Source organism: Crinia signifera, chromosome 6, assembly GCF_055691185.1.
Source record: "Crinia signifera chromosome 6, ASM5569118v1, whole genome shotgun sequence".
Lineage (NCBI taxonomy): Eukaryota > Metazoa > Chordata > Amphibia > Anura > Myobatrachidae > Crinia > Crinia signifera.
This window is the reverse complement of record NC_139222.1, coordinates 202363319-202507497: the sequence shown is the minus strand read 5'-3', so window position 1 is coordinate 202507497 and position 144179 is coordinate 202363319. Positions and strand designations below refer to the sequence as shown.

The 144179-nt window shown below is 44.3% G+C and overlaps 1 protein-coding gene across 1 annotated transcript; it reads right to left on the bottom strand.

Moving 5' to 3' along the window:
• Positions 1-37891: 37891 nt before the first annotated feature.
• Positions 37892-103006, bottom strand: SMIM36 (small integral membrane protein 36). The gene is made up of 2 exons (XM_083145557.1): positions 102582-103006; positions 37892-38483 (listed from the first exon to the last, which is right to left on the bottom strand). The coding sequence occupies exon 1, from the start codon at positions 102917-102919 to the stop codon at positions 102656-102658; it is 264 nt and encodes an 87-aa protein (XP_083001683.1). The 5' UTR covers positions 102920-103006; the 3' UTR covers positions 37892-38483; positions 102582-102655.
• Between the last annotated feature and the right edge of the window lie 41173 nt (positions 103007-144179).

The following is a 144179-nucleotide window of genomic DNA, read 5'->3' as shown; positions in this document are numbered from 1 at the left end:
TAATATATACATAGCTGGCACTGGCCAGCAATGTATATATTACTGTCCACCATGGGTTAAATTGAGCCGACACATAGCACAAATGTTGACGGCTGCGGGATTTGTACGCACCACTGGCCCCTCCCCCTCCTTTTATTATGTGAAAACAACTGTGGGTGTGCACCTTTTTAACCCTGAAAAGCCCAATAAAGTCACAGGCACTCATTTGTGCTGTAAAAACGCTTTGAAGAGCTAAAACATTTTACCTGCAATGGGAATGGTACTTAAATGGCATTTAAAACTGTAATCTGCTGCAGTGGGAATGCTAAATACCGTTTAAGATTACCTGTAACTTAAAACGGGTCTGCAGTGGGAAAGCAGCATAAGAATACAGGTACTTGTTTTTTTTTAAACTGGCAAACTATCTATGACATCCACAAGTATAGGGGAAATATTAAGTTAAGAGTGTTAATCTCTGTGTGTTACCAGTGTAGGATTTTTCACACAGTGATTGACAGTCAGCAACCATTCGGCGGTGGCTGCAGAGAATGGCAGCAAAAACACAGACTTGACGTGACCTTTTTTGGGGTGTGTGTGTCTGTGAATAGAGGGGATAATAGATTTAGACAGTCTCAACCCTGTGTGTGTCTATTCGCAATTACCCATCTATGACTTCATGCAAATGCTGTTACAAAGCCCTTCCCTGGTGTACATCCATGTATCCCAATGTTCAAGTACTGAGACACTCGCTGCCAGCATCTGTATGCCTGAAATGCTGACTGGTGTGTCTTTGGAATAAAAAAGTGAGAACAAAAATTAAACAACATTTTGAGAGAGGTGGAGTAAGATAGGGAAAGAAAGAAAGAAAGAAAGAAGGTAAAAAGAGTGGGGAAGCCCTGGAATGAGAAAAAGGAGTGTGCGAGATTAGGAGTAGCAGTAGCAGTAGTAGTTGTAGTAGTAAAAGTTGTAGTCAAAGTAAGAGTAGTAGTAATAGAAGTAGTAGTAGTAACAGTAGTAGAAATAGTAGTAGCAGCAGCAGCAGTAATAGTAGTAACAGTAGTAGTATCAGCAGTAGTAAAGTAATAGTACAGTGGCGTAACTATAAATTTTGCTCCTCCCTGCCAAAAAGTTTGTGCCCCCCCCCCTCCAGGCTCCTCTCCAGAGTGTTTCCCCAGCATGTGACGTGATGTGGCCTCACACGCATAAAACAGAAGCTGAAGCAGAAGAGAGACCAGCATACACTGCTGCTTCCCTTGGCTCCGACGCATCCCAGGCCGCCCTAGCACGCCCATCCGCCCGCCCATCCTGTAAACAGTAGCCAATAGCCGGCTCTGTGTACATTCAATTGAATTAGTGGGGGAATTTGTCATCTCTGCCATGGCTCCACCCGCGCTGCGGCAGACTAGCCTCCGGTGCTCAGCCAGTGCGCAGCGGCAGGCAGCAGCATGTCAATGCGTCCAGCAGGTGCCCACGCCCACACAGACCCTGCTGCTGCTTTCTCCCCCAAGTGGCTGCTGTGGCTGCCTTACAGTAGTTACGCCACAGTAATAGTAGTAGTAGTAACAGTAGTAGTACAAGTTGCAGTAGAAGTAGTAGTAGTAGTAGTAGTAGCAGCAGCAGTAATAGTAGTAGTAGTAACAGTAGTAGTAGTAGTAACATCAGTAGTACAAGTTGTAGTAGTAGTAGCAGCAGCAGCAGCAGTAATAGTAGTAGTAGTAGTAGCAGCAGCAGTAATAGTAGTAGTAGTAGTAGTAACAGTAGTAGTAGTAGTAGTAACATCAGTAGTACAAGTTGTTGTAGTAGTAGTAGTAGCAATAGTAGTAGTAGTAGTATTAGTAGTAGTAACAGTAGTAGTACAAGTTGTAGTAATAGTAGTAGTAGTAATAGTAGTAGTAGTAGTAGTAGTAGTAGTAGTAGTAGTAGCAGTAGTAGTAGTAGCAGCAGTAATAGTAGTAGTAGTAACAGTAGTAGTACAAGTAGTAGTAGTAGTAGTAGTAGTAGTAGTAGTAGTAGCAGCAGCAGCAGTAATAGTAGAAGTAACCACCAACCAAAAGAAACCTGAGAAATTAAACTCATAAATTGTATTTAATTTTGCCTTGCAAGAACAGAACAATGATTATATTTTTATCAAAACAAATATACCACTCAACAGTAACATGTATTGTCTGTTGGCAACTAAGCTATTGAGGTAATTGTAACAATTAATGAAAGGTGATATACAGTACACTATGTTTGCATTGCTAGGGACTGTCAATACACATTTCAGTTACTGAACAATAAACATAATGCTTATTAGGAGCAGGATATGATTTCAGGAAGCTGAGTTCTTGGCATATTTCTGTATGCACTTCTAAGCTCAATTGTTTTCTTTTAGTGATACATTTCTTGTTTGTGTTTATTATGTTCAACTACAAAAATGAGTCATTGCAACCAACTGAAGAGGACTGGGGTGGTGAGGCAGACAGGGATGGTGACCCCCCCATTACTGTACTCAGCCCTCATCATCTTCTCCTGCCCCTTGTCACCTTCCTCTAACCCATCATTATTTTCCTCAGCCCATTAATAGTGTCAGCACATTCCTCTGCCCCTCATCACCAACAGTCCACGCATCCTCTTCCTCATCCCTTCAGCATTGTCAGCACTTTCCTCTACTCCCTTCATTCCTCTGCTGCCCCCCCCCCCCCCCCCCCCTGGGTGACAAGGGAGTGTCACTGGCTGCCTGCTCAGCACTGAGCCACCAAGTGGTGAGGGGGGTGCCTTTTGACTGTTTGCTCTCTGTACTGCGCCTCCATGTGGTGGGTGCCTCTGGCTGCCCAGGCCTGGCAATAGAAATCCTGGGGCCCTGTACACTGATTTATCTGGGGCCTATCCTTTCACCTCCACAAAGACATCCCTCCCTGCATGTTCTTATAATTGTCTTGCTGCATATGTTCAGCAGGAGAAAGACCAATAACAGTGACAAAAATAGTGCACCGAGACTGCAGAATCACAGGCCATCAGGCATTCATTTTCATTGTGGGGCATATTCAGTTGGACGCAGGACATAATGAGGCAGATGTATTACACTTAACAAGACATAAATGCAAGGGTGATAAAGAGAGATAAACATCCAGCCAATCGGTTCCTTACTGACTTTTTTCAACCACAGCCTGTAACATAGCAGTTGGCAGGTGATTGGCTGGATGTTTATCTCTCCTTATGACCCTTGCATTTATCTCTTGTTAATGCTTAATACATCTGCCCCAATGCTTGGAGTTATTCAGTTACTTACCAATCTCCATGGTAAGCCCGTTAACTGCCCAGATCTATGGACTTAATCCATGTGGTGATACCCAAAGGGTGAATTTAATGCAGATGTTTCCGTGCTGCTCCTTACGGCACCCCAGCTATTTGCACCTTTATTGGACACGGCATCCCGACGAAATGTGACTCACACCAGCTAAGCTGTCATCCCCCAGCAGCATTCACCAGCGACTACGGCCAGTGCTGTGGCAGAGCGCAAGACCGTTCATCTATGGCACATACAGCCGCCTACAGTAATACCACGGCTGCCAGGGGGACAAACTAGGTGAGAGCCAGGATGCATATTTGATCTGTACTGCGTGAGCGTATTAAGCAGAATCACTTACAGTCCAGGATTGGTGAAGGCTTTACAAACCACCGAGGTAACATATAAAAACTCCATTTACTCCATTTCCATGTTACTTCCATCCGTATGGCTGGCCAGTTACATTTGTTTGCCGGATGATTTCTATGTTGTCAAGAGATACGGTCATCATCATAGTTGCAGAGCTTTAACATTAAGCCTAGATGCAATTAATAGTTCATTAATAATCCAACAAAAAGGACTAATTACACTTCTTGGCTAATTGAAAGTTCAAGCATTTATTGGCATTAAGGTTACTGTGCAATTCACTTTTAATCTATGTATTGTCTGTATTGGTGTATGTTAATACATTTTTATCACATTGCCTACTTTTAGAGCGCCCCGCGCTTTTTTCTTTTATTTATCTCTCTCTTCACATGTTACATTCGCCCCACCTGCAGAGCACATGGTTTTGCTCATTAGAGAAAGATTGTTCTTTTGCAATCCATGCTGAATCAGGCCCTTAGGGCGATATTCATTCCGGGATTCCGACTGTCGGATCGCCCCGACAACCAGAATCCCGAGCCGTTGTCGCTCCGCTTGACAGATTATCGACAAACAGAATTCAATGTTCCTCCTGTCGAGTGGCAAAAAGTGACAAGAAGACCGGCTAGTCATGGCAGTGTCTTAACTGAAAACAGGCTTAGCAATGGAGGGTCCGGAGATAGGGCGTTGAAGTAAGGATCGCTGAAGTCTGTGTGAAGCTGCAGAGCACCAGAATGAAATAACGGTCTAAAGACTTTTACACTGACACTGGTGAACCTAGGCAGATCCCCCTTATAGCAGGAGGGCGGCTGGCATTGGTCCCCAGCGCCAGAAACCAGGAAAGGGCAGAACCTGGCAAAGTATTAAATTTGCCCTTTTCCAAGATGGCACCGCCGGCCTCCTGGTGCTGCACCTCCTCTTGCCTCCATCACTGCTCCTGGACCCGCCACCCGCCTCATGGACCCCTGGCTGCCCGGCTCCAGCCTTCCCACCTGCCCTGCTTACTGCACCGAGAGCCGGCGCAGGGTGCCACTGGGTGAGTAGTGAATCCGCCGCACCTTACTTTCTGCCTGTCAGCTGCTGGGTACCCATCTCCCTCCCAGCTACTGAGTGCTCACCTTTCTCCCCTCATCCCTGCTACTGATACTCACTTGCCCCCATATTCACCTATAGACACCTGCTAAAGATACCAACTGTCACTGGGTGCTCACAGAAATAATAATTAATATGCATGTAAGCATAAACTCATCACTGGAAGGGAAGATCACCAAGCAGCGGCTATGTCATGTGGAGCCAACTCCTTAGAAACAACAATAATGCTCAGTCTCATAAGTGGGTCAAGAAAAAAAAGGGGACGACAACGTCCCCTTTATTTTTGACGATGGTTGGACATTGTCAAAGTTGACACTAACATGCAAATGAAGGACTTGAAAGAAACAACAAGAGACAGAATGACATTGGCAACATTGATCCATCTGGTGTCCAAAGGTTGATCTCGACTAGACAGATAATCATCATCATCAAGCATAATTACAATATAAAATGTTACAAATGTTTTTATTATGCATTTTTAATATTATAGTATATTATTGTTGCAATGAATAAAATGTTTCTTTAATTTATAACTTTTTTCTTCGATTTATTTGTGTCCTTTTAATTGTAATAAAATTGGTCACCTTAACATTAGAGATGATAGATCTTGTTGTTTGTATTTACCTCTGTAATGATAACCTATGTTTTGGCCCATCTCCTCAGACTACCAGCCATTGCTAGGATGGCCGAATGTCACTTCCGGCCTCCCTGTTCCCGCTGCTTGGTATCTTCCTGGCAATCAGGTGATGCTTCCACCTGGCCACAGTTTAATTATATTCTATTATTACTGCCGCACAGTCTGGGACGTGCACTGCGGCTACTGTTTCACATAATTAGTCCTAGAGGCCTGGCTGGCTCTTTTGCTTCTGATTGGGTTCAGTGCCCTTAGTCTCTCAGCCCCTGCATGCCCTGCCAGTTATAGCTTATGATTACTGGTCCTTGTCCTGATTCCTGGTTCTCATAACCCGTGAATATCCTGTCCAGTTAGTTCATTCATCTCCGATTAGCTTTTTCCATTTCATAAAAAATACTACTTCTACTTTCTTCATTTTATCATAAGTTCTTTCTTTGCTGAGATTTTTATTTAAACTTTTGTATAGATCAAAGATGGCTTTGGTATCAGAAATGTTTTTGTCTATGGGCAGTATTCAATGAGAAAAATTCGCCCTGTTTTATGGCGAATTTGTGCTTTTTTCGCCTTGGACGGAGCATTTTGCTCTCCAAAAGCGAGCTACCCTATTCAATGTGAAATATTCGCCGTCTTTCTAAGTGATTTTCGCCGTCTCTCTCCGTGTAGCAATTCTCCATTTTTTCATGGAGAGCTGGAATGTGAACTTTTAAACTAAAAGGTTTTTTTTTTTTTATTTTGGTGTAAAAAAATCAGGATTTTTTTTTCTGTGAAGGGGCATGTTATTTTTATTCATGTGCTTATAGCACATGAATATCTATTTAATAAAAAGAGCAGCCAGCAGGGGGCCGGAGCTCTCGAGCCGCTCATTAGATATTCATATATTCACTGCATCCGATCATTACATATGCACGATCGGGTGCAGTGAATACTGGGTCCCCCGCTGGCTATAGGTGCTGCCTGGGTCCCGGGGAGCCCACCTGCCCTCCACATATGTTCTGGGGCAGCCAGGGAGACTTTAATCTCCCTGGCTGCCACCGTCCCACGGCTCCCTGCCAGCTCCCTGCCGCGGACGCTTGTCCGCTGCAGGGGTTAAGACTCGCCGCGAGTGGCGGCGAGTCTTAACCACATTGAATAGAGGGAGCAGGAGTGGCAGCGAGCCCTCCGGAACAGGGCGAGTGCATGGCGAGAGAAAAAATCTCTCGCCATGCACAGCAATTTTTTTTCATTGAATACTGCCCTATAACTGGTAATCTTCTCTTGTGAAATACTGTAGCAACAATGTTATTAAATCAAACTTACAGTTTTTAATGATGCAGTTATTTTCCTCATTAAGGGAAATTCTATTAGCTTCATACAGTACATGACCATTTAGTTCATTCTTAAGCGCTGGGGATTATCTTTAAATTTTTCTAGAGGTTTACTATTTCATCGCTTATTTTATACGCTATAACAGGGGTTCCCAATCTTTTTTGATTCACGGCACCCTAGAGCAGTGGTTCCCAACCTGGGGTACTAGTACCACTGGGGGTACTCTGCAGATCAGTTGGGGGTATTTGAAAATAATATTGGTAATGGCGGACGATGAAAAGGTCTTTTGATGGCTGAAGACCCATTGCCATGGAGACAAACCATGTTGTGTCATATGCCTGACCAGCAATCCACTGGGAGTTTCCCATGCTGCCCTCAGACATCAGCAGTTATCTGCCCAGCACTGACAAAGGTGGAGGAAGCAGCGGCATTAATCCTACCGGTGTAAGCGGGAATCCTGGAGATAATACACAACCAGTGTCTAGACACAGAAGGGCATGATTCCTTGCTGTGTACTACTCCTCCGCTCCTCCTTAATATAAGGACATGCATAAGGATCTGCATACCGCTAAGTACTGTCCATATTTCAAAATGAGAGGAGGGGGTACTTCTCAATGAAAAGCCTAATCAAGGGGTACGGGAGAGAAAAAAGGTTGGGAACCACTGCCCTAGAGCATCAAAAAGATTTTCACTGCACCCCTAGGCCAATTGTTTTTTATTAGATTGGGTTTATATGCGATTCTTAGGGTCAGTTATGTGGTAAAGGGCAGGATTTGCTTCTGTTTGTACACATTTTATAATTGGCAGCCACCAGAACTTTTGCTCATAAATAATTAGCCATTAATATTTTGAATTGGTCCTGGACCACCAACCCAGGGCACCCCTGCAAGTGTCCTGAGGCACCCCAGGGAGCCACGGCACACACACAGGGCCGTCTTAACAGCAGTGTGGACCCCTGGGCAAAGCAATGCACTGGGACCCTTACCCATTCTCCCCTCCTAGGGGTGGGGGGTGCTATCAGCAGCAGCTTTGATGTCCCAAGGGTGGCAGGGGGTGCTCTATCTTCCATTCAACATGTAGGACCTGGAGCAGTAACTTCTGCTAATTACTCCTTTACTGCACAGGTGGTGGGAGGGAGAACACTAATGTGTGGAAGGGGGCACTGAGCTGAATAAAGAGTCTCTTGTATATGACTTCCAGGGAGGTAGGGGTGTTATATACGCAGGAGAGGGTTGGATAATGGAGTGGGCTTAATATTCGTCATTTTCCGGTGGAAGGGCAGCTTGTTTGACTGCAAGTATCGCCATTATCTGGAAATAGATTTCTTATCCTTCAATTGTATAAAAACCTAGAGTCCCAACTTTCAAGAGGTGCTGGGAACTTGGGGATCAGAGATCAGGAGCCAGAGCAATCCATTGACAAAATTATAAAACTGTACACCAGACGTTTGGAGCTGGAGCAGGGACCGGCTGCTGGAAGGCTGATATCTCTGGTTCTGGGCATGATAGAGACAAGCTGCTAGTGTTGAAAGAAAGGTGCGAGTCCCAGCTTTTGGAATATACTCTCAGAAAAACTCTATGTCATAGAGAACCTGAGAAATATGACTGGGAATTGCAATTAACAGGTTGGATGTGGACTGCTGCTTTGAAGTTGGATATCTCCAGTTCCCCAGGGCCGATTTTCAAAATTCTGGTATCCCTGGAAAAAGGGGATCCTCAGCTATCAGCATAGGGCTCCTGAGCAAGTGCCCATTAAGCCCATACGAAAAGACGGCCCTGGGCACACAGTTTGGGAACCACTGCTCTATAACCATCACACTTTTCAATTTTGTGAAAAGAGAGATTAGGATCTTCTTAGAAAACTTGTAGTGGCAATATTATTTATTATTTATTTATTAACAGTTTCTTACTATATATAGCGCATACATATTCCGCAGCACTTTACAGAGAATATTTCAACATTCACATCAGTCCCTGGGTATCCGGACTATTGTTAGACAGCACTTACATAGACAGCCATTACATCGACACCATTAGTTCGACAGCTCAATAGGTCGACATGCTTTTAGGTCGACATACCATTAGGTCGACAGCTCATTAGGTCGACAGCTCATTAGGTCGACAGCTCATTAGGTCGACATGTTTTTAGGTCGACACTGCCATTAGGTCGACAGTGTCTATGTCGACAGTCAAAAGGTCGACATGGTTTTTTTCACTGTTTTTTGAGCCGACATGTGCCGACAGGTGGTATTTCATGCCCTACTATCCACTAGGGCGTGGAGGGAGAATAAAATAGTGTGCCGAGCGCAGCGAGGCACCGTGCCCGAAGCATCGCGAGCGAAGCGAGCGATGCGAGGGGCTGTGGTTCACTTCAAACTGTGTCCATGTCGACTGTATCGACATTTCGGCCAAAAAACAGTGAAAAAAACCATGTCGACCCTTTGACTGTCGACATAGACACTGTCGACCTAATGGCAGTGTCGACCTAAAAACATGTCGACCTAATGAGCTGTCGACCTAATGAGCTATCGACCTAATGAGCTGTTGACCTAATGACATGTCGACCTAATGGTATGTCGACCTAAAAGCATGTCGACCTATTGAGCTGTCGAACTAATGGTGTCGATGTAATGGCTGTCTATGTAAGTGCTGTCTAACATTGGTCCCATATCCCAGTCCCTGCCCCAGTGGAGCTTACAATCTATATTCCCTACCACATATACCCGCACACACTCACAGACATTCTAGGGTTAATTTTGTAGGGAGCCAATTAGCCTACCAGTATATTTTTGGATTGTGGGAGGAAACCGGAGTACCCGGAGGAAACCCACGCAAGTACGGGGAGAATATACAAACTCTGCACAGTTAGGTCCATGGTGAGAATAGAACATATGACCTCAGTGCTGTGGGGTAGCAATGCTAACCATTACACCATCTGCGCTGCCCAATATAAAAAAAATCTATTACTGTGCACCTTACATATGTAGCCACACCCATCCATCCTGCGTCTTGGCCACACGAGTACATGGGTGTGGCTTAGGGGTCGATTCAGAGCTGTTTGCACAGGTCCAAATTTGTCCCCGACCCTGATGGTGTGGGTCTGCGCATGCGCAAACCCCCAGAGAAAATGCCTTTTTCACTCGCAGGGGGTTTGCAAAATGACTGGCCCCCAATTCAGCCATCATCGTGCAGCATAAAAGTAAGTCCAGGATTACTTTTATCTGTGAAAAGTGGGAAAAAAATCATTCGATGGTGAGCCTGTGGGTGCATGCGAGCGGAGTTATAAGCGTGCACATCCGCTCTCATTGTAGCACGGAGATTTGGGCAGTGAGGTGGGTGTGCATTTGGTGGGGCATCATTTACCTGCTCGCTGTGCCGTGAATATACGCCGGCTAGCAAGCATGTCTGAATTGTGCCCTTAGTATGCTAAGTTGCAGCTAAGTGTGCTGCTTATGTATTCCTATGGGAAAGCATACTTAGTCCTAGTCATGGACACACTTGCCTTGCTAGGATTACAACAAATATGTCAGGCTGCCGGCTGGATGAGTGCTTCTATATCTATACCTCTTACCTTGCCCACCCTGCAAAATGGGTCTTTCACCCTAGTGCCAAAAAATGGGTAAACATTTCATTTTTTCAATTACTATAACCACAACATTTTCTGTCTTTTTAACCATTTGAGATCTCATTTTCTTACTACTGCTACAGTCATTTTGGTATTCATTCTTCTCTGCTTCAGTCTTGATGGAAAAATCCATATTTCCTGCAAGGTATGATTCCTGACTTTTTTGCACCATAAATTAGTAAGAACTGTGGGAAAAAAGTCTTATTTCATCCAGTTGAAGTCTACGTGTGATTATTTAACCAATTTCTCCAAATGCACCCCTTTTACCAATCCTCCATATCCAATATGCCTTCCCCACCCTTTATTTAGGGCTGATATAAACTCTGCAATCTTACGTGTCTGATAAAACCCTGCACTAAAGCCCCATATGCACTAGGGGGGTGATTTCGGTTCACTCGGAGTGACAGGGGCTGAATGTTGCTGGGTGGTTCACAGTGGGGAAGGGAGCCGATGGGCATGGTGGAAGTGCACGGACTAAGAGCTTTGCAGCTTACCTAGTCAACCAGATTCAGGGCCTAGATGAGAATGCAAGTGCTTCTGAACAATATCTTTTACATTCTCATCTAGCGTGTACACTCTATATCAGAGGTGTAACACCCATATTATTATTTATTAACATTTTCTTATATAGCGCAGCAGATTCCGTTGCTCTTTACAATTGTAAACAGAGATAAAACAAACTGGGTAACAACAGACAGACTTGGAGGTAGGATGGCCCTGCTGCAAGCTTACAATCTATAGGGATACCCATCAGCTCCCCTCCTGCTCAGAGTTAATCTGGGAAATGCTACTAAAGTAGAGAAACAAGTAAGGTGCTTACCTGGAGCCACAGCCGAACGCATGCTAAGAATTCTAAAGGCAGCAAGAAAATATGGGGAGGTGGATGTCATCGTCCACATAGGCACAAATGACCTGGTTAATGCTGAAGTCATGGCCGTAAAAGATGAATTTAGAAAGTTAGGAACTGCTCTAAAACAGGTGGGAACCACTGTAACTTTTTCAGAAGTATTGCCAGTACACCAAGGGGAAGATAGAACTCTGAGAATTAGAAACTTCAATGTTTGGCTAAGGAATTGGTGCAACGAGGAGAGATTTGGATATTTAGGTCAAAGTCAAGCTACCTGGCAAGACAGAGCCTTTTATAAAAGTGATGGCTTGCACCCATCTTCAAGGGGAACGAGAATATAAAGTGAGAAGTTTGGAAGCTTCATAAGCAACTATTTAAACTAGCAGAGGGGGGCAGTGAATCAAATAAGAATGAAGAAATCTGCTCCCCCAACCTAGAGGTATTGTCTCTGCAGGCAAATGGAACAGAAAGCCTATCCACTGCAACAGAAGATAATGCCGATCAAAACCGAATAGATATAGGCAGAAAGATGAACATAGCTAGCAGCAGGAGAAGCACAAACACAACTTTAAGAGCTATGTGTGCAAATGCTAGGAGCTTAGGAAATAAAATCCCAGAACTAATTGCAATAATGACAAGGGATGAACTGGATATTGTGGCTATTACAGAGACATGGTGCAATGAAAATCACGACTGGGACATAGCTATAACCAGGATATACTTTATTTAGGAAGGACAGAATGGGAAAAATTGGAGGAGGGGTTGCAATATATGTGAAAAAATATATAAAGACTACCTTAATACAAAGTATTGAAGAAAAAACGGAGGCCCTTTGGGTGACCATAGAAACAGGGGAGAAGGCGATTCTTCGTATAGGGGTGATCTACAGACCACCAGGTCAGGAAAATGAACTAGACAAGAGCCTATTGCAGGACATCAATAAAATGGCATTAAAAGGAGACTTTAATCTACCTGATGTAAACTGGGAGCTGCCTGTTGCAAGTTCCACCAGAAGTAGGGAAATGCTGAATTCCTTGCAAGGAGCATCCCTCCAGCAATTGGTGAGGGAGCCCACTCGTTAACTTAATACTTACAAATGGTGACAGAATATCTGACATAAATGTGGGTGAAAATCTGGGATCCAGTGACCATCAAGCAGTATGGTTCAAAATAAAGACAGAGACTGACACATCGCACACAAAAACAAAGGTGTTAGATTTTAGGAAGGCTGATTTAGTAGAGATGGGAAACTCTGTAAGGGATTCTTTGGCAGAGTGGAAGAACTTGGAAGGAGTGCAGGATAAGTGGGAAATATTAAAAATTGGAATTCTAAAAGCAGCAGAACTTTGTGTCAAAAGAGTTAGGAAAAACACAAGAAAAAGAAAGCCATTGTGGTTTGCAAAAGAAGTAGCAAGTATTGTGAAAGCAAAAAAGTTGGCCTTTAAGAAATTTAAGCAGACGCAGAAGAATGAGGACAAAGAGGTGTATCTTGTTAGACAGAAGGAGGCTAAGAAGGTAATCAGATGTGCAAAAGCACAGGCTGAAGAGAAAATGGCCCAGTCAGTGGGTAAAGGGGGGAAAACTTTTTTTAGGTATATAAGTGAAAGGAGAAAAACAAAAAGTGGAATAATTAGACTGAAGACAGAGAGTGGAAGTTTTCTTGAGGGGGACAATGTAATAGCAGATAATATTAATAATTATTTCTGCTCAGTATTCACTGCTTAAAGAGAGGGGAAGGGGCCACAGTTAAGTTGCAAGTACAGTCAGAAAACTGAGGGAGAGACAAGTACATTTACAGAGGAGAAAGTCCTCACAGAACTCTCAAAACTGAAAGTGGATAAATCAATGGGGCCAGATGGGATGCATCCAAGGATACTAAAAGAGCTCAAAGGGGAGCTGGTAAAACCAATAACAGAATTATTTAACCAGTCACTAGCTACTGGAGTAATCCCAGAGGACTGGAAAACAGCGAATGTAGTCCCACTGCACAAAAGTAGAAGCAAGAAAGTGGTAAGCCACTATCGACCAGTTAGCCTTACATCAGTAGTAGGGAAATTGATGGAAACACTCTTAAAACAAAGAGTTGTATAATATCTCAAAACCAGCAATTTACAGGATCCAAAACAGCATGGGTTTACTGGGGGAAGATCATGTCAAACAAATCTTATTGACTTTTTTGACTGGGTGACTAAAGTAATAGATCAAGGTGGGGCTGTAGATGTAGCTTATCTAGACTTTAGTAAAGCTTTTGACACTATCGCACATCGCAGACTGTTAAATAAACTTGAAAGCTTGGGATTGGATTCTAAGATAGTTGAATGGATAAGAGCGTGGTTGCAGGACAGAAAACAGAGAGTTGTAGTAAACGGAGTACAGTCAAAGGAGGGAAAGGTTACAAGTGGAGTACCCCAGGGATCTGTACTTGGACCGGTGCTTTTTAATATCTTTATTGGTGATATTGCAAATGGAATTAAGGGTAAAATGTGCCTTTTTGCAGATGACACAAAGGTATGCAACAGGGTAGACACACCAGGAGGGGTAAAACAAATGATTGAGGATCTCGGCAGATTAGAGAAATGGTCAAGAGAATGGCAACTACATTTTAATGCCAAAAAATGCAAAATCATGCACTTGGGTCTCAGAAATCCAAAGACTCAATATAGTATAAATGGCACTATAATGGAAACTACAGAGGAAGAGAGGGATCTAGGTGTCACTATTTCAGGGGACTTAAAAGCAGGAAGGCAATGTAACAAAGCAATGAAGAAGGCAAGTCAGATGCTTGGTTGCATAGGGAGAGGTATCAGCAGTAGAAAGAAAGAAGTAATAATGCCACTGTATAGGTCATTGGTACGACCTCACCTAGAGTATTGTGTTCAGTTCTGGAGGCCATATCTTCAGAAGGATATAAATACATTAGAGACTGTACAAAGAAGAGCAACTAATATGGTGCATGGCCTACATCACAAAACGTACCAGGAAAGACTAAAATATCTTAATATGTATACTTTAGAGCAGAGAAGGGAAAGGGGGGACATGATAGAAACTTTCAAATATATCAAGGGCTTTAACAAGGTACAGGTGGGAGACATTCTTCACAGGAAGAGGAGCAGCAGAACACGAGGACATGCACTGAAACTAGAGGGAGGAAGATTTAGGGGTAATGTGAGGAAGAATTTTTTTCACAGAAAGAGTAGTAGATAAGTGGAATAGCCTCCCAACAGAGGTGGTAGACGCAAATACAGTAGTACAATTTAAACATGCTTGGGATAAGCATATTGATATCCTTACAAAAAAAATAAGGATCAAATATGGTTTGAGGTAACATGTTTAAAAAAAGGGGCAGACTAGATGGGCCAAGTGGTTCTTATCTGCCGTCAAATTCTATGTTTCTATGTTTCTATGTTTCTATGATATAGGAGAGAAACACAAGGACAGGCACCAGTAATAGCATAGCAGTCCCACCAAGTTGCAAGGGAAGGGAAGCTATATAATACATAAGTGCCTCCGAGGGTTATGCGTGTGGAACTTAAATATGTTAGGCTTGCCCGAAGAGGTGAGTTTTCAGGGAATGCTTGAAGGTTTGGAGGCTAGTGGAGAGTCTTATTGTGCATGGAAGGGCATTCCATAGGATGGGAGCAGCCCAATGAAAGTCCTGTAATAGTGAATAGGAGTTAGTGATCCACGCAGAACAGAGAGTGGTCGAGATGGCAGATATTTTGTGATAAGTAAAGAGAAATATGCTGGTGCAGGATGGTTAATTATAAGGGCATGTCGTGCCCTTATATTAAGGCTGAATCGAACAAACTGAATTTTCCCATAGGGAACTTTTGAGATGGAGCATGGTGTTTGAGGGGTTACACCTCAAAAGTGACTGGATGTACTGAGCTGAGGTTTGGCATGGACGTGTAGAATCGTCAACCGGTGCTGCATGCCAAATTTCAGGGCGAAATAGAAAAATGAGTAAAATGAGCAATTGGGATCTAAACTCCAACTGTCAGTTTTTTTCTGTCACTTCAGAAATGGCTTTTTTACACCGTTTTCCATTAGAGTCTATGAGGAGATTTTTGGGAAGGCATAACACAGGGTAGAGGAAGAATTAAGACTTGGGGTTTGTTTTATTATAGATATTGTCCCAGTGTAGTGGCTTTTGGGGTTAAGGTTTTTACAGTTACAGTTACAGGTTTTTTTTTTAAATTTAGTGAAATATGCCCCATTATAAAGATAGGCATTTCAACTTGTTTTGCAAAGGCAGTTGGGCATGAGGAGAGAGTGGGAAGCAGTCTCATGCAGGGGTATAGCTGGTGACACAGGGTGCAGGGGAATGTAGGTGGTATGACACACACAGTGTGCAGGGTACTGTAGGGGGTTTGACACACAGGGTGCAGTCAAACCATGTGTAGGGGGTGACACACAGGGTGCAGGGGACTGTAGGAGGGGGGCACACAGGGTGCAGCAGACTGTAGGGGGATTGACACACAGGGTGCAGGGGACTGTAGGGGTGACATGCAGGATCTGTGTGGGTGTGTGACACACAGGGATGTGATTTTTTTAGTATGATTCCATGTTTATCTCTCTGCACAATATGTGTTGCTGCCCCCCACTACAGTCACTGCACTCTGTGTGTCACCCCTTACAGTCCCTGTGTGTTGCCCCAATACAGTCCCCTATTTAATCGGAATCCCAACTAAATCCCAATCCCAGTCAATTATAAAGACAAAAGCATAAAAAATTGGAATTTATATGTTGATATTTTTCATGTTTGTTTAAGACAACAAAGTAGTTTGCTATGCGCTTTCCTTCTAACAGAGTTCTGCCTGTACGCAGAAGTCTGTCCTGTATTCTGACCTGTGAGGTACTATGTGCTGAAAGTGATCAGCTGTTATAATGTACGGTGGTGGCAAAGTAATGATAGGTCATGAGGCAGTACTTTTAAAGCACTGTTGCTTTATTAATAAAGATAATAAAGATAATAAAAGGTGAGTGCAAATGGTATCCCACTTTGACGGGGATAAGTCACTGAGGGGGAAGGGGGATGCAAGGGGGGTTAGGATGGCAGTACTGGTGTTGGTACTGTTTGCCGGTGAAATGCTAGTAAGTGTATCCGCAATTGCAGACAGGGAGGGAGAGAAAGTCAAGTGGATGAATGGAGCACAGGGGGTGGTGCAGGGGGCTGTCATCCCGTCCCCCCGCAGTGCACCTCTCACCTGTGTTCTGAAGTACGGAGGTCCCGCGGCGTTCCTTGTAGTCCTTCTAAGCCGCAGCACAGACAGCGTATGGACGACGCTGTGTGCTCGGCTCTGCAGTGACGCGGTCGAGCGCGACTTCCGGGTCCCGGCGCCTGGTTGCCAGGGAGACCCTAGCCGCGTTCAGTGGCGTCTGCGCTGCAGGCTCAACTCCCAGCCGGGAGGAGACTTGGATGTGGATGTAGTAGCTGAGGTGCTGTGTCCAACGCGTTTCAACCGCTGTGCGGTCTTTTTCAAGGATGGTGAGCAAAGTTCAGAGTCAGTGATTTATTGCAGAGGATCATTCCGCCCTCTAGGTTTCTTATAGGCTCTAATTACTTGTGGGAGTGTTCATGATGAGGTTGCGTGATTGCAGCAGCCTGTCATGGAGATTGCTGTCTTATATTGCCTGGTGTGTGGCCTTCGTTCAACGAAGCACCTCAGCTACTACATCCACATCCAAGTCTCCTCCCGGCTGGGAGTTGAGCCTGCAGCGCAGACGCCACTGAACGCGGCTAGGGTCTCCTTGGCAACCAGGCACCGGGACCGGAAGTCGCGCTCGACCGCGTCACTGCAGAGCCGAGCACACAGCGTCGTCCATACGCTGTCTGTGCTGTGGCTTAGAAGGACTACAAGGAACGCCGCAGGACCTCCGTACTTCAGAACACAGGTGAGAGGTGCACTGCGGGGGGACGGGATGACAGCCCCCTGCACCACCCCCTGTGCTCCATTCATCCACTTGACTTTCTCTCCCTCCCTGTCTGCAATTGCGGATACACTTACTAGCATTTCACCGGCAAACAGTACCAACACCAGTACTGCCATCCTAACCCCCCTTGCATCCCCCTTCCCCCTCAGTGACTTATCCCCGTCAAAGTGGGATACCATTTGCACTCACCTTTTATTATCTTTATTATCTTTATTAATAAAGCAACAGTGCTTTAAAAGTACTGCCTCATGACCTATCATTACTTTGCCACCACCGTACATTATAACAGCTGATCACTTTCAGCACATAGTACCTCACAGGTCAGAATACAGGACAGACTTCTGCGTACAGGCAGAACTCTGTTAGAAGGAGAGCGCATAGTTCACTTTGTTTGTTACTATTTCCCTGTGGGTCTGGACAACTCATTACTGTACAGCCCCTTCGCTCAAAAGGTAACTGAGCGCTGGCAAACCCCCTTCTCTCCAACAAAGTAGTTTGACCTAAGTTAAAAGTATAAAAATTCTGTTTGTTAAATAACAATATATTTTGCATTTTGCACAAAACAGTGATGTTATATGAACATATTCATTAAACATCTTAAAAAATCAAATATTTATTCTTACAGTGAAATTTTACATTTCTGAGTTAAAAAATAAATTTTAAAAAAGCTATGAAATTATGGTTTCACATGTCCCAATATGGCGTCTTACACATGATCTGACATTTCAGAAACCTGTTGTAACTCTTCCACTCAAACTCCAAAAAGCAATGAAATTCCGATCATTAAGGCTGGCACCTTAATGGACGTGTTCCTTGCGCAATACAGATATGGTACACCATCACAGCCTGTGGGTGAGTGCAGATTCAGCACTCTCACAGAGTGAGATTGCTGTCACTCACACAATGGTGGAGCTGCTAATTCACAGTATGTTATACAGTATGTTATACAGTATGTGAATAGAAGTGTTTTATATTGAATACGGTAAAATACAGGCAACCAATGGAGGGACTGGCAGAGCGGATCAGCAGACAATGAGTGTCTTGCTAGTAAGATCAGCCTAGCAGCAGCATTTAAAATGGATTACATTGGTGAGTCTGTTCTTGGGAAGACCAGTTAGGAGACTATTGCAACAATCAATGCGGGATATAATGAGTGCATGAATAAGAGATTAAGGGGCAGATTTATTAAGCTTGGAAAAGAGATAAACTGGAGATAAAGCGGAGAAAACGTAAAAGGAGATAAAGCACAGCCAATCAGCTGTGTTTGAAAAAGACAGTTGGGAGTTGATTGGCTGGTGCTTTATCCCCTTTTACCTTTTCTCCGCTATATCTCCAGTTTATCTCTTTTCCAAGCTTAATAAATCTGCCCCTTAGTAGTGTCTTGTGTGAGATAGGGTCGTATTTTGGATATGTTTTTTAGATGTAACATGATTTTGCGACAGATTGAATGTGAGGAACAAAGGACAGTTTAGACTCAAGGATAACCCCCTAGGCAACGAGCTTGTGGGGTAGGGTAGATTGTAGAGTTGTCAACAGTTATGGAGATATCAGGATGGTAACTGTTCTTGGCTGGTGGGAATATAAGTAATTCCATTTTGGAAATATTGAGTTTGAGGTGTGAGAAGACATCCAAGATGAGATGGCAGAGAGACATTCAGAGACTCGGCCCAAAATCAGTGGGGTTGATAGATAGATTTGAGTATTATCTGCATCCAAGAGGTAGTGAAGAGGAGGTAAAGTTGGTGAAGCAAACACTAAAAGAGCGATCAGATAGGTAAGATGAAAACCAAGAAAGTGCTGTATTATTAAAACCTAGGGAGTGTCTAAAGCATTGCAGTAGCCGATAAGGGCTCCAGCCTCTGGGCTCCAAGGGGTGCACCTGTAGTTAATTGGCTCTATACCAGGAGCCCTGCTAACATCTGCAATAGGGGACAGGATGGCTCCTGCCTGGTACTACCCAGTCTGCGCTGCTGAATACAGGGACATCAACAGCTATGTCGAACCTTGGTAAATTAGGGAGGGGTGGCTACTGGGCAGGGGCATGGCTTCTGGAGTGGGCATGGCCATATCCCAGTGAAATAAAATAAACAAGAGGGAGAGAGATGACAGGCTGCCCCTGCAGTTGTCTCTCTCCCATGGCTCAGCAAATGGCACTGGACAGCGTGTGCTGAGCTGGGGAAATAGGCTGTGCTGGGGCTGCAGCCTGTCATCTCTCTCTCTCTCCACTCTCTGGCTCCCGGGTCTGTTGCTGTCTAAAAATAATATAGGGGATTTTTTTTTAATGATTTAGTGGCAACATGAGGTGGCAGTAAAGGGAGTTATTATGAGGCAGCCAGTGGCGTAACTATAGCACCGCAGCCCCCGCAACCGCGGGGGGGCGCTATGCATGTGCGGGCGCCGGGGGCTGCAGTGCTATAGTTACGTTACACCCCGCCGCCCGCCGCACCAACACCCGCAAACCCCCCATACCCAGTCTTTACCTGTGTTCAGTATGCGCTGGTCCCGGCTCCCTTCTGCTGCTGAGGACCACCACAAAATGGCCGCCCCCATATAGCACACAGTTCTCTGAAACTGTCTGCTGTATGGGGGCGGACATTTTGTGGTGGTCCTCATAGCAGAAGAAGGGAGCCGGGACCAGCGCGTACTGAACCTAGGTAAGACTGCGGGGGTTGGTGCGGCGGTCGGCGGGCGGCAGGCGGCGGGCGAGTGACTGGGCGCCCTCCCTTTAACGGTGGGGGGGCGCCCAAAATGTAGTCACGCCGCTGGAGGCAGCATATATTATAATTGTGGGGCCAATTCAGATCTGATCGCTTATGTCTGAATTCCTCCCCAATGGTCAGGTTTGCGCATGTGTGAATATACGCATGTGCAAACCCCCTGAGCAAACACCTTCCGCGACTTTCACACTCACCAGGGAGTTCGCTCCAGTATGGGAGGGTAGAGGGTGGGCAGGGGAACGCCCAGTGTTTTATTGCCATGCCCCATCAAAACACTGAGCATACCACCTGCAGATGCAGGCGTGTCAATGCAGCTGACATCACATGACGTCAGCTCCCGCCAGGAATTCGGCCATCTGCGGCCAGGATAAAAGTCAGTTTAGACTGACTTACCTACGACCGGGAGAGAGAAATATTTAATTGGTGAGCAACCATGGAATAATTTATCTCCTGTGCGGCCGCATGCGAGTGAATGTGTAAGCGTACACATCACTCACATGCTAATACAGAGATTCCTGGGGCGGGCGTTTACCTGCTCGCTAGGTTGCCAATACACACAGCCTAGTGAATAGGTCTGAATTACCCCCTGTATTTCACCTTCGCCCTGACATTTTCCTCCCGGAACCTTGTACTTTCACATCTGCAGATTATATTCATTGTAATGATGCAAGCTACCAGCTGATCTAATCAACCCTTGTTAATCATTGGAAGCTGTAAATGAAATGATAGATTCTAGTGTTAGTGAGAAATGTGTGATAAATTATTCTCCAGCTGTAACTGTGTTAATAATTCAAGGACACTCATTACTTTGCAGCGGTGACATTTGTGCTGTTACATTTTTACAATAGATTAGATTTACCATCACAAAAGTCTGTATTTACATGTTGTCATTTCTGGTATAGATCAAGTCTTCAAAGAAGTGGCTATTTCAGAAAAACTATAAACCCAAGCAGCTTAATTACAACATTAAATAACATAGATTACTGTCTGAAATCAGATATCACAAGATTTTTTTAATGTGAACTGAACACATTAATCTATAAACCAGGGTTGCCTACCTGACCCTCTCCTTCAGGGAGAAAATGCTCTATTCCTGGACTTCCCTGGTAATGTATGATTACCATCACCTGTGGGGAGCTAGGTAATTGATAAGATCGGTGTTTCACCACAGTTGATGGCAATCATGGTAATAACGATATCCGATAACCTCTTGCACTTATCTGTATCCAGGCTTACCAATTGCAAAAACTCACTTGCATAGCGTTTGGCCTCACAGGCGAATACTTGTAAAGGACACTGAGAATACGCTACATTTAGGCCCTTATTCTGATCGATGCGGATATTCCCGCTTGCGTACGGGCCGCCGATGTTTATCTACTGCGCATGTGCAGAGGTCACTCTGCGCATGTGCAGGCGAATTCGCCGCAAGGATTCTCTATACGCCGCACAGGGGGCGTAGAGGGGCGTGAGGGGCTACTTATCCTCATTACCCTATGCATACGCCCCGCGTTTCATGGGCGTTCCCATGCAAACGCGGGGCGTATGCATGGTAATGAGGCCGTGACGCGTGGGTACGGGGCGGGCATCTGACATCGCCGGATGTCAGCTGCCCGCCCCCATACAAGATTTCACACGGACAAGTGTCCGTGTGGTCTTGTGTTGCGGGACCTGGTGGAGCGTGCGGCCCTGCATTCGATGTTCGGCGACCATCGAATGCAGGGGCTGCTCCCACCATGGAGGAGGCGTATCCCCGTCCAATTTCATGCGGATCGCCACATATCCGCATACGGACGGCAGGTGGCAATCCGTATGGAAGGCGGGGATTCGCCTGCACGGTTGCGGCCGCATATTCTGATCGGGCCGCACCGATCAGAATAAGGGCCTTAATTATCTTTTCATTTGATAAGTAATACAAGGTATGATTAGAAAACAATTACAAACAGACAGGAAATACAGTACATAGAAATCTCATAAAACTGAAAAGGGAACCTAACTAACACTTACAAGGACTTAGAAATCTGTTATGGGTTACTGCACAGAAAATACACAGGGTCACTTCCAGCCTTCTCAATGATCCCCAAGAAGTTCACATAGACACTTGACAGGGAGACAATTGGGGCAGCACGGACGGTGTAATGGTTAGCATTACTGCCTCACAGCGCTGAGGTCATGGGTTCGATTCCTACCACTCTGCAGCTCTAACTGTGCGGAGTTTGTATATTCTCCCTGTACTTGCGTGGGTTTACTCCGGGTACTCCGGTTTCCTCCCACAATCTAAAAATATACTGGTAGGCTAATTGGCTCCCAACAAAATTAACCCTAGAATGCCTGTGTGTGTATATGTGGTAGGGAATATAGACTGTAAGCTCCACTGGGGCAGAGACTAATGTGAATGATAAAATATTCTCTGTAAAGCGCTGCGGAATATGTATGCGCTATATAAGAAACTGTTAATAATTAAATAAATCAGAGGGGAAAAGCTCGTCATGGCTAAAAGACTCTGGTAAACCTTCCATAAATTGCACAATGGGGAAATCATGCAGAAGTTGGTCGTATGTATAGGGTGCCAATATTATACTTTGTATTTTATGCAGATATTTTTTACCACTACTTATAATTTTATTGTGTCAAGAATATTTCATGTATTATTTTAAATGTAAAGCTTTACTTTGTTTATTAGAAAATCACCATAGTTACGACACATTGTACATAAAATGCTTCAAGCACAACTTTGGTTACAAGTTACAAAAACATTGTTGTATTGTACATGAAATGCATCAAACACAGCTTTGTGTTTGGTGCATTTTATGCACAAGGCGTCGATGCCTCGTACATAAAATGCATCAAACACAACGTAGGTTACAAGTTACACAAGGCTGTATACATTTATCTGTATACTGGCTCAAACAGTGGCTTCTTGGGAGGCGCCCTACAAAGTTTGAAACAAAATGATTATTACATTTTGTGGCAACACTAAAATGAACCAAAACATCCATATATTTGTAAAAAATATGTTCAATATTGACCGCAAACGGTGCTGTTAAAATTTTGCAACTGTTTATTTTGGTGGTAAATTGAACTGAGTTTAAAAAATATATTATAGCCTTTGGGAATAGGGCGCTGTCAGGGGCTAAACCAGGAAGAATCAAAAAAGTAATGTCCCCCCTTTTTGTTAAAATAAACCGCCAACCAGTGCTTCCCCAGCTGTCTGCTGCTATGCATATTGATTACAAATGTGCAGGGGTATTGCGATAGTTTACCTGTGGGTAACACATCACAAAAATTGTCTCTTTACAAAAGTTGTGTCATTGGGTCTACAGTATGCAGTTTATCTGCAATGTGTTCATTTCACTGTTCATTTATAGATGATCGTATAACACATCACGCATTTGATACTGACCGCCATTGATGTCTGCTCACAGTTTTAAAGAATTAGTTTTAGGTTGTAAACCCAGTATTCTTGTCAGCTTAGTGCTGGCTGAGATATGGTACATCAGTGTATTGTTGATGAATACTGCGCATTTCATTGAGTCGCAACATAGTTTTAAACCGCCATCTAATTTATGTCGATCAATATTGCCAATGAATACTTCGATTAGTGCTTCGATATTTTCATAAAAACCTGGTTCAATGCCACCCTCGTTCGAACCATCCCACCTTGTTATTTTTAACACACAATCGTGTACATCGATTGTTTTCCATGTGTGCGGATATTATATTTCTGTAAGAGCTCCTGCCCATTCACTATTAAGTGAACCCAGTTTTGTCTTATAATTAGAAATGTTATTTTGTGGAAATGTACCGGCTGAAGTATTACTAGGCAGCGTTATGTAGAATGATTTGTCATTCATATCCTTCTTTGCTTGTATATCTTTTATCTCCAATGCAGCAATCCAAATGTTAAATTTTGCAGGGTATACGCGCCATTTGACTAACGTGTATTTCCGACCTCTGACCATCCTATTTTTTAAAATCTTTTCAACTTTGTAAATCTTATTATCTTTTGGTATGCTTTGAAGTTCTTTGGGGTAAAAACTTCCTGTTATAGTCTCACCGTAGAGATCCTCCAACGTCTAAAGTGGCTTAAGACTTTTAGTGTTCACAACGCGTATTACAAATATTTCCTCAGAAAAACTTTGTTCATAACCTTTCTGAAATATATCCTTATATTTGGATATACGGATGTAATCCCCAACATCTAAACACCCCATTGTTTTCTTATTTCTAATAGCCGTACGTCGTCTTGAAGACGCTCAACGCATTAGAGTCATCCACCTAACTTGGAGTACACTTAATCATTCTATGGTAAGTGTTATTATAGCTGGTTATGAAATCTTTTTTAAGAGTCTTAATATCTGTAGTTATTCTTTGCAGTGAAATATAGCCACATTCGTGTTTTTAAAGTTCTTTTGAAGTGCTCTATAACAGCGGCTTTCACATCATTATTGTTTGTGAAATGTTGTATACCATATGTTTCAAACAACTTTTTTAGGACTTTGTTTAGAAACTCTTTACCGTTATCAGTTTGTAGCTTCCTCGGCACGTCCCCCTGCTGGAATATTTTTTTTCAAAAGCATTAGCGACTGTTGTAGCATTCTTAGCAGTCAGACCTTCAGCCCAGGCCCTCTTACTGAATATATCGATGATGGTTAATATATATTTAATACCGTCATTGTATTTTGATCTATGAGCAATACCAAATCACATTGCCACTGTAGATTTATAGCCGATATTCAAATCATATTCCTTTTATTGTTATTTTTGTTGGCTTGTGCAATGTGTATGTGTCTTGCTCTTGTACCCATTTTCTTATGTTGGTTCTTTTAAATGTATTTTTAACAGATTCATAATATTTATCAATACCGCAAAAATGACCCAGTTTTAATATGGTATACTATGCTTCTTTCATCCGTGCCGAGTTGCGTGACAATTCTATTATCTTTTTTTTATGGACCTTGAAATAAAAATCTATGAAATATATAACAAATCAAATGTGTATAAAAGGGGTGTGGAAAGGGGGCGTGGTACCTGTCAAAATCAATTAGTTTGATAAAAAGTGTTCTACCTCTACTGAGAGTAATATGGAGGATCCAGACCAGGTTTTGGAGCAGTAACAGCCAGGCGTGTAATCAGCAGCACCTGTGATTTCATGATATAAGTGTTTCCAGGGCAGAGTGCTTTTGATGGTGAATTAGCTGCCAAAGTGATAGGCCAGGGTATGGCTATGGTAGGAACCACTGGAGCATTGTGCAAGAGTCTGTTCATGCTGTGTTTACCTGTATGCTGCTGCCTGTAACTATGCATGCCTATGGAATTAATATGGTATGCTGTGACCTGTTTATATGTGAAATAAAGAAAAAAGTCTTAATTTGAACTCCCATTTATGTGATTCTTGTATTTTACCATTCAAAAGTTTGGGGTAACTCAGAAGACAATTTTGTGTTTTACATGAAAACTAACTTTTATTCATCAAATGAGTTGCAAAATTAATTGAACATATAGTAAAGACATTGGTAAGGTTAGAGATAAGGTTTTTTTGGTACTTATGTAATATCTGGGCTCCCATTTTTCTTATGAGACCGCGTCCCCTCGCGGGGACTCGCGGTCTCACCACGCTTCGAACATGGTGGCTCGCTGCGCTCGCCACACTATATAAAATCAACTCCATGCGTAGTTGGATAGTAGGGGTATGAAAAAATGGGGTGCATTTAACATTGGAGCCCAGATAATACATAAGTACCGTTTTTTTATTTTAAATAATACATTTTGTCCTTCAAAATTTGCTTTCATCAAAGAATGCTCCTTTTGCAGCAATGACAACATTGCAGACCTTTGGCGTTCTATCTCTTAAATTGTTCAGGTAATCTGAAGAAATTTCACTCCACGCTTACTGAAGCACCTTCCATAAATTGGATTGGCTTGATGTTACCATATGGTCAAGCTGCTCCCACAACAGCTCAATGGGGTTGAGATTTGGTGACTGTGCTGGCAACTCCATTACAGACAGAATACCAGCTGCCTGCTTGCTCTATAAATATTTCTTGCATAATTTGGAGGTGTGCTTTGGGTCCTTGTCCTGTTGAAGGAGGAAATTGGCACAAATCGAGCGCTGTCCACAGGGTATGGCATGGATAGCCTTCCTTATTTAAAATCCCCTTTTCTTGTACAAATCTCCCCATTTACCAGCACCAAAGCAGCCCCAGACCATAACATTACCTTCACCATGGTTGACAGATGGCATCAAGCACTTTTCCAGCATATTTTTACGTTCTTTGTTTCACAAATGTTCTTCAGTGTGATCTAAACACCTCAAACTTCGTTTCGCCAATCTTCCTCTGTCAGTTGTCTGTTCTTTTGCCCATATTAATCATTTCATTTTTTGGCCAGTTCCAGATATGGCTTTTTCTTTGCAACTCTGCCTAGAAGATCAGCATCACAGAGTAGCCTCTTCGCTGTAGACGATTACTCTAGAATTTTGCAGGTAAAATTTAATGAAGCTGCCAGTTGAGGACCTGTGAGGCATCTATTTCTCAAACTAGAGACTCTAATGTACTTGTCTTATTGATCAGTTGTGTACCGGGGCCTCCCACTTCTCTTTCTACTCTGGTTAGAGCCTGTTTGCGCAGATCTCTGAAAGCATTAGTACACACCGTTGTAGGAAATGTTCTGTTTCTTGGCAATTTCTCACATGGAATAGCCTTCATTTCTAAGAACAATTAAAGTTCTATTTTTCTGGCCCTTTTGAGAGTATAATCAAACCCACAAACATGATGCTCCAGATACTCAAGCAGCTCAAAGGAAGGCCATATTTATAGCTATATGTTTGATGTGTATAATAAAATTATGGCTATTGAGATACCGTCCATGATGTGCATTGCTTGGTCCCATTCAAATGCAACATACTAACTTTCTCTTGTACCACTGAAAATCCAGAATCCATTGTAGATATATAGCCTGCTGGCTACACTTGAACTTAGTACCTTGCCTCATTGATTTATGGAGAGCCAGGTAAATCCTTCTGGTTCTATTGTGTTAACTTGGAATACCTTTTCTCCTAAGTATACTGAAAAATGATAAAGTATTAGCCATAAGGTGTACCCCTAATGAAGTCTCTTGGAGAAAGTTTACATTCCTTTGATGCCCGTTCCACTATTGTACCTATCTTTGTTTTGAGGGACCCTAGTGAAACAGGAAGCCTTTCTGGGCATCGGTGTTAATTAGCACATTAGGAGAGTTTGGTGATCAATGATGTCTGTGAGGGGGAGAACAGGGAAAGGGGGTGGCAGACAGCCCAGGCTGGTGGGCGATTCTATTAAGGTTTGGAGTTTAGTGGTCACATAGTAGAAATACATTTAAATATTCAAATTTAGTGATTGATGTGGAGCAATACATTTAAATACGAAGTTCATGAGAAGTATAATTCCATTTACAAAAAAAAACTGCAATTGGAAAATTCTATGAGTCTCTCTAAATACTTGTGTTTGATGTCAGTCCAGAGAGAAAAAAAAAACAAAAAGCACTTGAATTCTCTAGACATTGATCATATGTTAACACTTAGTGTTGGCTCAAGACTGTACAAATGGATATGAAAGATTCCAGGCCAAAGTCATCTATCAGTTTCCAGCAAAAGAGTTGCATTGTTTACATGCCTGCAGCTTGTATCGGAAGAGAGTGCCTACTTGGCTAGAACGCTACATAGGGGATCAAAAGAAAACACCTAAGTAAACATATGCACTTCTGAATTAATCATTACTCTTGTTAGTAATATTCATTTATACTAATGAATGATTACAGCTCTTATTTGGTAACCATGGGTTACGACACATTTTTTACGACCCTGCTTTTTTACCCAGTTTTTTTAGTGCGGTCTGAAAGGGGCATCAGAAGCAGGGCCATGGAGACATCAGACAGGCCCAGACAACTAGGAGGGAGCAGCCACCAGTGGGAGAGATTCTATAGCCTCTCTGTGTTTATATTTTCATGGCACATGCCAAAGGGGGGGGGGGGACAGTGGCGTAGCTATAGTTCCGCAGCCCCCGTGGTGGCGGGGAGGCGCAGAGAACATGTGGGCACCGGGGGTCTGCGGGGCTATAGTTACCACTTACCCGCTTTTGTTTGGAGCCCTGCCGTCACGGTCCCGTCTATCCCGGTGCCGGCTCCTGCTGCTATAATGAAAACGGACACTTAGAAAAAGTTTTCTGTCTGCAGTATGGGGGCAGCCATTTTCATTATAGCAGCAGGTGCCAGTGCCGGGAGAGACAGAACCGTGACCGCAGATGCGGCCAGGCAGGTACGCCGAGGGGAGGGAGGGGAGGGGGGCGCCGAGGAGAGGGAGGGGGGCGCCGAAAAATCTGCGGCGGGTGGGCGAAAATTAGGTAGTTATGCCACTGGGGGGGGGACCACTCTAAACAGTGCTCTATAGCAATAGAAAGCTAAGTAGACTATGTTATACTCTACAGTAATTTTATGCAATGCATCCTGAAATACCAGAAAAATAAATGAAATGCAAAAAAAAACACTGCCTGGCAGCTTTGAATTGGAGATTCAGGGCCAGATTCTCTCAGCTTCAAAAGTGATAAAATGTAGAGTGATAAACAACCAGCCAATGAGCTCCTACCTGCCATGTCACAGACTGTGTTTGAAAAATGTCAGACAGGAGCTGACATTTGGCTGGCTGTTTATCTCTCTCCATTTTATCACTTTTGAAGCTTAGAGAATCTGGCCCATAGGCCCATTTTCAGATCTGATCGCAGTACAAAATTGTTCTCAAAATGGGCAAAACTATGTGCACTGCAGGTGGGGCAGATGTAACATGTATAGAGAGACTTAGACAGCTGATTGGCTGGCTGTTTATCACTCTACATTTTATCACTTTTGAAGCTGAGAGAATCTGGCCCTGAATCTCCAATTCAAAGCTGCCAGGCAGTGTTTTTTTTTGCATTTCATTTATTTTTCTGGTATTTCAGGATGCATTGCATAAAATTACTGTAGAGTATAACATAGTCTACTTAGCTTTCTATTGCTATAGAGCACTGTTTAGAGTGGTCCCCCCCCAGTGGCGTAACTACCTAATTTTCGCCCACCCGCCGCAGATTTTTCGGCGCCCCCCTCCCTCTCCTCGACGCCCCCCTCCCCTCCCTCCCCTCGGCGTACCTGCCTGGCCGCATCTGCGGTCACGGTCCTGTCTCTCCCGGCACTGGCACCTGCTGCTATAATGAAAATGGACTCTTAGATAATGGCTGCCCCCATACTGCAGACAGAAAACTTTTTCTAAGTGTCCGTTTTCATTATAGCAGCAGGAGCCGGCACCGGGATAGACGGGACCGTGACGGCAGGGCACCAAACAGCAGCGGGTAAGTGGTAACTATAGCCCCGCAGACCCCCGGTGCCCACATGTTCTCTGCGCCTCCCCGCCACCACGGGGGCTGCGGAACTATAGCTACGCCACTGTCCCCCCCCCCTTTGGCATGTGCCATGAAAATATAAACACAGAGAGGCTATAGAATCTCTCCCACTGGTGGCTGCTCCCTCCTAGTTGTCTGGGCCTGTCTGATGTCTCCATGGCCCTGCTTCTGATGCCCCTTTCACACCGCACTAAAAAAACTGGTAAAAAAGCAGGGTCCTACCCGTTTCAGACCCGTTTTTTTTTGCGGTCTGAATGTGTTCTGACTCAATAACTAGTGTCAACTCAACTGAAGAGGCATGTATGAAGAATCCAGATGAGGGTTTATTTCAAGTTTATATTCTTGTAATAATGCACAAAAACAGTAGGTAAAAAGATAATAATTTGCAAGAGCTCAACAGGAATCAACTGAAGGTTAAAATGGCAGACACACAATGAGCTAGAGATGGGAAGAAAGGCAGGGCTAATGACATCAGAGGCCCTACAGGAACCAGGAATGACAATTTTCACAAGATGCAAAGCTTTGCAATAGTAACATGACAGTAACTGAACAGCATATGAAGACACATACTTCTTGGGACATGACAGAACGGGTCTGAAACGGTATTTAGGACTCCACACTGGTCGGGGGGGGACCGAGCTGCCAAGGTACCAGGGGAGGGGGGTCGCCTGGCAGCTCGGTCCGGGGGTGGGGCTGCCGGTGGCGGTGGATGGGAACTAGCGCCGAAGGGACCCCGCCGCTCATTTCACATTCCCCAAAGGGACCCTGCGCTGTGTGGCAGCATTTTACCTAAACCCCCCCCCCTCATGTGTTTAAGAATCCCCCCGTGCGGCCGGTACCTCCTGCGTTGCAGATCCCGGGTCCTGCTGCTTATAAAAAAAAGTGACTTTCAGAAAATGGCTACCCCATAGGAAAACCTGTTTAAAAAAAAACTGTCTTTCGTATGGGGGCAGCCATTTTTCGAAAGTCACTTTTTTAATAAGCAGCAGGAGCCGGGATACGCAACGCAGGAGGTACCGGCTGCACAGGTTTTTTTTTTCTTAAACACATTGGAGGTGTGTGTGTGTTAGACCTACGGGGTGGGGGGGAGGGATGTTAACCCTAGGGGGGGTGGGGGGTGGTGGCGGGCGCACGCTGAAGACCGCACTGGCTTTGACCCTGTATTTGGAAAGTTTCCAAAAACGGGTCTGCCAGTGTTAAAAAAAGGCACTTAATATACCGTTTAAGAGATGCGGTGTGAAGGGGGTTTTACCTGACAGACCCGTTTTTGGAAGTGCAGTGAAGTGCTCAATGGCACATTGGAGGAAGAGCTTATGGTGGTCGAGTAAGGGAGGGGAAAGGAGAAGAATTGTGTCCGAATCTAAAAACTTAAAAAAATATTGCTTTGGCGTACTCAACATTCCAGTTATTCTCTTAAATATGCCTCTGGTCAGTATCCCTAATTGTCCAGGTAGTAGAACATGGAACTTAGGGGGACATTTATCTAAGTATAGAGAGAGGCACAGTGGAGAATAATAATGGTGTAGTGCAGCTTAGATGTAGGATTAAAATACTTACTGGGATCCATCTGGAATATTGGGATGTCGCTGTTGGCATTCTGATTGTCGGGATCTTAACCAAAGGGATTCTGATGCCATCCCCTTTCTTCTAATTGCTAAATCTGTGATTTTTTTTGGTGCTGTGGATTTTCCCTACATCCATCAACCTAGCAAAAAAAATGAAAAATCTAGAAAAAAATCTCTAGAAATTTGTAAGATATGGCAGATGCTACAAATCACTGTTTTTATAGTTTAAAAAAATAAATAAATAAATAAATAAACACCACTCCTACCTTAAGTTTACAGTAATGTTATCAATGTATGATAATGTAAGAGATTGCTGAATTTTGTTCCCAGATAGTATTAATGGAAAATCAACGTTAGCTGTGGAAAGTTTACCAAGGAACTGCCAAGCACTTATCCAATGTCTCTAACCTGAGAGCAGCTTCTTCTATATTGACAATGAGATTAGTTACTTAGTAGTCTCCAGCAGGTACACACACATCAACTAATTTAACATGCCAGAACTACGTTATTTACATATGTGACCGATAAGACTGAAACCTTCTGTTTGGTTATGGATGTAAATCTACTATGGCACCATTCCAAAAAACGTGTTTGTTCTCTTGCTCTTACATTTACACAAGATAAGCGATAACTGGGAAAACTTGGCTAATGGAGAAGACAAAATGCATTGGTACCTTTACATTAAATGCCCACTTTCCTTTCCATTTGTAACCCCTGGTTAAAACGCCTGAATTAAAATCTAATTTCTTATGTTAAATGACAGTAAATATATGAACTACAGTAAATGTAATGTATGTGTATGTTTTTAAAAAATGTTTATATATATTTTAGTGTGTTGGTGACACGGTGCATGTCAGATTTTATTGATGGCAGTGGACTTGTTTGCTGGACGCTAGGTATGTACATTTCACAGATGTTGCTGACAGTTGAAGAGAGGGCGTAGTGATATACAGCTGGTAGTGATTTGCCCTGTCAGATGAGGAGGGGGAGAGTGAAAAAGAAAAGAGAGATGTACAGTATGAGGTACCTGTGAGGACTCTATGAAAAGACTGCCCTGTGCTTTAGAGGGAGAGCTGAGGCATTCCTGTGTGCTGCAGATGGAGCTAAACCAGGCTAGTTATACCCCTTTCAGACAGAAAAAAAGACCCGGGAATTTCCCTGCTCTTGCCGTGTCGACCCGGGTTTTTCTTCTGTCTGAAAGGGTCAACACGGGTCTAAAGTTCCGGGACTTCGACCCAGGTATTTACCTGGGTTTTTCCCGTGTCAGACACGTGTTTGCGGCTGTGTGAAAGGGTCCGACCCGTGTTTTTCTCCCGACTATTGAAAAATCATGCTGATTGGCTGTGCAGCATGGCGCTGCGTGATTGGCTGATCTTTACAGCTTCCCTGATTGGCTGAGCGGGAGTGGCAGTGGCATGCAGCGCAGCACTAAATGGCCATGGCACATTGGAAAGATGAGGAGATCTGTTTAATGCAATGTTTAATGTTTAATGCAATGCAGTGAGCAGACACCTCCCACTTTTCATGATCTCATCTCTGTGTGCCTTTAAAACTGTCCTTTTCTTATAACACAGAGTTTTGCAGGAAAAATCTGGCTTCTGTGTGAAAGGGGTCGACACGGGAAATACCCGGGTTTTTGCTCCTGTGTGAAAGGGGGTCAGCCCCTTGCTGCCTAGTTCTACCCGGGTTTTTGTATCTGGGAAATACCTGGGTTTTTGGGATTTTTCTGTCTGAAAGGGGTATTAGTTAGCTCAGAGTTGAAGATGGAGGAGCCAGGATAAAGTAGCCAGCCCTTAATTTAAGAACTTATTGGAGGATGCTGGATAGAGATAGAACAAATGTTAACCTGCAGAGAGAATAGAGAGGCAGTGTTCAGCCCCTTTGGTGACGCACAGACTGAGAGAGGATTAGTGGAGGATATCCTGTAGCCGCAGCAGCGCAAGTGAAGGGGCAGAACCATTGCAGTCAGTCAGTCTGCCTCATTACCATACCCTCACTCCAATCAAATAGCACTGGCACTAAGGTGTCTAAGCTGAGCAGAGTATACAGAGACTTTTATTACCAGAGCAATTCACAGTGTTGTATACAAAATAAATAAATTTAAAAAAATCATAAATTATCCAGGGGTGGATTGGCCTGGCGGGAAACACGTCCATTTCCCGATGGGCAGGCCCAAAACTCATTAAAACCGGGCCGGCCAAGCTCCCCCTTGGGCTGTTTGGGCTGCGGACCGCACAACAGTGGGTAAAGGCCGCGGCGATTTGCCCAAATCCAAAATGGCCGTGGGAGGGCTGCTGTGCATGCGCGACAGTGCACAGCTCCTCCCATGGGCTTTTGCGGAGCTCGTGAGTGACTGCACATGGCTCGGTTCTCCTCCCTACTGCTGCTACTGCTACCCGCATGCATGTAGCAGCGGGCTCCCAGCAGCTCCCGTTCCCCCTCCGCTCAGCTGCAGAAGCTCCGCCCCCTCAGCCCGACATCTGGAACCACGGTCCTTCTCTCCCTCAGACACCGAGCAGAAAGCTGGGGTGTTGCGGCCGGATAGTAAGCCAGACCTGAGCAACAGCAGCAGGTGAGGGGAGAGGACCAGTTGCACTCATTACATTCATACACTGCAGCTCATTCATTCCCTTAGGGCCATCTACCTCTACCCCCCTCCCACCGGGGCTGCTTCTAGATTTTTCCCGGACTGGATTAAATCCACCCCTGGCCATCACCTGTGATATTTTGGAAACATCTCATCTAGTGGCCTTGTTTGGTATCTGTTGTGTATATTCACCACAGGCTACATACAGAGACTCTACAAGATCACACCCAGGGCCGCCGACAGGGGGGTGCCGTGGGTACAACTGTCCCGCAGTGGCACGGCACCACCCCCTGCACCGCACAATGCATCCCCCTCTGGCCAAGCATGCACAATACACAGTGCAGCCTGCAGAGAGCCGAGCCTAGGATACAGAGGGGCTCGGTGCTCTGCAGGCTGCACTGTGCAGTGAGTGCTCCGAGTCCCGACTGTTGGAGGAGGGAGAAGATGCCACGCCGCCGCCGCTGCTGGAGGGAGATGTTGCGCTGCGGGTAAGTAATAGTAATTGGGGGGCGTAGGGGGAGGCGGGGTGCCAGCGTGCGAGGGGGGTTCCACTTGGGGCCCGGGCTGAAGGTCAGTCCCGGGCCCCAACATTACTAGTGGTGGCCCTGATCACACCTGCTGCAGTCTATTTACAGTAATTAACAGAAGGAACATCGGATAGCGGACATTCAAGTACGGAAGTTATCACAGATAGTTTAAAGATATAAAGCCACTGACTGCAATAGCCACTTCTTTATCAGATTACAGTGAGGAATAATATTTCCCTAGATGAAAAGGATTTCTGTTTCCATTCCATAAATTGAGGTACAGTACAACACACCATCCATTAACTTTTATGGAATTGGAGCTCCAAACAAATAGTAGCTACCAGCAAAGTAACTTATACAGTATATGCATATATACTACTAGAACTATACAACACAATGATCTGTGTACAGACTGAGAAACATTGATATACCGGGTTGTATTGTAACATACATTTTATTTCTGTTACCTTCTCTATATTTCAGATATTTGAAGTTGCAGTAATGCTATTGCTTATCACTGGGACTCATCTGCTTTTCCAAAGTAGCAGATAGTGTAAAGTGGGACTCTCTGTTACTATTTGGCAGGTGAAGGATTTCCAGTGGGAGGAATAAGAAAGGAGGGGAGTGAATCAGATCTATATTGTTACAGACAGCCCTGACAGCTCTGAAAGACAGGTCTGCCCCTGGAAGAATGTGGGACTTTGCGAAACTCCTCTTTCAACTTTGAGTCTTGTGTGTGTATGAAAATCCGGTCTCATGTTGAGAGTTTGCTCTCTACCAGAATCTAGGATCAGGGCCATTTCGAGAGGTGCAGCAGGCAGCTCCTCCCTTCCTCTTCTTCTCCCTGTCCGCCGCCCCTGCCACAGCACATTTCGTTCGGAGGGGAGGGAGCGCATCACAGTGTTGGGTCTAATGAGCATCATGGTGTGCGGCATAATGTGTAATTGTCATCACGATGTGCAGCATAATATGTAATTGTCATCACGGTGTGCAGCGTAATATGTAATTGTCATCACGTTGTGCGGCGTAATATGTAATGGGCATCATGGTGTGCAGCGTAATGTGTAATTGGCATCACAGATAAACAGTGTATAATGATTTAAGTAGTCTGACATTGTTTGGCCTTGATGTGTGAGGTGTACTAGGTCACTGCATGGCCTTCAGCCCGCCAACTTAAGTGCGGAAGGACTATGGGGGAGATTCTCTAAGAATCTCCGCCCCCCTTCGCCGCCCATCGCATTTATAATTATCGCATATGTTCTAACATATGCGATAATTATAGCAAAGGGCAGCTCTTGCTTTGAGCTGTCCTTTGCGGTGAGAGTCGCCGGGTCCCAGCAGGTCCCGGCGGCTCCCCCCTCCCTCACACACCCGGCGCTGCTGCTGCTGCTGCGCCGGGCTCTCCTCCTCCCTGCACCCGGAAGAGGATCAGTGCAGGGAGGAGGTCACAGGTCCGGGCAGCACAGAGCTGTGCTGCCTGGACACAGGTGAGGGGGGAGGGGGCGATGCGGGGCGGTGGGGGTCCGTGCGGGGCAGCGGGGGGTCGGCGCGGGGAGGTGGTGGGATGCGGTAAAAGCCCATTGGCTTCTATGGGGCGTCGCCAGATTTTTCTGGCGATGCCCCCCGCCGCGTTAGCCCGGCGGGGGATGCTTACAGCATTCCAAAATGCGGTAAAAACCCGATAACGGGGTTTTTACCGCATTTCTTGCTTAGAGAATCTCCCCCAATGACAATTCCTGCGGTAACCAATGTCTGGTCATGCAGGTTGAAAAAGTGAGATGTAAGGTGATTGTTTTCCTGCTAGACCACACCTTTTTTTAACTAAGCCACACCCTTTTTGTTAATCCCCACCCCCTGTTTCAGCTAAATTGTCTAGAAACAGCCCTGCCTAGGATATATATAGGAGACATTTTGCTGAATTGCTGAAAACCTGTTTCTCCTTTGAGGCCATGTTAAAGGCATCCCCCCATTGGGAGTAGCTAGCTAGTTCTGTGGTAGTTGCCTGATGAGCAGGGTGACTGAGCCCCCAACCGCACAACAGCGGGAGAGCTTGGAACTCTCTCTGCTACATGGTGAGGTATAGAAACTTGCTTGCTTGAGGATTCTGGACCGATATAGACATTATGGACATATTAATGATACTGGTAATTAAATTTAATGTGTTACATTGTGCAGTGGTTATAGAGATGTGTGCTTTTAATGCAATAAAGGTGCTGTTATATATTTTCACATCCTTCTCTGTGTGATTGCTTATTCTAATGTAGGGTACACACCAGAATGATTTGGCCCAAAATGACCCAATTTAGATACAATCTGGACCGATTATATGTAAATTGGGCATGTTTTGTGCCATTTCTGATACGATCCCGATCCGATGTGCGGCCCCGCGGATCGTTAGGTCATTTCTAAGATCCTACCTGCAGCAGGTAGGATCTGTAAACAACCATTCTAGTGGGTATGGGTCGGATTGTATACAGATCGTGAGTGAGTTGTGAGCAGGTCGTACGATCATCTTATAACCCGCTCATGATCTGCATCGTTTTGCTGTGTACCCAGCATTAGGATTCAGGCCCAGTTAGTAAATTGCAGTTTAATACCCGGGATTCTCCAACTGCTCACCCTACACCCATGAGTTATACTTACCTTTCTCAGAGCTTTGAAAATACCAGGAAAATGGCAGGTTGAGCAGATAGGTAAACATGCATGTTTTCAGGTACATCTCTTGTGACTAGTATGCAATTGTGAATTCATAAAACAGCTATATACATAGAGACATAGCACTGACTGGGTTTACAGATAATAATCCACTCCTTATGTACAGGAAAATCAAGCTCTGTAAACTCAAATAATGTGTCAGGGTGTTTGTGCTTGCGAAAGAGGTGCCAAGATGTTCTTATTCCTTTATTTTGGTTCTGATATTGACTGACAATGTTATGAGTAAAGTATTTAATATATGTCATAAAAACACTTGGCCTATCTAGTCTGCCTCTTTCTTAACCTTATGGTAACCTCAAAACCTATTTGCTGACTAGTTGTTTGTAAGGATATCATTATGTCTGCCCCAACCATCTTTTAATTGCTCTACTGTCTTAGCGTCTACCACCTCTGATAGGAGATTAGCCCAATTGTCCGCTACTCCTTCTGTGAAGTTATTTTTCCTCAAATTAACCCTGAACTTACCTCCCTCCAGTTTCAGTGCATGTCCTCGTATCCCTACTACTTAACTACCTTTGAAGACTGTCTTATTTACCTGGTTAAAATCCGTAATATATTTTAAAGTTACGATCATGCCTCCCATGTGCCTTCTCTGCACCAAACTATACATATTAATATGTTTTTAGTCTTTCTGTTCAGTTTTGTTATGTACTGTAGGCCATGGACTATTTTAGTTGACAGTCTTTGTTCAGTCCCTAAAGTGTTGATATTATCTGGGCTATGGCCTTCAAAACTGGTCACAGTATTCCAGATGAGGTTGTACCAATGACCTATACAGTTGTAGTATTACCTCTTTCTTTCTGCTACTAACTAATCTACTTTTTTTGGTATTAAACTATAGTTGACATGTTCTTGACCAATTTTCTAGTCTACCTAGATCATCAATCATTTGTTTTACCCCTCTTGTTGTTTCCTTTATGTTGAATACCTCTGTGTCATCTGCAAAAATACATACTTTCCCTTCACTACCATTTGCAATATCACCAACAAAGATATTAAGTCCAAGTACAGATCCCTTGGTTACTCCACTGGTGACCTTTCTCTTCGATGTCATTGGAGTTTTATTGAAGTAGTTGTAACTAACCTGTACTTGCTGAGATGTCTAGGACAGTGACACATCTACAGTGAAGTTGTTGGACCTGTGTTAATAATAATATAAACCACTGTGAATCACCACAAAATGTTGAATTTTGCCGCAATTGTGGAGCCATGATAACTCCAATCACTGAACCAAGTCCCTCAACAGTGCCACTTTGTACCTCCTCTTCATGAAATCAGCATCTATGCTACATTAGCAATATACTGTGGTGAGAGAAAGTTTTCGAAACCATTCAGAATAATTGACATTTATTCATGAATTTATGTTTTAACAAGTCTCACAAATAAACTATAAAAAAAATAAAATTCTCTTTTTAATTTCTTTATTATACACATTGATCCATGGTTCACTATTGTGTGGGAAAGTGAATCCTTAAGATACCGTAATCAGCTTTATTACTATCTTGAGTCTGATTTTCAATTCTCCATTCAATCAAGATCTCTGAGGTCCTCAGGGAGTCATTGATGTTCATGCAGCATAAATATTTACAAAACTATTTCATAATTCATGAGCTTCCATAGCCCCTCTTTCACTTTTGAGCAGATTATGTAGACATGAAGAATTTCAACACTGTTCATAGTCTCAGTTGTAATTTTTCAGCAGAAATTCCTCCACATGTAAGAAGAACATTGTTTTGAAGTTGCAGATAACTGTATGGTAATGGCTAAGGAAATGCACGAAACTGATTTATTGATGATCCTCAACAAGTGTGGTATGTATGGGAAGACACCAATGAGTACCACTGTTCTCCGAAATAAACATTGTCCATCTTGTCTTTTCCAAAGACCACTTGTGCAATCCAGAAGGCTTTAGAAAGAATATTCTGTGGATAAATAAAGTCAAATTAGAATTTTCTGTTGCAAATTAAAAATGTACCAAATTTCCATAAAATAAATAAATGTATCAAGACTTTTCACAACCAGATTGCTCTCAGTCATTGAGGCAATTACAGTATACAGAACAATTCCATGGCATCTGTCTGTGATTGAACCAGTGCAGAATATGGATAATTCAGCACAGCAATTCTAACAATTCTACTACATAATCACCAAAGTAGAACAGCATTATTTTTGGGAATGGCAGTTAAAGTTCAACCAGATTGATATATTGCAGCATGATTGAATCAAACACTTTGGGTGTGATTCAGGTTAGTTTGCAAAAGCAAACTCCTTCTTTCATGGACAAAACCATGTGCACTGCAGGTGGGGCTGATGTAACATGTGCGTAGAGAGTTACATTTGGGCAAATTATTTTTTTCTGTGCAGGGTAAATACTGGCTGCTTTATTCGTACACTGAAATTTAGATTTCAGTTTGCACACACCCCACCCAAACTTTCTGTACATTAAAGAAGGAGTTTGCTTTTGCAACCCAACCAACCTTACCCTCTCCAAAATGGTTATTTGAAGAGTAGCCAGGTGTGTGGAGATGCTACTGTATTATACTAATTTAATTATTATTATTATTATTATTATTATTATTATTATTATTATTATCCTTTATTTATATGGCTCCAAAATGATTCCACACACCTAACAAAGTACATAAACAAATGAACAAAACAAGAAAACATTACAAGACAATATAGGACAAGTATGTACGTGGCATATATACTGTACATTATTCCTGCATCAATGGACATGACACTAATATAATAAGAATCAAGATGGCTCAGAACGAGGACTAAGGGCCTTATTCTAGTTCACTCTTTCTGACAAAATCCTTCTTAGATGGACAAAACCATGTGCACTGCAGGTGGGGCAAATGTAACTTGTGCAGAGATAATTAGATTTGGGTGGGGTTTTACTTCAAGTTGAGATCTATATTGCAGTGTAAAAATAAAGCAGTCAGTATTTACCCTGCACAGAAACAAAATAACTCACCGAAATCTAATTATCTCTGCACATTTTACATCTGCCCCACCTGCAGTGCACATGGTTTTGTCCATCTAAGAAGGATTTTGTCAGAAAGAGTGAACTTAAATAAGGCCCTACGTGTCATTGTAAGTAGTATTGTGTAGAAGATAGTCTAACTAAAAGAAGAAAAAGCACATGAATGAAGAGGACCTTGGTCATGAGATCTAACATTCTAAATGGGAAGGGGGCGGAGGGGGGGGGGGGGGGGGGCAGATAGGCACAGTGACACATATGGGGTAGGCAATGAGCAAGGAACAGAGGCTTATGGTAAAAGATAGCTTGTTTCATGAAGAAGTTGTTCTTAAGAGTATGTTTAAAGTTTTGTAGAGAGGTGGGAAATCTGATAGAGGGAAGTAGAGAATTCCAGAGAAAGAGAGCAGTACATGAACAATCTTGGAGGCAAGAATGGGAGGAAGTAATCAGTTGGCAGGAGCTGCAGTGTGCATTTGTGGAGCAAAGAGGATGGTGATAAGGTTAGAGATGTAAATGGGATATAAATGGGTTTCCGGTTTATGATCCAGTGTCAAAAGATAAAATTGGATTTCAAGAGGGGAAGGGGGGGGGGGGGGGGTGGGAGTCAGTGTATGGCTTCTAATTTGAGCAACACTGGTATCTTTAGCCAGTATTTTGCATATCTCTCACAGATGTTGGCACTCATTTTGCACAGAACATCTACCATTGCACATCCAACTGGAATGTTTTACAGCACTCATAGGGGGGGGGGGGGGGGGGCGGGGTGCCCATGCACCCCCTAATCACTAGCTCACCAACATACCCTGCCACCGCCTCCAGCCTCCATCCCACAGCCTGCCCACACTCACATTCTGTCGACGGTGGCCCTTCCAAAAATAGGTGCCACCTGGGAGGAGACAGACACTGGAGGTCTTGCTGGACCACTAGTGTCTGTCACAGCGCACCATGCGCTACCAACAAGTGCAGCAACGAGCATGTACTACCTCCCCATCCTGGTGATGAGCATTTAAGTCCCCTTGGCAATAAGCAATATACCTCTGGCAAAGAGCATGTAGATAAGTGGCACTTATTAATATTTAGTAGGCATTACGGTGTAATCGATGTTAAGGTGTGTGGTATAAATTGTTATAGGCATCACGATGGGTGGCATTATGTGTAATGGGCATTACGGTGTAAATGTTTGCATGGCGCCTTCGGCGTGCACTGTCCCTTTTTCTAGTGTGTGTGTGTGTGTGTGTATGAGTGGGGGAATGATTCATTCTGAAGCCCATACACATAAATAAGTCACCTTCTAATTAGTTTGCATTCTTTCCCAGTCAGCGGTGATAGACACGCCCAGTAGGTAGTGATAGATACTCCCCTCCAATGGGCTGCGCACGCCTATGACAGCACTCATCTTTACCAAAGTAGTGTTTTATTACACTATGTAGGCTATAAATTAAGTACCGCAATTCATACAACTGCTGACAGCAGGAGGTGAGACCTAAGGACACAAATAATCTGGCCATCACCACTCACCCGCTTCTTGTCTCAGGGCTTCTCCCAGAGAGGAGACAACAAAAGAAGGTAAGTATGGAACAAGTATTGAATAGAACAAACAGCATTTATTTAACTCTTTGAGTGCCAACATCTCTGAGAGCTGTGCAATATATCCGCAAAAAACACCAGCGTTGCTCACATTTGTTCTTTTAATTCAAATGAAAAATGTTGTGTAATAAAAGACTATGTACGGTATTCAATTTGGGATTCTGACTGTTAGAACATCCCTACAGTTGGAATCCCGGGCCTTTTCGCTCCGCTTGACAGATACTTGACAGGCGGAATTTAATGTTCTGACTGTCGAGTTTCGAAAAGTGGGCGTGCCAGAAAAAAACGGCGGTGGATTGTCAAAAAACGGGCGTGAATTCGACAATCCCCGGCCGTTACCAACAAAACAAATCCGACTTCTTTAAAGTCGGATCTGTTTTTGCAGAATCCACCTTCAATGCTGTCGGAAACAGCAGCATTGAATAGGCGTCAGCCGCTATTTCCCCTGGTGGAAATAGTGGCCAAGATTGAATACCGCCCATTATATTTCCTATATTAGGTAAACATTACAGGTAATCATAAATAATTGGGTTTTTATAGTGCTGCGCTCTGCCTAAGTATTAAGGTGTGTGTGTGTGGTCAGAATAACAGTAAATTATTGAACTTGAAAAAAACACACTTTACTGATAAATCAAGGTGCAAATTGACATATAGGGGGAAATTTACTAAAGGAAATTTGTAAAAAAATAGGTGTATTTGTATCCAGAAATACACTTATTTTTGACATTTACTATCCCGAAAATACGGCAATTCGTAGTTGTATTGATGTGCTATCAATACCAATACGAATTGCCGTATTTTCGGGATAGTAAATGTCAAAAATAAGTGTATTTCTGGATACAAATACACCTATTTTTTACAAATTTCCTTTAGTAAATTTCCCCCATACATGCAAGATTTAAAGATAAAATATAAATGAAAGTCAATTCATACACACATTGTCTGCAAGTATAAGTGAATAATAATTTAAATAAGCAACAGTTGCCGATATGTGCACAAACTCCCAAGGAGTCAGATTGGTGGTCTGTCCTGGTTGGGCAGTATTACAGGTAATCATGATGAATAAAAATGTTTGCTTGGCAATTGTAACACATTTTGACAAATTCACTTGGCTCTCAACGGGTTAAGCCTCTTTTGTTCAGTGTTAATGCCTCTTATTCTACTGAACTTATATTGATTATTACTTCTAATTAAGTGGCTCCTGTACTTCAAAAATGTGTGTTTGTCAGAAAATCTTTTACTTTTACTCTAGAAATAGTGCGTCACTGAGTTTCTTCTATTCCTTCCAACCCCGTATGTACGCAATTTGAGCATACAATACCGTATGCTTGGCCATACAATACTGTATGCTTGGCAGGCAATTTTCGTAACTCCATTCTTGCCCATTGCCCCTGCAGCATTATGGAATCAAGAGATTTCAAAAAAGATATAGGAGATACATTTACCTAATTAACAGGCATCTGCTGAACATTTGTTACTGTAAATTTGGACTAATCTGTTTTTTTTTTGTCTTATACAGTTTGTACCGGTTATTTTCCAGCTTTCTGATTCTCTAATGAGATTATAATGCTTTCTCCAGACCCTAGGGAATTTCTTTATCTTCCATAATCAGCGCTGATAAATATGACACACAATAACAAAAGGGAATAGTGGTTCACTGGGGAATGTAGTCTTATGATTACAAGCTAATTACAGCCATTGGGTTAGCAGACTCTTCAGACACAATACACTATAAATATATAGTTGCTGCATCCATGCATGCAGCCAGCGCTGTGCCACTATTCCCAAAAGAACACAGTTTAGACGCTTAGCTCCAGGTAACATGACTGGAGAAAGATACAGCCTCCACCTCCATTGTTTTTCAAATCCTATCTTATGGTGCATACACACAGGGCCTTATTCAGATTGATGTGTGATGTTTTGTGACTACACATGCGCATAGCCAACCCGCTTTCCGTACAGGTACTTGCACCAAGGAGGTGTCTTAGATTTGCAGGGAATTGCGCTGTGCGAGTGTGTGTGTGTGTGTGTGAGGGGGGGGGGGGGGTGGTGTGGTGTGGGCGGCGACTGGTGGACTCACAAGGCAGCGAAATTCATAGCCTTGCGAGTCAATCCGAATAAGTGCCGCAGAGGAATATGAGCTACCAATTTTGACTATATATCTAAAATCAATAGAAACGTAGCAAAAATTGTGTGTATACAGCTTGTGATGCCGATGGGCACCCACAAGGCAGCTCAAGAACAAAAAGACTGCACATGTACAGTAGGTTAAATTTTATTATATAGTGTACAACCTAGTTTCCAAGTATAGTCAAAATCTTACATAGTCAAAATCGCACAGTGTATATAGTCAGTATTGTGGTTTCTGGGTAGTTCTACGAAATTGCATTGACAAAATTGTGTGTATGCTCCTTTATAGTAAAATTAACTTTACAAAATATTTTCAATTGTCTTTAGATAATGCAAAGAAGCATTGTTTCCTACACTCCCATTGGCTGCATGAATTGGCCCATTGTGGCCCTGTCACTGCTTCACAGCGCCTGTAATATTGGCATTATAGTGGTATGTAGCTCTCACATATCCTGCCTGCTTCTTAGTGAAGCAATCAGTGTGAAGATAAAAGCATTGAAAACCCAATAACGGGGTGAAGGGGGTGGGGCTAAAAGCCAAGAATTATTTTGTTTAGCCCTGCCCGTGGACCAGAGACTCTCGGGCATTTCCCCCTGTTCAACCTGGTTCAGCTACAAAATGTGCCCTAATTTTCTTAATGTAAAGCGTCCGCCAGGCCGTGAGTGGATCCTGTCTAATCTTCATCTTCATATTCTGGTTCACTCGCAGGGGGGGTGTGTGTGGATGGTATTGTCGACCCGACTTAGGTCGACAGTCATTAGGTCGACACCGTTGGGTCGACAGGCAACTAGGTCGACAGGGTTCTAGGTAGACATGGGTGAAGTTTGACAGGTGTCTAGGTCGACATGGGACAAGGTCGGCATGGGTTTAGGTAGACAAATGCATTAGGTCGACATGGGTTAGGTCGGCAGGTCGCGAGGTCGACATGGGTTGTTTTACTGTTTTTCAAGATTAGTGCGGATCAATCCATTACCCCTTCCCCTTCTTTTTAGAAACAAGTGCTGCTTAGTGTGCAATATTAGTCAAGGAGTGCTGCCAAGTTACAATATAATTCCAGGGGTGCTGCATCAGTCCAGGGGTGCTGCTCAGTGTGCCGTATCAGTCCATGGGTGCTGTTAAGTGTGCCATATCAATCTACGGATGCTGCTAAATGTGCCATATCAGTCCAAAGGTGCTGCTAAGTGTTTGTGCTGCCTACTTCTGTCACTTGTGTTAGCTATCCAGCTACCTCGGTGCAATGTTTTGGCCTAAAAACAAAATCATGAGCTGTGAGGTGTTCAGAATAGACTGTAAATGAGTGGAAATGAATGTAATTGAGATCAATCATATTATAACCCACAAATAAAAGGGTAATATTAACCACTTGAGTGGTGTTTTTTTTTTTAAGGGAGTGCTCCCCACTGGGCGAGATTTTCTGGAGAGCGCTCCCTAAAAAAGCCAACCACTGTGTCCCCGGGTCCGGGCAGCGCCGCTGAACTGTGTATAAGCCGCTGCCCGGCCCTGCCCCCGGCAACCCGGCCCTGCCCCTGGCAACCGGCGTGACATCTGTGCACTGTCACACAGCCGGGGGTGGGGAGACGGGAGGGAAAGGGGATGTGCCGTTGAGCAGACGGAGCCGGGCAGCGCTGAAGCTGAGTTCAGCTATCAGTGCAGCAGCGCTGCCCGGCTCTAACCAGTGGCATTCCCGAGAAATTTCCTTGCATTTGTGAGACGCAGAACAGTGAAAAGATGCTGGAAGAGTGCCTGACGCCAGGGGCGGATTGAGGTCTGTGTGGGTCCTGGACAACAAAATTGTGGGGGTCCCCACAGACACCCCCCCCCACATTCCCCCCCCCACCCCCCACAGGGTTCCTGGGTAGTGCAGGGGGTCCCTGCAGCAGTCTGAGCAGTCAGCGCCGTGGTCCTTGCAGTGTATGGGAAGTTAGCGGCGGGGTCCCTGCAGCAGATGGGAACTAGTAGCGGTATTGGCTACTAGTTCCCATTCGCTGCAGGGACCCCACCGCTGACTTCCCATCCACGGCAGGGACCCTGGCGCTGACAGCCCAGACCGCTGCAGCAACTCCTTGCCCGTCTACGCTGCGCTAGCCTGCCTGCGCACCCCGATCCCACTGCCCAAGCATGGGGCGACAGGAGCAGCAGTGCCAGTGTGGGGGATCCTTATGTGTGGGGGCCCTGGGGCAACCGCCCTTGTAGCCCCGTGCTTAATCCGCCACTGCCTGATGCCATCTGTCAAGCATGATGGAGGCAATGTGATGTCCATGGCTGCTTTGGTTCTGGTAAAGTGGGAGATTTGTACCAGATAAAAGGGATTTTGAATAAGTAAGACTATCACTCCATTCTGCAATAGCATGCCATACGCTGTGGGCAGAGCTTGATTGGAACCAATTTTCTCCTCCTACAGGACAATGACCCAAAGCACACTTCCAAATTATACAAGAACTATTTAGGCAAGAAGCAGGCAGCTGGTATTCTGTCTGTAATGTAGTGGCCAGCGCATTCACAAGATGTCAACCCCATTGAGCTGTCGTGGGAGCAGCTTGACAGTACGCTACACAAGAAGTGCCCATCAAGGCAATCCAACTTGTGGGAGGTGCATCAGGAAGCGTGGGGTGACATTTCTTCAGTTTACCTCACCAAATTAACAGCTAGTATGCCAAAGGTCTGCAATGCCGTAACTGCTGCAAAAGGAGCATTTTTTGATGAAAGCAAAGTTTGAAGGACAAAATTATTATTTCAAATAAAAATCATTATTTCTAACCTTGCCAATGTCATGACTATATGTCCTATTAATTTTGCAACTAATTTGATAAAAAATAATCAGTTTTCATGTAAAACACAAAATTGTCTGGGTGACCCCGAACTTTTGAATGGTAGTGTATCAGCGCATTGTGCTGTGTGTATGATCGATCTGCCGACCACCCAGATAGCTGCGGCGGTAGCCACCGATGATCGACAGCTCAGTCGGTGTTGGCATACAAATGCACCCGCCCACTTTTGATGAAATTTCCGACAGATCAGGCAGTGTGAATGGAGAACACGCTGCCCAACCCATCTGTAGATATATCTTTATATCTATTGATCTGCAGATATATCTATTAGTGTGTACCCAGCTCTATACTCTTGTAAGATATGTTGTCAGACTTGCACTTAGGGCCTGATTCTGATTTGGAAACACTGGGCCCAATTCAGGCCCCATTGGAAAGGGCTGAATTCGCTATTATGTGCATGTGCAGAACCCCTGTGTGAACGCCATCAGCAAGTATCACGGGCGTTCGGCAGGACGGTGGGCTGCACTAACCTGTTTGCTAGGCTGAGAGTATACGTACCCTAGTGAAAAGGTCTGAATTAGGCCCATAGTAAGAAAGTGGAAGTAAAAACAATGCTGCAATGGAAGGAGAACAAATACATACATTTTTTTTAGCCTGCTGGGAAAATACTGGCTTCTTTAACCCACAAGTGCTGACAGCTTTAATGTTTACACTGCATTGTACAGTAGATCAACTTAAGCACTTCTGTGTTTCTGTGCTAGCCAACATACAAAAGATTCATTATGCACTGACCAGCTATGATCCTTTACATACCTCCCAACTTTTAGTTATGTCGAGGAGGGACACAGGTGTGCGGCGAAGGCACGCACCTGGAATTTCGGGGCGGGCTTGCCACAGGAGGGGCATGGCCTATAATTGTGTCGTCCCGCAAGGCCACGCACCCATTTTACGCTGTTGGGACATGGCAACAGGATCCCGACGTCAATTCGCCCTCTAATAAGCAGCTAAACATAGCTGCTAGAGCGCGAGCTGTCTAGTACTATGCAGTCTCTGATTGTTTGTGTAGTGCGCACTACATCCACCACCGGGCCCCATGGGAGCGGCAAGCGCCAAGCAGCAGCTATTCGCTGCACAGCCTGATACCTGGCAGACACTGATTTATATACCTTCCACGGCAACCTCCCCCGCCCGTGGGACACTGCAGTCCGTGGATGGGACACAGAGACAGGCCCTGATAATTGTCCCCTAGCGGGCTCGCTTCACTCACCACGTTTCGCTTGCCACCCTTCGCTCACCACACGCGGTGGCTCACTCCACTGCGCTTTACTCTCCACAACTTTACTAAAGGTAATACATGGTGGTGTGGACACAGGAGGGTGGCATGGACCCAGGGTTGTGCGGGTTACGCTACTTAAGTACCGTAGCGTAAGCTGTGGCCGCAAAAATGAGGAAGTACCCTTTCCTGTAACAGTTTGTGGGCCAGATGTATCAAACTTCAAAAAGTGATAAAGTGGAGAGTGTTAAACACCCAGCCAATCAGCTCCTACCTGTCATTTTTCAAAGCCAGGTCTGTAACATGTCAGTTAGGAGCTGAATGGCTGGCTGTTTTTATCACTCTCCTGAAGCTTGATACGTACAACTGGCCCAGTGTGTGACATGATACTTACCATTAATTATACCCCGTTCTCACTGCAGCCAAATTCCCGGGTCTAGCACGTAGACCCGGGAATTTTCCTTTTAACATGGGATTTTTGGCAGTGTGAACGGGTCGCATACCTGTGTGCATACAAAGTGTGTCTGTGCTGGGTTTTGTTCTTACCGCTCTTCCAGGGTACAGTAAAGGGGTGTACACACGATGAGATTTTGGCAGGAGATTTTGACTATATAGTGAAAATCTCCTAGAAGGTTAGCCAAAATCTCCCTATTTTTCTCCTGCATAAGGTGCGTACACACGGTGCAAAATCGCGGGAAATATGGTCGCTGAGCGACCATATTGCCCGCAATGGGAGTGTGCCCCGGCGATATATCGCCGGGTGCGCGCTCCCGTTTTTGCCCCTTTGGTGATCGCTGGTCGCAGGAACATGCTCCTGCGACCAGCTGATTACCACTGCCGGGCTCCCCCCGACAGTTTTTTTTACATCAGCGACCATCTCTGGTCGCTGATGTAAAGTAGAAACTGAGCAATATATTGCTCAGCCATATATTGATCAGCAATATATGGCTGAGCAATATATCTCCCCCGTGTGTACACAGCATTAGTCAATATCGTCTAGCACAGATTGCTTAGCATAGATTGACTGTGCAGGCAAGGCAATTTTGACTAGATCATAAGGTGTGTACACACGGGAGCAATATTGTGTGAAATCGCTGGGAATATGGTCGCTGAGCGACCATATTGCCAGTGATTTCGAGCGCAGGTGGCGATAAATCGCCAGCTGCGCGCTCCCGTGTGCACTGCCTAATGGTCGCTGGTCGCAGGAGCATGCTCCTGCGACCAGCGGCTTTCCCCGCGATCGCTGTGCCGGGAGGTCAGCGCCGGGGAGATCAGCATTGATCTCCCCAGCCCCGTGCGGCTGCTCCCTCCCTCCTCCGTTCATAGTGACAGCAGCAGCGTCTGCTGCTGCTGCGCTCCCCCTACGCCCCGTAGCAGTGTCTCCTTTTCATCGCTGATGAAAAGGAGACACTGAGCAATATGGTTGCTGGGGATATATTGCTAGCAATATATCCCCAGCAATCATATTTCCCCGTGTGTACACAGCATTAGACTATCATTACTGAGACAAAATTGCTAAGTCAAAATCTCCAGTGCATCTAGTCAAAAATCTCTCTCAAAATTGCTTAGTCAAAATTGTCCATTAGCCAATATCTCAGAGTGTGTACGGGCATTAAAAGAGCATACAGTATCAGATGATATATTTACACATTGCACGTACCACACCCTTATCACCTATTGTACAACAGCAGCAGGTATGTGTCAGATGATAGCAAATCTGCATACAGTGTATGTGCACGGTGCACCTCATGTTTTATGGCAATGTTTTATGGCAATGTACAGATATTTTATGATATTCAAAATGTTTTTCCAGTGTTGTACAACCAAAGATATTTTATGATTATTGGCCCTTTGTAGTTTCTGGTGTACTACATCCTACTTACAGTATTTAAATTTAGCTATATTACATAAAGGAAACACCATCTATGAAATGTATTAGATAGCATGATATAGATTAGAGATTACTAATGTGGGGTGGGTTAGGGTTAGGCTGGGGGGAAGAGGTAGGGTGCAGGGTTCGAGAGTTAGGCACTAGTGGGGAGGGTTGGGATTGGTCTGCATGGGGTTTAGGAAGTGCATCAGTGGGATATAGCCCAGGCCGCATGGTGAGGGATTGCGTCAGTGTGATAAAGCACAGGCCGCAGGGTGAGGGAGCATGTCAGTGTGATAGAGTGCAGGCTGTATGGTGAGGGATTGCGTCAGTGTGACAGAGCACAGGCTGCAGGGCGAGGGAGCACATCGGGGTTATAGAGCACAGGCCGCATGGGTAGGGAGTGCATCAGTGTGATAAAGCACAGGCTGCAGGGTGAGGGAGCACATCAGGGTGATAGAGCACAGGCCGCATGGTAAGGGATTACATACCTCCCAACAGTCCCGAAAGTGCACAGCGTCTATTCCCGCAGCCAGGGGGCTGGGGGCATGGCTAGAGGCTCGCAGAGCCTCGTGGGAGAGAAGCGAGTATAGGCCATGCCCCTTTAATTATGCCACCTACTGCGTGCATCCCACTGTCCCGTCTCCGTCTCCCTGAAAGTTGGGAGGTATGGGATTGCTTAAGTGTGATAGAGCGCAGGTCATGGGTTAAAGGAGAACATCGGTGTAAGAGTGCAGGCCGCATGGGTAGGGAGTGCATCAGTGTGATAAAGTGCAGGCCGTGGGGTGAGGGAGAGCATCAGTGAGATAGAGCGCAGGCCGCGGTTGAGGGAGAGCGTCAGTGTGATAGAGCACAGGCAGCAGGGTGAGGGAGGGTGTTTGTGTGATAGAATGCAGGCCATGGGGTGAGGGAGGGTGTCAGTGTGATAGAGCACGTTGGTGTGATAGAGCACAGGCTGCATGGTGAGTGAGCACATCAGTGTGATAAAGTGCAGGCCACAGGGTGTGGGAGAGTGTCAGAGTGTCAGTGTGATAGAGCGCAAGCCGCAGGGTGAGGGAGAGTGTCAGTGTAATAGAGCACAAGCCGTAGGGTGAGGGAGAGTGTCAGTGTAATAGAGCACAAGCTGCAGGGTGTGGGAGAGTGTCAGTGTGATAGAGCACAAGCCGTAGGGTGAGGGAGAGTGTCAGTGTGATAGAGCGCAAGCCGCAGGGTGAGGGAGAGTGTCAGTGTGAAAGAGCGCAGGCCGCAGAGTAAGGGGGCGCGTCAGTGTGATAGAGCGCAGGCTGCAGAGTGAGGGAGAGTGTCAGTATGATAGAGTGCAAGCCGTAGGGTGAGGGAGAGTGTCAGTGTGATAGAGTGCAAGCCGCAGGGTAAGGGAGAGTGTCAGTGTGATAGAGTGCAAGCTGTAGGGTGAGTGTCAGTGTGATAGAGTGCAGGAAGCACAGTGAGGAAGCACGTCCATGTTATATAGCCCCGGCTGCATGGTGAGGGAGCACATCAGTGTGATAGAGCGCAGGCCATGGGTTAAAGGAGCGCATCAGTGTAAGAGTGCAGACCCTGGGGTGAGGGAGCGCGACAGTGACAGAGCGCAGGCAGCAGGGTGAGGGAGTGTGATAGTGTGATAGAGCGCAGGCCATGGGGTCAGGGAGCGTCAGTATGATAGATATTAGGCTGCATGGTGAGGGAGCATGTCAGTGTGGTAGAGCACAGGCTGCAGAAATAGGGCTGCTCCCAGAAATTTCCCCACCTGTTTTATTAACCCCAATCTGCCTTTAACTCCAACCATACTCAATAAAGACACACGGCAGGTGTTATAACCTTTGGAAATCTTAACTTTGGTTATAAAGCCTGCCGTGTGTCTTTATTGATTCGAGTGCCGCCACCCCGTCTACATTTCTACGTTTGCCTTACTCCCACGTGGGAGTAATAGCTGGGAAGGCACCGCCACATCATTGAAGGGATTCAGCATTGAATCCCGGCGTTCAGAATCCCGACGCCGGAATCCTGACAGCCGAAATGCCGACAAGGGGGGGACGTGGATAGCCCCCCCCCTTGCGGGCTCGCTGTGCTCGCCACGCAGCGGGCCCGGTGCCTCGCTACGCTCGGCACACTAATTTATTCTCCCTCCAGGGGTGTCGTGGACACCCACGGAGGGAGAATGTGTCGGCATTTCGGCGGTCGGGATTCCGGCGTCGGGATTCTGAACGCCGGGATCCCGACCGCCGGGATTGTAACTGCATCCCCATTGAAGCACTCCACTGCTTGCCAGGAGTGCCGCCGCCTCCACCCCTATATACTGTATGTGTATATATATATATATATATATATATATATATATATATATATATATATATATATATAAGTTTTGGGCAATGATTAAAAAATTTTATTGCGATTAATTGCATTCAATTTTTGCGATTAACTGCGATTAATCGCACTTATAGGCACATCAGCGCCGCTTACCTAAAATCTTGTTGCCAGGGGTTCCGTGCTCATTGCCAGGTGGGATTACATGCTTGTTGCCATGGTGGGTTCCCTGCTTGTTGCCAGGGGAGGGTTACTTGCTTGTTGCCAGGGAAGTTTACTTGCTCATTGCCAGGGGGGTTTACTTGCTCGTTGCTAGGGGGGTTATGTGCTCCATGCCAGGGGGGTTTACAGTACTTGCTTTATGCTGGGCGGGTGGGGGGGGGGGTGTTTACTTGCTTGTTGCCAGGGGAGGGTTACTTGCTTGTTGCCAGGGAAGTTTACTTGCTTGTTGCCAGGGGAGTTTACTTGCTCGATGCCAGGGGGTGTTTTCTTGCTCATTGCCAGGGGGTGTTTTCTTGCTCCAAGCCAGGGGGTGTTTTCTTGCTCATTGCCAGGGGGTCTTTTCTTGCTCCAAGCCAGGGGGTGTTTTCTTGTTCCAAGCCAGGGGGTGTTTTCTTGCTCGTTGCCAGGGGGTGTTTTCTTGCTCCATGCCAGGGGGGAGTTTACTTGCTCCATGCCAAGGGGGGTTTACTTGCTCCATGTCAAGGGGGGTTTACTTGCTCCATGCCAGGGGTTGCAGGTCCACAGTGCTCCTGAAATCTACACTTCCGGGTAGAACTGTGTGTCCACTCTGCATTTCCCTGACAGACGCTAGGGGTAAAGGAGCACCTCTAGCGTCTGTCTCCTACATATTCGGAGGGGCGCAGGGTCTCTGTCCTCCATCTACATGTGGACGGAGACTCTGCACCCCTGCAGCCCCATCTCCCATTCATTTCCCGTGCCTGCCAGCCCCGTTTTACTGTTCCCTGCTGCCACAGCGCCCCTCCCCCGTGCACCCCCGTCCTCCCCCCCTGGGTTAACTGCGTTAAACATTTTAATCGCAGTTAATGTGCCGGCATATTAATGCGTTATTAACGCGTTAACGTGCCCAGCACTAATACCGACAAACCTGTCAATCAAAACAGGGCCGGACTCGGGAATTCCCGTAGATAAAAGAAACTCCACTGGGGGGGGTGTCTTTGTGCCAGCGCTCACCTGCTCCGGGTCGGGTCCCGGGGTTTCGGGTAATTGGTCGCTCCACACAGGGGGGGTTCGGGTATTGCGGCGGCAGGCCGGCTGCTCCACACAGGGGGGGTGCTGCCGGGATACCGCTGTGTCGTTCCATGGGGGTGTGTGTGGTCTGGTGTGTGTTTGTCAGGTGCGGGGGGTGACGGGAATGCGGCCAATGCCGCTACGTAATTCCAGGGAGGGGGGGGGGTTGCGGATGCTGCCGGCACTCACCTCCATCCAGGGGGGGACCTGCTCCAAATTGCCACCCTCCAGTGGCTGGCGCCCTAGGCAAATTCCCAACGCTGCCTAGTAGTGGTGCCGGCCCTGTATATCATATCAAAAATGGGATTGTAGGGCTCGTTGACTGCTGCTTCCTCTTTCTTTTGGATGGGTGATTATAAGTTTGCGCTATAAGTTGATATGATATACTTTGCATTCCAGTCCTTTTATGACAATGCATTGGTCAAATAAACTGTATTAATATATCTTTAAAAGGAATGCTGCCTGATATATGAATCTGGATATAATGACCTTCTGAAAAGGCTGAATACACTAAGGGGCATGAGTAACATAAGTAGATGTGGACCCATGTCAACATTTTGACTGTCGATCTTCCCAATGTCAACCTGTTTTTGTCAACCTAATGGACCGTGTTGACCTAAAGCCAAGTCAGCATTTTCAGTGTGTCGACCTAAGGCCTGTCGAACTTCAGTGGTAAACCTAATGCACGTAGACCTTCCTGTGGTCGACCTAATGATCCACACCTGTCCCCAGCCCCTCTGCTACACTGAATAGACACTTTGCATATGCGCACAGCATCTATTCTCTGCTGCTCTGCTGAGCAGAGCAGTGGCTGGCAGGTGGGACTCCCAACTGCCCTCCCACCACGGAACACTGCTGGGCTGGACTCTGGACTGTCCCAAAAACCGGGATTGCTCTGTAAAAATCGAGACATTTGGGAGGTATACACTGCTGGCTGCAGGGCCGGTGCAAGGCACCGGAGTGCCCCAGGCGAGTCGGGGGGGGGGGGGGTGTACCTGTCCTGCGGCTGTGTATATAAAGCTTGCGGCGGCTGCGGCGGCAGCGGGGGGTCCTTGCAGCGGCGGCGGCAGCGGGGGGTCCCTGCATTCAAGAAATAACAAGCGCTATCCGCCTGGCTACGCGGAAGCGCTTCTGTTGTGAAAACACTGGCCGCACGGCGCACGCTGATTGGCAATCAGCGTGCGGCCAGTGTTTCCACAACAGAAGCGCTTCCGCGTAGCCAGGCAGATAGCGCTCGTTATTTCTTGACTGCAGGGACCCCCCGCTGCCGCCGCCGCAAGCTTTATATACACAGCCGCAGGACAGGTACCCCCGCGGCACGGGGGGGCGAAATGCCGCCCTCCAGTGGCCGGCGCCCTAGGCAAATGCCTAGATTTGCCTAGTGGTGGTGCCGGCCCTGGCTGGCTGATTAAGAACTGCCTCTAAACTTCTGGCTATACTGTATATAAACTTGTAGGTTTCTATTCACACTATGGGGGAAATTTACTAAGATGGGAGTTCTATTTCACATGGTATATTGCTACAGACCAGTGGTCAGGGAACTCGGTCCTCATTACCCCACGCAGTGCATGTTTTGCAGGTCTCCTCACAGAATCACAAGTGAAATAATTAACTCCACCTGCGGACCTTATAATATGTGTCTGTGAGTAATTAGTACACCTGTGCACCTGCTGGGTTACCAGCAAAACATGCACTGGGTGGGGTAATGAGGACCGAGTTCCCTGACCACTGCTATAGACAGAGATACGGGGGTGACTAGCGCTCTGGCTTTAAACTGAAAATAGGAGTGATGTAGTATCTGTAAGGCTGGATAAGCAGCAATGATGATGTAACCAATAAATGTGATAAAATAAATATTCTATTCGATATAAATGGGTGTAAATACACCATATGGGGTGCGGGTGGAGGGGGGGATGGGGGATGGGAATGTGGAAAATGGGGCTCTCTGCAGGGGTGCAGGAGGGCGGGTGCTGGCTAACACTAGCCTGAGTCCAGATCGATGGGATAGGAAAACAGAGCACACCCTGCTTCACCTCCTGAGGTGAACGCAGTCCGTGTGTTCTGGGGGGAATGGAAATTGGAGGATGAGTCCTTCTAGCGGTAACCGCTGTGCAGGTCCTGGATGGTAACAGAAAGTCTCTCGCAGTAGGTCAGTGTAAGTTTGCCAGGTGTCGCTCGGGGAATCCCTGGCGGTGCACCTAACACTTACCTGGTGCCCGCTGGAATCTTCAGTAATTCCGTCCCACGCCGCTTCGCTGTAGACGGACTTAATCCTGCTGGTGTCTGCACAGCCGTGCAGATCACCAGTGTAGAAAACCGTGTCGCTTCCACAGGAATAGAGGCACTTCCGGGTCCCGCTGGCGTGCGTTTACCGGGTGCTTCCAACTCCTGGAGTGACACGGGCTGCACTCCCGGTGGGGAGGAGACTGCTGGAAAGGTCTTGAAGGTGTGCAGGTGTCGTCCAACGCGTTTCAACCCCGCTGGGGTCTTGAAAAAGACCCCAGCGGGGTTGAAACGCGTTGGACGACACCTGCACACCTTCAAGACCTTTCCAGCAGTCTCCTCCCCACCGGGAGTGCAGCCCGTGTCACTCCAGGAGTTGGAAGCACCCGGTAAACGCACGCCAGCGGGACCCGGAAGTGCCTCTATTCCTGTGGAAGCGACACGGTTTTCTACACTGGTGATCTGCACGGCTGTGCAGACACCAGCAGGATTAAGTCCGTCTACAGCGAAGCGGCGTGGGACGGAATTACTGAAGATTCCAGCGGGCACCAGGTAAGTGTTAGGTGCACCGCCAGGGATTCCCCGAGCGACACCTGGCAAACTTACACTGACCTACTGCGAGAGACTTTCTGTTACCATCCAGGACCTGCACAGCGGTTACCGCTAGAAGGACTCATCCTCCAATTTCCATTCCCCCCAGAACACACGGACTGCGTTCACCTCAGGAGGTGAAGCAGGGTGTGCTCTGTTTTCCTATCCCATCGATCTGGACTCAGGCTAGTGTTAGCCAGCACCCGCCCTCCTGCACCCCTGCAGAGAGCCCCATTTTCCACATTCCCATCCCCCATCCCCCCCTCCACCCGCACCCCATATGGTGTATTTACACCCATTTATATCGAATAGAATATTTATTTTATCACATTTATTGGTTACATCATCATTGCTGCTTATCCAGCCTTACAGATACTACATCACTCCTATTTTCAGTTTAAAGCCAGAGCGCTAGTCACCCCCGTATCTCTAACATTGAACCCAGGTTTGGACAAACCAGACTGAGCAGCCGGCACCCAGGCAGAGCGCCCATCTCCCTCTTTCTCTCTCCACTGCTATAGACAGCCTATCAGAATCTATTTTTATATTTGGCACCTTCTAGAACAGGGGTAGCCAACTCCAGTCCTCGAGAGCGACCAACAGTTCATGTTTTCCAGCTCACCTAGCAGCTGCACAGGTGTAGTATTTACTCACTGACATGATCTTCACTTGTGATTCTGTGAAGAGAAAAAGAAAAAGAAACTCGGGTGGGGTGCACTCTTAGGGCTGTTTCACACAGTACGGTTCCTGCCGCACGGTGAAATCCCGTACGGTCAGGGAGCCGCGCCGCACTCAGAATTTTATAATGGCAGGGATGGCCACAGCCCGGCAGCCGTCCCTTCCAGTGGGGGGATCCGGCTGCAGCCGTGCGGCCGGGCCGTGGCCGTCCCGTGTGAATGGACACAATAGTGTCCATTCACAACTGCTGAGTGCGGCACGGCTCCCTGGCCGTACGGGATTTCACCGTGCGGCAGGAACCGTACTGTGTGAAACAGCCCTTAATCCCCATTCTAGAAGTTGCTCAGTTAAACTGCTTTAACAATTTATATTTTTATTTTTTACTTTTTGATGCCAAGTCAAATAACTTATGGACTATCTAACTTTAAAGTCCAGTGTGCGAAAATAAAGATAAAAAAGAATTTAACAAAGTATTTTTAGAAAAACTTTTAGAAACCATTATTCTTGCCTCTGTCCCTGCAAGTTATTTGCAGACAATTATGATGGGACTGGTGCAAAAAAATTATTATTGGACAGGATATGAGTACGCTAATTCCGTATAAAGCTGACCATCATATATCCTTAATGCCTCTGTCACATTGGCATTATGGGTATTCACTCAATTAAATTGAGATAAGGATTATAATCATAAATCAGCAAATTAAATTCAGAAGAAGCAAATAAAGTATGTACAACATATCATATTTACATATATACAAATGTATTATTCTCCCCTCACAGTGAATTGGCTTTTAGGGCTTTGATATAAGTAGCTTTTCTGGCAACAGTGTGTCCCTGAACAAGATTATATCAGTGGAATAATTGTATCCATTCATTTTTGCAACTTGTCTCCTGTATGGTTCACGTTATGCTCTCAGTAAGCTTTAAGGCTGTATTGCAATAATGTATCTACTCGCAATCAAGCAGCAGTCCAATCGTTCCCCAAGCAGCACCTCATTCATCCAGGTTTTGCACAATCAGGGTATACTGAATATCTACTGATAATCACTCTGTAGTTGCTGGCACAGACACCACAATATGTTAAATTAGCTGACACAATTTACAACTTCAAAAATAGCCGTAACACGGCGATAGGGGCTGAAATCGCTGGAAATATGGTCGCTGGCGACCATATTGCCAGTGATTGGGAGTGTGCCCCGGCGATAAATCGCCGGGTGCGCTCTCCCATTTTCAGCCCTTTTCTAATCGCTGGTCGCAGGAGCTTGCTCCTGCGACCAGCTAATTACCTCTGCGGCGCCGCCAGCAGAGGTTCCTTTTCATCAGCGACCATCTCTGGTCGCTGATGCAAAGGAGACACTGGACAATATATTGCTCAGCAATATATTGCTAGCAATATATCTCCCCCCGTGTGTACGGGGCTTCACACAGCCATGCAAAATCCAGCTGTATATATATATATATATATATATATATATATATATATATATATATATACACAGGTAACAATTTCCTATATGCAAAAGAAAAATATGCCTGCAAATCCTATATCAGCAACTATAGTTCTGTGAGGAGACCTGGAAAACATTAACTGTTGGTAGCTCTCGAGGACTGGAGTTGGCTACCCCTGGTCTAGAACAGTGGTTCCCAACCCTGGTCCTCAAGTACCCCTAACAGTGCATGTTTTGCAGGTCTCCAAACAGAATCACAAGTGCTATAATTAGCTCCACCTGTGATATTTTCAAATGTGCCTGAATGAGTGCACCTGCTGGATGACCTGGAAAACGTGCACTGTTGGGGGTACTTGAGGACCAGGGTTGGCTACCCCTGTTCTAGAATATAATAGATGATGTCTGATTGGTTGCCCATAGCAATACCCCATCTGAAATCAAGCTTCTATCTTAATAAATTTCCCCCAATGTAATCATTTCCATTTTCATTACTGCTGGAAATATAAGTACTAATTGTTTTTTTAAAGACATAAAACAACACATATGTAGTATTTGTTTTAAATAAAGTGTTTTTTTTTTGTTTATGGAAAACATACCTCAGCTTCTTAAATAGTTACTAAGCTAGACTAATAAAAATATGCATGACATATGCTTCATGCTGACAAGGAGGTCCAAACCGCTTAGATTTTTAACAATTAATAGAAGTGCTGGATTAGTTCTCAGGTAGGCTGCTATAGCCATAGGCTGTTGTAGTCAGTGTTAGATTCAGTGTTATTCTCATCTATTTATAGGTAGTAGAAATTGTGTAATGTTAACATCTCTGCCTTACAGCACTGAGGTCATAAGTTCAGTTCCCATCTGTGCTTGTATATTCTCCCCGCACTTGCATGAGTTCCTCTGGGTGCTCCAGCTTCCCCCCACATTCCAACAATATAGTGGCAAAGGTGCCCAAACATGGTACAATTGGCAGGTGTGCAGGGGCGTAACAAGAAGGATGTGAGCCCCATAGCAAAATCTTGGAAGGGTCCCCCTCCCCCAATTGTCACTACAATGCCCATTGTGGGTGTGTGTGTGTGTGTGTGGGGGGGGGGGGGGGGAGAGTGATAGACTATGAGACAGCGGGTGTAGGGCAGAGAGAAAGGGGGAGAGGGCTTTATGGAAAATGAGGGAAAGAGAGAGAATGAGAGGGAAAGAGAAGAGCAAGAGGGAAAGGGAGGAGGCGAGTAGGATTGAGAGTGTTAGCGGGAGAGAGAATGAGTGAGAGAAAGTGAGTGGATCAGCGAGAGGCAGAGGGAGAGGAAGAGAGGGTCAAACAGGGCTAAAGATAGGATGGGCGTCAAGGAGAGAGTGTGGGACTGTGCCAGGTAGAGGGGTGGGGGTGAGACCATCGGAGAGGGTATTGGGGAGAGATAGGGCTATAGAGAGGGTGTGTGGTGGGGGTATGAGAGCACAGGTAAAGAGAGGGGATGGAGTCTGTCAGAGAGAGGGAGGAAAGAGAGAGAGAGGGGGAGCATGGGGAAAGAAGTGGGGAGAAGAGAGGATAGAGTCTACGGGATAAAGAGAGGGAGATAAAGAGGTGAGACAGAGGTCGAGTGGGAGATTGGCTTGAGAGAAGGAGCAGTGGCAGGGGAAAGAGAGCAGGAGAGCCCCCCCCCCCCCCAGTATAGATGGCGTGGTGTGCATCCGTGTACCTCTCCAAATCCCCCCCCTCCCCTCCCCCTCCAAGAGGAAAGGTGGCACTGTACCCCGGCAGCAATGGGTTCCACTCACCAGTGCCAGGCTACCACTGCACAGCATGGCCGGGTCCCCGCACATTAGGTCTCCTGAGCACACTTCTGGTTTTTCACACCGCTGCGCCGGGTTTCCACCACTGCGCACACACAGCACACACACATGCTGGGACTTGGAGTTCTCCAAGTCCCTGCATGCAGGGGAGGCTTGCTGGGATTTATTGTTCCACCACAGAACCAAACACTTTATTCTATTTCTTACACTTTAATGTCACCAGCCCAGCCCCCACAGCCCAGGAACAGCCTTGGCCTTCATCCTGGGTCGGGGATGCCCTGGAGGAGGGAACCCTTTACTGGGGGGGTTTAAGAAATACATAGAGACCTCAGCTCCCCTTCCCTCCCCCCTGTATCTGACTGATCCATGTGGCCTAGACTACAATATGTAATATAAATATGTAAAGTACATATTGCATGCGATTCCCTACACAGGGTGCTGTATGAACCCGATACGGTCATTAGGTCTACAGCAACTAGGTCGACAAGCATTGGGTCGACACCACTAGGTCGACAGGCAACAAGGTAGACATGGGTTTAGGTTGACATGGGTCTAGGTCCACATGGGTTTAGGTTGACAGGTCATTAGGTCGACATGGGCAAGGTCAACAGTCAAAAGGTCGACATGGGGTTCTTCACTGTTTTTTGAGCCGACATGTGCCGACAGGCAATATTTCATGCCCTACCCTACACTAGGGCATGGTGGGAGAATAAAATAGTGTGCCGAGCGTAGCGAGGGGATGCGGTGCACTTCAAGCTGTCCAGTCCATTTCGACTGTGTTGACATTCGGGTAAAAAAAAAAACCTCCATGTCTACCTTTTTGTCTGTCGACCTTGCCCATGTCAACCTAATGCGTGTGTCGACCTAGACCCATTTCAACCTTGACCCATGTCGACCTTAACCCATGTCGACCTTGCTGCCTGTCAACCTAGTGGTGTCGACCCAATGCTTGTCGGACAAGTTGTTGTAGACCAAATGATCCACACCCGTATGAACTAAACAGGACCACGCACCACGTGGTAAAATTAACACAGAACGATTTGAACTAAAGTTCAAATCACATGCGAGAATCCCACCCATGTGGATCCAGAACAAAATGCACCATGCAAACCCCACACACCCTGTGCCCTAATGCAGCATAATATATGTTATACAGAGCAGCCACTGCGTACCTGGGCCTGGAGGGGGACTATGGGGAGTGGTTTACACTGTCACGTCAGGAGGAGGCAGGAGCAGCCAGGAACATAAAAGGGGTTGCCGACTGCAGTGCCTGCAGACTTACCGATGGGTCCTCCGTTATCTTGGGCGGCTGAGTCGTTAGTCCTGATCAGGCATACACAGTGTGCCTCGGTGCAATGAGGCGTGCCTAGTCATTGGTTCATTGGTGAGGTGCACCTAGACGCAGTGAGGTGCAGAGAGCGTTTCGCATTACCTTTAAGTGTAATACCTGTGATCATCCACCAGTTGTTGCTTTTCAAAATCACCACTATGCATGTGTGTGGTCTCCATTAAACTACTGTACAATAGCAAAATACTGTACATGCAGTAATAAGAACTACCTTAATGGTGCGTCCCGAATACAAATCCACATACAGTATACTGTAACACCAGAGTAGTGTATGCAGATGCACGTGGCACTACCAAACACCAAAGACAAATCCACATGTAACACAAGTAGTGTATGCAGACGCACTTGATGCTACAATACCAAGTCTCAAAGAAATAGCCACATACAGTACAGTATAACAACAGTAGTGTATACAGATGCAATCAAACAAACTATTGATATTAGGGATATACTGTACATGTAGTACAGTATGTTAGCATTGGTACTTGGAATTGAACACAGGCTCTCTGCGTGGGAGGCAGTAGCCTTCACCGCTAGCCCACATCCATGGCTGATAGTTGATAGTCAGTGCCAGATTAAGCCTTCGGGGGGCCTGGGGCACTTTAGACAGGGGGGCCCCTTGCACTTGTCATTACTGCCTGCAAACTGCATGGGAGAATATTACAGTATAAACTTGGTCAATGGGTAACTGCAGGGGATATATATATATATATATATATATATATATATATATATATATATATACATACATACACACACACACACACACACACACACACACACACACACACACACACACACACACCACATGAAAAGACTGTGTTTGTCCCTCTGCACCTTACTCTGTAGGAGACCTCACAGTCCCAGTGCTGCCTCTGATTAAAAACCCTCCCGTGACAAGGCTGTTCTCCATGGGCCTGAGAAGCATGTAATGAGCTCCACCAATCAGAGCTCAGCACAAACGTCTCAGCCTCTGCCCTCTGGCGCAAATTGTCATGGGACTTAGTCAACTCCTAGTAATGCACTGCACACTTGTGCAATCAGTGTGCCTTGGCTACCGATGCTTGGCACCATTAATCATTGTCACATTGGCAGATAGGTGAAGCTGCAGCACTACCCCACTCCCATGCACAAAACCATTGGCTAAAAAAAAAAAAATCCGGCCCTGCTGATAGTTCTATATAGTACAGGTGCATTCAAGCAGCGTCCCATCTGTGTACAGTATGTCTATTCTGCTAGGGTACTCAGACGCTAATATTGCAGAACAAGCCATTATCTGAACGTACAGTACATTAGGGACTCAGACACTTAGAATGCAGAACACTGCATTATCTGACTGTACATTAGGGGACTCGGACGCTCATAATGCAGCTACAGTATTAGGGGACTCGGACACTCATATTGCAGAACACGGCATTATCTGACTGTACATTAGGGGACTCGGACGCTCATAATGCAGCTACAGTATTAGGGGACTCGGACACTCATATTGCAGAACACGGCATTATCTGACTGTACATTAGGGGACTCGGATGCTCATAATGCAGCTGCAGTATTAGGAGAATCGGACACTCATATTGCAGAACACGGCATTATCTGACTGTACATTAGGGGACTCGGATGCTCATAATGCAGCTGCAGTATTAGGAGAATCGGACACTCATATTGCAGAACACGGCATTATCTGACTGTACATTAGGGGACTCGGATGCTCATAATGCAGCTGCAGTATTAGGAGAATCGGACACTCATATTGCAGAACACGGCATTATCTGACTGTACATTAGGGGACTCGGATGCTCATAATGCAGCTGCAGTATTAGGAGAATCGGACACTCATATTGCAGAACACGGCATTATCTGACTGTACATTAGGGGACTCGGATGCTCATAATGCAGCTGCAGTATTAGGAGAATCGGACACTCATATTGCAGAACACGGCATTATCTGACTGTACATTAGGGGACTCGGATGCTCATAATGCAGCTGCAGTATTAGGAGAATTGGACACTCATATTGCAGAACACGTCATTATCTGACTGTACATTAGGGGACTCGGACGCTCATAATGCAGCTACAGTATTAGGGGACTCGGACACTCATATTGCAAAACACGGTATTTTGTCAATGAGCTGTATTATTCCTTTCACACATGGTGGCATCCATATAAAGTAATGATTTAGGGGAGCATTAGCCACCCAATGATGGAGATGTGTATTGCATGCTGAGTATCTAGTCATGCCTCAACGTGCCTGTCCATGATTAAACTCAGCAACCTAAGCTATCGCTTAGGCATGACTAAACCTCTCCGTCTAGGCGCAGAAACAGCCAAGATAACATAGGACCTTCTTTATGTAGGACAGGTTGCAGTCAGGCATGTCTGTCTGAATATGGCACCAGAGATGCTGACGCCTGATGGTTTTTCCTCCACCTAAATGTTATACTTCTGCTAATTGCACACCCTGCCAGATGTAACCTATGCAGTGTGCCCAAAATGGCTGCCTTGGATGGTTCTTTGAGGTGAACAACACCTGGATCTATTCATGCAGTACATATCATATTGCTCATGTTTGTCACCAGTATACAGTATGTATTATTTCATTGTATGGAACTGATTTAATGTAAGGGCTGTACATCTAGCTTTATTACACTTCAATTTACCCATTTTATGTATTATCTTTTATGCTTTGCCTATTCTACCCATGGTAACCTTTGTATCGTTCCCACAATGGCTGCCTCACCTGGTACCTATTGTAGGTGGGTTATATAACCTGTGGAACTTAATAATGAACATTTCTGTAATAACCCTGCATTAATCTCATTGTGCCCCTTATGGGTGTTCTGTAAGGCATAAGACAATCCACAAAAAATGGCAATGCAAGTGTATAAATATATAAACCTCAAAATACATATATGACCATTTAACATTGAAAGAAAAGGACCACACAGGATAGAAAAATCCAAGTCATGGTGAATGAAATCTGTGACTTTCGCCACTCACGAGGCCTGATTCAGAGATTACTGCTGCAGTCAGTCTGTGTAGTCATTGACCTATTCGAGCAGTTGATGCTGAGCATTCTTGCATTTGTTATTGAGAATGGTGGATGTGAGTTTTCATTTCTGAAAGGAAGCTTCACTTGTTGATATGAACATCTGCTTTGCAATGAAAACTGCACTTGCATTCATCAGGCCCTGTGGACGCAGCAGTAGTCACGCAGGTGCCATGTTTTTGTCCACCAGGGCTCCCAGCTAATGTCAAATACATGCAATAACTCTTCCTGCTAACAAAATTTTAACACCCCAGTCACTTCATATTAGGAATGAGCGAGTTTGGATCCTAGATATCAGACGCACCGAACTTACCTGATCCAAAGCATTTCTGAGCGGCTCACATCTGTCCTGCCAATAATCCAAGTTGAAAACAGGCCAAACTGTCATCTTCCCACTGTTGCCAGACCTGGGCTCTATAAAAGTCCAGGGGATCGGTGCCATCTTCAGTCCGTATGTGAAATTCAGACAGTGCAGATGTGTCCGTCCTGTCTGCAGAGGGGAAAGCTTTGGGGGCTGCAGGGAGAAAATCTAAATCTAAAATCTAAAGCTAATGGGGACAAACTAATGGGGGAACTAACAGGCTGCCAAATTAATGGGGGCTTCTTAAGGGGGACAACTACTGATGGGGAAACTTAAGGGGGAACTACTGAGCATGAAACTAATAAAGGCTAGGTAGGGACCACTGAAGCTTTCTGAAGAGTCTGTACTATATTATGACACCTGTATGCTACAATGCTGTAACCATTCTTACTGTGCTAAATACCTGGTATGCTGTTTAACTGCTTTAAAAATTAAGACCAAGACATGATCTGATCAAGTGTATGTCATTATGAAGACCACCGCTTAAGGCAAATCACATACTCAATGAAAAAATGTTTTTCTTTAATGGTAAAGCACTCTAAAAACAAAAAAAACTACCCCAGCAAATAATTTTACCAGAATTATGTGCATCAAAGGCTCTCAAAATTCTCTTGGGAGCACTACGATTTACGATGTACATTTTGACATAGGCCTTTATCAAAATGGCTTAACTTGGAGCGCCAACAGTATTTAATTCACCATTTATGTTAATCACGTTGATTTTTTGCAAGTTTTTGCTCACTCATAGCTAAACTTTGCTTGTGCCAGAGGGAAAATTAAATCAGTTATTAATGCGGGTACACCAGTCTGAAAACTACTGCTTTCATTAAAACATATAGATGTTCCAATTCTGATTTAGAGGACGATACAGCTAGCACTACTATGCTGTCTCCTTTAGCAACCTTTTCTAATATTTAGTACAAAGTAAAATAATGAAAACAAACTATTGGCTGATATTTTTGTACGTTTGTCAAATAAATAAACCAGGAATTGGCAGATCATTGGCATATGATTTTACCTTTAAAAGTTTGTGCCAATTAAATTCCAGATCTAGAGCTTTGGAAACTACATCAAACTGGTTAGTTACAAGCTGGTCAGCTACAATAGTTTTATTCAGGCTACATATCCTTCAGCTCCTTAAGTAATTATAAAATTGGCAAGAACCACGCTCACTTTTGTGTCCTTCCACTCAATGTTGATATGAGTCTGAGTTGTTTGATTGAAGTTGGAGCTAGAGCTATAAAGTTGATTGGTATTTTTAATTAAAAATCTAGCAATGGCTTAAGAAATCACATTATAGTGCAGTGGAAATATTATACTAGGTGTATACTTAGGTGTAAATTAAAGTGTCTCTACATTAGTTTGGCAGCTGAATTTTAAGGGACAATAATAATAGAGCTAAAACTAAACTTAGCAAATACAGTATATAGTACTTGTTTTATGATATTGGATTATGCTTTAGTTATCTTTCTGAACCAACTTAAAACAGTTATTTTAATTGGTTACATTTTACATATGTAGTAAATAAACTTCTTGATATCTTTGGTGGATTAAGAAATAATTTATACGGAGCATAATGTCCAAAACTGTTCTGCAATATATTCAACTCATTATACTAAGCTGGTCAGAGTGAGACCAGATTCTACCAGTGATACATGTAAAAGGTTTAGGGCCCTTATTCAGATCTGATCGCAGTACAAATGTGTTCTCAAAATGGGCAAAACCATGTGCGCTGCAGGTGGGGCAGATGTAACATGTGCAGAGAGAGTTAGATTTGGGTGGGGTGTGTTGAAACTGAAATCTAAATTGCAGTGTAAATATAATGCAGCCAGTATTTACCCTGCACAGAAACAAATAAATCACCCAAATCTAACTCTCTCTCTCTACATGTTACATCTGCCCCACCTGCAGTGCACATGGTTTTGCCCATTTTTTTTAGAACAAATTTGTACTGCGATCAGATCTGAATAAGGCCTAGGTCTTAAGTGAAATGGGGAAAATGTTTAATAATATACAATACATGATTTCACTGTTCTGGAGCTTATGTTCTAGATTCAAGAGTTTATTAATAACAGTCCAGAGCTGAATTCAGTGTATAGACACTGGTACCTGTTAATCATATTTGTCTACTTTCGTGCAAGTTCTGGGAGACTCCTGTTTTTTTGGGCAGCCCCCTGCACACATGGAGTGTGCAGATCTCCCACATCCCACCTACTTCCTAGTGAAGCTAGCAGGTAAGGAGATTTTAGAAAGACTTGCGAATCGGTGAGGAATGGGTGGAGCTTAATGATGCATATTTGTGCCATTTAGTCCTGACCCCTCCTCACGGACCCACAAATCACAACATTTGGGGGCAGGGCCTACTGACTGACATCTTCCAGATAATTTTCATATTAAATGCACGTTGCCATCAAAAATTAAGATTCCTTATTACCGAACATGTCAGCAATAAGGAATCTTTTAGATGTTTAGATGTTAATGTGATGGGTTATGCTACAACCGTGCTTACTGGTTACAGGTCCAGCACATCTTCTGTGCATACATAGGATACAAGGTATCAATTATCAAGGCCACGCAGCTTTAGGGAGCTTGATATTGCACATTTCATATTTTAGCAACCTTCACAGTAACCCATTGGGGATGCTTTTTAAAAAAGCAAAAACAAAAAAAAACAACAACAGCTTTCTGATATGAGCTTCTTAAATTCCTCTGTATATACTTCATTTTTCCAGGTATCCTCTGAAAACTGCTGTTTTATGGGATATCATTCAAAATAGTATTGAAAAACATCCCATTAAAAACTTGTGAGTTCAAGTTTCTTGACAGCACTTCCGCCTGAATTTTCTCTTAGGTGCAAATGTCAGTTACACTAGTCACTGGTGTTTTGGGAAGTTAAATCAATATGAGAGGTCCAAATGGGTTTAGAATTAAGTTGAACTGTTATTACAGTTATTTAAAAAAAAATCTAAATTCTTAATCTTTTAGCTAAAAAACATAATCATAGTTATGGTGAATACACAGACAAAGATTGTGTTGTTTATTATTAATCTACATAACTATAATTGAATGATATGTGTGTGTGTGTGTGTGTGTGTGTGTGTGTGTATGTGTGTGTGGTTATGGATGTTCCCTGATAACTCTCAAACGCTTTAAATAATCATCTTCAAACTTTGCACACTACCTTATAATCATAAGGGAGAATCTAAGATGGGTTTAATTGGATGACCCCTTAAGGGTGCTGTCATATGGGTCCATGCTATTTCTGTTGTTTTTATGCATTGTTATATGTCGTTGAAAAGATTATGACTTTCTGAATACAACCAAGGCCACTGAGAGCACAACTGGGCCCCTACAAAAAGGGGCATGGCCAATGGTGGGCGTGGCCAAGCCCTGTAAAAGCCCTGGGTGTGCAGCTCAGCCCGAGAAATATACAGCCATACCACCAGAGGTGAAAGGTCCATTAAATCTAAAACATATTCGCTTTACAAAACTTTTGAGAATTGCATCAGCATAAACTTTCGTCCGGACGGGCCTTAAGACTAGTAGTAATTATAATAACAACAACAATAACAAAGGAAAGTAATATATAGAATGTAAATTATTATACTGATGTATCATAAGACTTGAAGCAAAGGCGGAACTACCATTGGTTCAGCAGATGCAGTGTATCAGTGCCCCAAAGGACTAAGGGGCCTACTGCTGCCCCTGTTACCCTCTTCCTGTTTTCCCTGTCACACTCTGCCTCTCCCTGTCATCCACTGCCATGTTGTTCATTGAAGTATATTTTTTCCCCTAGGCGCACCACCCATAAATTCTGCCATGAAACTAAAGCAATTCTGGGCCTTTGGTAGATCATGGATTATCTCCTTGTAAGCTACAGTATACAGGAGACATGGCAGCCAGCATGGATTTTAGTTGAGGGATTTACATGTTCCAAATGTTGCTCACAAACACTGTAAAATAGACAACTATTGTTCACATACATTGGTTATATCTAGAGATGTGTGGGCTCGGATTTCCCAGATCTGAGCCCACACGAACGGTGTGAATCTGAACCCGGATCCGAGTGGCACTCGGAGCTTCCTGCCTGACCCGGATCTGGGCGCACGGGCAAACTGTCATTGCCCGGCGCCGGATTCTCGCGAGATCCGGACCTCCATATATACAGCGAGCATCCGGCGCCATTTGTCACTCGTGAGTTGAACTGAGCAGGGAAAGGATAGTTAGACTGTGTGTGCGGAGCTTTGTTAGGCTAGAACTTAGGAGCTGTCTTTCTTTTGCTACTGGGGCGACTGCCAGTGCCTACTAGTGCCTACTAGTGCCACTGTCTGCTCTGCTTTCTGGTGTGTGCTCTACACTGCCAGTGGCTGCCAGCCCAGACAGTACTACCTGGCCACTTCAGTATATGTGCACTGTTGTTAACCACTTGTATACCAGTGTGCTTGTGCATCCACTGTATATTTTAATACTGTACCTCCCTGCTGGTGCAGCCCTTTACTGCTGTATATAACTAAAGTAAACTATATATACTCTCTGCTGGTGCATCTACTGTTATGCCACATCTACTATTGTATATATATTATCTCTCTGCTGGTGCATCTACTGCCATAAAAATAATACCAGTCTACTGGTGCATCTACTGCTGTATATATAATACCTCTCTGCTGGTGCATCTACTGCCGTATAAATAATATCTCTCTGCTGGTGCATCTACTTCTGTATATATAATACCTCTCTGCTGGTGCATCTACTACCGTATATATAATACCTCTCTGCTGGTGCATCTACAGCCGTATATATAATATCTTTCTGCTGGTGCATCTACTGCCGTATATATATAATACCTCTCTGCTGGTGCCTCTACTGCTGTATAAATAATACCAGTCAACTCTACTGGTGCATCTACTGCCGTATAAATAATACCAGTCTACTGGTGTATCTACTGCCGTATATATATAATACCTCTCTGCTGGTGCATCTACTGCAGTATATATAATACCTCTCTGCTGGTGCATCTACTGCCGTATATATAATACCTCTCTGCTGGTGCATCTACTGCCGTATATATATAATACCTCTCTGCTGGTGCATCTACTGCTGTATAAATAATACCAGTCAACTCTACTGGTGCATCTACTGCCGTATAAATAATACCAGTCTACTGGTGTATCTACTGCCGTATATATATATATATATATATATATATATATATATATATATATATATATATATAATACCTCTCTGCAGGTGCATCTACTGCAGTATATATAATACCTCTCTGCTGGTGCATCTACTGCCGTATATATAATACCTCTCTGCTGGTGCATCTACTGCCGTATATATATATAATACCTCTCTGCTGGTGCATCTACTGCCGTATATATATATATATATATATATATATATATATATATATATATACGTGGGTACAAAAAGAGGCCACTCTCCAGACTGTTGAAAGTTCAGAACTGCATTTTATTTTTCAATAATGCTGCCACATTTTTCAACGTTTCGGCTCACATCAGAGCCTTTTTCAAGATTTGCAGACAGCTTAATACATGTGCAAATACGTGCCGTGAGCACCTCATGACATCCAAAATGAAGTGCACGCCATCCTGCGTGGATGCGCATTTTGGATGTCATGAGGTGCTCACGGCACGTATTTGCACATGTATTAAGCTGTCTGCAAATCTTGAAAAAGGCTCTGATGTGAGCCGAAACGTTGAAAAATGTGGCAGCATTATTGAAAAATAAAATGCAGTTCTGAACTTTCAACAGTCTGGAGAGTGGCCTCTTTTTGTACCCACGTTTATTAGTCTCCACAAAATGGATTCTTGAGTGTAACACCCCAGCAAATACCTTTGGATTAGCGAGTGCTACCTTCTCCCTGGATATATATATATATATATATATATTTATATATATATATATACAAAACAGGAACAGAGTGCGCTAGAAGGTGAAAGTACACAACTTTTTTTACACAATCAAAAATGTAATAAAAGCCAACAACACGGCTCATAAAAAATACAGTGATAATATAATCATATATATGAATCAATTTGACAACATCTGTGATAATTCAGTATAACGACAGGCCCCTATATATATATAAGCGACATGCGGCGGCACTCAGCAACAGAAAAGGACACAGGATAGCAGCTTTAGCCAACGTTTCGATCCTCTTTTATTGGGATCTTCCTCAGGACACAAAAACAATTACACAGTGTAAAACATTTATACATACCCCCAAGTGCTCCCCTTCAATCAGATGCAGCGTTTCACGCGGCAAAAAACGCCGGCGCCATGACGTCAGCAGCGTGGACGCTCCTATTGTGCGTCATCACGGCTTAGTCACTAAGCACGGCGATTGCCCAGGGCAGCTGTAATCACAATACCGTATCCCAGCAACCTCCAAGGCGACCAGGCCACATCCCAGCGTCATCACTAGGGAAACATGGACGCCAATACAGCACGTCATAGCGACGTGATGCACGCTCAGTCTGTAAGCCAGAAGAGCCTGGGGTTGCCATGGAGATGGTAATAAACAAAAAACACTCGCTGTCACTATACTGATAGTAAATACAGTGCAAACATCATAGCTGCCCCTGAAACTGTATGCGTAAAGCTTAGCACACGTGAATAATGCACCAACCAAATAAACATTAACGAAAATAACAAATAAATCACATATACATAAAATTACAACATAAACATAAAGATAAAAATAAAAATAATACCAGTAACCATAAAAAAGTTACAAAAGATGTGAAAAAGACAAGGATTAAAAGACAGGTAGAGCTGATGCAGTTCTACATCATCATAAAGGTAAGACATTATGCATAGAAGGCTGTAAACAGCCATTGACTGATCTTTATAAATAGAACCTGAAGCAGTCCTTCATAACAAACAGTGCAACCCCTTGCTTTCATTAAGCCCCTTGGGGGACAAAGTGCCGAGCCGGTGTATCCACCGGGCTTCGCACTGTAAAAGTTTTTTTGCACGGTTACCACCACGCATTGATGCTGGTACATGATCAATGATCATATACCGCATCATGGGGATGGTATGCCTTGCCTCCAGAAAGTGCCTCGCCACTGGCTGGTCACTGGAACCTTTTTCCAGGGCGAGCTTAATGGAGGAACGGTGCCCTGCCATACGTTCACGCAGGGTGCACTGTGTCTTACCAATGTAATGTAACGAGCAAGGACACATGATCATATATACAATGTATTTAGTTGTGCATGTAACACGATGTTTAATCTGCATTCTGGCACCACTAGAAGGGTGACTAAAAGTATCACCAACAATAAGGGCCCTACAGGTAGCACAACCTAAACATTTAAAACAACCCGGCTTAGCGGACAGAAATTGTTCACTGCCAGCCTGTTTCAACCTGGAGATGTCAGTCTTCATTACCACATCACGCACACTCCTGCCACGAGTGTAGCATGGCATGATCAGGGTGTCAGACAGGCCCAGGGCTGTGTCCATCTGTATCAATGGCCACAACTTTTTAGTGGTAGTGTTAACAATAGTGTTAACGTCGGCAAAACGATGAGAATGTTAAAGGAGAGAATTGGAGTACATAGGTCCTCAATCAAGAAGGCCTATCAGAAAATTGATGCCAGCACCCCTCCGGTAGCCAGGCACTTTGTCGAAATGGGCCACTCCATTAATGATTTCGCCTTCATGCCCATAGAACATGTGCCCCCGTTGAGGCGAGGTGGCGACAGGCATGGTCTTCTGATGAAGAAAGAATGTTACTGGATCTATGAGCTCAATTGTATGAGACCAGTTGGCTTAAATGAAGAGTTCTCCTTTTCCCCTTTTATTAAGTAACTATAGTGTTTATTTTCTTTATTTGTTATTTACTGCTTCCGATGTCCTCAATTATATAGTGTTCAATTATATAGTGTTCTTTCTAGTGTTGTTTATATTTAGGTGTTATTCACTCATTGGCTTAATGCTATGGCACCTTTTTTGCATGTCTCCTCTTGTACATAAGTTTTTTGTACTAGTATCCCCTGCTTTTATTATGGTTACACTGTGGCTTTGACGCGATTTATGCATTGGCGTCGGATCTCCATGGCAACAACCTGCGACCCGGCTCACTTCCGGGGACCAGGAACCACATTTCCTTCCCCCCGCGGCAGACGCTGCATTTTAGTTCCACACCGCCGTGTGGACTTCCTGTTCATACGTGCGGCAGGTGCTTACTGCGGTGACGCGCAAGTGGGTGATTGAAAGTGAATGCCGGATCCTTGTGATTGAGCTGACGATGCGCAGGTGAGTATGGCTCTGCACACCTTTTATATTCTAGGTCTTTGGCTCAGTGTTTTGATGACCCCTTTTGATGAAGGCGCTGTGTGCGCCGAAACGGCCGTCGAGGAGACGTGTAAAGTATTGCCTTGATGTATCTGCTTGATGGGTGTCCATGATTATCTCATTGTACTGAGCCTGGATATTTTTCATTAAATGAATCTACATTGAATTTCATTCTAGTTACTGGTGCCGGTTGTTCTGTGTGCTCTGGAGCATTCTAGCAGGACTATTCTTTATATATATATATATATATATATATATATATATATATATATATATATATATATATACCCACAGTAGAGTCTTCAGTGCCCTTTAACTGTAATGTCCATACAATAAAATTAATAATGATTAATACTCCAGGTAATTCTTTTGAAGAAAGATTTTCTTTTCTTTTTCAAAACACACATTATCATTCCAACGCGTTTCGCCTGCATGCGAGGCTTCATCAGGGGTTAGTGATCTAAAAACATTATAATATACATACATATTATATTCTGGACATTACATAAATTACATATAGTACATTCTATAAAATAATATCTGTAAAATTATACAATACTGTAGTTACCAAATAATAGGATAAAGCAATGAGATGGATAGGTGGGATATGAACAGACTTGGATAGGTGATTTCTTTTATTGGTCTTAGATTTTTAAAAGGTACATACCTTAAATTTTGAAAATAGTGCTCTTCAGGGTCAGGTTAGTGGTATTTGGTATGGGTATCCTGTTGAACCCGTTTTTTTTCCGGTATTTATAGACCTGATAGAGGACCTAATGGAGAAATGGTTCTATTTAAGACTTCAACTTTAATTGATCTATAGTATATGAGGCCATTTGTTTGATTGTAAGTACATACCTGTTATTAAACTATAGTATGAGAATTTTTGTATATATCTCCTAGAGTAACATTAGTCTGGCAGATTGTGAAATTCCTATCAAGGAAAAATTACAAAAGAACATATTTTCGTGTGAGTCCCATAATGGATATATTTGTAGAGAACAAATGTGATTATATGGTGACTTATTATGTTATCAGAAATCATACTTTTTAATTTACATACCTCCTTGGATTTATTTGAGGCAAATCCAGCAAAGTTTTTCAAAACTGCAAATCTTACAAATAAGTCCCCAAGATTACACTGTAATGATATGCTATACATTATATTATTATGATCATTAGTTAGGTCACTAACAAAATCAAGTAATAACATCAAGTAAGAATCCTTGTTATTACTTGATTTTGTTAGTGACCTAACTAATGATCATAATAATATAATGTATAGCATATCATTACAGTGTAATCTAGGGAACTTATTTGTAAGATTTGCAGTTTTGAAAAACTTTGCTGGATTTGCCTCAGCATGCGGCCCAGGTCGGGTAGTAATGCGGCACCGTGCATTTTAAGAAATTCTAAGTATAATATATTTAGGGCAACTACCTGGTCCGCCCGCAGCAGCGTCTCCGTGCTGGCCGCGGCACTGTGCCCAAAGTAAAGATGGCCGCGGCCAGCATCGAGTTCTCCCAAACCTAAAATGGCCGCGGGAGCGCTGGTGCGAATGCGCAGGCGCACTCAGCTGCTCCCGCGGTCCGAAGGACGTCTGAGCTGGCGCTTCCCCAACGTGATCCATCCCAGCAGCGCGCAAGGCTGGATGATGATCTGATGGGTGGCGGCGGTGGCGGCAGGAGCAGGCAGCCAGGTCAGCGGTGCCTTCTCATACCCCCACTACCATCAGTGTCTTTGTGAATTGCTGCACTCATCCCCTGTGTCAACAGCTGTGGTGAGTGATCACTACAGGGGGCATTATGAATATAAGTGGCATTACCAGGGGGCATTATATTCATAATGCCCCCTGGTAATGCCACTTATATTCATAATGCCCCCTGGTAATGCCACTTATATTCATAATGCCCCCTGGTAATGCCACTTATATTCATAATGCCCCCTGGTAATGCCACTTATATTCATAATGCCCCCTGGTAATGCTACTTATATTCATAAGTGGCATTACCAGGGGGAATTATGAATATAATTGGCATTACCAGGGGGCATTATGAATATAAGTGGCATTATGAATATAAGTGGCATTACCAGGGGGCATTATGAATATAAGTGGCATTACCAGGTGGCACTATGAATATAAGTGGCATTACCAGGGGGCATTATGAATATAAGTGGCATTACCAGGGGGCATTATGAATATAAGTGGCATTACCAGGTGGCATTATGAATATAAGTGGCATTACCAGGTGGCATTATGAATATAAGTGGCATTACCAGGGGGCATTATGAATATAATGCCCCCTGGTAATGCCACTTATATTCATAATGCCCCCATTAGTGATCACTCACCACAGCTGTTGACACAGGGGATGAGTGCAGCAATTCACAAAGAATATATAGAAAAATATCCTGCACTTCACAATCATGCCTTATTCATGTCATCGCTATTTGGAAGCACCTACATTTGTGAGCAGCTATTTTCAAGGATGAAGCACACAAAGAATAAAACTAGAACCAAAATATCTGATGAGCACCTTGAGCACTCGCTGAGAATTGCAACAAGTTCCATCGAAGCAAATCTGGATGCATTGGTGGCTGAAAAACAATGTCAAACATCTCACTAACTTCATTTCCAAGTAAGTTTAATATGTTAACTATGTTTTCTATGTTTTTTTGGATGATCAGGTATCGTTACTGTTATTTTATTTTATGTGCGACCCAAACCAAATTTTCAACTTCTAATGTGGCCCAGGGAAGGTGAAAGGTTGGACACCCCTGCTCTAGGAGATATATACAAAAATTCTCATACTATAGTTTAATAACAGGTATGTACTTACAATCAAACGAATGGCCTCATATATTATAGATCAATTAAAGTTGAAGTCTTAAATAGAACCATTTCTCCATTAGGTCCTCTATCAGGTCTATAAATACCGGAAAAAAATGGGTTCAACAGGATACCCATACCAAATACCACTAACCTGACCCTGAAGAGCACTATTTTCAAAATTTAAGGTATGTACCTTTAAAAAAAAAAAAAAAATCTAAGACCACTAAAAGAAATCACCTATCCAAGTCTGTTCATATCCCACCTATCCATCTCATTGCTTTATCCTATTATTTGGTAACTACAGTATTGTATAATTTTACAGATATGATTTTATAGAATGTACTATATTTAATTTATGTAATGTCCAGAATATAATATGTATGTTTATTATAATGTTTTTAGATAACTAACCCCTGATGAAGCCTCTCATGCAGGCGAAACGCGTTGGGTTGATCATGGTGTTTTAAAAAATAAAAGAAAATCTTTCTTCAAAAGAATTACCTGGAGTATTAATCATTATTAATTTTATTGTATGGACATTACAGTTAAAGGGCGCTGAAGACTCTACTGTGGGTGTGTTGAAGTATTTCAGTCCTACTAGTAGGGGACTGAGTGTCTACAGCGACCAATATACATTTTTAAAGAATATAGCGCAATTTTGGAGATTTTGTCTTGTGTGTGTGTATATATATATATATATATATATACGTATATATATATATATATATATATATATATATATATATATACTGCTGCACGAAATGCCCACTGCTCCTCGGCTGCACATCGCAAACAAGATCAAGCCAAGCCAGATAGGGGTTTTGTTGGGGCCTAGTTTTTCAAACTGCGATCCTGTCTGCCGCTGCAGTGCCACTCCTAGATGAGCCACGTGTTTGTGCCGGACACTTGTGTGGCTTAGCATAGTTATCCAGCTACCTCGGTGCAACCTCAAGATTGTTAGGTGTTCAGAATAGACTGTAAATGAGTGGAAATGAATGTTATTGAGGTTAATAATAGCGTAGGAGCAATTATGCTTTTTTAAAATATCAGTACCCAAAATGTTTAGTGGGTGTTTTAGCAAAACCCATTAGAACCCAAAACCTGAAGGTACTCAGAACTCAAAACCCAAAACGCGAATAGTGGCCGATGCACATCCCTAGTTATATCTATTACATTTAACTGATTTTATCCAACCATGGTTTTTGTCTGTTTTCCATTGTTATGGCGTAAACAGTTGATTGTCATTTGCTCCCATATGTTGCCAGATTTTTGGTCTGTACGCAGCTTTATGCCTTGTACGGGTTTTGGGAAGGCTAATAAGGGCTTTTAGCTGTATGGGGGTATGGCAAAGCTGTCAGACTGATCCTCACATGCGGAAAGAAGAGAGACAATCGAGTCTCTGGGGTAAATTTACTAAAGTGGGAATGCTATTGAAGATGGGACATTGCCCATAGCAACCAATCAGATTATACAGTATCTATTATCTTCTAGAAGGTGTTAAATAAACAAGTAGAGTCTGATTGGTTTCTCTGGGCATCTTCAATAAAACCCATGTTGGTAAATTTACCGCTCTGAGAGAGAAATCTGCTTTTATAAACCAGTGAGCTGTGCCTGGGAAACCTCTCCTTGCATGTTGTTTTAGTGAGTTAGGATTATCCTGATCCTATGCCAGAGATAAGAAATCTTTGGCTCTTTTAGAAGGACTACCAGCCAATGGCTAGCTAGATTGTCATCAATTGTATACTACTAGACTATTAAATCAAATACGCTACTGAGTACAGTTTTTAGTGAGACATCATTACACAAGTTGTGTAAGATAAATCTTTATTCAAGTTGGAAAGGTGTGTATCAGTTCTCTCTTTAGTGCTATGTAGTTGACAAACTATGAATACTACAGTATACCAAAGCACATTGTGTTATTGTCACATACCATGACTTCCATGCATAGTCATAGCACAAACCTATTCCATTTAAAAAACTGATAACATATATTGAGTAGAGTAGCACATGGAATAAACAGCATAATTGCACAATTCCCTTAAATACACATTATGCAAAAAGTGCTGTGCTCTGCTTGTTCTGTAAACTCACACCAGCCTTTGAAAACATCTGATTCTGAGACATACCCAATCTGCACCAGAGGCGTAACTAGTACTTTGTGGGCCCCATAGCAAAATTTATAATGGGGCCCCCCCGGCAATGCCCATTACACAATGTGCGACAAACCACAAGGCCCCATAAACATTATGCGACACACTGCAATGCATAGGTGCCGATTCTGTGGGTGCTTAAGGGCCCGAGCACCCACAGGAATTAATGCCCGTAACTCCAGAGTCCCAAATGCTGGGCCACTGTATTTGCTTGTTGAGCCTTTAAACAGGCTTAAGCACCCACCAGCAAAAACATAAATCGGCACTCTGCTGCAATACCCCTTACACATTATGCAGCACACCGTAATACCCTAACACAATATGTGACACACTGCAAGGCCCCATACACATTATTTGACACACCGCAAGGCCCCATACACATTATGCTACACACTGCAATGCCCCTTACACATTATGCGACACATCATAATGCCTCTTACACAATATGCAACACACCGTAATACCCTTATACATTATGCGACACACTGCATGCCCAAAAACACATTATGGAGCCCACCATAATGCCCATTACAATCTATGCCAAATACCATAATACCCTACACATTATGCATTACACCGCAATGCCCATTACTCAATATGCAACACACCGCAATGCCCCTTACACAATATGCGACACACTGTAATACCTTTACACATTATGTGACACACCACAAGGCCACATACACATTATGTAGCACACCGTAGTGCCCATTACAAACTATGCCAATCGTCACAGCCTGATAAACACATACAAAAAAATAAACACATAAATGCAGATAAACACATAAAAAAAGTAAATAAAGCATTTTAAACTTAAGCAGGGGAACGGCTGCTGCAACATGTTGTGCAGTAACCAATCTCACCAGCAGCAGCATCCAGCAGGTCTTCTCCTGTACTTTCTGTCCCAGGCACACTGAGCTGTCAGCGTGGGTGGATGGCCAGTCTGTCAAGCAGGATGTGGGGCGGGAACCAGCAGGCTCCGTGCGCAACACTACTGTACTTTCTTTCCCAGGCACACTGAGCTGTCAGCATGGGTGGATGGCCAGTCTATCAAGCAAGATGTGGGGTGGGCAGCAGCGGGCTCTGGGGGAGATTTATGAACTGGCGATCAGGGGAATATGCGCTATCCCCGTGCGTTATGGCAGGGGATAGCGCTTCCCCGATCTATGACAGTCGCCGAGCGGGTGTCTAACGTGCGGCGCTGTGGGGCAAGAGGCATAGCGCAGCTACAATATTTCGTACTGCGCGTCTGCCTCCTGCCTGATTTATGAACCGTCAGCATCGCTGACCGTTCTGCCGCCTGCAGCTATCGACTTCGACAGCTGCAGGCGGCGATGCCATATACCTACTCCCTGCTGCTGGCGCTGAGCTGCGCTGGGATCTCGCGTGAGTAGCGAGATCCCACGCATGCGCAGTCCAGCCGGCCGGGGGGAAGGAGACAGTGCGTCAGTGTTAACTGACGCGCTGTCAGCTGGAAGGGACAGCGCCGGAGGGGGGAGTTAGTGCTCCCCGCTTCGGCGGCAAGATCTTAGTAGATCTTGTCGGTGTCCCCTTCTGCTTCGCCTCGCTAATGAGGCGAAGCAGGGAGTGTTAGTAGCGCCGCTATAATAAACCTACCCCTCTGTGCGCAACACTCCTTCTTCTCTCCTTGTTTGTTTGTCTGGCTCCTTATGCAGGGCACAGCTCCAACCCCTTCCGGCTCCTTCCGCACTCACGCTGCCGCACGTTGCCTGGCTCAGTGGCTCCTACTGCACAGTACTGCTGCACGGCGCTTCCCTCCGCCCGGCTCCTTCCCCACGGCTGAGGCACGCTGAAGCAGACGGCCGCGGAAGCTCTATAATACCATAATGAAACTACCGAGGTTGCAGGGGACTGCTTGCTGTTCACGGGCCCCCCCCAGCCACCGGGCCCCATGCCAGCTGCACCCAGTGGCGGAACTACCGAGGGTGCAGGGGGTGCAGCTGGTATGGGGTCTCTGTTTCTGCATGGGATGAATCGGAGACAATTACGCACAGCTTGCTGGGAGCACTTGGTATCAATTACCATTGTAGCCATACTGTTTACTCTCTACCTCATTCCTCTGCTCATAGATGCTGAATGTTGTCCAATGCCTAAATAAGCCTGTCATTTAAGTAAATGGATTTGCTCTCTGACTCCTGCTCCCTTTTATAATTGTATTGTGTAATCATGGGTGGGAACACCAGCCCTACACCTGGTGTGCAGCCAAAGGTCTTTGTGGAAGGGGACTCACCATCAGCAAGACTGTGTGTGATATACTCAGTCACCAGACTAGAGAGATAATCTCATCATCTTGCGAGTGTTTCTGAACAATAGGCACACATTGCTCTGTACTCTTGGTTACACCCCTCCCCTGCCTCCTACAGGAAGTAAACGGGCCTAGAACCAAAACAGTGCAGTGGGGTTGTTTGATGGCCTTCAGGATAGGCTCCATAATAGTTGAATCCCCTGCACCCTCTATAGTCACACCACTGGCTACTCTAACCACTTCTGAATTAGCCTCAAACGGTCAGAAAAGTGGTGGTAAATGAATGGGTGGTGACTCTATGATGGATAGCAGTGCACACAGAGATTGCTTGCTTGGTGGGCATGTTGTGTAAATGTTTCAGTGAAAGCAACAGTATTCAAAGATGTACAGTCACAAGTATGGGAGGCTATAGTCAGACTAAAAAGTTATAAATTCCTTATGGATGGTCCAAGTTGTGATAGTGTTCCAAATGATGGTGTATGCACCAATCAATATAATAACATTCGCGGGTGTTAAAAGTTGGCTTTTCTGTACATTCAGGGGCACTGATGTACACAATGGAAGGAGTTTGCAGTGGCATTTACACAAACTCACAGATGGGCAAAAGCCAACAGATGCTCCTGCGTGTGCTGTTATGTGCAACTTGAAATCAGCATCATGTGAGCTAACGTTCTTCCCCTGCACACTGGAACACCATTGTCTTGCCATGGATAATTGTTATTTTGGAATAATTGTTTTCTGAATTTCAGTTTCTTGCAGAAAAAGTAAATCCGTGGCTATAAGTGCCTGATCTGTTATACTATATTGGCCAAAATCATTGAGTTTTTTTATGGACTATACGAAGCAAAACTTTATATTTGAACAGAGTGTTATACAGTATGCAACTACTAGGGTGATAAAATCTAGTCTTACTGATCTCTAACAACCATACATAGAAGATTGGAAAGCATTCAGCCAGCCCCCCTTCCTTCTGTTCAATTGAAGCTAGAAATTTCTCAGGGACAAGCTACTGGCATTATTTGAATGAAACTAATATACAATGGTCCCTATCTGTGCTGCCAGCTTAGAAACTGAGAGAAAACTAGTGTTGTGGCGACAGGGGCATTAGAATTGTATTGAAGTGCAATGCAATGTACTTTTCTTTTTCTAATCTGCCTGGCGGTACAAAGAGGCATGGAACAACGAGGAAGCCTTGCAGCCTATTCACCCGCTGATTTAACATGTTTCTGAGTGTTGAATTGTTTTCATGGTGTCCATAGCAATGATTAACAGTCTATAGACAATCACGCATGCATATAAAAGTCCTCAGGATTAATCCTTTCACATTATATGGGTACTAAAAAAGGAATAATGATAATTTAAAGAGCTGTGTGATGTCCTTATTCTAAGAAGACAAAATACTTTACTGCAGCTAAAGTACTGTATATTGTATATTATAAATTATATGGTAAGTTTAAAACTTCTTACTCTTCTAAAATTCAAAAGTCATTATATTTGGAGTTGTTCGCTGACCCCTGGTTGGGTTTTGAACTGGATTCATCTTTGTGTTTTGGTTTTGTACTTAAAAAGAATGCTAAAACAGTCATGAAATTTGAGCCTGCTTTTGTTCCTACAGTATTAGTGGCGTAAGTTCGTCCCAGTTGCCCGGAGGCAAGACAAATATTGGTGCACCCCTCCCTATACACATATATAGAAGAACAATCCAGAAAATATTTCTATGCATCTTGGTACAATGCATGACATTTATTTACATTATTATTTATTATATTTAATATTTTGCTTAGCAGTTATACCCAGGATTAGAACTTGTGACCTCTCTCTCTGCAAGAGGAAGGCAGAATGTAGATCGGTCCTAAGCACTAAAATAACTGGCACTTGATTAAGCAAGACCCAATTATAGGGAAACTTGTACCCGAAAAACCTGTGTTTATATATAGAAAGTCAGCATCACTGAAAAATCATTTACTGAAAAGCACCATAGAAGAAGCTCCAAGACAGAGTATCCGAACGAAAGGCTTTCACAGAAGCGGTGATTGCCTTATGTGCAAAACCGTTAAAGGCAGTACAGGTAGAGTATCCCGTATCCGAATATCCGTTATCCGAATTATTCCCAAAACCATACATTCCAGAAAGTGGAAAAAAAATAATTTTGGGCTAAAAACTCACTGGGGACATTTGTAACAGCACTACTGGTGACATGATATATAACTGGCACTATATATGTGCAAGACAATGATTGCTTGGCATTCAAATTCAAAATCTGAGATAGGACACAAATTTTGTTTCATGTTTTGAAAACTAAAATATATTTGTGTACATTTCATGTGTTTGATGTGTTTATACAGCATAAATGCAAGATACTTCAAAATACATCATTGAAATATTGAAATATTCCGAAATGCGGAATAATCCGTTATCCAAAATTCTCCTGGTCCCGAGCATTTTGGATACGGGATACTCAACCTGTATCAAGAAAATTCCAGATTTTACGGTACAAGGAAAAGTTTTTAAAATTAATGAATTCATTACGTGTCAGTCTAAATATGTAATTTATTTGATGCAATGTTTGTGCAATTTATTTTATGTTGGAAGAACGAGTCAACCACTAAAAGTCCGCCTTGCGGAATATATTTATAATATCCACAAAGGCTTAGCAACTCATACTTTTTCCAACCATTTTAAAAATTGTCATAACTTAAAAGAATGTTTCATTACCAACTTTTGGGGTATTTAATTAATCTCCCCCAAATGGCGCACAAGAGATATTGATAAGCGCCTGGCACAGAATGAAATGAGATGGATACACCGCTTAAATACCCTTGTTCCCAAGGGTTTAAACTGTGATTTTGAATTGAAACATTTTTTATCATAATCGAACATTGTTTTAAAATTAATTTTTTATTGGTATTTATATTTTAATATTTTTCTATATATATTTCTGATATATCGTGACCCTCTCTTCATAATATTAATAATTTTATCTCTTCTCACTGTTCATTTAAGTTCCTTTAATCTTCTCTATTTTGTTATTTATTGTGGATGAAGACATCTAATAATACATATTGTCATCTCTTGTCATCCCTGATATACTTTGAAATCTGTGTTGAAAGATATCACCATTTGAATGTTATAAATAGAGGTAATTAGAGATATCGCTGTTTGTATGATGCAAGCCGCTATTTCAATGACACGCAAGACGGCGGCGCAGTGGAACGCACCGTCATCTTGCTTTAGACCGGAAGACATTAACAGACTAATTTCGGGTCGAATGAAACACACAGCGATCCCCCGCCTCTGGTACATCTAGGCAGGAGGAAATGTGAAGTGCCGTGGAACGCACGGACACTCCACTTCCGGAAGTAAAACGGAAGTGACGTTTGCTATTTAAACCCTGTGTTGGTTAGGCTAGGCATGCTACTGAAGAAGGATCCCAGGATCCGAAACGTGTTTGGCATGCCTTGCCACAGTTATTTTGATCCCCGCTTGGACCTCAGGAACAGTAGTCGGATTTGGACGGGGTCCCCCAGTTCCGGAGCTGGATCGCCCTTACCATTGGACTCTTGTGTTCCTGCTGTGCCCTGGGTTTTAATTGAATGCTTTTATATTCCCCTAAATGAGGACCTTTTTAGCGATTAGGACCGATCTACATTCTGCCATCCTCTTGTATAACTGTAACGTGTTTTTTAGAATAACACCTGTAGATTGCACTGAGCTGCTTTAAAGTTTTGTGTGCGCACTTTTGTCACTACTGTAAGTCACTTTCTTTGCACTCTCTCTCTCTGCAGGCAGACACCTTACTGATAAAGCTATTTGATCCTGCACTGTGATCATGCATATTTAGCCACAAAAGTGATATTGACGACCTTCAATTAACTGATCCAAACTCGCAAGTGAGGAGAAGTACCCACTTGGTAGCAGGAGTCCGGTGGCAGGTGACTCCAATGCCTCACAGAATTACGCCTCTGAACAGTATTATCAACCTCAAAGAAAAGTAGTGGAAGATGGAATTGTCTATGGACCCTTCCAGCCACCCTAATGTTGTATATTAAAAAGATCATGCCAAGTTTATCAAACCAGGAGGGTCAATAGATGAGAGTCTGATAAAAAAACATGTAGAGCAGGTCCTGTGCAAACTATGGAAAATCTGTATTTTCTACTGATGGGCACTGTTGCAACTGGACCAGAATAAAGTACCAGGTACAGTTGTGGAGCAGCGCTTCCCATGGGCCTTTGCGGAATCCAGCAGGCTGTGCATGCACTGACTCACTTCAATATTTGCAGAGGCCAGGCAGAATAAAGACAGTTTTAATGGCTGAGTGCTGTGCATGCATTGTGGTCTCTGCTGCTGGCTGATAGTTGCTGTGCTATGAGAGGGATGCTGGGTCAGAGGCTGAATTAGTGGTGAAGTTAGTGCATAGGGCATCAAATTGGTTAGGTCTGGCTATGCACTAAAGTAGCAGAGTTATTGATCAGGGGGCAGGTGCTTTTTTGGAGCAGCTATCCCCACACTGGAGCAATGCTAAACTGGTCCGGTGATCAGTATTCCCTGTCATGTCTGAGGGGGTGATGTTGAACTAGAGCTGCGTTCTTTGATGAGTTTAGACTGCATATGGGACCACTATGGATAGTAGAGGAACCCCACAAATGAGTTATGGTGAAGTCTCTGAAGAGTTGGAGCCAGGGGATCACTGGGTACGGAATGGCTCTTACTAATGCTAACCATCAATGGAAACTGATTGAAGAAGTTGCTGCAAGTAAGTATGCTCTAGTGAGAATCACTAGTAAAGACACTGGTGAGGCTCGTCAATGAGGATAATGGCAAGAGTAGATATCTGCCAATGGTGGTAATATCGATGTTGTCTCTCTGAATGGTGACTGGCAACAGTAGTGATAATGATGAATGAGCAGGAACCTATTGCAGGTACAGTAGACTAGATAGTAGCTTTTTTAGATGTTCAGGTAGAAACAGGTAACACTGTAATAAGACTCTGGACCATCTGGACACTGGAGGGAGCCAGACTGCAGCAGAGTGGTAAGCTGCAGATGCTTGTGAATAGCAGAAGTACTCAGAGAGCTAAGAATTTTGCATCTCTAAGGATAACATTGAACTGACTGAATTCCTAGTCCAGCCTCTGCATCTCTATAGACAGAGTGCGCAGATGATTGGCTGCAGTGGAATGATGTCAGAGATGGCTGACAAGGATTGGCTGAGAGAAACATGTGGGTAGGGCCACGTGGAGAGGCCTGGGACCTGTACTTATACGGGAGGCCAGCAACAGATGCCTCACTGACCAGGCTGCCGGGATGACATTGTGGGAGGCACTGGTCACAAACCAAATAAACCAAATAAAATTCCAGGATGTATAGAAAGGAGGATACAATATTCACCAATATATAAGTGAATAAATAGATTACAGGGAAGATTTACTGAACTTAGTTTTTGTATGGCTTTTTGTAAATCACCATATATTAAATATGAAAACGACAGGACTAACTAGGGAAGGGGTGGGGGTTGGGGTGCAATGTCATCAAGTCTAGCCCCCATAAATGCCTAAATTTGCTTGGATGGAGCTGGACTAAAATTATGCAATTTTCTTCATTGTAACCAGCAGCTCCCCAAGCAGGGAGGGGAGCCCGACTTTTGTGAGCACCCTGGCCATTCTGGAAGGGTAGACAAGTATGACCTATACATCATTTGGAGTCTGAAAAGAATGATCAGATCCAACCTAGAGAGTGTTGGCTGAATGATAACGGGGAGGGTATATTTATGGGGTATATTTATGAGAAATCTGGTTGCTAATCTCAGCACTTCTGAGCATGATTATGCTTAGGTTCATGATAGTAAAATGATTGCCCTTTTAAATATTGGGCATAAACAACCCAACTCTTTATAAATAAACCTCTGAGACTCTGCACCTTGAGATGACACAAATAATGACGGTAACATTCATTTTATTTAAATGCTGTAACCCAGAACCTGTTCTTCTTCTGAAATCTTATAGAGTGCTGATGTTTTGCCAATCCACAGAGCATTCCATCCGGCAACACATGTTCAGGCTTGGAAAAATGGAAAGGCTAAGAGACTATAAGTATACTGTGGTTAATTTGGTAATTAAAGACTTTCTGGGATCAGTGCAAGACCTTAGGATATAAATCAACTAGGGCAAGAACAATTTAGTCTGGCCAAGAAAAACTGTTCTCTGTCATATTTCTTAATCTTTAATTAATTATGCTCAGTACTCACAATTCCAGCTACTGTTGCATAACCCAGCAGGCAGCCAGAAGTTTATGGTAGATTTACGCATAAAGGAAAGAGCATCGTGTTTTTAAATCACTGCAGACAAAAGATATAATTTAGTCATAATTGTATGTCTGCAACCTATGGCTAGCTATGATTATCACATCTTTATGAAGAACAATATAATGATATAAAAACACAAGTTGTACATAATAACTCTCTTGGAAGTTTAGAATAACTTGTATTACAAGATTGTTTGCAATGTTGATATATTATGTGTATATATACTTTATTTCATGGGTGTAATTAGAATGTCAACAATACAATGTCTACCCCAGTATGTTGACATGATCTGACTGTCAACATTCACAACCAGAAGAGGTCCTATGAGTGGAGAAGGCCTATTTGCAGTCTCCTTCTGGGTCCCCACCTCTTTAGCTGGCAGTGTTGTAGACTATGGGCACTAGAGTACATTAACTTTGTCCCAGAGCCCACTGCGCATGCATAGGTCTCTGGGAAAATGGCATGGCTGACATTTTCCCAAAGATTTTCTTATGGTATATGCACAAAATGCTGGGAAGATGACCGCTCCACCATTTTCCTTGTGATTTCTACAGTGCTGCTGCTTCCAACACAGGACTCCAGAAGGTAAGTATTGAAAAATGGGGGCAGGATGAACAGTTTGGGCCCCACTGGACCTCAGGGACCATAATGCAGCACACAAACTGCACCCATTATAAATATGCCAGTTTTCAGAATGTCAACATGGGTTAAAATGTAAATATTTAACATATCAACAATGTCAATATACTGACAGAATGTCAACATTGTGCATGCTGACAGTTGGCTTTAGGGTTACTGTTAGGATTTGATTAGGGTTAGACAGTGTGCAGGGTTAGGGTTAGACTGTGGTAAGAGTTACAGTTACTATGCAGTTAGGGCTAGACTAAGAATTATCATTGTTGACATGCTGATCACTGCCTAGAAATTATTGGGGCATTCAAACTAGAGTGGTAAAAGAAATGGGTTCGACAGGTGGATGATTGCTGGTGCGGGTGGGGCATCATCATCTTGCGTCTTCGGCTTTGTCCTGCAGGCCGGCCACCCTACTCTCTGCTCCAGCAGCCTGGCCTCCTCTTATGAGTCCCTGGTCCTCCTGCTGCTGCCGCAGAGAAGCCCTGCCCAGCCGCCCCTCACAGCCAGCAGATGAATAATATTAATAATGACATATATATATATATATATATATATGTGTGTGTGTGTGTGTGTGTGTGTGTGTGTATATGTGTGTTTGTATATGTATATAAAAATATATGTGTGTATGGTATGTAAATGTAATGGACAAAAGCTTCTTTTAGATTTTTGGTATTACAGGGGCCACGTCCATTTTTCTGGATGGGACACACCCATTTACATGACCACGCCCACTGTCCCGGGAGCACGCGCGCCTTAGGCGCGCACATGAAGTTGGAGGGGGGGGGGGAATCTCCAGGAATCAAAGATGCCTGAGGTGGCAACTCTATGTGTCGCCCACTGAACACAATATGTCACCTCAGTGTTCACTACTCTACACCCTGATTACCACACCTCCGCTGACTGGCTGACAGGATCAGGACTGACAGCTGAGCATCCCCCACCAAGCAGCCTGTGCTGCAGCCAGAATTACATTGCTGCTCTCTGAGTCCCCAGATCTTGCCCTTGCTACAAACATGACTTCCCTGGAGGACATCTCACATCAGGGGCAGATTGGGATAGAAAACCAGGTTTCTGGGAGCAGGATACTGAGGGGCGGAATACTGAGTTAAACACTGTTGCAGCCTGCCTTGAGTCTTTTGCTACAGTTTCAAATGTGATTTTATACCTTTATAAAGTATCCGAATTTACAAGGATTGAGATGCCCACTATCATACACATTGTCCCCCCACTGGAGAAAAAATAAAACAAACCCATTCACTCTTACAGGAAAAAAAAAAAAAACTTCTACTTCCCCTGGAGGAGGTACCTCACTTTTGGCCAGATGTATCAAGCTTTAAAAAGGGATAAAGTGGAGAATGTTAAACAGCCAGCCAATCCCCCCTCCTTGTCATTTTACAAACCCAGCCTGTAACATGGCAAGTAGGAGCTGATTGGCTGACAGTTTATCACTATCCAATTTATCACTTTTTGAAGCTTGATACATCTGGCCCTTTGTTCCTGATTATCTAGTACTTTCCCAGCCATACACCAGCGACCATTATATCACCAGGACAGTCTACTGGCTCTGTGCTGCTTGCCTCTGTGAGCACATGGGATTTCCATATTTCCCAAATATTTCTCCCTATTATAGCTTCATGTACTAGGGAGGAAACCAACCCCACACTAACCACAGCTAATTGACACAGGGTTTCAATATTAATTTCAGCAGAACTATAACAGCGGGTGTCAAACTGTATGCAAGTTACACAAACAGTTATTTGCTGGCCCTTTAAATCATTTACCAACCAATCTCTCACAAGTGTGATTATGCTTCCTGAGTCTAACAATGCCTTTTCCCGTTTACCTCCCTTAACAATTTTAGACATTTGTTTTTCGGGCCTGTGCCAGGTTAGTCTTAGTACAGGCTAACCTGGTACAGTAGGACATTCTGTGATCTTTAAAGACACCATCACATTGCATAGGTTATTGTACCTTGGTGGAATTAGTAACATGTCCTGGCATACCACACCTAAAGCATTTAATCGGATAACTGTCAAGTCTTTTAGGAAACGGAGACCTTATTGGCCTCAGTTTGGACCAAGCATCCACAGTCTCTTTATTCTTAAGTTCTGTTACCCACACAGGACCCTTTTCCAAAGGAACAGTCTTACTAGGGTTTACCAAAGTGCGCTGTCGATGTAGGGGCTGTTGCGGTATAGCCAGTAGTTCATCTGCCAACATATCTTTCCATCATCTCCACTATCTGATCAGCCATCTTAGAACCACTCTGTCTCAGAAACTTGCATAACACCAGGGGTAGTGACCTCAAGTAACGGTCCATAACAACTCTTTCCACTATTTGAGGTCCAGTTAATGTCTCAGGGTGAAACCATATTTTGTCAGGTAGATGAGGTCATGCATTTGTGAGCAGGGCAGTTTATCCATGTTGTACACCCAGTGATGCACGTATTGTGCTCGGACCGATAGGGTAACTCCCAGATGAGTCAAAATCTCTGCTTTTAGTTTTTTCATAATCTAATACATCAGCTGTGCGTAAATCGAAATACGCTTTTTGCGGCTCACCTGAGAGGAAGGGTGCCAACAGACCAGCCCACTGGTCCTTAGGCCAGCTCTGCAGTCCTCATAAATGTAGTCAGATACAGTGGCGTAACTATAGCTCCAAAGCCCCCGCGGTGGCGGGGGGCGCAGAAAAATTGGGGGCGCCCCGCCGGGGGGCTGCGGGGCTATAGTTACCCGCGGTCTGCGTCTCGCCTGGCTCTGTGCCAGGACCTGCCTGACCGTCACGGTCCCGGCCGGCTCCTGCTGCAATGAAAACTGACAATTAGAAAATGGCTGCCCCCATACTGCAGACAGTTTTCTGTCTGCAGTATGGCGGCAGCCATTTTATAAGAGTCAGTTTTCATTGTAGCAGAAGGAGCCGGCCGGGACCGTGACGGTCAGGCAGGTCCCGGCAGAGAGCCGGGTGAGACGCAGACCGCGGGTGCAGGTACGGTTAAGAAGGAGGGGGGGGGGGCAGGTTAGGTGTGTGCGGGGGTGGGGGGGGGGCGCCGAAAAAACGTGCGGCGGGGGGGCGCTAAATAGTTAGTTACGCCCCTGGTCAGATACGTCTCCACATCATCAGACTTCACATCATCAGACATTTGCAAACAATTACTGGACCATATGGAGCTGGCTGTGAGGCAGCATTTCCAGGCTGTAGTATAAGATGATACACCAACTCTTTCAACAACTTGGTGTCTTCCTGCTGTGCTGCAGTAGCTTGTAACAGGGCCTTAACAATCTCCATGTTGTCAGGCTTTTCCTCCAGTTTGGTAGCAGCTTTCACCCAGGACATGTATCAATATTGGTTCCAGCAAAATGGTAAGTCTGTCACTTTAATTGGACCAAATTTCACAACCATGCAGACAAAGCACAACCTGGACTTGTTTCTGTATGAGATGCACCGAATAATGTTACATTGTTAAACAGCCTCTGCAGTGTACACACTATTAGATTTATTTTATTGCCATATATTTAAACTCCATCTATGCAGACACAGATCAGGGGCGAAATGTAATAGGGTGTGATTTTTTAGACATGTGCGATTTTTGGTCAAAAACGGCCGAAATCGCACATTTTCCGAAAATCGCACATTTAATAGGTTGAAAATCGCGGTAAAAAATCGCACTTTTTACCGCGAAATCGCACTTTTCGAAGTGCGATTTTTAGTCACATTTCAATTCGCATCCAGATGTTTTCCCATTATAAAGTATACAACTCGCAAATGTAATAGGGTGCGATTTTTGGTCAATGTTACCAAAAATCGCAAAAAAAATAGACCAGGTTCTGACAGGCGAATTTGACAGAACCATGCACAGATCATTGAGATCTGTGCATGGTTCTGTTAATAAAAATGTGTAAAAGTGTTTTTATAAAAAAAAAACGGCGTGGGGTCCCCCCTCCTAAGCATAACCAGCCCCGGGCTCATTGAGCCGGACCTGGTTCCAAAAATACGGGGGGACAAAAAGCATAGGGGTCCCCCGTATTTCTGAAACCAGCCCCGGACACTTGGACCGGTCCTGGTTCCAAAAATACGGGGGACAAAAAATCTGGGGGTCCCCCGTATTTTGAAACCAGCACCGGGCTCCAACAGCCCGCGGTGTCATGCCACAGCCGGGGGACACTTTTTATACAAGGTCCCCCGGCCAAAACATGAGCACCGTGGCTGGTCAGCCTTGGACGGGGTACCTGGAGGAGTGGGGACCCCCCCAATAAAGGGGTCCCCCCCCCCAGGCTTCACCCGTCCAGGGCTGAAGCCCGGGGCTGTCACCGGCGTCCGTGGCCAGTGGACGCCGGCCTGATAGGGTTAAATCCATCATACATATCATTACATTGCTTTTTACCGGCGAACTACAAGTGCCAGCAGACCTCCCCCGCATGCTGGGACTTGGAGAACCACAAGTCCCAGCATGCGGGGGAGGTCTGCTGGCACTTGTAGTTCGCCGGTAAAAAGCAATGTAATGATATGTATGATGGATTTAACCCTATCAGGCCGGCGTCCACTGGCCACGGACGCCGGTGACAGCCCCGGGCTTCAGCCCTGGACGGGTGAAGCCTGGGGGGGGGGACCCCTTTATTGGGGGGGTCCCCACTCCTCCAGGTACCCCGTCCAAGGCTGACCAGCCACGGTGCTCATGTTTTGGCCGGGGGACCTTGTATAAAAAGTGTCCCCCGGCTGTGGCATGACACCGCGGGCTGTTGGATCCCGGTGCTGGTTTCAAAATACGGGGGACCCCCAGATTTTTTGTCCCCCGTATTTTTGGAACCAGGACCGGTCCAAGAGTCCGGGGCTGGTTTCAGAAATACGGGGGACCCTATGCTTTTTGTCCCCCCGTATTTTTGGAACCAGGTCCGGCTCAATGAGCCCGGGGCTGGTTATGCTTAGGAGGGGGGACCCCACGCCGTTTTTTTTTTTACTTTTTTTTTTTTGGAACAAAATCGCATTTATGAAAATGCGCACATTTTCATGACTGAAAATGCGCACATTTTCATGACTAAAAATCGCGGCAAATCGCATTTTTTGCCGCTAATTCGCATCTCATTACATATGCGAATTCGCGGCAAAAAACTCGATTTTTAAAGGTGCGATTTCTGGCGAGTTTGGAACTCGTCCAAAAATCGCACCCTATTACATTTCGCCCCAGCTTTCTGCAGGGCTCTCAAAGCTGCTGTGCTGTGCTGTGTAAGATGGTGCTCAGATTTTTCACCACCTGTTAAATGGTCAGGGGGAACAGGTACCATCTCTTGGGGTATATGGTAAGATGCAGCAGCTGAGAGATCATAAATCAGTCCAGTATTGGTGCAACTGGCCTCAACCAATTTTATTAGTGTATCAAACAAAAAAGAAATAAAGCATCAAAATAAATCCTTGCCGTCTGGCTCTAACTAATACACAAGATAATCTAACTCACTAGAAAACAATGGTAGTAGCATACCAGTCACAGTTTGTAGTTTTTGAAGTAGCAGGTTTTCCCCCTCATAGAGAACTAAATAGTGTCTCCTTTCCCCAGACAGAGACCTCTCACTCCCAGTCTGGCAGCCTTTTCACAAACCCCCACAGCTGGCCTTCTAACAGCCGAAACTGGGCATAATGGATGGGGAACCCTCCCTCTCTTCAACCATTCAACCCCAGGACCCTATACCAATTCTTATAAAGAGCCCAATGGCTCACAACAGAACCAGAAATTCTCCTGCGGTCTTTAAAACATATTTCAGAAACCTGGGGGAAATATACCAGCCTTCCAACACTATACCGGTGACCCTGACACAAAATGTGTGTGTGTGTATATATACACACAAACAAACCAACACAGTCATGTGCAAAAGCTTGTACTATATTTATGTGCCGGCCTCCATAATTGGGTTTGGTTCTGTATCTTCCTCCGATTTTCGATCTTCCATCAGGACAGGAGCCCCCCAGGGCCGTGTACTCTTACCCCTGCTCTTCTCCCTGTACACCAACGACTGCACCTCAGAGGCGCAATCAGTAAAGATGATCAAATTTGCCGATGACACTACCGTCATTGGTTGTATCAAGGACGGGACGAATCAGCCTACAGACAAGAAGTGGACCGACTGGCCCGGTGGTGCAGCAGCAACCATCTAGAGCTCAACCCACTCAAAGCCGTTGAGATGGTAGTGGACTTTAGGAAGAAGGCTGTTGGAGTTCCTCCGATAACAATTGCTCCCAGGACCTTAAGTGGGGGCCCAACACTGATACTATTGCTGGAAAAGTGCAGCAAAGGCTATTCTTCCTTAGGCAACTGCGGAAGTTCAACATCCCACAGAAGCTTCTGCTCCTCTTCTACTCCGCAATTGTGGAGTCTGTACTGTGCTCCTCAATACTGGTCTGGTACGGCTCCGCCAGCGAGAGAGACAAATGCAGACTCCAAAAGGTAGTCAGAACTGCGGAGAAGATAATTGATACAGACCTTCCCTCTGTCCAGGACCTGTACCTGTCCAGAGCAAAAAAGCAGGAAACGAATATAGTCAAGGATCAACTACATCCTGGCCATGGCTTGTTTAACCTGCTGCCATCATGCTGATGCTACAGGGCTATTCCCACCAGGTTCACAAGAAGCCTAAAAAGTTGCTTTCCTCAACCCTTTGCACATAATCTAACACGGTGTCCCCTCGGAATTACTTTCTATATGACTGTACATGTTCCCCCACCTGTTTTTATTGTTTATTGTTTATACTGTATGCTGTTTACTTGTTACCCACCTGGCTGCTGCACAGCAAACAGAAAACAAATTCCCAGTATACGCAAATATACTGTACCTGGCCAATAAAGCTGATTCTGATTTATCTGGTTTTGCCAAAACCACAACTAAAATAAACACATTTTTGTCCTATATTTTGTTCAACTCAGAATCAGGCCCAAAGTGACAAAGAACATAACACTAATGATTTTAAATGAGTTTGAAATAATTTACTAGTAAATCTGCTGGGTCAATAGGTCAGGTCATGGACATCAGGATCTCCTTTGTCACATCAAAGTGCTTTAACTCTTTAAGGGATTGTTGATAACATGGAAAACAGGACACTTAAAATGACCTTCAATTCTAACTAACGATGTTAGTTAGGACAAAATAATGCCTCACAGTATGAGCTGAAATTCACATTATATAATCCAGTGATAACAACAAAATAAATAAAAACCAGTGATGAAAACAAACAGCATCCAATATCATGCTGTTATCAATCATATTTGCAATCTCTCTCTCCCTGGCCACAGATGCTAGTTCCCCTCCTTCCTTTTCTCCTGGACCCAGATAGCAGCTTCTACTCCCCTCTCCCCTGGCGCAGTTTTCATCTTTTCCTTCCTCCCTCGGCACAGTTTTTCTCCCTCTCTGGACACAGATAGCAGGCTCATCCAGATACAGGCCCCCCCAGTAACTCACCAGGCAGGTCGCGCTGGCAGCAGGCCTGTAGAATTTACCTACAGTATGTTAAAGGTTGCCTGCTTTATAGCTGCCCTCACTGGGAGAGGGCACCCGGTTCAGTGTGGCAGTGGGAGGAGGGGCCACCGACGGATGGGAAAGGGGCATGGCTGGGGCTGAGTCAGGGACGAAATGTCATGCTTAGAGGTGTGGCCACACCCCCCAGTCCATTACCAGTATTTCATGCATTGGACAGCTGGGGTGGGAGGGGGATCCGATTTCCAGGACCCTCCCGGCCATTCCAGGAGGGTAGGTTTATGTTCCTTGTCGCTGTTTTCTTTATTCAAATTAGACCAGTTACACAGCGCCATTGAGGAAACCTTGTTCATGTCACTGGTGCGGCCAGCTGGGATTTCCTTTGTGATGTCAGACACTGGGTGGCGTGGGGTGTGGGCCAAAGCACGAGAATGGAGTTTAACTGGTGTGCTGCTGTGATTCACTGCCACATTGTGGCTCCACTCCCAACGCTACCCAGCGTCTGATGTCACAGTGGAAATCCCAGTTGCCCACCCCAGTGATGTGAACAAATTTTCCCCAGAAGTGCCATATAACTGGTCTAATTTGAAAAAAAGAAAACCATGCATAGAAACAATGGTAAATGCTAAAGGTCTGCTGCCAGCGTGACGTGCCTGGCAAATTGCTGGGGTGCCCTGTATGGGGATGAGGCTGCTATCTGTGCCCAAGGAGGTGCCCCCATGGCACGAAAAAAGTTTTCCTCAGCAGTCCAGCATGCTGTAGCGCAATGAGAAACAGCTCAGCCAGTCAGGCCGCTTGTCATTGTGCACTGGTGGGGTGCAGCAGGCCAGTCAGGATCTGTTCGTGGGCAGTAACAGTTTGTGTGTGGCATGCATGCAAGCAGTAACAGTACAGTATGCACAGTGGGGTTATGAACAGCAGTGGCAGTGCTGTATGCACAGTGTGGTTATGGCCATTACTGAGAGTACATTATGCACAGTGGGGTTATGGCCATCACTGAGAGTACAGTATGCACAGTGGGGTTATGGCCAGCAGTGACAGTACCGTATGCACAGTGGGGTTATGGCCATCACTGAGAGTACATTATGCACAGTGGGGTTATGGCCAGCAGTTACAGTACCGTATGCACAGTGGGGTTATGGCCATCACTGAGAGTACATTATGCACAGTGGGGTTATGGCCAGCAGTGACAGTACCGTATGCACAGTGGGGTTATGGCCAGCACTGAGAGTACAGTATGCACAGTGGGGTTATGGCCAGCAGTGACAGGACAGTATGCAGAGTGTTGTTATGAACAGCAGTGACAGTACCGTATGCACAGTGGGGTTATGGCCATTACTGAGAGTATAGTATGCAGAGAGGGTTTACGGCCAGCACTGAGAGTATAGTATCTACAGTTGGGTTCTGGTCAGCAGTGACAGTACTGAATGCACAGTGGGTTTTGGCCAGCAGTAACTGTACAGTATGCACAGTGGGGTTATGGCCATCACTGAGAGTACAGTATGCACAGTGGGGTTATGGCCAGCACTGAGAGTACAGTATGCACAGTGGGGTTATGGCCAGCAGTGACAGTACCGTATGCACAGTGGGGTTATGGCCATCACTGAGAGTACAGTATGCACAGTGGGGTTATGGCCAGCAGTGACAGTACCGTATGCACAGTGGGGTTATGGCCAGCACTGAGAGTACAGTATGCACAGTGGGGTTATGGCCAGCACTGCGAGTACAGTATGCAGAGAGGGGTTACGGCCAGCACTGAGAGTATATAGTATCTACAGTTGGGTTTTGGTCAGCAGTGGCAGTATACTATGCACAGTGAGGTTAAGACCGACAGTGACAGTACAGTACAGCACAGTGGGGTTTTGGACAGTAGTGTCAGGATAGTATGCAAATTGGGGTTATGGCCAGCAGTGACAGTACCGTATGCACAGTGGGGTTATGGCCATCACTGAGAGTACAGTATGCACAGTGGGGTTATGGCCAGCAGTGACAGTACCGTATGCACAGTGGGGTTATGGCCAGCACTGAGAGTACAGTATGCACAGTGGGGTTATGGCCAGCACTGCGAGTACAGTATGCAGAGAGGGGTTACGGCCAGCACTGAGAGTATATAGTATCTACAGTTGGGTTTTGGTCAGCAGTGGCAGTATACTATGCACAGTGAGGTTAAGACCGACAGTGACAGTACAGTACAGCACAGTGGGGTTTTGGACAGTAGTGTCAGGATAGTATGCAAATTGGGGTTATGGCCAGCAGTGACTGTACTGTATGTACAGTGGGGTTATGGGAAGCAGGGGTTAAAGTGTATGGGGAGAACAGGGTGTCCCCCCTGTAATGGTGAGGTGGAGATAGTTCCACCTCCACCATGGCCCTGCACAGTAATTCTAACAGAAAAGCATTCTAGTTTGCAGAGGGTGACAAAAAACCCTACCACTAGCCCTGGCTCTTTCTAGTGGGAGGGGGGCATGCATCGCCAGTGACATAAAGAGTGCACACCGGAGGTCTTGAACATTTGGCTTTTTGACCCATTATAAGCTATTTATTGAGTAACTGTCAAGTCACAAGTATTCTGGAGCCTTGTAGTTCCTCTTAAACAGGGATAAGGACGTGTGGGATTGTGAGGGCACAGTTATCCAGGAATTCTGTTGGCTTGAAGGCAATAAACAATACCTATTATGCCCAGGGCCGGCTCTACCATTAGGCAGCTTTAGGCAGCTGCCTAGGGCGCCTGGATCTGGGGGGGGGCGCCACAAAGTCTGCCTATCAAAAAAATCAAGGATTGATTGAAATCAATGAGGATCCTTGTTGTAAGTAATGCAGATGGTGGCTGTGGAACCTCTAAGACTTCACTTCTATACTTTCCCTTGGGGCAGATTTCCCTACTTTTCTGCCCCCTCCTCCTTGTACTCAGTTGTGGGTGGCAAAGGGGGACCTAAAGGGAAAGCAGGGGACATGCCCACCTTCCCGGGGGGGATTTTTAGGAACCTCACCCCCATTCCAGAATGTCAGGCAAGTATGCCTTAAGGGGTTGGAAAGTGGGTCTTGGTGGCAGTATAGGGGGGCGGTAGTTTGAATTTTTGCCTAGGGTGCTGAGAAGCCTTGCACTGGCCCTGATTATGCCACAGGAACTATCAGGCAAAATCAAACAAAGACGGCCACATGTGTCAACTCCTAAAAATGATTATTATAGTGTGTTATTTATGGTTTATCATAATAAATGCTTATTAGTTGTGGTATGTCCTATATCATATGTACAGTACTACTTGGAAAAGGAAAAAGAAAGTCAAATCCGAGTGAGGTGTATTACTTTCAAGAAGGGTTTTGATTTGTTGCAGAGTACTGAATTTTATAAAATACAGTGTTTGCATTTGTTTTCAGAGCTGTATGATGCTAATCATTTTTACCCCATCACCAAAATGTCCAAAATTCCTGCAATATAATTTATGTTAGTTTTTATTGGAGTGTATTATGTATGCAAATGCTGATTGTAAGGTGCCCATACACGGTGCGACAGGACAGTGCGATGAGATGCGCGCTCCCATGCACATCCCATCGCACATCCCATCGCACAGCCCATAGGGGGTTATTTTGGTTCACTTTTCCCGGAAAATTCCTTCTTAGATGGACAAAACCATGTACACTGCAGGTGGGGTAGATGTTACTTGTGCAGAGAGAGTTAGATTTGGGTGGGTGTTTTACTTCAAAGTGGGATCTATATTGCAGTGTAAAAATAAAACAGTCAGTATTTTTCCCTGCACAGAAACAAAATAATTAACCCAAATCTAATTCTCTGCACATTTTACATCTGCCCCCCTGCAGTGCACATAACCTGCAGTCCATCTAAGAAGTAATTTGTCAGAAAGAGTGAAGCAAAATAACCCCCTATGTAACTATGTATAGAAGCTTTAGCAGCTATCAATATGTGACCAAGAAGGTCTCCACAAGATAATTTACCTGGAAAATAATGGAATAGGGCTAGAAGATGGTTCACTGAAACTTCACATCCTAGTACCTTTTAAATAAGAATGAATACCTGTACATCCCTCCATAGTGGTCCCAGTACCGGACAGGACCAGAAGACATAAGAAATATCACCTACCATTCCAAAGTTCCTTCAGCAGCTCGGAGAGACATTAGACCAAATCTTATGCTGCCATTCTGGTGCAAGGTAGGCTCTATGGCAGAGGTGTTCAATAAGCGGCCCTCCAGCTGTTGATGAACTACACATCCCAGCATGCACTTCATCAGTTGCAACATGGCCAAATGCAAAACCAAGGTAGGGCATGCTGGGATGTGTAGTTCATCAACAGTTGGCGGGCCGATTATCGCCCACCCCTGCTCTATGGACTAGTTTATAATACATCTCTGAATGATTAACATATTTAGAGATTTTAAACCATCAATGAAAAATACATTTCCAAACCTCATCAGAGAATACATTGGGTAAATATTTGTCCCATTTAAACTGCAAAAGGGAATTTCCCTCTCGTACTCTTTGTAATCAGGTATTGGTACCACCTAAAAACCGCCACTGTAAATAATATGTTTTACATACATTTATCAGTTGCTAAATAGGGGGCCCTTACAAACTTTTGCTATGGGGCCCAAGAATATCTAGGTACGCCTCTGGATGATTGTCCAACCCTTTTTGAATTAATTTATTGTCTCTGCCGACACCCCCTCTCAAGGAAGAGAGTTCTACAATTTTACTGCCCTGACCGTAAAACAGTTTTTTCTTTTAAGAGTATGAAATCTTCTTTCCTCTAGTCTAAACTCAGGCTCACATGTCCTAAAATCCTTCCTTAAAGCAAAAAGAGCACCTGACAGTTCCTTATATTGGTCCCAAATATATTTATACATATTAAGCATGTCTCCCGTTAAACGTCTCTTTTCTAGCGTAAACAATCCCAATTTGTCCAATCTGTCTTCATAATTTCATTTCTCCAACCCTTTTATTAGCTTTGTTGCTCTTTTTTTGGTCTTTTTCCAGTTCTACAATATATATTTTTTGCAGTGAGGGGACCAGACTTATTCCATATTCAAGGTGTGGTCTGACCAATGCTTTATAAAGAGGCATAATGGATTCGGTATGAAATCCCGATGGTCAAAATCCCGACGGTCAAAATACCGACAGCTATTGACAGACGGTCAAAATCCCGACATGGTCAAACTCCCGACATTTAAAATCCCGACATGGTCAAAATCCCCACAAGGTCAAAATACCAACATTTAAAATACCGACAAGGTCAAAATACCGACATATAGAATGTAGACAGGTGAAAAAGTCAACATGACTTTCGGTAGACAGGTCACGAGGTCGACATGGGTTCTTTCACTGTTTTTTGGCCCGACATGTGCCTACAGGCGGTATTTCATGCCCTACCATCCACTAGGGTGTGGTGGGAGAATAAAATTGTAACCTGTCGCCCGAAAGTCATGTTGACTTTTTCACCTGTCTACATTCTATATGTCGGTATTTTGACCTTGTCAGGTGAAAAAGTCAACATGACTTTCTGGCGACAGGTTGCGATGTCAACATGGGTTTTCACTGTTTTTTTACCCGAATGTCGACACAGTCGACATGGACACAGTGGGAAGTCAACCGCAGCCCCTCGCTTCGCTGTCAATGCTTCTAACACGGTGCCTCGCTGCGCTCGACACACAATTTCATTCTCCCACCACACCCTAGTGGATGGTAGGGCATGAAATACCGCCTGTAGGCACATGTCGGGTCAAAAAACAGTGAAAGAACCCATGTCGACCTCGTGACCTGTCTACCGAAAGTCATGTTGACTTTTTCACCTGTCTACATTCTATATGTCGGTATTTTGACCTTGTCGGGATTTTAAATGTCGGTATTTTGAACTTGTCGGGATTTTGACCGTTTGTCAATAGCTGTCGGGATTTTGACCGTCGGGTTTTTGACCATCAGGATTCTGACTGCATCCCGGCATAATTACTTTTGCATCCCTAGTCTCCATACCTCTTCTTGTACAGGCTAGTATACAGATGATTGAACGTAACATCCACGTCTAAGATCCAGCATTTCATATTTGAGACGGCTGATGTTACATTCATTTCATCTGCGCCATCCATCCATATGAAATGGTTCCGATGGAGTTAATATAGGGAAAAGTCCGGTCGCGCCTGTACCTATAGAATTCCCATGGACTTATCTGTTCTACGTTCACCTAGCTCAATATAGGGCTCTGACTCTTGATATTATTCCCAACACCTTCTTCAACCTGGGAAGCGGACATTAGGTCTGCAAGCATTAGGTCGACCCCTGTAGGTCGACAGTCACTAGGTCAACACATGAAATACTGTAGGTCGTCATGGTCATTGGGTCGACCCAAAAATTATGTCAACATGAAAAAGGTCGAAATGAAAACTCATTTTGACCCTTTGCATGTCGACCTTGAAAATAGACGAAAGCATAGTAAATATTCACATATATTTAGGACACAATGATGAATACTTTAAAAGAGATCCATCAATTATAAATAGAACGAAGAGATCCAGCAAATACAAATAATTAATGTTTTTAAAGGAGAGGATGATTATATTTGTACTTGGAAAGTACCAGTGCGTATATAATGTGCAACAGTGCTGATAGGCTATATAATACTTCTTAAGGAAAAGTGTTTGTTATAAGTGCATTTGATACGCTTCAATATTTAAAGTGTGTTTAGTATCTGAAGTGCTTATATGTAATACATGTAATTATTATGTTTTATGTCACCCCCCTCCCCCCCTGTTGTCTGTACATGCAGCTCAATTCTGGCTATATAGGCAATGGGAGCATGTTCGGAGCCATGTAAGGATGACATCACTGAATTATATCGTTTGTCTGGGAGTTGGTCCCAGAGTTGATGGTACACCGCTAACGATATCGCTCAAGGAGCATATCATATTGTGTGTACTCAGCTGTACGGTTTTAACATTGGAGAAGTTACCCAAACCAACCAATCGGATCCTACTGAAGCACAGTCTTGAAATGTCAGCTACAGTAGCAGCTGAATGGCTGCTGTGGGCAACTACTCCACTCTTTGGGGTATACTTACTAAGGTTCAGCTTTTTAGAACTGGAGATATTGCCCATAGCACAGGCCTGTCCAAACTATGCCCTCCAGCTGTTGTGAAACTAAAAGTCCCATCATGCCTTGCCACAGTTTTGCTATTAGGGAATGCTAAAACTATGGCAAGGCATGCTGGGATGTGTAGTTTCAGAACATCTGGATGGCCACAGTTTGGACATGCCTGCCATAGCAACATTATCTACCTGAAGGTGCAACATAAATGATAAGCAGAATCAAATTTTGCTACAATAAGCAACAGTCCCAGTTATAAAAAGCTGCGACTTAGTAAATATGCCTCTACCTCTCGTCAAGGTTTGAGACAACTTCCCTTGGGTAACATGTTAATATGCCTTTGATTATGTTAACAACAGGTTATATGGTGTGTTTAACATATAAACACGCAACAATCTCCCAGTGATCTTAATTAGTGACTGGGTGTTTTGGTAGACATTCAATCAATATTTACATGTGGCCCAGATCTGCTGCATTGAATTTGGCCCCGTTCTGACAGTAAGGGGATCTGCGCATGAGTACGCGTGTTTTTGCATATGTGCAGAATGCCTTCAGGGGTATCACACTTGCCGAGTTGTCCGGACGAGTAGGGCAGGGTCCGGAGCAGGGGAGCGCCTAGCATTTTATGGGCGTCCCCATAAAAATTTTGGGCATTCCCCTGGAAACACAAATGGGCCACTGCCTGCCGGCGGCTGACATCACATGACATCAGCGCCCGCACCCTCTTCGGCAGACTACGACAGGAAAAGTCAGTTTTTCTAGGGGACATGTTTGCAGCGGGAGCATGGCGGGCGTTCAGCCAGGCAGCATGCGGTGTTAAGCCGCTTGCTAAGCAGCGAACGACCGCTGCTTAGCGAGCAGTCCTGAATTACCCCCTTAGCTTGTACATTATATAACATTTCATATGTTGATTGATCCACAGCACCACGATATTTATAGTTTCAGGTGTTTCATGGCAGCCACATTAGTTATGTTACAACATGTTATTCCCATATTGTCATTTACAATATTTTTTAGCAACTACTTCTGTAAATATTTTTAATCTAATATAATTCAACCATTTACATTTTTCTTTTCACCAATACAAAAAAAAGATTTACAATTCTCTGAAAATAAAGAAACCTTGGCTTAGCAGACTGAGGTATGTTTTTGATAACTGTCCACCATTGTATGCTATTAATGCACAAGAAGGCAGCAAACTACACAAGCCAAATATCACCGACAGTTAAATCGCTAAGTTATTTATCTGATCTGTGTATTATTATAGTACAATAATAAGCGAGTGCAAAGTCCACATGTACTTACGTATTCATTCTGATGACAGGCATTGCAGAGGTACAGCTTGCTTAGTACAAGTGTGCATACTGTAGGTAATCTCTTTAGACCACAGTAACTTTTTTCTCCAATAATCCAGTAGTGTTCTGATAGGCTTTGGCCCAAGTAGCACTTTGTTGCATTACCACCAAGCGGATGGGCGACCTGTTTTCTGGCAAGGTCTCCGGAGCATATTCCTTACTGGGGTCTTTCCCTCTGCAGTCATATAACACACATGACACCAGGAAAACCAGCAGCAGAATGACATAACTGGCAACAAGTATAATTAAGTTCAGAGTCACAGGGTCAATTTCCAGGTAAAATTCCATTACATCCCATATTCCCCTGCAGTGTCCCAGGCATACAGATCTCCTCTGTGGTTTTGTGTACAGGGGTGCAGAGTGCAGTGCATAGATGCTAATGGATGCACAGGATTGTGCGGTAAAAATACATTTAATCCCCTACACTCATTTCTAGGCAGCATGATTAAAGCGGCTCAGTTTAATAACTTAATCCCCTCCCTTTGAAGACCACGTAGAAGATGCATTTCCGTGATTGAAATGAAAGCATAGTCATATCATCACTCAAAGCTGATTACATATGAGGATCACCACTGCTATTCATTTTCTGGTCAGTTAGGAGAGGAATAAATGGACCTTTCAATATTTCAAGAGGATATTTTGAACATTTAAAGGTCATAGTTTTTAGATTATAATAAACTGTGTACCATGGTTTACTGGAATATATGAGCAACAACTGGTTATTCAAGGTCATACTTTAAATACAATAGTATGAGATATATAAATGTAGTGTTTTAGTTTGGTAGATTGTAACCTTAAAAGCCTGTCGCAGTACGGATGGTGTAATGGTCAGCATTACTGCCTCACAACGCTGAGGTCATGTGTTCGACTCCCACCATGACTCTAACTGTGTGGAGTTTGTGTACTCTCCCCGTACTTGCGTGAGTTTCCTCTGGGTACTCCGGTTTCCTCCCACAATCCAAAAATATACTGGTAGGCTAATTGGCTCCCAACAAAAATGAACCCTAGAATGTCTGTGTGCGTTTACATGTGGAAAGGAATATAGATTGTAAGCTTCACTGGGGCAGGGACTGATGTGAATGTTAAACTATACTCTACGGAATAGAGTATGTATGCGCTATATAAGAAACTGTTAATAAATAAATAAATAAACTATAATAAATGAACTGAATTGTTGTCACAAAACTTTAATATAGTGTGTGTGTGTGTATGTGTCTCTCTGCTGGTATTTCAGGACCCCTTAGGAACTTGTACTGTATTCCATTATTTGATATTCTCTGCTCGCCTTGTATTATATTAATTTCACTGCCTTTTTTGTGCATTTCATCATGTCATACCCTTCCACTGCATAAACTAGTCCTGAGGCCGGTTCTCCGACCCCTTGCCTGTTTACATCATGCTATCTAGCCACCACCCACTTGCTTGCACCTCTTGTAATCTGTCTGTCTCCCCTTCCTACTAGATTGTAAGCTCCTCCGAGCAGGGCCCTCTTCCCTCCTGTTGTCAAAGCCCTCTTCTCTTCACATTTCACTCACAGCTCTCCTATACTCAGACACTCAGTGACCATCTTTGTCTGCATACTCATCTCCATCATTGGCCTCAAGCCTCTAGTTGTATGTTGATTGAGTCCTCACTACATATAGTTAAGCTGTAATGTGTATTGTACTGTGGCGCTCTTTATTTGTACTCTATATTTGTTATTTATTCAATGTTATGCCAAGTTTTGTCTCCCTGTATTGTTCCTTTGTACGGCGCTGCGAAGCACTTGTGTCGCCTTATAAATAAAATTATAATAAAAATAATAATGTCAATAACTTCACTTTTTTGGTAACTCCATCACTTGAATTGTCTGGATTTTATAATGTTTTTTTAAAACTGACTTCTGAAACAGGTGTGGATTATAATATTGTCAGCAAATAGATTGACAACAAATGAAAGACAGTCAATATATCAACATGGTCAAGGTCAAGAGGGTCAAAATGTTGACCATTCAATAGTTGACAAGGTCAAAATCTCAACATGCAAATGGTTGACACAGAGATGGTTGAGTTTTTTTCTGTTATTTTTATCCTAAGCCTAACCCTCCCCCTAGTAACTAACACCAACCCTCCACCTGTGCCTAACCCCTACCATACTCTTCTGTATCCTAATACCAACCCTCCACCAAGTGCCTAACTGTAATTATATTTTCTGTCAGCCTATCCCTAACCCCAAACCTTAAAAATTTGGAAAAATCATGAAAAACTATGTGTTGACATTTTATGTGCTGACCATTCGCAAAATCTCCTTTTGAACCTGTTGACATTTTGACATTGTTGACCTATTGACTGTCACCATCTGGTATCTGCCTATTGACTATCTATTCACTCACTGTCTTTCTACCATCCGGATATCTTTTGAAAGACAGTGTATTCCTAAAACAGAGGTTGCCATTCTGCCCAAACGTGTTGTATTTTCTTTTAAACCTTAACGATACATAAATATAATTGAAGTTACAAAACATGGATCACCTTTCCCATTAACTCTATGTGGGAGAACAAAAACATCCAACTATCAGTGAAACCTCTTGACTTATGCAACAGCATTTGTATAGGCTGACTACGTAATCAAAAACCACAGGTAAGTGATAGGCATCCAACTTCTGTACCAATAACTTGTATAAGGACTACCCAGCATGGCGGCGAGGCTAATCCAATTGCCAGAAATCAGCCTTCCCAGGATATTGAGTGGGAGCTTACTACACAATACAGCAAGTTGGCTTGTTATTAGACTGCTATTGTTTCTATTAGAACTAGGGATGAACTGCCGAACACCCCCGATCCAAGCCCAGACCCGAGCACTGCTTGGGTATACCCACCAGACTCGGGCCTCAGAACAAGGCTAAACATCATCATCCCACCGTCGGATCTCACAAGAGCCGTACTCAATATATATACCCCACTACCGCCGCCATCTTCACTCTGGCATTAGAGGGTAGTGGGGGGGAAGGGTCTCTGTGTCTCTGATGGTCTGTTGAGCAAATGGGGTCAGGGCCGGCAACAGAAATCTTGGGGCCCGGTACACAGACATCCCTGCGGGCCCCCCTTGACCCTGCACACAAACACAACACCACCAACTTGACCACCAATTCCACACATCTCTACTCAGTGTGTACCATGGGTTTGTGATGTCACCAATGTGTGACATGAGTCATGATATCACACGCTACCCATCTTTATGTCTGCAATGCTATGGACACAGACACCATGTCACTAATATAGTACTTAAATAGCAGCAGTGTACAGAAAACATACAAAGAAACAATCAAAAACTACATACACTTGACACCAATTAAAAAGTCACAAAATAAACTAAAAAAATAGAGAAAATAGGAGAAATGGGAAGAGAGGGGAGAAGGAGAGAGAGGAAGAGAGTATACATGTGATGGAGGGAGTAAATGGGTAAGAGAGGAAGAGAGAGCGAGTGGGAGAGAGGTGATATGTGATGGAACAAAGAGTGATGGAGAGACCGAGGAGGGGTGGGGTGGGGGGTTGGGGAGAAAGAGAGTGAGACAGGAATGGAGGGTGTCCCCAGCTTGTGATCTGCTATTGGCAAGAGTCACACAAAGTGGACAACTTTTTTTTTAATAATTTTTATTAAAGTTTCATTTTACACAAAATATCAAACAACAACAATGCATACTTCAATGAGAGCAATATTCTCACACTCAGGATATCTGAAGATGAATATATATTCAAAAGACCACTGTATAGGTAAACGGTATAGTGATCAACACTACAAAAATGTAGCATTACGTGGTATTATACAATTCACTTCATGTTTATTCTGGCTTTAGAATTTAAACGAAGATATAAAAATTACATGAAGTGTTAAAATCTAGCAAGTGCTGGAATATAGTATAATGCACTGTGTTGGAATTTACAGAATATACACATATAAATTATATATGCAGTGAACTGAACATAAACATAGCCACACCGGCAATATAGGGTAGGTAGGGGGAGTGGACCAGGGGACCAGCTTCAATTGAAATGTAAATATAAATTCTTATTGTTATCAATGCCTGAAATAAGCTATAGTTACTTTGTAGTCTGATAAAATACCATCTAGACCTCAGTGGCTTTCACTAGTAAAAATTCTACAGTCACTAATACTCAAGTGTTTAAAAAAATGCATTTTAGTAGCATCATCAAGAGTATCGATGAACAGACGCCACTTCCGGTGAAAAGTGCGTATCCCATTTGGAGGATCTAGTCTGGCATATTTCCATTCATAGTATACAATTCGCAGTAGTTTTTGTTTAACCATCATTATTAATGGAGCAGACATTTTTGTCCAATGTAATAATATAAATTTTCTTGCCAAAGTAAGTAAAGTTATAAGCAAGGGAATCGAGCACTTTTCAATAGTATCCAAAGACCAAGAGTGGAAATTTAATCCTACGAGAGCCTCCGGGTCATAAGAAAAAGGGACACTGAACATATCAGAAGTATACCACAAAACCTTATGCCAAAATGTCTTAATCTTGTAACAATCCCACATGGAGTGGGCAAAGTCCGCTTTTGTTACGCCGGGATTTTTTTTTGCATTAAATCTAATTACAGTCACTACACTAATTAAAGCCCTCAGTCCTATTCTCCTCCCCTCCCTGAACCCCACCTCCAACCTTACAGCCACGGCTGGTGCCAGATCCAGGACCTCTCCTACTGCCTGCAGAAAAGACGTCCAGGGCACAGAACAGATGTCCAAGCCTGCGGCCAGGAGCATGTGCAGTACAGGCAGCCGGGCGCAGTACAGACGGACGAGCCTGTGGCCGGGAGCATGCGCAGCCACAACAAGCGGCAGTGGGGCACAGAAAGCCGGCTGGGTGTATACAACAGATGGAGTACATCACTTCCCCCACAGATACAAACACAAATAAAGGAGTCATAAACACTTCCGCCACAGCCCGCAGCCATGCTCTGCCTCTGGGGCCCCTAAGATCATCAGGGCCCATCACAGTTGTCTCCCTTGACCCCCCCTGTCGCCGGGCCTGCATGGGGTGGCAACCTGGTGCTGTTAAGTGGTGGTGTCATGTGCTTCCATAAGTCCAGTCCTGTGCTGCCATAAGTCCAGTCCTGTGGTGTTGTGCTGTCTAGTGCCAGTGTCCTGTGTTGCCTAGTGCTGATGACCTGTGCTGCCATAAGTCAATTGGTGCTGCTGTATAAGTGCAGTCTCGTGATACAGCTGTATAAGTCCAGTCCAGTGGTACTGCCATTGAAGTTCATTGGTACTGCTGTATAAGTGCAGTCCAGTGATAGAGCTGTATAAGTCCAGTCCAGTGGTACTGCTGCATAAATCCAGTCCAGTGGTACTGCTACATAAGCCCAGTCCAGTGGTACTGCCTTTAAAGTCCAGTGATACTGCTGTATAAGTCCAGACCAGTGGTACTGCCATTAAAGTCTAGTGATACTACTGTATAAGTCCAGTCCATTGGACACTGCCATTAAAATTCATTGGTACTGCTGTATAAGTGCAGTCCAGTGATACAGCTGTATAAGTTCAGTCCAGTGATACTGCTATACATCTGGCCTGAACTGAAGGATCTGCCAACAATTGCTGACATGTCTATTGTCACTGCATAGGACGCTATCACCATTGAAAAAATAGTGGAGGATTACATTGGAGACAGCATCCAAGTAGGCATGTCACACAGTCTGTACCTGTACTGGCAGGAATAAGAGGCATTTTGGAGGCCCCAGTACAAACTGGCTCTATTTTACCTGAGTTATCCCCCTTCCAGTGTGTACTCCAAAAGAGTTTTTAGTGCCACCAGGAACCTGGTCAGCAAGCGTCATAGGAGGTTGCTTCCACAAAATATGGAGAAGATGATGTTCTTAAAAATGAATGATCAATTTTTGAATGAAGACCAGCAGTTGCCTCCATGGACTACAGAGGGAACTGTGATTGTGCAGTCCAGTGGGGACTAATTGATAATCTGTGATGATGAGGAAGTACACGCTGAAGGGGGTGAGGAATCAGAGGGTGAGGATGACATCTTGCCTCCGTAGAGCCAGTTTGTACATGGAGAAATGAATTGCTTGTTTTTGTTTGTGGGGGCCAAAACAAACCAATCATTTCAGCCACAGTCGTGTGGCAGACCCTGTCGCTGAACTGATTGGTTTGTTAAAGACAGTGTGCATGTCCTATTTACTATACAACATAAGGGTGGGTGTGAGGGCCCACTTGTGTCACTTAGCATAGTCATCCAGCTACCTCGGTGCAACCTTTTGGTCTAAAAACAATATTGCGTTTTTTAGATTAGACTGGTAATGAGTGGAAATGAATGTTATTGAGGTTAATAATAGCATAGGAGTGTTAGGAGCCGCGTCACCGGCCGTTGTGCATGGCAGCCGGGTCCCGGAGTGTGCGCCCTGGCTGTTGCTAGGCAGCCGGGGCGCATCCCCGCTCCGTGCTCCCTGCTGCCGCAGCGGTTGCCTAGGCAACGGGGACACCAGGCAGCTGCGGGCAGGCGGGAGAGTTTTCCTCAGCTGCACATTAATCAATTAATTATGGGCAGATCCCACAGAGTGTGATTGGGCCATGCCCCTTTATAGCTCTCACACTGGGGCCAAACAGACGCCGCATATAGAGTCTGTCTTAGGATATACCTGACTTCTTCGTTAGTATTTGGTCCTCTCCGTTACCTGTACGGTTATTTACAGTTCTTATTTTTACTCCTGTGTCCTCTAGCTTTCTATCATTGTTGTGTGAGTGATTTGTTTAGATTAATACTGTCTTGTTTAAGATCTTTTTCCTGCAGTCTTACTCACAGTGTCTTCTCTGCTGGGGACCCTGAGGGGAGACTCCCGTACATAAGCCGTAGGTTCGGCCACACTGTATATAGCGTCTATTGTTCTTCTTGTGGTCCACCCTGTCTCTTGTCTTTGCAAGTACCTTTCGTTACCTGTTTAACCACTGTTTTCTCTGTAGGCCCCCTTTGTTCTGTCCACCTGTGTGCATTGTCTTAGTCCCATATACTAGCCCCTTGTCCTTAGCGTAGTAGGCATTGTCAACGGGTGCAAGATGGCTCCCTGACAGTCGGGATTCCGACAGTCAATACTCCGACATCGGAATCCTGACTGCTCCCTCGTGGGGGTCCACGACCCCCATAGAGGGAGAATAAAATAGGTGTCGAGCTCAGCGAGCCACCGTGCCCGCAAGGGGCTTCACTGCGCTCCCCCTGCTGTGCAGTCGGGATTCCGATGTCTAAGTAATGACTGTCGGAATCCCGACTGTCGGTGATTTATACCACACCCTTGTCAACTAATTTCGACACCTTTTCCCTAATCGGTAATCGCCCGGGTTGCTGAGGGTTAAGCCGGCACTGCCACCTGACGAAGTAAGCCCTGGCGGCATATCAGTACCTGTAGACATGTCCAGTCTTATGGGAAAGGGGCTGTTAGAGGCGAGAAGGCTCGCAGGCGTGCTCTGTGGGCTTAGGCCAAGGCGTACACGGGCGACTACCAAGAAGATCCCAGAAGAATCCTGCTCGGTCCACAGCACCCCAAGCACCATCCTGCAGTCTTTTGTGATCTCCTCCCAGAAGCCCATTGGGATCCCATCACCTACCACGGTGAGCATAACATTGAGCAAAAAAAAAAAAAAAAGTCTGCTATTTTAGCATTTTTTAATGTTTTTTTCCAAAGAATCCAGATCTAAAACACAAACCACAAATGGTGGTATTTCAAATCAGATCCAGATCCAAAACACGGCCGGAGATCCAGACCCAAAACACAAAAAGTGGCCGGTGCACATGCCTAATTAGAACACTTTTCACTAGAGGACAAACCCCCTTACCGGTGACAAAGAAAGTAAAGAATTTTATAATAGAATTTAAAAGTAGTGATTTTCAATTCTCCCTTTTGCAGGGTTATACAATATACAGTAATAATGAAAGAGATATCAGGAGTAATGTTCAAGCCTGTAGTGCTATAGAAGTAGATACATGTCATTAATCATTATATCTGCCATGTAGTTGAACTGATAAGATGTAAAAAACACAGGACTCTTAGTGGAATAATGTAGCAGAAACAACTGTGCAGACATTCTCAGCAATAGCAAAACCTCAAAGATTTGATCTACATCTGTCTGCAAGCCAAAAATCATGAGGTGAGGCCAGTAATCCAACCTCCTATCATTTCTGCATTTGCCAATAAAAATGGACTGGGAGCTAGTGTGACAAAAGCCCCTGAAAACGATGAGATGGGAGAGCGTATCTGGATCAGACGACAGCTGTGCACTCTGAAGTTCGCAGCCCTTTAGCTGATGGGGACACTCCTGTGGCAGGGGATAGGACACCCGGGAGAATTCCCACAAAAGAAATAGACAACCACGGCTGGCAGCAACAGATATTTATTAAGAAGAAAAATAGTTCAATGTTGCTGCGCTTTTACTCAATTAAATATGTAAACATCACATCAGAAGAATAAATGAACAAATGAACTCCCCTGCAGGATGGGTCAATAACCAATGGCCATATCAGTCTGTTTCAAGAGTCAGACTGCTCTGGTCATTTACAGTCCTACCTACGGTACCGTAGCTATAAGCAATCACACATGAAACAACAGCAAAATAATGACAATCAGAAGATACTGTAATAATGATGAAGATAAAGAGAGCTGCTTTAAAGACAAATATTACAAAAGACAACTATACTGCTTTAATAAAGAATGTCAACAAGATGGCGCCATACCCTTTGGTATATTCAGGTTACACTACAGTCTCGGATGAAGACACTGTCCTGGAGTTTAAATAAAGGTCCCACGACGGTAAATCCTCAGGGTAAAGGACAGGCCTACTTTAGTGTGCACACTACTATGGGCGGATCAGAACAGAATAATGGTCTCTTTAAAGGGTACAGGCGAGTTCCCGCTACCTGGGGTAACTCCCTGCTAGGAAGGCAGCGAACGGCTGCAAGGGATGGCCCTAATGCAGCAATACCCTGGTGATGGGGTCAGTGGCCCTGCAAGTGGCAGGCAATAGCAAAGGCGAGGTTCTTGGGCTGGGGCAATAGGGCTTCTGAGTAGCCAGGGGCATGAGGGGTCCTTGCGTCTCACGACACTGTAGTGAGGTACTGTATTAAAGAGCGACCTATTACAGGACAACCTAGGGCAGTATTACTCTTGAGCTTGGGGCCATGGAGGTGGGCTTGCTCCGGGGAGCAGGTTGCAGGTTAGCAAAAAAAGGAACAGTGTCCCAGTGGCTGAGGCATCAGGGGTATAGTCAGGATGTTACCAAGTACCTGTTTCAGCTGCCGCTGCCAGCTCCTGCTTGTCTTGATTCAGGCTTTCCTCTGTGGCACCGCTGCTGTCTCCCTCTGAGGTGGCTGCGCTACTTCTCCCGTGTGGGGTGTCCCTGGTCCTCCAGTGCCCTTCCTCTAGTGGGGCCCTGCTGCTGCACACCGTCCCTGGAGTTGCGCCACGTCTCTCTTCTCTGCCGGTCGCACGCTGTCAATCACCGCTGGGTGGTGGGACACGTGCAGGGGTGCCGGGCGGGAGATGCGTCTCTCCACTTCCTTATACACCTGCAGCTAGGTATCTCTGTCTTCCCCGCCGTCAGTCACCGCTGCGGGACGGGTCTCCTTGCAGGCGGCGGCTCCTTTTATCTCCGGCGATCACTCTTCTCCAGGCCGCCTCACTCCAGCCCGCTGGCTTCCTCGTCAGGCACCCGCTGCGCACCGCTCTGCAGACAGGTCAGTCCCACTCCTCTGTGTCACACGCTTCCCCTGCTGCTTTACTCTGCTGGCTGGTCAACCCCTGACCTTCGTTTTCACGTGAAAGGGAGCTGAGCCCTCACTGGGACTGATTAACCCCTTCTGTGCCAGCCAATATGCACATGGGCCATGTGACCAGCCTTGGGACTCCTGTAAGGGGTGCAGGGCTGCCCAGGGGGCACCGCTGTAGTGGGGTGCCACACTAGACAAAATTGTGAAGCAGTAGCTAATGAGTGTCAAACCTCTCAGCCAGTAAGGGGTTGTAACCAGTACATCAGCCAGGGGGGCTGGAGATAAGATGTTACAATGACAATGTGGGTAGTTTTGAATGCAATAACTATGAATTAGAAGCCTTTGTGCAGGATCTGTGCACAAACAGTAGGAAGCCCAGAGTGGGCCATAAATTAGTATGCAAAAAGTGTTCTGACTGGAGCTTTCAAATGAATGGTGAATGTGAGGGAAAGGTGGGCGGACAATGATGACCATAATTCATAACTGCCGACTTTTTTGCTGCCCTCTCCAGGAGAATGAGTGGTTCGGGGGCTGAGCCACGGGTGGACTGCCCTATTGGGGCGTGTCTAGAGGGATCAAGTCATTTTAGCCACGCCCCCACAGTGCAATGTCGGTATTTCAGACATTGCACTGTGGGGGACGGGGCTAAAATGCTGTGATCGCGTCATTTGACCCACTGGGGGGGGGGGTTTGTACATGAGAGATGGAGGGAAATGTGGGAGGGTTGCCTCCCTTTCCAGGGGGGTGGGAGGGGGACCCAATTTCTGGGGCCCTCCCGGCCATTCCACATGGGTAGGCAACCCTGCCATAAGTGGTGCCAAACCAAAAAGAGAGGGCCTATTGCATGAGAGATACAGGAGGGGATACTGAAGGGCTTATAAGAAGCAGATATACAGTATGTGCAGATGCTCCTGTTTTGATTTTGGATTTCTTTTACATTTATCAAGTTTATTGATTTTGGGTTTATTTATGTATAAACAGATTACATGAGCTAAACTCATGCAATCTAGATTTGTATTTGTTTGCTCAATATTATAACATTAATAACATTAATTTCGAGCCATTTCCAATGGGACATGGCATCTGAAACCATGAGGGGACAAAACCAAACCACTCATCTCTAATAGAAGCCAGTGCCAAAGAAAAATCTGAGAGTGATGATGGCTGTGGCTTCGAGCAGGGGCAGATTGGGCTGTGAGCATCTGCCTGCTAAGATTCTTAGAGAATCAGAGCAGCCAGGCCGCATTCTCTTCCTGCAGCGAGACAGTGAATGGCCGTCAGTATGCTGATTGGTGGACCTTTCTACCAATAATGAAAGATGATTTTTTTTTAAAATAAATTAATGGGTGTGTAGGGGTCCCAATGCACTGCTTTGCCCATGGCCCACAATACTGTTAAGACAGCTCCGTACAGCAAATTTCAGAGACCTCCTTCATTTTGTTCTGGGTTGCCTCAGTGACTCCTGCTGTCTAAGGCTACATCCATAAGGCTGCTGTCTAAGGCTACATAAATAAACACACAAAATGGAGATCATACAACCAGAATTTGTTGTTTAGATTAAGCAAGGGCTGCATAGGCATGAGGGCATTTAAGAGCCTGCAAATTTTGTGATTGTCCTAATAAAGTTGTGTGAATAGTTCATTACCCATAGAAGTCAGGTGATGGATGGTTAGTGTAGCCAATCAGGTGTAGTAGGGGTGGTAGCTTATGCAGGGGTATATAAAGGGGGGGTCAGATGATGCTGCTTCCTCTTTGAGTCTGGATTTCCACCCTCCCTCCCTTGCTTTTTTCAATTGCTACCTGGCCTTTTGGCTTTCACCTAATTTGGCTTCACAAAAATGAATTACTAATTGTCGGGAAGGCGCTCTCGACCAGCGGTAAATTTTGAGGTACAGGTGGTCACTGTGTGGTATTGCCCCCCTCTGCCAGGACGGCTGGTGAGTCCTGCCCCCGAGGGGGGACGTTGGTGACTTCCTGGAAGTGTTCTTGCCATGCCATAGGAGGGGTGGTAAGACCGCCGCAGTGCGGGCTGTGCCTTAAATTCAATGGGGGCGGTTCATCGACCTGGTTATAAGTTGGGGTGTTGTAGTCGCCGCCATTACTAACATTTTTGAGCTGAGCTGGTCTCCAAGCGCTTATAGGGTCATACCACTTAATAAATATCGTTGACCTTTTAACTTATGCAGTTGGTGTCCGTGTGATTATTTTTAAAATAAGGTGTCCGTGTGATTTATTTCTAGGGGTAATTTAGAGTTAAGTTAAGGTAAATGTCAATCATGATAATTCGATAGGCGCCTTAAGTCAACATCTTCCTCAGTTTTGGGGTTTAATGGCTATCAGACTTATTTCAGCCCACTGTTTTAATTGATTAAAGAAAAGTTAAGGTGTACTTTATATATGATATAATGTTGGAGTTATTATAGATTTCTGCAGTTCAGTAAAATAATGCTTTCCCATAGTTCTCTATGGGGACTGTGAATTGTGGATATTTAAATGCTTTGAAAAGTTTAGTTTTTGTAGCATGTCTCCAAAATGCCATTTGTTGTAGGGTGCACACACCCCAAAAACTAAATTGTGTTGTGCATTTTAGCACTTTGTAACATCACTTATTATGTACAATCTTTTTATGACTTGAAAAATACCCTACTTTTATGCTCAAGTCTTAGCATTGATGGTATCACTCCACCTTGTGGTTACTGATAATATTGCAGCTGTATTGTAGAACAGCTTTTGAGAAAATTCACGTTGATGTATTAACAGGAGCCAGTTGTCACAGAAAGGAGGTTATCAGCGCTCCCCAGCCACACACTGTGTTACCTGCGGCGATCCGGCCGTCATCTGCTGAACCGTCTGTCACCCAGCTGTTGCCTTTGCAGCATTCAGTCCCTTCGATCTTGCTGTCTGCTATGCATCCCTGTGGGTCCACCACGCCAACCTTGGCACAATTCTCCTCCATGGGCAGCGCCATGACACTTCCTGGTCAACTAACACTGCAAGGTCCAGTCAGGTCACACTTCCCAGTAGAGGATCACTTCAGCCAATCAACCCAGAGCATGAGGTATAAGCCCAGCTCTGGGAGCAGAACTCTGTCAGTACATTGTTGTCTATCAGCCTGTAGTGAGCGTCTACTTTCCTCTGCTTTTATAGACACAGTGCAGTTACTAGTTTCAGCACTCCCTGACCTCCAGGTATTTATTATAGGCAGCTCCTGCTATTCTCAGCTTCTTCAAGTGACAGTGCAGTTTACATCTCCAGCACCACATGGCTCAGCTGTACAGCTAATCTGCACTGCTGTCAAGCACCCAGCTCCCATCCTGCTGTCCTGCCCGGCTGGTGCTCACAGCTTCAAGCAAGCCTGCTTCCTGCAGTGCTAATGGAATTGCATTGCAAATGGAATTGAGGGTAAAATATGCCTTTTTGCAGATGACAGAATGATATGCAACAGGGTAGACATACCAGGAGGGGTAAACCAAATGATTGATGATCTAGGTAGATTAGAGGAATGCAAAATCATGCACTTGGTTCTCAAAAATCCACACACTAAATATAGTATAAATGGCCCTATAATGAAAACTAATGAGGAGGAGAGGGATCTAGGTGTCACTATTTCAAGTAACTTAACCTCCTGGGTGGTATGCCGCAGCGGGCTGTCCCGGAAAATTTCTGGGCATACCACTATACAGTAGGTGCGTGCCAGTGGTGCATCCAGCTGTGCACCACTGGCACACCACCTTTAGGGCCGTCACTCCCCCCTCCTGTCACCCCCCATCACCTTCGCTCCAGTGATCGTACCCTGGAGCTCCCCTGCCACTTCCCCAGCTACCATTCACAGCAGTGATGAAGGCGGCAGGCTTGGGGATGTCCGGGGCAGTTCGGAGCGGCTCGGGGGGACTTAAGAGTGCTCAGGAGTTCAGGCACCCGAGTCCTCCCGAGTCACTGCAAACATCCCCGAGCCTGCCGCCTGTAGTCACTGCTGTAACTGTGATAGGTGTCTGGTGGCTGGGGCAGTGGCAGAGGAGCTTCAGCATACAAACGCCAGAGTGGAGGCCCTACGTTCTGTGGTGGGTTTTGCTGGGGCAGGACAAACGTGCCCTCCACTTAAGGGGGGCAGGTAGGCAATGTAACAAAGTAATGAAGAAGGCAAGTCAGATGCTTGGGAGAGGAATCAGCAGTAGAAAGAAAAGTACAGATGGAGCCAGCCTAGTCTTTGCAGAGGCTAGCGAAAGTATCGCCAGCCCCCGCCAGTGGCCGGCTCCCGCCAGTGGCGCGTGCGCACGAGACGCTCCTCCCAAACCCTGCCCGTCTCCCTGCAGATGGAGATGCTGCCCAGCTGCCGTGGTACTGGGATGCGCGTGTGTGTGAGACACACGCGCGTCCCAGTCCCTATCGCCGGTGCTCGCCAGAGGAGAGGATCTGGTGGGCGCTGGCATTGAATGAGGCTGGCTCCATCTGTAATAATGCCACTGTATAGGTCATTGGTACATCCTCTTCTAGAGTATTGTGTTCAGTTCTGGAGGCCATATCTCCAGAAGGATATAAATACATTAGAGACTGTACAAAGAAGGCAATTAAAATGGTGCATGGCCTACATCACAAAACGTACCAGGAAAGACTAAAAGATCTTAATATGTATACTTTACAGCAGAGAAGGGAAAGGGGGGACATGATAGAAACTTTCAAACATATCAAGGGCTTTAACAAGGTACAGGTGGGAGACATTCTTAACAGGAAGAGGAGCAACAGAACACGAGGACATGCACTGAAACTAGAGGGAGGAAGATGTAGGGGAAATTTGAGGAAAAATTACTTTACAGAAACGGTAGTGGATAAGTGGAATAGCCTCCCATCAGAGGTGGTAGAGGCAAATACAGTAGAACAATTTAAACATGCTTGGCATAGGCATATTGATATTCTTACAAAGCAATAAGGATCGAATATGGTTTGAGGTAACATGTTCAAAACAAGGGGCAAACTAGATGGGCCAAGTGGTTCTTATCTACCGTCAAATTCAAATTCTATGTTTGGTATCTCCAGCTTCAAGCAGTCATACATTCCTATATTGCTGGGGCTCCCAGCTTCAAGCAATCCTGCTTCCTGCACGGCTGGTAGCCCTAGCTTCAAGATAGCCTGCACTCCTGTACTGCTGATGGCCCCATCTTCAACTAACTATGCTTCCTGTACTGCTGGTGTCCCCAGCTTCAAGCAAGCCTACTTCCAGCAACACTGGTATCCACAGCTTCAATAAAACTTGTACTCCTGCATTGCTGGTGTCCCCTGCTTCAAGCAAGCTTGTCTCCTGTATCACTGGTATCCCCAGCCTCAAGCTACTCTGTTATTTACTCTGCTGATATTCCCAGTTGTCCAGTCATCCTTATCTACTAGTCTTAGTACAGACTTTCTTCCATCAGCCATAGACTCCTACTACAAACCTCATCCGTATGCGGAGATCTTATATTAAACCTTCTTGCTTCCTTGTGCATCCAGCCAACCAGGAATCTGCTCTCATCCGGATTCACAAATAACCTCAGCCCTGACACCAGTTCTGTACCATCCAAGTGTTTCTATTTAGCCATCTGTATCATACACCTATGTCCATTAATATAATTAGAACCACACAGTTAAGAGCGCTGTGCATGCAGGTTAAAGAGTTAAACACAAGAGTTAAATCTGTATAAATGTCCGCCTCGGGTAGTTTGGCTTCTTTTTCTGTATTTTGCATTATGATCATATTAAGAAACAGCATTGCAAATCATGTCAATTGGAATCCTGACTGTATGGATGTCATCCAGCACCATATGAGCTTCTTTCTGGCTTTCCCCTGAGGGAGATCCAATTGGATCCCTCTTAGTACTCCTGAAGCCTGTGTCACTTTGCATGGACAACTGTTACTAGGAGAGGTTCCTACTGTACTTTTACTTGTAATATAAATAAATACAATAAATAAAATAATAAAAAAATACATTTTAGTATTTAATAAAAATTCCAAAAGCATTAGTAGTAATAATATCAACAACAAAATGTTACCTGTGCTGCAAGTGGTTAGCACTTTCACTGTAAACGTAGAAAATCACAAACCTGGGACACAATGTCTGTGAAATCAGCACATTAATTGATTTTCTTTCAATTTTTTGTGACATATTTTAAGTTAATGCCAAATTGAAGAAGTTCTAACCGCCATCCCTATCGAAGGTGGAGGCATACATGTATAATTTAGATGTGCTAAGAAGTTCGCTGCTGCACTATGGCCCTTATTCAGATACGATCGCAGTACAAATTTGTTCTCAAAATTCGCAAAACCATGTGCACTGCAGGTGGGGCAGATGTTACAAGTGCAGAGAAAGTAAAATTTGGGTGGGGTGTGTTGAAACTGAAATCTAAATTGTAGTGTAAATTAATGCAGCCAATATTTACCCTTCACAAAAACAAAATAACTCATACAAATCTAACTCTCTCTATACATGGTTTTGCCCATTATGAGAACAAATGTGTACTGCGATCAGATCTGAATAAGTCCCTATATGCATACTGACATACCCTCAAAAAATTTGCGGGAAACTCCCGATTTTTGGGATAGTCCCCCACAGCCCCAAAGAGTCGGCTGTCTCTCCTGCTAACATGTCCACTTCCTAGTGAAGCAGGAAAAATTGTATGCTATTTGACAGCAATTGTGGAAGCTGCTGGAAAGGACCACAATTAGCTCTGCCTCCAATCCAGAGACCTTGGTATCTCAAGTGTTTCTCTATGTTGGGGGCAGGGTCTAAAGACGTGACCATTAAGCCTCACCCCCTGATGTTCCCTTCAGTGTCTCCTCCCCTGGTTAGGTAGGTAAAGATAACTATATGGTTGGTGCCAGGGACTGCACTGCAGCCGTCACTAATTTCTGTTGACCTTGTTCCCTCAAAAAGGACACAACCCTTTATGAAGTGAATTTCTGGCTTCGATATACTAAAATAAGAAGAACCAGTGGGAACTAAGGACTGCATGTAACTGCATCAATTATGACGGTAGCAGATGAACGCTCAGTCTTTATCCATTTATCCTCTTATGTTTGCTGCTTGCCATTAGTCCATTGAGATAATTGCTATAGAATATAGTTCAGATATAAGTCTTTATTTTGATGAAAGGCTCTGTTAAACATGCTGCATGAAGTGCTTTTAATTTGTTTAATACAACGTATTAAAATGTCTAAAGCCGCCTTTGTTAGATTATTTGAATATTACTTGGCTGGTGTAGCGGGTGTAGCGGGTGTATGGGTCATAGGGTCATAGGGTCGACACTATAAAGGTCGACATACATTATGTCGACCACTAAAGGTATAAGGCCTTGGGTTGACACATGAATATGGTCGACATGGCTAAGGTGGACGGGGTGGGAAGGTCGACACAAGCATTAGGTCGACAATGGGAAGGCCAACAGTCAAAAGGTCGACATAAGTATGTTGAACTTTATAGTGTTGGCCTACTGACCGTACGCCAGTGTAGCTGGGTGGAATGTTTGGGCGCCGCCAAGTTTGCAAATCAAAAAAATCCAGGATGTCTATGAGGATTTTTGTTGAACTCAATGCAGGTGCTGTGGAATTCTAAGACCTCACCCCCATACTTTCCCTTGAGACATACTTCCCTACTTTGCTGCCACCCACTCCTTGTACTCTGTTGTGGGTGGCCAAGGGGAGGGTGCAGAGCGCCTCCAGGGAAAGCAGGGGACTTGCCCACCTTCCCAGGGAGCTGGGATGACCACACAATTTTTGGGAGCCTCCCTGCCATTCCAGAATGTTTGTCAAGTATTCCTTAAGGCAGGCATTCCCAACCCCGGTCCTCAAGGCACACCAACAGTGCAGGTTTTAGTGATATCCAGGCTTTAGCACAGGTGACTTAATTAGTATCTGAAGGATTCTGATTAAACCATCTGTGCTGAAGCCAGGATATCACTAAAACCTGCACTGTTGGTGTGCCTTGAGGACCGTGGTTGGGAAAGCCTGCTTTAAGGCAGGCATGTCCAACGTTGGCCCTCCAGATGTTGTGAAACTACACATCCCAGCATGCTTTGAAATAGTTTTAGCCTTCTCTAATAGCAAAACTGTGGCAAAGCATGCTGGGATGTGTAGTTTCACAACATCTGGAGGGCCAACGTTGGACATGCCTGCTTTAAGGTGTTGGAAAGTGGGTATTGGTGGTAGTATGAAGGTGAGGGGGGGGGGCAGTAGGTTGACATTTTACCTAGGGTGCTAAGTCAGGATTGCCTACCTTCCCGGAATGGCTGGGAGGCTCCGGAAAATCGGTTCTACCTCCCGACCTTCTGGAGAGGGGTGCAATTCCCCCATAATGCCGCCAGTCTCCCGCGACCGGGGCAAATGACGCGAATCGCTGTAATACCAGCATGGCACAGAGGGAGCGTGACGCAGTGGCCGTGTTGGTGCATATAAAACGGTTTCTATGGTTACAGGGGCCAAGATAATATGTTTTATGTGACCAGAACCAGACCTGAGCAAGGGCAGGCATTGTAGAGGAGTGCGCAAGGGGTGGTGGTGCAATTTAATGAATTATCCTGTCTCCTCTTCTTTCCTGTCCAGACACCTCCTTTTTATTTCTAGATTTCTCATTCCTTTTTTTACTGTTATACGAAGCTGATATGAATCCACCCCATGAGTGCCAATAGTTAAACAGAATTTTGTTGGGCAGAAAGTTTGCTATCATTAACCCCTTCCCGACATTTGACGTATATATACGTCATGGCCAGGATGTATTTCCCGACACATGACGTATATATACGTCATGACTTTAAACTGTCACCGCGTCTATAGACGCGGTGACAGTTTAAACATGTCTGCTGTCCCTGACAGCAGACATGTCCCAGCATGCCCAGGGGGGGGCGGCGATGCCTCCCCCCCGTCGGCGATCGCTGCGATTGGCTGTTCAATGTGAACAGCCAATCGCAGCGTTTTCCTGTGTTACCGGCGAATCAGACGCTCGGTAACACAGGGATCAATCACCGCCGGGTGTGAGGGGGCGTGAGGGGGTCACCGGTGGTCACCGGTGATGACCACACCTCACCCCACCTGCCCCCAAGGCTGTGATTGGTCCGTCGGACCGACGGACCAATCACAGCCATGGCGCGTGATTTAAACTAACGGTGACTGTGCTGCAGACGCCATTCCGGTCTGGAATTGCGTGCAGAGCGGTCACCGTGCCAATCTGTCGTGATATACTGACCTGATCCTTGCCTGATACTTACCTGATCACCGCTGGTAGCGTGCTGCCAGCAGCTGGATGCTTCCTGGATCTTGTGACTTCCTGTGTGCTGCTGCTGCAGTGTCTTAGAGTGACAGATAGTGAGAGATAGTGAGAGATAGTGAGAGATAGTGACAGAGAGTGATAGAGAGTGCTATATTTTGTGTCTGCTGCCCCCCCTTTTGTGCTGATCAGTATATCTGTGCTGATCAGCAACTTTTTGGGGGTGCAGGTTTTTTTTTTTTATATATATATATACCTGTCAGTTGCACCAAAGGTTGTGCTGCCTGTGCAACTGATTGCTGCCCCCCCTGCTGCCCCCCCTTTTGTGCTGATCAGTATAAATTAACTGATCAGCAACTTTTTGGGGGTGCAGGTTTTTTTTTTTATATACCCTGTCAGGTTGCACCCACAGTTGTGTGCCTGCTGCCCCTCACTGCTAATCAGTGTTGCATCACTGCATCACTGATCTGCAGTTTTTTTTTTTTGGAGAGTGCAGTGGGGTTTTGTTTTTACACCCACGTTGCTTTTGTGGGTGTCCTGTGGCCTTTGAGCGCTGTTCAGTGACGGACGTTACTGACCAACATCTGTGCTCAATTTTTGGCGCAGGACCTTTTTTTTTTTTTAACCCCTTCAAGGTTGTACCAAAAGCTGCCTTGAAGTTGCTGAGTGACGTACATCACAGATCAGCATTTTTGCCACAGGGTTGATCTAATTTTTTTTTTTTTTATTGGGATCAAATTCCTGTATAAAGTATTTTTTTTTCTGCACTACATACACACTACACACTACATACCCCCCGTGTTGAAATAAAGTTTGTACCCCCCCTACACTATACACGTGTTGAAACATTACACTTACAGAAACACAAAAATAAAAATGTCATCCCAAATGTCATCCCAAATGTCATCCCAGTCATCCAGAAGAATGTATTCAGCGGAGGAGGCATATGCCATGCTTGCCTCTGACTCTGACACAGCCAGTGATGCAAGCGGGGAATTTGAAGGATTCGTCTTAACCTCATCTTCCTCCTCTAGTGATGAGGGACCCCCTCAAAGACGCCCCCGTAGAGCAGCTGAGACCCCCCCCCAAATGATTGATCCCGTATGGACCCCACCACCAGACAATTTTGAGCCCCAGGTTCCTGAGTATTTGGCCATTCCAGGAATCCAATTTGATTCAACAGGTCTCAGAGAAATTGACTTTTTCAAATTATTTTTCTCTGATGATTTTATAAATTTAATGGTGGACCTAAGTAATTTATATGCCCAGCAGTTTATTGCTCAAAACCCCACGTCATCACGTCGTAGATGCAGTAGAGATGATGACGTTTTGGGGTCTGGTGTTACATATGGGCATAGTAAAAAAGCCAGAAATTAGGCAATATTGGAGTACAGATGTTCTGTACAGCACCCCACTTTACCGTATGGCCATGACTCGGACTCGTTTTGAAGACAATCCTTAAATTTTTACATTACACCGATAATGCACAGTGCCCACCCAGAGATGATCCCACCTTTGACCGGCTATTCAAAGTCAGGCCGGTCATTGATCATTTCAGTGCCAAATTTGCAGAGATGTACATCCCTGAAAAATTTATTTGTATCAACGAGTCCCTTATACATTTTAAAGGAAGGGTTAAATTCCGCCAGTACCTTCCCAGTAAGAGGGCAAGGTATGGCATAAAAATGTATAAACTGTGTGAAAGCACCTCAGGGTACACCCACAGGTTTAGGGTATATGAAGGGAAGGATTCAAGAATTGAACCGCCAGAATGCCCCCCCTCCCTCGTAGGTGTTAGTGGAAAAATTGTCTGGGATTTAGTGCACCCCTTCCTGGATAAAGGTTATCACCTCTATGTGGATAACTTTTACACTAGCATCCCCCTGTTTAAGGCCCTTGGTTCAAGAGGTACAGCAGCTTGCGGTACTGTGCGCAAGAACCAAAGAGGCCTCCCAAAAACGCACATTGCCCAAGTACTGAGAAGGGGTGAAAGCAGGGCACAATCCACCGAAAATATGTTGTTGGTCAAATATAAGGACAAGAGGGATGTCCTTATACTGACAACAATTCATGGAGACAGTACCACCTCCGTCCCTGTACGAGGTACCAGTACCCACACCTCAAAACCTTATTGTATCCTAGATTACAATAAGTACATGGGCAGAGTGGATCTTTCAGATCAGGTACTGAAGCCGTACAGTGCCCTGCGGAAAACAAAAATCTGGTACAAGAAGCTGGCCGTGTATATCATCCAGATGGCACTGTATAACGCTTACGTGCTATTCCGTTCTACCAGCCAGAGGGGGACATTTATGCACTTTCAAGAGGAAGTCATAAAGGGCCTAATATTTGGGAACCAGCAGGCAGAGGGCCCCAGTACTTCTAGTACTGGCCCCCGTATTGTACCAGGGCAGCATTTTCCTAACGAAATCCCCTCCACTGCAAAAAAGGGCAGGACACAAAAAAGGTGCACAGTTTGCTATAAAAAGGGAATAAGAAAGGATACTATTTTCCACTGTGAAACTTGCCCCGACAAACCCGGCCTATGTATAAAGGAGTGTTTTAAAATATACCACACATCTATGGATTATTAGGTTCATTATTTCACCGTGCTTCGGGGGTCTTGCTAATGCCACATAGCACCCACCATTCATTCCACCTGAATCTGAGCTGCAAAATCCAAAAATCACTCCTTCCCTTCTGAGTCCTGCCATGCACCCAACTGGTATTTTTTGGTCACATATGAGGCATTGCCATACTCGGGAGAAATTGGGGCACAGATTATGGGGTGCTTTTTCTCCTTCATACCTTATGAAAATGAAAAATTTTGAGCCAGAACTGCATTTTTGTGTAAAAAAATGTAATTTTTCATTTGCACAGCCCAGTTGTATCAAAATTGGTGAAACCCCTGGGGGTTTGAAATGTACACTATACCCCTAGATGAATTCCCTGAGGGGTGTAGTTTGCAAAATGGGGTCACTTGTGGGGGGTTCCACTGTATTGGTGCTTTGGGGGTCTTGCTAATGCGACATAGCACCCACCAACATTCCACCAGAATCTGTGCTGCAAAATCCAAATATCACTCCTTCCCTTCTGAGTCCTGCCATTTTTTGGTCACACATGAGGCATTGCCATACTCGGGAGAAATTGGGGCACAGATTTTGGGGTGCTTTGTCTCCTTCATTCCTTGTGAAAATGAAAAATTTTGAGCCAGAACTGCATTTTTGTGTAAAAAATGTAATTTTTCATTTGCACAGCCCAGTTGTACCACAATTGGTGAAACCCCTGGGGGTTTGAAATGTACACTATACCCCTAGATGAATTCCCTGAGGGGTGTAGTTTGCAAAATGGGGTCACTTGTGGGGTGGTTCCTAACTTTTAGCATCTTATGGTGCCTAGAAACCTACATGGTGCCTAAAAAATAATCTCATAAAAAGGAGGCTCCAAAATCAAGTAGGTGCTCCTTCTATTATGAAGCCTGTGGTTTGGTCAACGTGCACACTAGGGCCACATATAGGATATTTATGAAAACAAAAGAATTGGGGGAATCAATTTTTAGTCACATTTCTCTAGTAAAATCTACTGTGTTCCTTAGAAAAATGTATTAAAATTGAAAATCTGCAAAAAAAATGAAATTTTGAAATTTCACCTACACTTTGTTTTAATTCCTGTGAAACACCTAAAGGGTTAACAAACTTCCAAAATGCTGTTTTGAATACTGTGAGGGGTGCAGTTTTTGAAATGGCATCATTTATGGGGGTGTCTCACATACAAGTCCCTCAAAGTCACATCAGAACTGAACTGGTCCCTAAAAAAATCAGTGTTTGAAATTTTCTTGAAAATTTGAGAATTTGCTATTCATATTTTAAGCCTCCTAGTGTCCAAAAAAATTAAAAGGAGGTTGAAATAATGATGGAAACATAAAGTATACATATGGTCTATGTTAGTTATTAATTATTTTGAGTGGTATGATTATTTGTCTCACAAGCAGAAAATTTAACATTTTGAAAATTGCTAAATTTTGAATTTTTTTACGACATTTTGGTATTTATCACAAAAAAACACAGACTGTATCGACCCAAATTTACCACTATCTTGAAGTACAATGTGTCACGAGAAAACAATCTCAAAATCACTGGGATAAGTAAAAGCAAAATAAAGTTATCCCCACTTAAGTGATACATGTCAGATTTGAAAAAAAGGGCTCTGTCAGGAAGGCAAAAACAGGCTGCGGCGGGAAGGGGTTAAGCCTATTCAAAATCTGCTTAAAAAAGGATGCAAATTCCCATTTTCTTTTACTATTCCTCTGGGAAGAGTACTAAGTACTAACTGTGCTTTCCATTTGTCTCTTTCCCCGGCAAAACGGTATGGGACATTTTGATTTTGCTGAAGGCTTTAACTAGCTTGTGCTCAACAAAAGAGGACATGTCACAAACAATTGCGGTGTACGAAGGCTTTTTGTAGCTGATGACTAAACCTCTCCACAGACAGGAGTTACAGCTACAATGCATCAAGTGTAACATCTCCAGTGCTTTTACCTTTCCTGTTTATAATTGCTAACAACGCAAAATGCTGGTTGTGTATAATAAATAGTAGTGTTTATCTTGCTGGTTTCTATAGATATCACTGTCTCCACATTACTGAGAGCAGCCTTTATGCAATTTCCAGCTTTATGTCTGAACACTGATATAAAACAACCAACGGCCTAATTCAGACCTGATCGCAGGGCACATTTTAGGGGTAATTCAGACCTGCTCGGTAGGCTGCGTATATTAGCTGCCTAGGGAGCAGGCAAATGCACGCCCCGCAAACCGAATCCATGTGACATGATGCGAGAGGATGTGTACACTTACACACAGAATCCGCTCGCATGTGGCTGCACAGAGGAAAAATCATCCGATGGTCGCTCACCATCGAATAGTTTTCTTCCCTTCGCAGATAAAAGTAAACCTAGACATACTATTGTCCTGCACGAAGCATGTAGAGGCAGAACAGTAGACTGAAGGCAGTGCTTCGCATGTTGTTTCCCACTGATTACCCGAGGTCAGATATCAGCACGGCCTCTGAGCTCCCCGCTGAATACCCTACTGTGCATGTGGAGCTTCTCTGCATGCCTTTTTTAAAATTTTCCTCCATAGTAAGAGGATTGTGCACATTGGTGTAACTAAAGAGGGTGAAGGGGATGACACTGCTATGGGGCTTGGGGGGATAGGGGTGGGTGGACAAGGACCAGCAGGTTATCCCCTGCACCCTCTTGATTTTATTTTCCAGTTCGTTTGAGTTTAAGGAGCTGCGGGTAGTGGCTGCGCCAGTGTCTTGTGTCCCCCTTCAGTGGTGGGAGCAGGAGACCAGGCACGAGGCCAGCACAGCAAGAAACACTAATGCCTTCACTGCGCACTGGAGATCCGGTGCATATAAAACTTGGCACGACACAGGAGACCTGGCACATGATAAAAGACCAGACGCCACTGCTGCCCTGGAGAACCCGGTGCAGCCTCTCCTTTGGAGTCTCCGGCACCGCCGCTGCCCAGGAGACCCACCTCTTCTGGTGAATAGGAGACATGGCAGTGACTGCTGGTGAGTGGAAGACCTGCCAGTGCCAGATGTACCCAGGCTGCTTGTACTGGGAGGGTGGAGGAGGGGGGCACACTCTGCTGCTGGCTGACTCTCTGGGCTCTCCACATGCAGCACGCCCAACTGCTCACTCCTTACATTGCTGCTGCAGGGATGACCTCTGCTCACTCTCTTCACACGCCGTGGGCAGCCAATCAGGGAGGGGAGGGGGTTAGGCTCCCTTCACATGAAGGTGATCTGGGGCTATTTAACCCCTCACAGCCCTGATCACAGGGCCGGGATTTTGCAGGCAGCGTTGGCTGCATTTAAAGGACACAAAAATCGGGGCAAGGGGCACCACTGCAGTGGGGTGCCACACACAACCCCGCTAAAAATTTACCTGTCCCCAGGCAACCAACCAGGGGCATTAAATACAGAACAAGGTACTTTCAATGTCCATGCCAAAACGGTTGAACAGTGCAAAAGTAAACAGGTGAATATACAAACATTCCACAACAAATATGCATTACTACATCCCTATCACCTGCTTGTCTAAGGTGGGCTCCCTGGGTCAACCATCCCTCCGCCACAGGACTCCGATCCCTCTGCGGTCCAGGTGCTTCACTGCTGTAAATGGATGGTGCCCATTCGCACAGTGTACGACCTTCACTCAAGCATGTCTCGCCTCTCGATCTCGCCTTTAGGATCGCAGAATCGCCTGCTGTATCTGGAAGGCAAACTCTTCTCCTGACATGGAGGTGTACTCACTGCCAGTCACGGGTTTCATTTCGGCAAAACAGGTTTCGGCCTTCTCATCCCTCTTTGGCACTTCTACCTTGGCCTTGTGTTCAGGCGGTGGCATCGCTCGTTCTGCCTATTCGGCTATTGACGGTTCCACTCTCTGGGCCGCAGCCATGTGAACCACAAATTTGGGACTTCTCTGCTGGTCTACCATTCTGGCATTTCTTGGCCTTAGGTTCGCCACCCGGTAGTCGGCATTGTCCATCCTGGGCACATACTCCCACGTCAGCTCTGGAGAAAGTGGAGGCCTGGTCGCTTCTTGCCAGTTCTGATGGACTGCCTCACTCCGCACGACCGGTTTCTCATTTCCTCTCGGCAGTTCACTTTGCCTCATGATGTCAGGTTCCGGTGGGCGGGGCATCTGTCCAGGTCAAGGGCGGTTGGCGTTAACCCTTTCATTCTCACACTTGACCTCCCTTGGTTCATCTCTACTTCCGCTGTGGCTGTACTCTTGCTGGTAGTACGGTGGAGGCTCTCGATGGCATGGGTAGTGCTCTGGGGTGCGTCTGTTATGTTGCTCCGGTGTTCCATTTGGCCCAGTCACGTTGACAGCCTTGGTGCCTTTTTTCCCGCTCATCAACTCAAACTCTACCACCTTACCGTTGCTCAGGCTCCGGAAGCAGTTTTGGGGATCGGCATGTTGGTGGGTCAATACCTGGTTCATCTTCTTATACTCATATCAGAGTTAGACTGGAACGATGATGCTCTTTATGCAGCCTTCTGGCGTGGACTATCAAGCAGTAAGAGACTTCCCAAAAGAATTGGAAAAGCTCATCTCCCTCTGTACTAAGTTGGATCTTCACTTCCATGATCGGACAATTGAGCATGGTCGTGCTGGTCCTCCTAGGACAACTCCTCCTCCACACCAATCATCTTCTCCTAAGCAAGAGCCTATGCAAAGAAATCATGCACGTTTGAATCTAGCGGAATGCTGTTGTCATCTGTCTGAGCATCTGTGTTTGTATCGTGCTGCTCCTTCGCATCTCTTTAATGCTTGTACTAAGAGACAGGGAAATGTCAGTTCACAGACAGCTAAGCAGAGGGTTGACTAGGAGTAATGTCTTACTCTCCATCTTCATGTCATTGCAATCTTCCTGTGTCAATACAGTATTTCAGTGCTTCAGGAATCTGAAAGCTCTTCTAAATTATGGAGCCGCCAGCAACTTTGAAAGCAGAATTGGTCAAGAGGTGGTTCCTACCCACTGTAAAATTTACTTCCCCTGTTTATTTGACTGACATGGATGACAGTAAAATTATGGATGCCACCATTCCATACAAGACTCTTCCTCTTCAGATGAAAGTGGGTGTTCTACATTCTGAACTCATTTCCTTTTCATGATACCCAGGGGTTGGGGGGGCCTCCGAAATCTATCTCGTCGCTCAAATTTGGGAATAGTGGGATCTGTTGAATGTAATAATGAATTATATATAGAAGAGATCATTCCTTTCATGAGGGATTCATTCAACAGTGTGCTCTCTTAATTGTATAGTCCTTCTCTATAGAATCCAAGTCATTTTTTTGGGAGCAGCACAATACATAATTGAAGCTGTGGTCATTAATTATATTTGACACTATATATAATTATTAATTGATTTTGCACCCGATATACCTAGAGTATATTCATTTTCTTAGGTATTCAGTAGACCTTTGATTTTGTCTCCAGATCGTACTGGTGGCTGAATCTCAAGAAGTTTATTTTCTCGTGCTCCAAGTGTACTCAGCATAAGGTTAATCGTCAGTCTCCAGCTGGTCAACCAATTCCTCTCTCTCAGCCCTGGTTTCCCATGTCGATGGACTTTATTACAGACCTTCCTGAGTGCAACAAGTTCAATACCATCTAAGTGATGATCAACTGGTTCACCAAAATGGCCCATTTTGTCCCTCTTATCGGTCTCCCGTCAGCTTCCAGGCTGGAACAAATCTTCATTGCTGAAATCTTCAATCTCCATGGATTTTCTCTAGAGATAATCTCCAATAGGGGGGTCCAATTCATTGCCAAATTTCGGTGGAGCTTGTGGGCCGCTTTCCAAGTCAAATTGAAATTCTTTACAACCTGCCACCGACAGACAAATGGGCAGACTGAGAGTGTAAACCAAGACTTGGAGTAGTTTCTTCGCATTTATATTTCTATTTCTTCTTCTAAAGATGATTGGGCTCAACTTGTTTCTCGGGTGGAATTTTACAATCAATCAGTATAATTTTTATTCCAACTCTACACCATTTCATGTAAATTATGGATTTCATCCTCGAGGGCCTGAATTTCAGCCTCTTCCTGCTTCTTCAATAGCTGGCATGAACATCTGTCTTCAGCACTATAAAAATATTTGCTCTACTGTTTTTAAGGCATTCGTCAGGTCAGAAGTGGAACTAAAAAGCAAAAAAAGAGAGAACAAATAGCAAGGCTAAATTAGAATGTTTGGACCAATTGGACTGGTTTTACAGTAAAAACACAATTTATTGCACATGATGTGATCAAAGTTAAAAGTAAACATGAGGGAGGGTGTCAATCGCACTGGAAAAAATACATACATGGGAAGAGAAAAGTTTTCCCAATCATATGATAAGCCTCTTTGTCGCCGTAACAAATATTAATGATGGACAGATGCGTACTACCACTGGACATAAATTGGCATAGAGGTGAAAGTATTAAAGAAGTAGAGTATGTCTCTAAGGGCCTTATTCTGATCTGAGCTCAGTACAAATTTGTTCTTAAAATGGTCAAAACCATGTGCACTGCAGGTGGAGCAGATGTAACCTGTGCAAAGAGAATTAAATTTGGGTGGGGTGTGCTGAAACTGAAATCTAAATTGCAGTGTAAAAATAATGCAGCCAGTATTTACCCTGCACAGAAACAAAATAACTCACACAAACTTAACTCTCTCTATACATGTTACATCTGCCCCACCTGTAGTGCACATGGTTTTGCCCATTTTAAGAACAAATTTGTACTGAGCTCAGATCAGAATAAGGCCCTATGTGATGCACAAAAAAGGAGGAATGAATAAAAAGTATCTTTTAATCGTTTAATTTAAGAACTGCGAGATACTTAAAAACATACAAACAACATATAACACTAATGGACAGATTAAGAAGGATATGAATATCCTGATGTGGCAGGGGGAGAATGTCGTTTATTTTTAATGTATCAGGATTAGAGATGCGTGTGCGTTGATAACAGGGATTTATAACACCGTACTCCCTTGTTAAGGCATAGATACTGTGTATGGGGTGGGTGTTATAACACTGTATTACCTTGTTCAGAATAGATACTGTGTAACGGCTGGGTGTGCCTTTGATGCCTATGATATTGGATATTCTAGAAAGGAATTGTCAGCCATCATTGGAACAGACCTAAGACACATAGCACATTTGAATAGCAAAAGAATGAAAATTGGTGCAATGTGACAAAAGTCCTTTATTAAGGAAATGACAAATATGCAATAAGACATAACTAATACTTCTGCTGTGCATTCTAGGTCTGAGATAATCAAGAATTACCCCATCCCCTTACATGTAAATAATTCCTTACTCTGTCGATGGGGGGGGGGTGTGGGTCTGCGCATGGGCATAGGCACTAATGCGTATGTTCAAACCTCTGGTGCGAGTGCCTTCGGCAATATTTTAATCTATCGGGGCACTCGCTGCCTGATTGACAGGCATGGGGAGTTCCCGGCTGGACACCCGGCGGTTCATAGGCGTGCCAACAAAAACGTTGGCTGTGGCTATAGAAACGTTGGGTGGCCCCAGGGAACGCAGGTGTTCCCCGCCTGCTGGGGGCGGGTGGCTGGTGACACATAATGTCATTGGCCACCCCCAATATGTCCTGGGCTTACTTTCGGATATGCACAGAGGAAAAATCCTTAGATGGTAAGTAACTATCGAAGGATTTTTCCTCCGTGCGGGTGTTTGCAAGTGAGTGTGTAAGTGTTCACATCAGCTTACAGCGCAGTGAGTGGATTTAAGTGGCAGGGGTGGCGTTAACCTGCTTGCTAGGAATAAACACAGTTTAGCAAGCAGTTCTGAATTACCCCCTGTATGTGTTGTTTTAGGAATGCAGAAGAGCATTAACCAAGCCAATAAGGCTTTAAATAATATAATCCCCATGCATTTAAATGTTCTTACACTTACTTATATCTGTAATCCACTTACAATGGAATTTCAGTTTTACATATAATGAAATTAGCGACCAAATAAAAACAAATAAATACTTAGTGATCAAGCATTACTACTGTAGTTCTGTTTCCAAATCCTCCATAAGAATCTAGAACAGTTAATCTTTGTTTTGTTGCTATGAGTATAGTATATGACATATGACACTGGGGGAGGAAATTATCCCTCATTAAATGAATTTATTTCTGGGCAATGATTCCAGATATTTCTCTGTTGCTAAGATCCATCGATCACTTGTATAAGACCAATGTCAAACATTAGAGTTATGTGCTTATTACTTCATAACCACCAGGGGGCACACGAGTAATTACAAAACCAAATTTAAATTGATCTGTAACACTGACAGTTTCACTACTGAAGGCATTCAGGAAAAGGGCTCCATCGCCACAGACACACACACACACTGTACATGCTGTTAACGATATCGGTGGTGCCAAGAAACAAACGATTTGCCAAGTAAACACTGAATAATATTGACATCTTAACATCGTTCAGTAATGTGACTGGGACAATAGAAGTTATTGTTACCATATTTTGGGTACACACTGAACGATATGAATGATGATGTTGTTAACAATATCATTATTGTTAACAGAAATTGTATAGTGTGTACCCACCCTAATCACAAGCTGCAGTTGAGATATGTATTTATTTGTGCTCTACTTATTTTTCAATGGTCCATTTTCCTATTGTAATATTACTGAGTGCTCAGGCTTTCCACCTCCACCTCCTTTCCAATAAAGGTGCTCCCACAGTGCAGAAATATGCTCATTTAGTATTTGGATTAAGATGCACACACATCAATCTTCTGCACATCAATTGAACATAAATCTTCTGATTAACATTTTGGTCATGACTGCGCCTGTTGACTAACATTTTGGTCATGCAACATGGCTGCAGAATCCGTGATGCTGTACTCATGACTGCTCCTGTTGACTATGCACTTTTTTGCAGTTGCATGTAGTTACATGTCCCTCAACAAACCGGTGCCAAGAGGCCATGTCTAGGGCTGCCACCTCACTCATCGTGAATTCCTGGAGATCTACCCCTCTACAATTCTAATGCGCGCGCCACTTCCAGAAAAGTGGGTATGGCCTCATAAATGGGTGTGGCCTATTCAAAAAGTGGGCTTGGTGTCTGTAATACAATTAGTAAAACAGTAAGATGCCAGAGAATTAACCCAGCAATTTATAAAGTGCCCTCATCTGAAAAGGCGATGATTACAGTATAAACACACACACACATATACACATCTATACACATATTTATATAAATATACAGTATATATATATATATATATATATATATATACACACACACACACACACACATATACACGGGTTCTGGGGTCCGGCACTCCAAATTAATGATGACGATCTGCGCTGGTGCCCTCACTGGAGCGGGAAAACCTCTAACATGTATCAATGCGGTGGTGCGGCACTCAGCTATTTTAAAGTCCACTCGGGGAGGCAGTGGTTAACGACGTTTCAGTTTTTTATTTCAAACTGTTTTCAAGTCAAGTAAAAATAAACAACATTTATACTTACAACCCTGCTGATGGATGGCGTGGTGCCGCATGCCGGCGGGGGACCGTCTCTCCCTCCTGCCGTCGCCAGTATGGACGACGTCACTCCGCCAGGCGTCGGGGTTCACACTACGCAGCGTTTCTGTTGTCATGACAGCCGAGACGCTGTGGATACACCAGCATAATGACACCGTGAATTAGAGATAATGGAACATCAGAGATGCATGTAAGAAACATCAGAACATTATGCGGGCATGAAATACAAGCGAAGACATATATATAGAATAAAATACATACAGGCTACATGGTATCTATGAATGAGATAATGAATGTCAGACTCAATGAAAGCATCCATAAGAGATGCCTTCGTTTAACCCTTTGGGGGCAATAACATCTAATCTTGCGATCCACCGACTCTCCAATTGTAATAACTTTAACCCTCTGTCGCCTCCTCTGATCGATGGGGGCACTGTATCAATTATCCTATATCGTAAGGAGTTGAGGGGGTGATGATGGGTCGCGAAATGGCGGGCCACCGGTTGTTCGCTGGACCCTTTTTCTATGGCAAGACGAATGGCAGATCGGTGGGCTGTCATTCTGTCCTTGAACCTGCATTCGGTTTTTCCGATATATACAAGTCCACAGGGACAAAGGATTTGATAAACCCACGAATGTGGATGTACAATTGAAACGATGTCTTATCATGTACTTTTGCCCGAAATGTGGGTGATTGAATGAGTCACCAGCCAGCAAAAACTGGCATGGCACGCATCCACATCTGAAGTTGCCACAACGATCTGTAGGTAAAATAGTTTTATTGGCTCTTGGGACTTTTAATTTAGCTACATCGGTTTTTACCAGCCAGGAACGTAAGTTTTTACCTCTAGAGTAACACGGCATAAGTCTGGTGTTACTCAGACCTAAACTGGAATTGGTTGCGATGGTGGGCCAATGTTTTTTGGCTACTTTCTGTATATTACTGGATTCCGTATTAAATCTACAGACCCAAGGAAGCATAGCAGGATTAACACCTTGAGGAATAGATTTGGGACTCAACAAATCACTTCTTTGTAAGCTAAGTGCTTTCTCTTTGGCCGCTTTTAGTGATTTGCGGGAATACCCTCTACTGCGCAATTTGGTGATGAGTTCATCTATTTGGGCAATGGCTGATGTTTTGTCGCTGTTTATGCGACATATGAGGACCATTTGCGAAAATGGTAGCCCGCGTATCAAAGATCTGGGGTGGCAACTGCTTGCTAGTCTGTAGGTTTACTATACACTGAGGTAGTAAACTGCCCTTCAGTGATAGAAACTTTGACATCCAGAAAGTTTATCTCTGATTGACTCATAGTATAGGTAAACCTAATGGGTCCTGATAGATTGTGATATTGCTGCAACAAATCCTCAAACATTGGTTTCTGGCCCCGCCAGCAGAAACGCTGCGTAGCGTGAACCCCGACGCCTGGCGAAGTGACGTCATCCATACTGGCGACGGCAGGACGGAGAGACGGTCCCCGCTGGCGTGCGGCACCGCCATCCATCAGCAGGGTTGTAAGTATAAATGTTGTTTATTTTTGCACTTGCACTTTACTTGACTTGAAAACAGTTTGAAATAAAAAACTGAAACGCCGTTAACCACTGCCTCCCCGAGTGGACTTTAAAATAGTGCCGCACCACCGCATCGATACACATATATACATATATACACATATATATTATATACACACATACATATATATACACATATATACATATATATATAGGGTATGAGTAGAAGAGCAATGTTATGCGGCACTCAAAGGGTCTTTTTTCAGTCATTGTATTAAAATACAAGTTAAAGTTACAAGAATTTCATGGGTGGGTGCCCCGACGTTTCAATGCCGCCACTGGCATTTTCTTCAAGGGCCCATGATAAATAGTAATATACTGTACAATGTACGCCAGCGCCAGGCAGGATGAATGTGGGGGCTGTGAATGCTCTCCAGATGATGCTGTGCCTGTCAGTGTAGAGCAGTGGCGCTGGCAGCAGAGGAGAGAGCTTCTGTCCCTGCACCTTCCTCTCTGTGATGCCCAACCCCTCCACCTCATCAACTCAGCACAGGGCCAGGAAAACAGCATGAGCCTAGCTGTGATTAGATGTGCTCGGCAGGCACATGCTGAATAGAAGTGCCCCTGATTGGAGGAGATCATCTGATCCCTCGAACACGGAGGATCTCATTTCACAGCATGGGCCTGATTATGAGTATGCCCCCAGACTTCACTGTAGCTCCTGACTCTCCCTGCAGGTTCTCTCTCTCTGTACCAAACCCTGCCAGCATCTGCCCCCCTCTCCCTGCCAAGAATCTGCCCCCCCTCTCTCTGCCCAGTATCTGCCATCCCCTCCCTGCCCAGTATCTGTTCCACCTCTCCCTGCCCAGTATCTGTCCCTCCTCTCCCTGCCCAGCACCTGTCGCCACACTCCCTGCCCACCATCTGTCCTGACACTCCCTGCCTACCATCTGTTCCCACACTTCCTGCCCACCCCTTTCTCTGCGCAGCATATCTCCCCCTTTCTCTGCCCAGCGTATCTCTCCTCTCCCTGCCCAGCATCTGTCCCCCTTTCTCTGTCCATCATCTCTCCCCCTTTCTCTGCCCATCATCTCTCCCCCTTTCTCTGCCCAGCGTATCTCTCCTCTCCCTGCCCAGAATCTGTCCCCCTTTCTCTGTGCATCATCTCTCCCCCTTTCTCTGCCCATCATCTCTCCCCCTTTCTCTGCCCAGCATATCTCCTCCTCTCCCTGACCAGCATTTGTCCCCCTCTCACTGCCCATTATCAGTCCCCCTCATCCCTCTCTGCCCATGATCTGCCCCCTCTTCTTGCCCATTATATGTCCCCCAATCCCTCTATGTGCAGCACCTGTCCCCACCTCCCCAGCATCTGTCTCCTCCCCACCATCTGCCCCATCTCCCCACATCTGTACCATCTCTATCCTCAGATATGTCTCCAAGTACTGACTGCATGAGCCTATGCCGGGGCTGGCACAACAAACAGAACTTGCATATCAATGACTGACCCACTATTGAAGGCCTTCTGTATTCACAGCTACTCAGGGATTGCCACTTAGTCGATGACCCTGGTGAAAAGGAAAATCAACTTGATGAGATGATTCAGAAGTTCAGACACCGAAGTTACCCTCTAGATAACCTCCTTAAAGCCAAAAACAAAGCCCTGGCACAAGACCAGCTTACATTAATTACCTCTAAAAAGGACAGCACCCAGAAACAAATTATCCCGTGGGTAACCACATACAGTACATCTAGCAACATCACCAAAAACAAAGTAAAAAACTGGTGGCCCATGATCGCTACTGATCCTGAACTCCCAGTGTTTAAAACCACTAGCTTGATGCCAGCTTACAAAAGAAGTTCCAACCTCAAGGATAGGTTGGTAAAAACTGACATTACTGACTTCGCCAGTGACAGGAGACCCCAGAGACCCCATAAGGTGGGGTGCTTCAGGTGGATGGGATGCAGCTACCTCACCCCCAGCACCTATGTAACACTACCTTATACTGGACACAAATACAAGATACCTTTAAGGTACAAATGGCCCAACACCGCAGTTCCATCCGGGCAGCTCTACAAACTGGCAAAAGCCAACAACTGGTAGTCCATCATTTTGCCTTACACAAACATGGCATGGGAACTTTGCAGTATAAGATCATTGATCATGTACCCCCGCATACCCGTGGAGGAAACAGATCCAAACGCCTCCTACAGCTGGAGGCTGAATGGATATTTAAACTTGACACATTGCAACCCAATGGGCTCAATGAGTCCTTGGGATTGCATTGCTTTTTGTAAACAGATCTGCCGACATCTAATATCCCTGCACAATCACCAGGTCCATATTTAAGGTACTAGGTTACCCAGTTATCACAGACAGTGTCCATTTATTTACTACTTCACTTACTGTTGACATCTTGCTTGTTATTAAGTTACAGCATTACATTAACGTTTGTATATTTATCTGGTTTTTGCCTAGCACTGCCTGTACAGCTCATTTTTTGTGTGTAGGTATACCTGACAGTTCAAACACACCATAGCGCATAGTACATGTGTACTTTACACATCTCCTGGTTTCTTCTTCTGAACTCCATTTCATGTACTTAAATTTTTCTCTAAAGTTCATGAGTTTCCCACCACTAGGTGGCGACCACACTTGGACCTAGCAGTCCCATTGTGACAAACCTTTTTTAGGTTTAGGCTAAATCCCTAGCCATAATACACATTAGTATTTCTATGTGTATACTTGATTTACCTGTTTTACATATTTACCAGGGAATACCCTTATGTGCCTAAGTCGACCTGTCCGGTGCCTAATATGCTAACTGCGGTGATGCTAGAACAGCTAATTTTAAATGTGTTTTAATTGTATTGTATATTTTCACTGGTCACTGTATGTATTTCTCCACTAGATGTCACCAAAGCTCCGCTTTCTGTTTCAGAGTGTTTTTCACTCTCATCCACTTCAGCGTTTTTCTTACAGGGGATGCTTATGGTTTTATTTAGCACTATTTAGGACACAGGAGCCACCTTATACAAACTTGTATCATTTGTCTATACATTTTACATTCTAGCACCCGGCACCATGTGCCCGCCGGAGAATCCGGTGACACGCATTCCCCCAGTGACGCACTTCCGGTTTTCGGAATAACAGCTATACCCGGAAGTTGAGATTGGTGACTCCTCCAGCAGCCGCAAACCGGCACTTGCACAGGGTGGGGGTAAGTCATATGCTTATCTGCTACATGTATATATATATATATATATGAGTGGGAGAAAAAGACCGTCGTTTTGCGCTACCTGTAGCAGCTACTCTATAAGACCTCCCTGTTAGTGAAGGTCAAAAAATGGAGATGTGTATGTATGTTGGATATAGAGAGCGCTAGATAGAAGCCTCCACCTTACTGTGACATTCAATAGTGGATACCGAATTTGCGATTTGCAAACAAATTTTATTTAAAATGAATAATATAGTCAATATCGGACAATATTCACATAAAAAATAGTAAGATTTATAATTCAAGTGTTTCCAATGAGTCGAGACCCAACGCGTTTCGCCGATGAACGGCTTCCTCAGGGGTAGTAGACTCTATGAGAATATAGAAAGCCCTTTAGATATTTTTAGTTATAAAGTGCAATATTTGGTGGTATGTTGAGTTTTGTTTACATACCGGGATTCTGAGCTTATGAAAGATCTCAGGTTGAATTATTTTAAAAACTTCTTATGACGCTTGGATGACGTCTAAAAAATTTAAGAACATATACATATATAAAAAGTCTGGTGGAGAGGGAGCATGTGTATAGGATAGGCTACGGTAAGCAGGAGGTACCCTGTTGAACCTCCTGTAGAGTACATACCCTGTGGTGTTTAAAGGTCTGTCATACAGAAATCTGTCCAGTGTTTATACGAATAGCACTGTTCAAAGGTTTTGAAGAACACCTACATAATAATAGATTTTAAATTTTACATTTTGAATATACATATAATTCTAGACGTTTATTTATGATTTCTAAACGGTTACCCACCAGAAAACACAGGAGGTACCGTGTTAAATTTCTTGAAGAGTACGTACCCTTTGATGGTGGTAGACCTGTCCAACAGTATTCTGTCGGATGCTTGTACGGGTCGCACTGTCCAAATGATTGGCGGACACCTAAGTGATGAATTTTAATTTATAAATTTTAGGTATTTTGTCCTTTATTTTTATGAAACAGGACACTATTAGAAGTATCTGGAGGGTTTCCCTGTACAATCCTCAAATTTTATCTGTCTGGGGGTCGTTTTAGTTTGGAATTATGTATAAAGGATTATTTCCATTTCCCTAGTGGTGGGGCAGTCATATGGCACCTATATCCTAGTGCTAAGTACATACATTCTGCAGCATATCATATTAACCAATTCTTTGTTATATTACATCATGTTAGTTTGTTCTTGCTACAAAGCGATGCCTTTTTAGACTTTAAGTCTTTTAAGAGATGTGACCATAATTAGCGCTGTTCCTGTCATAGTGATACATTTAAACGAGTTACAATTTGACATAAGTTACACTCTGACACATAACATCCATTTGCTAATGCCATAGTGATACATTCGAGCTAGTTGCAGTTAGACATAAGTTACAGTTCGACACTTAACAGTCGTCTGAAGGTATGGAAAACTATTCAGATGGAGCTTATAGTGATCATATATCATATCCATACAGTGCTAGATAGATGCTGGGACTTACCAGAGGTGTGTGAATCGCTCTCTCACAGTGTCTGCTTTCAGACTTCTGTTTCGTCTGAGCTCTATATAAGACTAAAGGTACCTGACGTCACATCCGGTTCTAATCGCGATATATATATGTCTTCTTTGATATGTATCACTGTGTGTTTATATCCTGATTAAGGGTTCACCGCACCCCGAAACGTTGATAATGGATCTCTTGGATTAAAGAGTCCCCACTTTTCACCTTTCTACCTGTCTCTAAGTGCCGCTTCATTTATCATTATATATATATATATATATATATATATATATATATATATATATATAGTAAAGACTGAGGTTAGAAATCTGCCAACATATCTTCTTTACTTAGAACCTCCAAGCCAGGTTGTTACAAATGTTCCTGTGTTACTTGTTAATTTTTATTACTGGGCGCTACATTTTATTATCCCCACACAGGTAAAAAATACTTTATCAGACACCACTTTACCTGTGAATCTAAATTTATTGTCTATCAAATCATTTGCCCATGTAGCCTCAGCTACATTGGGAAAACAGAAAGAAAATGTAAAGAAATTATAGGTGCACATCGTAGTGCTATAAAACAGGCACTTGCTAGTGGCCAAAGTGACCAACCAGTGTCACAGTACTTTTTGAAAAAAGACACCACCTTAATAGCCTCAGATACCGTATTATTGATTGTGTAACCCCTCTATTCGAGGTGGCAATCTCTCTAAAAAATTGCTTTAGTGCGAGTCGCGCTGGATCCACAGATTGGATGTGGTGGCTCTGTATATTCTTTTTCATAGTCACTATATTGTATGCACAGCATCTCAGTGTTGCTATGGTAATACACACAGATGACGTCATTCCCTCAGCAGAAGGGCCGGGGGGGGGGGGGGGGGGGCATACCCAACTGGACACGCTGTTTATTGGGAGTGCCTGACTTTGGACATATACAGTATATATATATATATATATATATATATCCACAAAAAGCCTGCACACAGTGGGGTGTTCCCAGGAAATTGGTCGTGTTGTCTTTGGATATCACTGTATCATTGCTGACCCCTTTTCATTGCTTGACAAAGGTCACTGTAGATGACCGAAACGTTGGAGGATGATGGATCTGTGAAACAGGTTATATTTTTGTTGAATCTTTATTTCATTTGAAAACAACTAGGAGCAGTATCAGTTGTTTTTGTGGCGAGTGTTCTTCCCTACCTATTGGTAGGTTTTTTTGTTATATATATATATATATATATATATATATATATATATATATATATATATATATATATATGAGGAAATAAAGTGGCACTCTTCAGACTTTAAAAGTAGTTATAATTTATTGCCCAACAAGTTTCGGGAGCATACCTCCCGTCGTCAGGAATAATCACAAAATGATTCATACGTGAACAATTTATACACCACAGGTACCACGACTGTGCCGCTGAATAGACGCTGCGCATACGCACAGCATTTATTCTGTCAGGCTGGGGGGACTCCCAACTGCCCCCCCCCCCACAGGACACTGCCGGCCCCGGGTGGTAAGGCAGGACCGTCCCAAAAAACGTGACAGTTGGGAGATATGTGGATGAATGCTGACTGACGATTCACCATCGCAACGAATACTGCTGTCACCAACTTGCATTAGCTGATCCCCACAGAGAACACTGCAAGCTGGCATATGCATACCTCCCAATATGACCCTCTCCAGGAGGGACACATTGCTCTGTTCCTGGACTTCCCTGGTAATGTACGATTACCATTACCTGTGGTGAAACATCTTTCTTATCATTACCTAGCTCCTCACAGGTGATGGCAATCATACATAACCAGGGAAGGCCAGGAACAGAGCATGGTGTCCCTCCTGTAGAGGGTCATGTTGGGAGGTATGCACATGGGAAACTATCCAAAACACGAGCCATGCTTAACGCATTTCAGAGTACATTATCCATCGTCAGAAGTGTGGTAAGGCTCAAATTAACAGCATTTAAATACACTAAAAACATTTGCACACAACAGAGTCTCATCTGGCGCTAATCAGCATTCTTTTCCAGCAAGTTCTCTATGAAACCGGAAATAGTATGACTGTACATTCCATCTGGGCCAAAGTAGTACAGTCCAAGGATGCAGAAGTAGCATTTCTACATTTAAAAATGTGTTCCACCTGTTTCTTCTGCATTTTATAAATTATATGAAAAATACTATATATATATATATATATATATATATATATATATATATATATATAAGTCTTGAAAGAGACAAAGGCACTCAGAGGCTTGAAGATGGTGAAAAAAACTGGAGGAATTTTATTCCATAGCCTGTCTACGTTTCGGGGGTCATGCCCCCGTCGTCAGGACAAAAAGGCAAAGGTAACTGTTACCTTTGCCTTTTTGTCCTGACGACGGGGGCATGACCCCCGAAACGTAGACAGGCTATGGAATAAAATTCCTCCAGTTTTTTTCACCATCTTCAAGCCTCTGAGTGCCTTTGTCTCTTTCAAGACTTGTGCATGGATGTCTGTGTGTTGACACAGACCATCGACTTACGGCAACAGAGCAAGCCACCCTGCACCGCAGCTCACTTAAGCCCTGAGTGACATCCTTTTGTGTATATATATATATATATATATATATATATATATATATATATATATATATATATAATTAACAATATATGTATAAAACTACTGCAATGAGGTAATAAATTAGTACAATTAAAATTCATATCAATAGGAGAGGTTAAAAGGAAACCAACAACGGTAAGTGGAAAAGATGGTGGATTTTCAATATATATCTCTATCTATCTATCTCTCTATCTATCTAGATATTTACATATATATAGATATATATATATATATATATATATATATATATATAGATAAAGAGATATTGGAGATCCAGACCGCGCACAGCCACTTTAAAACCAAACGTGCGTCCTTAGCAATAAGTATCTGCAGCTAACTCCAATAAGCCCAACTGTGGCTTAATTGTCCCACAAGATGTAAAGGAAAATGGAGTGGAAGTGAACAAATGAGCATAGTATTAAAACATCTTTACTAAAAAGTGTAGGCTCACATACTGTACATAAAAGTAAACAGCAAACAGCTTGCCAATCAGGTATCCACCACTGTGCACCGCTGACGGGAGGGACCGGAACCAGTCTTTTCACCGTCGGTAGCCTCTTTGGGTATGGAGCATCAAAGCACAGCGTTGTTGATTAGGCCACGCCCAACGCATTTCATCATCAGGAAACTTTATCAGGGGGTGTTTGGCAACTATCCATTCTGAATTGAAAACAGTTTCTTTTGATATGTGTAAATTTCCCAAAAGCAATTCCACTAAGCCAATTAGAATGATGTTGACTGAATGTGTCAATAGAACTGTTAGAATCGGTGGTCTTTCCAAAAGTCTTCATCTTAAGCATACCACCACTAATGTATATGTTGATGTCTAAAAAAGACACTTCAATCTTACTGGTAGTAAAACTAGTTTGGATCAAAAAGTGGTTATTATTAAGACCCTTACAGAAATGCTCAAAGCTGTCATCACTACCTCTCCAATTGAAGAGCACATCATAGATAAATGATACCAAATTACCAGATTTGCCACCAGAATGCAAACATTCCAAATTTGGGACTTCCAATAATCCATGAAAAAAATTGGTGTAGCTGAGGCAGAATCTGGTGCCCATCACAGTGCCTACACACTGTATATAAAAACAGCCATTGTGATAAAAACAAATAATGGTTAAGATTAAAGTAATGCTGTCTAAGATCATTTTTTTCAATCCTTCACTTGAAATAGATAAATAAAAAAAGAAACCCTTTTCTTTATTGATGATTGTGTACAATGTGCTGACATCAGCATTACAGAAAATAGACCCATGTTACGAGATGTAATCCAATAACTTTCTCAAGATATCACCCATACCTTTAAGGTAGGCCTTAGTGTTTCAGACTATGGGTTGTAAATTAGTCAACCAGATCAAGTACAAAGTCAATTGTAGTCAACCAGATAAAGTACTCGTTAAACTATTGCACCTCAAAATAATTGGTCTTCTGGGTGGGGGGACAGAGTCTTTATAGACTTTATGCAAGATATACACATAATGAATAGAAGGTTGTTTTATGTATAAAAAATCTAACTAATTTTTGGTAATGATTTTATCCTCTAAAGCTGGCATGTCCAACCTACGGCCCTCCAGATGTTGTGAAACTACACATCCCAGCATGCCTTGC

What these genes read in the sequence shown, in the direction of transcription:
- SMIM36 (XM_083145557.1), bottom strand. Translation starts at nt 102,919, where the DNA reads ATGGAATTTTACCTGGAAATTGACCCTGTGACTCTGAACTTAATTATA.